The sequence below is a fragment of the Cynocephalus volans genome, chromosome 1 (genome assembly GCF_027409185.1).
Source record: "Cynocephalus volans isolate mCynVol1 chromosome 1, mCynVol1.pri, whole genome shotgun sequence".
NCBI lineage: Eukaryota > Metazoa > Chordata > Mammalia > Dermoptera > Cynocephalidae > Cynocephalus > Cynocephalus volans.
This window is the reverse complement of record NC_084460.1, coordinates 29,442,218-29,571,830: the sequence shown is the minus strand read 5'-3', so window position 1 is coordinate 29,571,830 and position 129,613 is coordinate 29,442,218. Positions and strand designations below refer to the sequence as shown.

General features: G+C 42.9%; 3 protein-coding genes and 3 pseudogenes across 5 annotated transcripts in view; 3 read left to right on the top strand and 3 right to left on the bottom strand.

The window, feature by feature from the left end:
- Positions 1–7,573, top strand: part of SNTA1 (syntrophin alpha 1) — a 24,652-nt gene extending 17,079 nt beyond the window's left edge. Inside the window, exons 4-8 of the mRNA XM_063109343.1 lie at positions 3,329–3,539; positions 3,675–3,805; positions 5,750–5,946; positions 6,656–6,843; positions 6,945–7,573. Coding sequence (XP_062965413.1) covers positions 3,329–3,539; positions 3,675–3,805; positions 5,750–5,946; positions 6,656–6,843; positions 6,945–7,037 — 820 coding nt within the window. The 3' untranslated portion in view covers positions 7,038–7,573. The remainder of the gene's footprint in view (positions 1–3,328; positions 3,540–3,674; positions 3,806–5,749; positions 5,947–6,655; positions 6,844–6,944) is intronic.
- Positions 7,574–15,181: 7,608 nt separating this feature from the next.
- On the top strand, positions 15,182–54,317 carry CDK5RAP1 (CDK5 regulatory subunit associated protein 1). 3 transcript variants are annotated; one of them, XM_063100643.1, is made up of 15 exons: positions 15,182–15,275; positions 18,071–18,112; positions 18,712–19,038; positions 25,628–25,731; positions 26,536–26,570; positions 27,632–27,732; positions 29,975–30,185; positions 31,880–32,000; positions 38,233–38,463; positions 39,563–39,660; positions 40,548–40,603; positions 42,405–42,535; positions 44,300–44,449; positions 49,271–49,411; positions 53,956–54,317. In XM_063100643.1, the coding sequence occupies exons 2-15, from the start codon at positions 18,094–18,096 to the stop codon at positions 54,034–54,036; spliced, it is 1,806 nt and encodes a 601-aa protein (XP_062956713.1). In that variant the 5' UTR covers positions 15,182–15,275; positions 18,071–18,093; the 3' UTR covers positions 54,037–54,317. The 3 variants fall into 3 exon arrangements, with proteins under 3 accessions (XP_062956713.1, XP_062956702.1, XP_062956722.1); XM_063100632.1 differs by having other exon boundaries at positions 18,065–18,112; XM_063100652.1 differs by lacking the exon at positions 18,071–18,112.
- A 6,129-nt stretch (positions 54,318–60,446) lies between these two features.
- On the bottom strand, positions 60,447–60,846 carry LOC134373230 (ATP synthase subunit e, mitochondrial-like; annotated as a pseudogene).
- A 23-nt stretch (positions 60,847–60,869) lies between these two features.
- Positions 60,870–79,668, bottom strand: LOC134373167 (vomeromodulin-like). The gene is made up of 13 exons (XM_063090729.1): positions 79,395–79,668; positions 76,474–76,963; positions 76,045–76,146; positions 74,582–74,737; positions 73,573–73,663; positions 73,166–73,223; positions 72,357–72,427; positions 70,730–70,876; positions 69,428–69,495; positions 69,083–69,113; positions 67,426–67,486; positions 66,570–66,649; positions 60,870–60,920 (listed from the first exon to the last, which is right to left on the bottom strand). The coding sequence occupies exons 1-13, from the start codon at positions 79,666–79,668 to the stop codon at positions 60,870–60,872; spliced, it is 1,680 nt and encodes a 559-aa protein (XP_062946799.1).
- Positions 79,669–85,042: 5,374 nt separating this feature from the next.
- Positions 85,043–92,636, top strand: LOC134373093 (large ribosomal subunit protein eL32-like; annotated as a pseudogene).
- A 9,282-nt stretch (positions 92,637–101,918) lies between these two features.
- Positions 101,919–126,166, bottom strand: LOC134373025 (uncharacterized; annotated as a pseudogene).
- Positions 126,167–129,613: the final 3,447 nt, after the last annotated feature.

Sequence of the window (129,613 nt, the reverse complement as noted above, 5' to 3'; positions counted from 1 at the left end):
GACCTTCAGATTTTTTTTTTTTTTTTTGGTGGTTGGCTGGTATAGGGATCAAAACCCTAGGCTTTGGTGTTATCAGCACCATGCTCTAACCAACTGAGCTAACCAGCCAGCCCTAGATTCTCCATTGTGAAGTAAGGTTGTTGAACTCAAGGATTCCCTCAAGTCTCTGCCACCTCTGCTGAGGTTTTGAGATGTTTGGTAATATTTGTTTCAAGGCCATGGAAGGTTACCTTCCTTCACATCTGAGCAGCCTTTAACAGTTCATTGATAATAAGATTGATAGCAGTTAACATTTACTGAGTGCTTACTGTGCTAACGTTTACTGAGTGGTACTGTGTACCCAGCACTATGTCAACTGCTTCGCATGCGCAGTTTCATTTAACTCTCACGGTGGCCCTATGAGCAAAGTCCTATTATTTCAACCCCATTTTATAGATGAGGACAGAGAGAGGAAGTAACCTGCCCAAGATCACACTACCAGAAAGGGTGATACTTGCCTCGTTCCAGGTAGTTCTCTCTGTTTTAGACAGAAGCTGCAAGGGCTTGCATGATGTTTGCGGTTGAATGGAGTATATGTTGGTCAAGGGGGTATGCAGTGTTGGGGGTGGCGTGTATGTGGTATATACATAAAAAGCTTGTGTTGTGCATCCTAGTTACAGCCTAGGTTCAATGCCAGGCAAATGCCCAACATTGGCTGGGAGGGCTGGTTAATGTCCAGCATCCAAATCTTTTGGCTCCACTTGATGCCACAGCCTTGCCTGCTCCCATGAGGCAAGAGCTGGTGATTCATGGGTTACTTATAGGTGCACCACCAAATAGGCCTTTTGTGTTGGGTGAAGGTGAGATTGTGCTTGTCCTTCCTGAGACTCATGGAACATTAGGTTCTCAGCCTGATCCCAGATATCACCCAAATCATCTGTGTATATGTGTTTCTATGTGTGTGCACATGTAGATGACATATAAATGCAAGTGTGTGTATATATGTGAGTGTTTGTGTGTGGATGGGTGTAGATCGACACAGATGTGTTTGTGTATGTTTATGAGTTAATATTTGTAGGTGTGTATGCATGTATATGTGTGCATCCATGTGTGCTTGAACATGTGCATGCATGTGCAACTACATGTGTAACCTGAATATATCTGGGGTTCCTCATGACCCACTATCACTGCAGTATCCCAGTCAAAGGAACATAGTCTGGCAACCAAAATATAGTGAAAATTATTTCAATCTTTTACTCAGTGTTAAGATTGCATTAGGCTGCAAGTATAGAAACTGCAATAAGCAATGGCTTAAATGAGGGGCTTATTTTCCCACACATTTAAAAAGAAGTCCAGGGTCTGCTATTCAGGCTGCTTATAGTTTCTCAAGGATGCCACTAAGGAATCAGTCTTTTAACTTTTTTTTTTTGTTTGTTTTTTTGTGGCTAGCCAGTATGGGAATCTGAACCCTTGACCTTGGTGTTATCAGCACCATGCTCTAACCATCTGAGCTAAATGACCAGCCCTTATCATCATCTTCTGCCATTTTTATTATGGGTTTTCTCCTTAATTGAGATAGGATGGTAGCTGGACCTCCAAGCATTGTGTTCATATTCCAGACAGGAGGAAGGCAAAAGGCAAAGAGACTTTTCTTCCAGTATTTTGGCTATCTATTGCTCTATAACAAACCATCCTACAACTTAGTGGCTTAGAAAAATAACAATTTATGGGCCGGCCTGTGGCTCACTTGGGAGAGTGCGGTGCTGATAACACCAAGGCCACGGGTTTGGATCCCTATATAGGGATGGCCGGTTCACTCACTGGCTGAGTGTGGTGCTGACAACACCAAGTCAAGGGTTAAGATCCCCTTACTGGTCATCTTTAAAAACAAAACAAAACAAAACAATTTATTATTTCGCACAATTTTATAATCTGGGCTGACTCAGCTGGCCAGTTCTTCTGCTCTGTGTGGTATCTGCTGGGCTGGCAGTCCATGATGGCTGCTTCCCACATGTCTGGTACTTTAACTGGGATGGCTGGAAAGCTAGGGGCTGGCCGAGCATTTCTCTTTCCATGTGTCCTTTCCACATGGCTAGCTGTGCTTTCTCATAGCATGGTGGTCTCAGGGTAGGTAGGCTGCTTCTAGGGTGGTTTGGTAATGCCAGCATGTTACTTCTATTACATTTTATTCATAAAAGCAAATCACAAGGTCAAGGGGAGGAGAAATGAACTTCATTTCCTGCTGGGAGAGTTGAACTATGTGTACAGGGAGGGATGGATTTGGCAGAAGCCATTTTTTGGAGACTAAGTACTATACCTAAGGAAGATCGATCTTTCATTTGGAAAGGGACACCCTCTCCAGACACTTCTATCCATATCTCATTGGCCAGGACTAGGTCACATGGCTAGACCTAGCTGCAAGGGAGGCTGGGAATTAAAGTATTTTGCTTTCTAATCCTGCAGTAGAGAAAGGCAGAGGTGAAGGGGGCTGGAAATAGGTGTTGTGTGAGCTGTCATCCAGTTTCTGCCCCACTCCAACTACTACAGCATGCAGAGGGAAGTGAGTCTTTAATGCCCCTGAAACATTTTGAAAATCCTCTCCTTGTCACCACTCCTTTTTTTTTTTTTTTTTTTTAAAAGATGACCGGTAAGGGGATCTTAACCCTTGACTTGGTGTTGTCAGCACCATGCTCAGCCAGTGAGCGAACCGGCCATCCATATATGGGATCCGAACCCAGGGCCTTGGTGTTATCAGCACCGCACTCTCCCGAGTGAGCCACGGGCCGGCCCCATCCTTGTCACCACTCCTACTGGTACCTCCCTGAAACTTTTTCTCCACACTTGCCTGCACTGCATATTTTTTCCTCCCTTCTCCCCACTCCAATCCCCCAGCTCTTTACTATGTAGATCAATTTGGCCTCTTATGCTGCTTTAGTTTTATTTTGTTTTTTCCCATGTGTAGTAAATTGCTTTGATTCTGTGCAACAGGGGGAACTTGGGAGCTGGCCCAGCAAGAGACTCTTCCTTAGAAACAAGGAGAAAAGGGCAAGATTATGAATCCTCTCGCAGTACTAATTTTGGCCCCTATCATACAAGTTTGAGTGTGATTGTCTCTGTGTGTGTATGCATATGCGCATGTATGTCACAGTCTCTTGTCCTGAGACCTCATGAGACCCCAGCAACTGTAGCTGGAGCCCCAGCAGCGAGTATCCTTCCTGGTTCTGTCATGGACATCCCCTGTGGTTTCTCCTTGTTTGACAGTGGGTGGGGTTTCTTGGGTCAGTTTTCAGGATTGGCCAGCTGCAGCCCAGTGGCTAGGCCCTCCCCTCCACCCTATTTGTGCCTGCAGGTATCTGGAGATCTGCTCAGCAGATGGCCAAGACACCCTCCTCCTGAGGGCCAAGGATGAGGCTAGTGCAAGGTCATGGGCAGGTGCCATCCAAGCCCAGATCAACGTTCTGATGCCCTGGGTCAAGGACGAGCTGCAGGCACTGTTGGCAGCCACCAGCACAGCTGGAAGCCAGGAAGACATCAAGCAGATTGGTTGGCTGACTGAGCAGGTGCCTGCTGGGCCCAGGACCTGTCCTTCCCTCTCTGTTCCCCCCTTGGGGCTGTGCCCCTCATTGTCTCACTCTCCCTTGGCCCTCTAACTGTCCCCTCTCCACCTCTCCTCATCGCTGCTTTGCCCCCTGCAGCTGCCCAGTGGGGGCACGGCCCCCACCCTGGCCCTGCTGACTGAAAAGGAGCTGCTTCTCTACAGCTGTCTCCCCCAGACCCGTGAGGCCCTGAGCCGGCCGGCCCGTACTGCCCCACTCATCGCCACCAGGTATCCACAGGCAGGGGTGCGTGTCTCACCCAGAGCTTGGGGGGAGATGCTCCTGATGGGCCCAAGAAGCTAGGAACTCCAGCCCTGTTCTGCCCTGAGTTATTTCCCCAGTGAGCTGAAGCATCTCCCTGTCCTGTCTGGGCCTCAATTTCTTCATCTGTAAAATGGGGTCTTGGAACAGAAGGATGTGATGTTCCACCAGTCACTCATTTATTGACACCTACACCTTGTGCTGCATGGTTTGGGGGACACAGAGCTGACCCTGACAGTCTCTGCCTTTAGGGAGAACCAGTCTGGTGGGGGAGACAGACTCAGGAATAGTCATTACAGTGCAGGGTCGTAGGAGCCATTTAACTGTGCCTGGCTGGGTCAGGGAAGGCTTCAGGGAGGAGGTGACATTTAAGCTGGCCTTTGAGGAATGAGTAGAAGGTTGTTATTTAAGAAGGGGTGGAAGAGCATCTCATGCAGAAAGAACATCATGGCCAAAGGTACAGAGGCCTGAAGGGCTATGACATTTCATAGAGCTATGAGGGTAGAATAACCAGTATGTAGAATCCACGCAGGAAATGGAGAGAAATGAGACAGTGAGTTGGCAGGGACTGATCTTGCAGAGACTTTATTGCCTGGTTAAGGAATATTAGCTTTATTTTAAGAGTTGTGGCAGTGTGGAAGGGTTTAAGCTGGTGAATCAGGTTGTCTTTTAAAAGAATCCCTGTGGCTGCCACGTGGATCATGCACTGGAGAAGGAAGGATGGAAGCTGGGAGGCTGTGCAGTCATGCAGGAGAGATGATGGTGGCTCGGGGTGGTGGAGGTGGGTGGAGGCAGCAGATGGAGAAGAAAGGCAGTATTTGCATTGGAAAACACATGGGTGGTAAAATTAAACGGGCTTAGTGCTTGCCAGATGGGGAGGGTGAAGGAGGTGATGAATGAACAGGAGGCGTGCGGCTCGTGTCTGGGTGAGTGTGGGACTGGGGGTGGGAGTGCAAAGGGAGGAGGCTAGATTGAGATGCTGAGTCAAGTCCAAAAGTGTATGTGGGATGGTTAGGGAACTTGGATAGGAAGCTTGGGGACTCTGGGTCTGCAGCTCAGGGCTGGAAAGTGAGAGACTGGGTGTCAGCAGGGTACCCAAAGGGGGAACTGATGCTACAGGAAAGAGAGTGGGTGGAGTGAGGAGCAAAGAGGGCTGAGGGCCAGAATTCTGAGATCTGCTGCCCAGAGAGGGGCAGTGAACTTTCCAAGGCTACAGCGTGAGTGAGAATCAAGTTGTAGGGTCTGTCATCCATGTCTTCTGACTCTGGGCTGGGTTTTGGCTATGTATCAGGAGCCTGCTGGCTACTAGGGATAAGTAGGACATGGATTGCCTACCTAATCAAGTGACTCATTAATCACTTGCAACAAATGTTTATTGAGCACCTACTATGTGTCAGGCATAGTTCTAGTTACTGGGGATACAGTGACGAACAAAATAGACAAAAACTTCTACCCTAGCTGACATTCTAGTGAAAGAGTAAAAAACCAACAAACAAACAAACAAAAAAATAAAAAGTATAATTTTTGATACTATAATGAAAAGCAAGGCTAGTGAGTGACAGAGTGCGATTGTAGACAAGGAAGTCAGGGAAGGCTTCTCAGAGGAGGTGACATTTGAACAAGGATCTGAAGCAAGTGAGGGATTAAGCAACGCAGATGATCAGGAAACTGTATAGGCAGAGGGAACAGCACATGCAGAGGTGCTGAGGCAGGAGTGTGCTTCGTGTGTATGTGAGGACAACAGTACTGCTGGAGCCGAGGGAACAAGGGGTGGGTGGCGGAGATGTGTCATGTCCCCCATTAGGTGGAAGAGGATTCACAAAGTCCCTTCCCAGGCCACTGCCCCCCTTTCCCCAGAGCTATTTCCTCCTTGCCTGAGGCCTCATGCTTAGCTCTCTGTCCCCCACCTCCAGGCTGGTGCACTCAGGCCCCTCTAAGGGCTCAGTGCCCTATGATGCAGAGCTCTCCTTTGCCCTGCGCACGGGCACACGCCACGGTGTGGACACTCACCTGTTCAGTGTGGAGTCACCGCAGGAGCTGGCTGCCTGGACCCGCCAGCTGGTAGATGGCTGTCACCGGGCCGCCGAGGGTGTGCAGGAGGTGTCTACAGGTGAGCTGGGTGGATCTGGTAGTGCCTCTCTGTAATGATCCTCATCCCCAGAGGCATTCCAGCTTCCTTCTTTAGGGTGCTTCAAGAGGGGGACAGAAAGTGGAGTTTGGGCTCTCTGAGGGCCCTCTCTTTTGGATGTGCAGGTGCCCTGGTAGATAGTGAGACTTTTCCCTGGGGTTTTTCTTGCCCTAGCTTTGTGATTTTGCTGGAGAGGATGTGAGAGATGGCACTTGAGGTAGGGTTGCCAGATAAAATATAGGATACCCAGTTAAATTTGAATTTCAGATAAACAATGAACATTTCTCGTATAATTGTGTCCAAATTACCCACTGCTTATATGAAATTTAAATTTAACTGGGCAATTCTACAGGTCTCTAAGGTCTCCAAGGGCCATGCTTGGTAGGTCTGTGATGACTTTGTAGGAAGTGGGCCTCCTTTCATGGCAGATTTTGAGTTCCCCCTTTCTACTTATGGTGCTGCTGAAAGTGGGACTAGAAGTGGGTGCAGGTTCTCTGATGGCCCATCTTTCTGTATTTTAGGATGGGGGTGACTACGCAGGGTGGGTGTACAAGTGTCATAACAGACAGTGAGCATCTCATCCTTGGTGGTATTCAGGCCCCACTTTGTGGGGCCGCTGGTGGGAGCTGGAGGTGGGGCTTGTGATCTCTGAGGTGCCGGCTGTGCCTGTGCCCACGCACTCTCCCTGCAGCCTGCACGTGGAATGGGCGTCCATGCAACCTCTCTGTGCACATTGACAAGGGCTTCACACTGTGGGCGGCTGAGCCAGGTGCGGCCCGAACTGTGCTGCTCCGACAGCCCTTTGAGAAGCTGCAGATGTCCTCTGATGATGGTGCCAGTGTTCTTTTCCTGGACTTTGGGAGTGCTGAAGGCGAGATCGTGAGTGGAGGGCCGCTTCTGCACCCTGGGGAGGAGGGGCTATGCTTTCCTGGAGGTGAGGCTAAACAGGCCCCTGACCCTTCTCTCCATCCACCTTGCAGCAGCTGGACCTGCACTCGTGTCCCAAAACCATGGTCTTCATCATTCACTCCTTCCTCTCCGCCAAAGTCACCCGCCTGGGGCTATTGGCCTAGAAGTTGTCTGACGCACTAGCCCTGAAGAAGGGGTGTCCGCCACATGGCCTGACCTGGCCCTCCACAGACTGCCTGCTCACCACTGGGCTAAGGGAAGGGAGAGGAGAGGAACAAGGGCCTCAGAGACCAAGCCCCTGAGGGAGGCTGGATTGGTCTTGGGGACCAGGACCCAGACCCAGGACACAGTGGATCCTGCCTGTGATGGGGCAGCTTTCCCGCTGCCCCCCTCCACCAGTGCCTTTTGCAGAGAGATATTTTGTGTACACAGAAGCCATTCCGATCCTGGGACCTTCCCCCATGGAGATCCTAATTGCAGCCAACAGCTGAGCTGCCAGGCCTCCTAGAGGCCCCTAAGCCACCCCAAGAGGCCCCATCTGAAGCTGGAGTTCCCTGGGGTCAGCAGCAAGAGAAAGAAGAGGAGCCTTTATGTTTATTTTTTCCCTAAGCCCTATCACCTTGGGGCGTCTGTTTTTTCTTTTTATCCTCTCTCTCTCTCCTCCTTATTCTTGAATAAATAAACAGCCTGTGAGCACATAGGCAGCCTGGTCCAGTGTCTGTGGTTTGTGCCTTCGCCTTTGGGCCCTGTGGTGGCCGCTGCAGTCCCAAGGTAGACCAAGGAATGGATCCCCTTTCCCTGGAGAAGAGCAGACCTTTAACCACAGGACATAAATTGGTTATGTATTGTTGTGTGACAAATTGTCCCAAGATTTAGCAGCTTAAAATGACAAACATTTATTATCTTTTAGGCACTGTAGGACAGGAATTTGGGAGGGGCTAAGCTGGGTTGTTCTTTCCACAGGGTCTTTCATGAGGTTGCAGTCAGGATGTCGGCTGGGACTGCAGCCTCAGCCATCTGAAGGCTTGACTGGGGCTGGAGGATCCATTTCCAATATTGCTTACTCCTATGGCTCTGGCAGGAGGTCTCAGTTCCTCATCACATGGGCTAACCATAGAGCTGCTTGAGTGTCTTCATGATATAGCAGTTGGCTTCCCCACAGTGAAACAGAAGAGAACAAGGAGGAAGCCACAGTGCTTCTTAGGACCCAGTTCTGGATGTCATACACTGACATCTCTGCTTTACTTGCTAGAAGAGAGTCACTAAGTTCAGCTTATACTCAAGGGGAGGAGAATTAGGCTCCATCTCTTAAAGAAAGGAATGTCTAAGACATGTGGATCTATTTTAAAACCATCATAGAGCCTCAGGCCCCTTTTCTGTAGAATGGGGATGGGTGGAACATGCTGTGGAAGCTGTAATGTGCTGGCTGGAAGTGAGTAAGCTGTGGTTACAACTCCCTACTTGCTTACATGGTCCAGAAAATCACAATGCCCACAGCAATAATAGCCAACATTTAGAGAGCACTTATGATCTACCAGGCACTGTGCTAGACACTGTGCTTACACTGCCTCATTGCATCCTCACCACATGCCTGTATAGTAGGCACAATGATCTCCATTTCACAGATAAGGAAACTGGGGCACAGAGGGGATAGTAAATTGCCCCAAGTCACACAGCTATAAAATGTCTGAGTTGAGATTCAAATCAGGTCTGTCTGACTTCAAAGCCCTTGTTCACCTTAGAAACTTTCTGGTCCTGAACTATCCAATAGAAATATAACACAAGCCACATACGTAATTTAAAATTTTCTAGTAGCCACATTAAAAAAAGTGAAAAAAATAGGGTGAAAGTAATTTTAATAATATATTTCATTTAAACCATTATATAAAAATATTATCACTTAAACACATAAAAATTTATTAATGAGATGTTTTACATTCCTTTTTTGTACTAAGTCTTTGAAATCCAGTGTGTATTTCACATCTACAGCAAATCTCTATTTAGATACCAAATTTTCATTGGGAACACTTGATTTGTATTTAGATTTTATAACATTTACAGTTGAAAAATAGATTTACATACCCATGTTGTTTAAATGTTCTAAAGTCTCTAATAACAGAATTGTGTATCAGATTCTACATGTAAATTAATTAAAATTAATAAAATTCAGTTCCTCATTCATATTAGCTGCATATCTAGTGGTCAGTAGCCAAATGTGGCTAGTGGCTATTGTATTGGACTAAGCAGTTCTAATTGAGTCTTCACATGAGGAAACCGATATGGGAAGTTACATAAACCAGAGCCATAGCTGTTTCTAGAAACCTGAGGAGAGGCAGGTAAGCAGAGACATTCTAGGCTGGCTCACTGTATTAGTCTGTTTCTGTTGCTTATAACAGAATACCTGAAACTGGGTAATTTACAAAGAAATAAAATTTATTTCTTATAGTTTCAGAGGCCGGGAAGTCCAAAATCCAGGGAACACATCTGGTGAGAGCCTTTTTGTTCTTGGTGGTGGCTCTCTACAGTGATGCAAGGTATCACATAGCAAAAATGGCAGAGCACGAGAAAGCTAAGATTCTCCCTCATTCTCTCTTTTTTTGTGTGTGTGGCTGGCTGGTACGGTGATCCAAACCTGTGACTTGGTGTTACAAGGCTGTGCTCTAACCAACTGAGCTAACTGGCCAGCCCTTTCGCTCCTTATAAAGCCATCATAACCAACTCCCATGAGCACCTATCAATGGATCAATCCATTCACAAGGGTACAGTCCTCACAATCTAATCACCTCTTAAAGGCCTCACCTTTCAATTGCCATAAAAGGACTTCCCACCCTTTTAACACTGTCACAGTGGGGATTAAGTTTCAATGAGCTTTGGGAGGACATTCAATCCACAGCACTCACCCACCCATCCATCTACCCACCCACCTGTCAGTTCACTGTTCATCTGAGAAGCATCTACTATACACCTGCTCTGTTCTAGTCCTTGTGGCCAGGAGATGATGACGTAGCTGATAGCAAGACTGACAGGTCCCCATTCTCAGGGGTAAGAAATTCATCAGAAGCTCCTACAATTGAATGTGTAATTCTGATTGGGCAAACTCATGGAGATTAGCAGGCCAGTGGGACCTGACATGGTATGGGGGTTAGGGGAGGTTTCTTTTAGAAAGAGACACTGAAGCAGATGTCCATCTGAAAAAGCATGCCTTAGGGCTGCCCAGTTAGCTCAGTTAGTTAGAGTGTGGTGTTGTAACACCAAGGTCAAGGATTCAGATCCCTGTACCGGCAGCCACCACACACACACAAATTTGAAGGAGCATGCTTTACTAAGCTACTGCTACAATATTGCTGTGGAAAAAACCAGCCCCAATCTCAGTGGCTACAGCAACAAGCATTTTTTTTCATGTTCCTTGACTACATGTTGACTGCATTTTGACTATTATAAGCTGGGCCTGGCTGGGTAGTTTTGCTCCAGTCTGTTACTTCTGGAGCCCAGGATGAAGGGGCAGCATCTCTCACCCAAAGCATGCTCTTCTCTTGGCTGGTCACTGGAGTGCAAAGAAAAGTAAATCGCACAGGCACATTTACACATTTACATCATCATGTTCACTCTCATTTCACTGGCCAAAAATGTGAACAAGCCTCACAACAGTGGGAAAGGAAAATATTCTCCATCCACAGTGGGGGTAGAAGGGGAGTGAATAATTGCTATTAAAACTATCATCAACCAGTAGGAGTTAGTCAGGTGGAAGGATGAATACCATCCCAGGCATATCATCCAGGTGAAAGGTCCCAAGGTAAGAGAACATGGGGTTCCCAAACTCCTGGAATTCTGGAGGGCTTGTTTTCATCACGTTCACTGCCCAAGGCTCCACACTGGGCCAGGATTCCACAATCTTTTTCTGGACAACTGCCACAGCCTCCTATATGCTCTCCTGATTTGTCTCCCCACCTCCTCTCCTACCCACATTGCAGTGTATTCTCCACACAGCAGCCGCTTTCCAGGCAAACAGACTGGAGTCAGCGGTGACTGGCTTGGCCATGGTTACCCAACTCTAGGCAGCATAGCCACAATGGGAACCCAGCCAGTCTGACGCTGAATTGGTCAGTGTTAAGAACAGGGTTTTGGCATCACACTGGTCTGTGGGTGGATCCTAGTTCTGCCTTGCACTAGCTATGTGAGCTTCAGCTCATGACTACCTTTTGTATTCTCAGTTTTCTCACCTGTAAAATGGGCTAAAAAGAAATCAGTTGTAGCAAGGACTATCAGGTCCCCCAGTCTCTTCCCAGTTCAAAGTGCTCAGGCCAATATCTGCATCTTATTGCCAGAGGGCTTTCTCCCAAACCATATGCCTCCCTACACAGGTTGAGCAGAAGTGCTAAGGAATTAACACATCTAGAAACATCCTTCGACCAACAACTGTTGGTGTATAACTATCCAAGCTCCCTCCCCCCTTTGGTGAGATAATTCTGAGTTATATGTTTGTATTAGTCAGGATTCTACATAGAAACAGAACCAATAGGAGATTACACCTACATCAATATCTGTACCTTAGTCTGTTTGGCTGCTATAACAAAAATATAAACTGGGCTGGCCAGCTAACTCAATTGCTTAGAAAGTGGTGTTCTAACACCAAGGTCAGGGGTTTGGATCCCCATACTGGCCAGCTGCCAAAAAAACCCCAAAACAAAACACAATAAACTGATTGGCTCATAAAAAACAAAATTTATTTCTCACAGTTCTGGAGGCTGAGAAGTACAAGATCATGGTGCCAGCAGATTCAGTGTTTGGTGAGGGCCTGCTTTCTGGTTCATAAATGGTGATTTCTCACTGTGTCCTTGGGTGAGGAGTCTCTCTGGGGCCTCTTTTATTAATTAATTAATTAATTAATTTTTTTGGTGGCTGGCTGGTATAGGCATCCGAACCCTTGACCTTGGTGTTATAACACCATCTCTAACCAACTGAGCTAACTGGCCAGCCCCCTCTGAGGCCTCTTTTATTGGGACATTAATCCCATTCATGAGGGCTCTACCCTCCTGACCTAATCACCTCCTAATTGCCCCACCCCTAATAAATCAACTTGGGGTTAAGATTTTAACATGTAAATTTGGGGAAAGGGCAAAAACATTCAAAGTATATCTACATCTATATCCATATCCATATCTGTATCCATGTCTATATATCTAGAATGAAATTTATTATTTTATTTATTTATTTATTTATTTTTTAAAGATGACCGGTAAGGGGATCTTAACCTTTGGCTTGGTGTTGTCAGCACCACGCTCAGCCAGTGAGCTAACCGGTCATCCCTATATGGGATCCGAACCCGGGGCCTTGGTGTTATCAGCACCGCACTCTCCCGAGTGAGCCACGGGCCGGCCCCTAGAATGAAATTTATTGTAAGGAATTGGCTCATGCAATTATGGAGGCCCATGATTTGCCATCTTCACACTGGACACTCAGGAAAGCTGGTGGTGTAAATTCCAGTCCAAATCTAAAGGACCGAGAACCAGGAACACCAGTGGTGTAAGTCCCAGTCCAAGGGCAGGAGAAGACTAATGTCTCAGCTCAGTCAGGCAGAGAGAGAATTCAACCTTCCTCTGCCTTTTTTTCTATTTGGGCCCTGAAGTGGTTTGATGATGTCCACCCACACTGGGGAGGGCACTCTTCTTTACTCAGTTCACTAATTCAAATGCTAATCTTTTATCCAGAAACATCCTTATAGACATACCCAGAAATAAAGTTTAAGAAGATATCTGGGCATCCTGTGGCGCAGTCAAATTGATATGTAAAATGAACCATCATGGTGTTCTACACTACTTCCTAGAGTTCCCCAGCAGGATTAGGACGCAGATGCCCACAAGAAACTTGCTTGATGACACTATTTATGGGCTATCTCCCCTTCTCTGTCTCACTCTTCTATTCCCCTACCAATGTTTCTTCAGATCATCTTCTAAATCAGCTACCTGTACTCAAGTCTTTTTCTGAGGGTCTGCTTCTGGGGAACCGAAAATCAGACAGAAAGCAATCATTTATTCTTTCGACAAATATTTACTAAGCCCTTCTGTGAGTCAGACTCTGAGTCAGATTGTGGGGATGTAGAAGTGAGCAAGACACAATGTGTCCCTGCTCTCAAGGAGTTGGCAGTCTGGGGAATAGGCAATAGCAAGTAAGCAAATAATGCCAAAATTAAAACCCATAGAACTGTACAACACAAAGAGGGAACCCTAATATAAAATTGAATCAATAATAATATATCGATATTGATTCATAATTGTAACAATGCACCACACTAATGTAACATGTTAGTAATAGGAGAAACTGTGTATGTGGGGGGGGGAGGGTATGGAAACCATCTGTACTTTCTGCTCAATTTCTCTGTAAACCTAAACTGCTACAAAAATAAAGTCTATTACTGGTTGAGTTAAATGTGTCCCCCAAAAGTTCATATATTGGAAACTTGATTTCCACTGTAACAGTGTTAAGAGGGTAGGAAATCCAGTTGTGGTATTCAAAAGGTGGGGCCTTTAAGAGGTGATTAGATTGTGAGGACTGTGCCTTCATGAATGGATTGATCCATTCATGGAGTAATGGGCGTGGTTCTGATGGCTCATAAGGAGAGTGAGAAGGTTAACTCTCTTGCTCTTGCAATTCTCACCATGTGATACCCTGCATTGCTGTAGAGGGCCACCACCAAGAAGGCCCTCACTAGATGCATCTCCTGGACAGTAGACTTCTCAGCCTCCAAAACTGCAATAAATAACTTTCATTTCTTTATACATTACCCAGTTCCAGGTATTCTGTTATAACAACAGAAGCAGACTAATACAATTACTTAGGGGAAAAAAAATAATGCCAAAATTTTGGATAGTGATAAATATTGTGAAGAAAATGATGTGATAAATGATGGGAGTAGTTTATATGGGTGGTCAGAGAAGGCCTCTTGGAAGAGCTGATATTTAAGCTGAGACCTAGAGGATGAAAAGGGGCCAGGCATGAAACAATGTGGGGGAAGAGCATTCCAGAAATACAATAGTAAGTACAAATGTCCTGAGATAAACATGTGCTTGAAGCATTGAAGGAGCCAAATAAAATTATGTAGTTGAAGTGTAGTCAATTAGAGAGAACATGGTAGTAGAAGTAAGTAAGAGGTAAGTGGGTTGGAGAAGTAAAAGTAAGCTGGGGCCAAATTATGTAGCCCTTTGGACAAAGCAGGAAATCTGGATTTTATCGCAAGGGTGATGGGAAGCCATTGGGAGTTTTCAGCAAAGGAGTGATAGGATTTAATTTAATAAAACAGACAAACTCTTAGGCTCTGTGTGGGACCCAAGTAGAAGGGCAAAATCAAGGAGACCAGTTAGCAGGCTATTGTGATTGTTTCCAGTGAGATGATGGTGGCCTGGACTAGAGTTGGAGCAGCAGAGAATGGGAAGTGGACAGATCTGAGACATTTTGGAGTTTCAGCTGACATATCGTGCTGACAGATTGAACTTGGAGATTCAGGGACAGGAAACAAAAATGACTCTTCAGTTCCTCTTAGTCAACTTGGGCCAGACTGACAGGAACAGGTTTTGGGTGAGGATGTGTGTGTTCTGTATAAGTTAGGCATGGTCATCAGACATCCAAGGGGAGGTGAAAAGTAGTCAGCTGGGCTTTGGGTGTGGAACTCCAGGGAGGGTCCAGGGTGGAGACGTGCATCAGGAAGTCATTAACCTACAGAGCAGAGCCGCCCAATAGAAATAAAATGAGAGCCACGGGGCCGGCCCGTGGCTCACTCGGGAGAGTGCGGTGCTGATCACACCAAGGCCCCGGGTTCGGATCCCATATACGGATGGCCGGTTCGCTCACTGGCTGAGCGTGGTGCTGCCAACACCAAGTCAAGGGTTAAGATCCCCTTACCGGTCATCTTTTGAAAAAAAAAAAAAAATGAGAGCCACGTATGATTTAAAATTTCCTAGTAGCCACATTAAAAAAGTAAAAAGAAACCGGTGAAATTAATTAAATAATATATGTATTTAGCCCAACGTATTCCAATTATTATTTCAACACGTAATCAATATAAAACTTATTAATGAGCTACTTTACATTTTTTTCTTCGACACTGGTATGCATTTTACATTTAAAGCACATTTAATTCGCACTCACCACCTGTCAAACGCTCAATTACCACATCTGGGCTAGTCGCTACTATACAGACCACTGTAATCGTGGAGGTTTTTCAAAGCCGGAAGCCTGGGTCCACCCGGACCGTGTAGAGGAGGCACTTCCGTTGGGACGACCCGGACGGAAGTCGCGGCGGAACGGAAGTGGCGCGTGTAGGCGGTCAGCGGCGGGCGGCTAGGAACGTATTCGGACCAGCTGGCGGAGGTTGCGTTTCGGGGTACCCGGCTCCGCGGCTGCGGGAGGTGAGCGGCGCTCCCGGCCGGGGTGGCCTGTGCACCTGCCCTTGGCTGTGCCTGGGGCAGGAGGGGCCGCGGAGCCCTGGAAATGCGCGGGGCTCAAGGCGAGGTGGTTACTGCGCGGGGCCTGAAGTTCTTTAGCCCCTCTGCTTACTCCCGTGTGACCTTGGGAAAGTCACTCTCCCTTCCTCCGAGCCTTAAGGTCGTCACCTGTGAAGTGGGGCTGATAGTAGAACCCGTCTCACGGGGTTGCTGTGAGGATTAAATACGGTAATCCATGGAAAGCGCTTTGCATCACACCTAACACGTAACCACCCAGTAAAACGGAATGTTATAGGCTGTTCTATTGTCATTACCGACTACTAAAATTAACTTTTGAGCACCCACAGAGGCTCCTACATTGTGCTATGCAAAGCATTTTACTTGTATGATTACATTTGATCCCATAACAGACTCATGGAGATAGGTGTATTATCCTCATGTTAAACATGAAGAATTGGAGGTTCCTAGAGCTGAAGACGGGTGCCCAAGCTTTACCTAGCTAGGCAGCGGTGGGGTAAAATTCTGACTCTAGGGTCCATCCTCTTACCCCGGATGCTCTAATACTCACCATGGAAGTGGGGGGATGTGTGCTGTCAATGTGCAGTTACTGAATGCTTACTGTATGCCAAATTAGGTTTTTAATATCCTTTAATTCTCATAACACCTCTGGGGGATAGGTACTACTTTTATCCTTATTTTACAGATGTGGAATTGGTGGCTGAGAGACAGAAATTTGACTTGTCAATGCTGCTGGCTGGTACAGGGACCCAAGAAATGGGCAATTTTATTTTTTTATTTTATTTTATTTTTTTAAAAGATGACCGGTAAGGGGATCTCAATCCTTGGCTTGGTGGTGTCAGCACCACGCTCAGCCAGTGAGCCAACCAGCCATCCTTATATAGGATCTGAACACGTGGCCTTGGTGTTATCAGCACCGCACTCTCTCAAGTGAGCCATGGGCCGGCATAAATGGGCGATTTTAAAGCTCACATTAGGGCCAGCCCGTGGCTCACTCGGGAGAGTGTGGTGCTGATAACACCAAGGCCAAGGGTTCCGATCCCATATAGGGATGGCAGGTTCGCTAACTTGGGAGAGCGTGGTGCTGACAACACCAAGTCAAGGGTTAAGATCCCCTTACCGGTCATCTTTTTTTTTAAAAAAAATAAATAAATAAAATAAAACTCACACTAGGTTTAGCTCAGTTGGTTAGAGTGGGTGTTATAACACCAAGGTCAAGGTCTTGAATCCCCATATTGACCAACCACCAAAACAGAAAGCTTACATTGTAAGTCTGCTGTTCTCTGGCACTTGAGAGTAAGTTAGCATTGCTCCTGCCTAAAGTTCTGGTAGCAGAAGATATAGCAGGTGATCAGGTTGGAAAGGTGACAGGCTACATCTGCTCATTATACATATGTAGCACCTGCCATAAGTCACTTCCTACCATGGTAGATATTGAGGGTGTAGAAATGAATGAGATTTGTTCCCTGCTTATGGGAACCTCTCAACTTACAAAGGACAGCAGAAGTGAAAGTAGCAATTAACAGTAAAGTGTGATGAGTTTTGTGATGGAGATTTAGAAGAGAGCTTTGGGAACCCACAGGAGGACCGAACCTAGACTTTGGGGGTGGTGGCCAGGACTTCCAGGAAGAAGCAGAGACCTGAAAGTGGCACAGGAGTTGGCAAGGCCAGTGGAGGGAAGAGGTACCAGCCAGAGAGAACAGTATGTGTCAGCCTAGAAGCTAGTGAAGATCAATACTAAGACGTCTGGTATGGCTGGAGTGAGGCAGTCAGGCCGCAGATATGGAGTCCCTTAAAAATATGAGGTGAAAAGTACATCCCATCTCCTGCACCTTAGTCACTAAGTCCCTTTCTGGGAGGCAACTTCTGTTTCTTATGCATTCTAGAAATATTGTGTGTATTTACAAATATATACTGCAATATTCCCACCCTTTTTACCCACAGATTCAAGTACAGTGTACTATAGGTAGTATTGAGTACTTTGCATCCTTGTTTTTGTCGTGTATACATTCAGCCTCACTTTGTAACAGTTGCATCTTATGCCATTATATGGATGTACCATGACTTAATTAACTAGTCCTCTATGGATGACATTTAGATCTTTTCCATTCCTTTGCTCTTAGGAACACTGCTGCATTGAATATCCTTATACATAGGTCATTTTGCGCATGGATTAATACATGTATATCAGTAGGATAAATACACAGGAATGGAAATGCCTAGTCAAAGGGTTTGTGCATTTATAATTTTGATGGAAAATGGCAAACTCTCCTCTATGAAGGTTGTGCCATTTTCCACAACCAAGTGTAAGAGGGTCTGGGTGGGAAGTTTAAAGGCAGTAGTTTGAGGCTTTTGGAGGGTAGAAGGAGTTACTGATCAGGTGTACAGTGCCCCACATTAGATGCTTTCCTTTTGAAGGAATTCAAAGGAAGAAGCCCTCAGACCATGATGGAGTTTGGATGTGTTGTCCCCACCAAAACTCATGTGGAAATTGGATCCCGAATGTGACAGTTTTGGAGACTTATTGAGTCATGGGGGCAGATCCCTTATGAATGGATTAATGCTCTCCCTGGGGGAGGAGGGATTAATGAGTGAGTTCTCGCTCTGTTAGTTCCTGCGAGAGCTGGTTGTTTTTAAAAAGACCCTGGCACCTCCTCTTTCTCTTGCTGTCTCTCTTGCTTCCTCTTGCCTTGTGATCTGCTTGTACCTGCCGGCTGCCTGCCACTTTCTGCCAGGAGTAGAAACAGCCTGAGGCCTGTGCCAGATGCAGCTGTCCCAGAATCGTAAGCCAAATAAACTTCTGTTCTTTATAAATTACCCAGTCTCAGGTATTTCTGTTATAGCAACACAAATGGACTAATACAGACCAGAAGGGGTTTTCACAGTATTAGAAGGCAGTATAGCAAGGTGGCTACAGACATGAGCTTTGCAGCCATATGGATTTTCATTTAAGTCCTGGCTGTCCTGCTTACTGTCTGTAGTAGCTTAGGTAAATTCCTCACCTCTGAGTGGAGATAATAATAGTGTCTTTTGCAGAAGATTGCTGTGAAGATGTAATGAGTTAATATACTTGAAGCCCTGGGAACTATTCCTAGCACAAGGTGCTGTTTTGTTATTTTGTCAGGGCTTTCCATCTCATCTCTACCACTCCTTTGTTTTGAAAACAGACTGCCTAGATTTGTATCTTATCTGCGGCACTTTGTGTGATCTTGGGCAAGTTGCCTCAGTTTCTTCACCAGTACAATAGAGATAATATTATTAAGAATACCTTCTTTATGGGCTTTTAAAGGGAATAAATGAATTAATACACTTGAAGCACAAAGAGCAATGCCCTGTACATAGTGTTCAATAAATGTTGGTGATGTCTATCATTCTTTTGCAGACTTTGGGCTGTTTAGTGCCATGCATCCTTTACAGTGTGTCCTCCAAGTGTACAGGTCCCTGAGGTGGGGGCCCTTGGCCTCTGTGTCCTGGCTGCAGCTCAGGACATGCAGGGCACACAGCAGTCTCACCAGCACCGCATGTCCTGGTCCAGAGAGGCAGCAGGGTGGAGTTCAGAAAGATTTCAGCTCCAGGCTGGCCGCCGGACCGACTTTTCAACATTTTTTAAGAAGTGCTTCAGCTCCTCAAGAGAATTTGTGTCCTCTGGAAGCAGAGGACCCACCCCCCTATATCACAGTGGATGAACTTCTAGGGAGGCAGAGGAAAGGTGGGTTTTACTTCTCTTATCTCTTTGGGCTTCCTGCCTTGCTCCTTTCTAGTATTCATGGCCTGATTCTTTAAATGTTCTTTATTACAGACCTGGCTTTGGAAGGTTAATAGTGTGGCAAGACTGCTTAATTATGGAATACCAAACTCCACCAAGTAACATTAGTATTAAGAAACTCGTAGTGTTGGCACACATGACTGGGTGGGGTAGAAGTTCTGGGAGTCCTCTGTTTGGTTTTTGGTCACTTTTGGAAATTCTGTAATCTGTGTTCTAATTTTTAGATTGTCTAAGTCATAAAGCAGCTTTCACAATTTGTGCTGTAGAAATTCACTCTTTATATTTGGGCAGAAGTTTTCTAAGAAACACTGTAATCAGTTAAAATACCTTTTTAAAAAAAACATTGAAGAGGAATTAAAGGACAACTAGACCTTCCCCTCTTTACCCTGTTTCCAAAACATTACCCTTCATAATTCTTAAAGATTTGGTTGCAATCATATGGTGCAATCATACTTGTATCTTGCAATTTTCATTTAACGTTTTTCCAAACACTACAGTCTTTGTAATTAATTTTCTAAAAATTGGTACAAAATATCACATTGTGCTGCACCATGATTTTTTTTTTATCTATTCCCCTATGGTTGGACATTAGGTTGTTTAAAAATTTTTTATATTACAAATAATAGTATAATAAATATCTTTGATGCTGGAGGAGAAGGTGTCTGGGAAGGCCTGATATTCGGCCTTAACCCACCTTGTCCTCTTACCAGGTTCTTGACTCCTCCACAGCAAAGAATTCAAGAGCAGAGTCACAGTAGCAAGTGAGAAAAGATTTAACATAACAAATAAGAGATAAAGATTTCACAAAGAGAGTGTGGCCTAGCTCTGGAGATCCAGCAGGGCCTGCACCAGGTCCAACACAAAAGTAAGAAATACCCCTTTAAAGTCCAGTACAGAGCACAGGCTGGCTCAAGAGAGTGAACAGCTGCTTGCTGAAAGTAAGTTTGATACAACAGAAAGCATACGCCCCTCAGCCTTGGAAGTGCAGGTCGGCCCCAGGAAAGTGAGCAACAACCTCCACTTCTGTCGGGATTCAACTTTTGTAGTCTTGCTATTTAATACATATTTAGACTATCTAATATAAATTCCACTTTACTAAACATGCTTGCCATTAGTGTTATATAACCCCTTTCTATGGAGCATGCCTAGCCACTAAATTTGCATAAGTAAGCCCCCTGAGGTCTCCTATTGGTCTGAAAATAGGTTCAACCAGCAACAGCAATTCTTCTGTAGGGGAGGGCCTACAGGAGGGCCCTGAGACCTCAGGGAGTGGCTTGAAACCCAGAGGTATGCCCTGAAACCCGAGCCCAGGGAAACTGAGCACCTCCTATCTCATCTTCCTATGTATTTTTTCTATAATAAATCTCTAGGAGTTGAATTAATAAATCAGGGAGTGTGTACATTTTGGGACTCCTGCTTGTTATTTTGCCGTCCTTTATAATTTATTGTTTCCCCCATCCTTCTCTGACATAAGAATTGGTATTTTCATTTTTTAGACAAAGAAAGTGAGCCAAGGAATGTTAAAAAAAAAAACCACACCAAAACCTGATATTTTCTCTCTTTTTAAATTTCATGTTTATTAATTTACTTTATTATTATGTTTAGGTATCACTCTTTTTTTTTTTTTTTTAACTTGACACCATGTTTATTTGTTTCTTTTTTTCGGGGGTGGGGGGCGGCTGGCCAGTACAGGGATCGAACCCTGGACCTTGGTGTTATCAGCACCATGCTCTAACCAGCTGAGCTAACTTGCCAACCTGTCTCTTTTTTAAATAACTATAACAACTCAATGTAAAAGGCTTAAATTCCCCAATCAAAAGATACAGACTGGCTGACTGGATTAAAAAGGAGGACCCAACTATATGCTGCCTACAAGAGACCCAACTCACCCATAAAGATTCACATAGACTAAGAGTGAAAGGATGGAAAAAGATTTACCATGCAAACAGAAAAGAAAAATGAGCTGGAGTAGCTATTCTTATATCTGACAAAATAGACTTTAAACTAAAAACCATAAAAAGAGACAATGAGGGACACTACTTAATGATAAAAGGACTGATGCATCAAGAAGACATAACAATCATAAATATATACGCACCCAATGTTGGAGCAGCCAGATTTATAAAACAAACTCTATTAGACCTAAAGAAGGAAATAGACACTAATACCATAATAGCAGGGGACCTGAACACCCACTGTCAATATTGGACAGATCATCTAGGCAAAGAATCAGTAGAGAAACACAAGATCTAAACAATACTCTAGACCAATTGGAATTGGCAGATATCTACAGAACATTCCATCCAACAACCTCAGAATATTCATTCTTCTCATCAGCACATGGATCATTCTCTAGGATAGATCACATATTAGGTCACAAATCAAGTCTCTATAAATTCAAAAAAATTGGAATTATCCCATATATTTTCTCAGACCACAATAGATTAAAACTAGAAATTAATAACAAACGAAACTCTGGAAACTATACAAACACATGGAAATTAAACAGCATTCTACTTAATGACATATGGGTCCAAGAAGAAATCAAGCAGGAAATCAAAAAATTTATTGAAACTAATGAAAATAATGATACATCATACCAAAACCTGTGGGATACTGCAAAAGCAGTATTAAGGGGGAAATTTATTGCATTAAATGCTCACCTCAGAAGAATGGAAAGATGGCAAGTGAACAACCTAACACTTCACCTTAAAGAACTAGAAAAACAAGAACAATCCAACCCTAAAGTTAGCAGATGGAAAGAAATCATTAAGATCAGAGCAGAACTGAATGAAATTGATACCCAAAAAACAATACAAAAGATCAATGAATCAAAAAGTTGGTTTTTTGAACAGATAAATAAAATTGACAAACCATTAGCATGGCTAACAAAAAAAAGAAGAGAGAAGATTCAAATAACAAAAATTAGAAATGAAAAAGGCGATATTACAACTGATGCATCTGAAATACAAGGAATCATTCGAGACTACTATAAACAACTATACGCCAACAAATTTGAAAATCTGGAGGAAATGGATAAATTTCTGGACACACACAAGCTCCCAAAACTGAACCGTGAAGACGTAGAAAATTTGAACAGACCAATAACAATAAAGGAGATTGGAGCTGTTATCAGAAAGCTCCCAACAAAGAAAAGCCCAGGACCAGATGGATTCACAGCAGAATTTTACCAAACATTCAAAGAGGAATCGACACCGATTCTTTTCAAACTATTCCAAAAGATTGAAACAGACGCAAATCTCCCAAACTCATTCTATGAAGCAAACATCATCCTGATACCAAAACCAGGTAAAGATATAACCAAAAAAGAAAACTACAGGCCGATATCCTTGATGAATATAGATGCAAAAATCCTCACTAAAATACTAGCAAACAGAATACAGCAACACATACATAAAATTATTCACCATGATCAAGTGGGATTCTTCCCAGGGATGCAAGGTTGGTTCAACATACGCAAATCAATAAATGTGATACACCATATTAATAAAGTCAAACACAAGGACCATATGATCATCTCTATAGAAGCTGAAAAAGCATTTGATAAAATTCAGCACTCATTCATGACAAAGACCCTCTATAAGTTAGGTATAGAGGGAAAGTATCTCAACATAATTAAAGCCATATATGACAAACCCACTGCCAATATCATCCTGAATGGGGAAAAGCTGAAAGCTTTTCCTTTAAGAACAGGAACTAGACAAGGATGCCCACTCTCACCACTCCTATTCAACATAGTGTTGGAAGTACTAGCCAGAGCAATCAGAGAAGAGAAGGAAATAAAGGGCATCCAGATTGGAAAAGATGAAGTCAAACTGTCCCTGTTTGCAGATGACATGATCCTATATATCGAACAGCCTAAAACCTCTACAAAAACACTCTTGGAGGTGATAAATGATTTCAGCACAGTAGCAGGATACAAAATCAACACACAAAAATCAGTAGCTTTTCTTTTCTCCAATAGTGAACATGCAGAACGAGAAATCAAGAAAGCCTGCCCACTTACAGTAGCCACCAAAAAAATAAAATACTTAGGAATTGAGTTAACCAAGGATGTGAAAAATCTCTATTATGAGAACTACAAACCACTGCTGAGAGAAATTAGAGAGGATACAAGAAGATGGAAAGATATCCCATGCTCTTGGATTGGAAGAATCAACATAGTGAAAATGTCCGTACTACCCAAAGTGATATACAAATTCAATGCAATACCCATCAAAATTCCAAAGACATTTTTCTCAGAAATGGAAAGAACTATCCAGACATTTATATGGAATAATAAAAGACCATGCGTAGCCAAAGCAATGCTGAGCAAAAAAAATAAAGGTGGAGGCATAACACCACCCGACTTTAAGCTATACTACAAAGCTATAATAACCAAAACAGTATGGTACTGGCATAAAAACAGACACACCGATTAATGGAATAGAATAGAGAATCCAGAAATTAACCCACACACTTACTGCCATCTGATCTTTGACAAAGGCACCAAGCCTATTCACTGGGGAAGAGACTGCCTCTTCAGCAAATGGTGCTGGGATAACTGGATATCCATATGCAGGAGAATGAAACTAGTCCCATACCTCTCACCGTATACTAAAATCAACTCAAAATGGATTAAGGATTTAAATATACACCCTGAAACAATAAAACTTCTTAAAGAAAACATAGGAGAAATACTTCAGGAAATAGGACTGGACACAGACTTCATGAATACGACCCCAAAAGCACGGGCAACCAAAGGAAAAATAAACAAATGGGATTATATCAAACTAAAAAGCTTCTGCACAGCAAAAGAAACAATTAACAGAGTTAAAAGACAACCAACAGAGTGGGAGAAAATATTTGCAAAATATACATCTGACAAAGGATTAATATCCAGAATATATAAGGAACTCAAACAACTTTACAAGAAAAAAACAAGCAATCCAATTAAAAAATGGGCAAAAGAGCTAAGGAGGCATTTCTCTAAGGAAGATATACAAATGGCCGACAGACATATGAAAAAATGCTCAACATCACTCAGCATCCGAGAAATGCAAATCAAAACCACACTGAGATATCTCACCCCAGTTAGGATGGCTAAAATCCAAAAGACTCTGAATGATAAATGCTGGCAAGGTTGCGGGGAAAAAGGAACTCTCATACATTGTTGGTGGGGCTGCAAAATGGTGCAGCCTCTATGGAAAATGGTATGGAGGTTCCTCAAACAATTGCAGATGTATCTACCATATGACCCAGCTATCCCACTGCTGAGAATATACCCAGAGGAATGGAAATCATCAAGTCGAAGGTATACCTGTTCCCCAATGTTCATTGCAGCACTCTTTACAATAGCCAAGAGTTGGAACCAGCCCAAATGTCCATCATCAGATGAGTGGATACAGAAAATGTGGTACATCTACATAATGGAATACTACTCAGCTATGAAAACAAATGAAATACTGCCATTTGCAACAACATGGATGGACCTTGAGAGAATTATATTAAGTGAAATGAATCAGGCACAGAAAGAGAAATACCACATGTTCTCACTTATTGGTGGGAGCTAAAAATTAATATATAAATTTACACACACACAGACACAAAAAAACCCCGGGGGGCGTGGGAAGAAGATATAACAACTACAATTCTTTGAAGTTGATACGACAAGTAAACAGAAAGGACATTGTTGGGTGGGAGGGAGGAGGGGGAGGAGGGAGGGAGGTTTTTTTAAGGGGCAACAATAATCAACCACAATGTATATCGACAAAATAAAATTTAAAAAAAAAATCCATTCTTTAAGCTAAAAAAAAAAAAAAATACTATTTTCTGTTGGTTTTCCATATGATTGTCATTCGCCTTTTAACTCCAGTTGGGATGTTTTAACTCCATTTAAAATGTTTATTTGAGTCTGGGATTAAAGCCTGCTGTTGGGGCCATGGTTGCTAAAGGAATATAGTTTGAAGGGGCTGCCAGAGCGTGAAATTTATGTTCTTAAAACTGTGTGCAAAATTTGTGTGTTACTTCATAATATAGCCTTACTTTCATTCAAGATGTTTGAAGTTACTGTAAGAAGATTCATCATTTTTAGTTTGTGGTTTTGTGTACTGTCTGACGATTGCTGCTACTTCCACAGGCTGGAGAACCTCTCCATCTTGAGAAGGAGGAGTGTAACATGTGGATTTAAACTTGTTTTCCCCTCAGTCTGATAAATACTATCAACTAGTCTTTCCTAATTGTTTTTATAGCCATATTTCCTTCATTCTCAGATGCATATCTTCCCCATAGTTCCCCATATTCCCCAAATGACATGGCTTATAATTGGTGTGTGTGTATATTGTAGTGTTTCTTGAGTTCTGAAAGGCTGTCATTAATTTGGGGGTATATCTGGCAATTAACATTATCTTAGAATTGAGGCAACAGGGGACTTAGTGGATAACCAATTGCCTCAGGGTACGTGGGAAAGAGATGTTTTGAGACATGTGGCCCCTTGTTATCTGTCTACCATGGAATTCCCCTCTCATTGCAGTCTACTTTGAGACCTATGGCTGCCAGATGAATGTGAATGACACAGAGATAGCCTGGTCCATCTTACAGAAGAGTGGCTACCTGCGGACCAGTAACCTCCAGGAGGTACACCAGTTTCTACTTTCCCTTGTTCCTGGGCAAGACTGTTTTTGTGCCAGTTCTTACATTTAATTTCAGAAACAGGGTGCAGCCTGGTGGGGAGTTCCCTTGAGAGGAGTATGTACCATGGGAGTAAGGTGTACCTTTGTTCCAGCTGTTTTTGAAACTTTTATGGTGACACTCAGCTTCAGGCAAAGAGCTAAGTTAAAAATTGGTTGTCAGGAGGAGGTGGGGGGTGGTATTTAATGGGTACAGAGTTGGATTTTTTTTTTTTTTTTCCAGCTGGCAAGTACAGGGATCTGAACCCTTTTTTTTTTAAAGAAAATAAAAAAGATGGCCAGTAAGGGTCTCTTAACCCTTGACTTGGTGTTGTCAGCACCACGCTTTCCCAAGTGAGCCACGGGCCGTCCCTAGGGATCCGAATCCTTGACCTTGATTTTATAACACTGTTCTGGCCAGCCCTGGTACAGTTTTAATTGCAGAGGATAAAATAGTTCTGGAGGTGGATAGAGGTGATGGTTGCATAACACTGCAAATGTTCTGAATGCCACTGATCTGTACACTTCAAAATGGTTGAAATGGGGCTGGCTGGTTTGCTCGGTTGGTTGGACTGTAGTGCCGATAACACGAAAGCCCAGGGTTTAAGCCCTGTACTGGCCAGGTGCCAAAAAAAAAAAGTTAAAATGGTAAATTTTGTGTTATGTGTATTTTACCACAGTGGTGATGATGATGATAATAACAATGGGCAGTGATTCTACAAATCTAATTTCAAAGATCATAATTTTCCTTTTTTCATTGCTCTCCATTTAGGCTGATGTGATTCTTCTTGTCACATGTTCCATCAGGTGTGAATTTGTTCTTTCCCAAGGGAGTGAGTATATCATATGTGATAATGCCAGAGCTAACAGTGCCTAACGGTGCCCAGCTGGCTTGCCTGCGGAGATGAGCCAACAGCCCCATGTCAGTAGGACTTGCAGTTTTCCTGCACTGGAGATAGTCTTGATATAACTGGCTGACATCTGCTGAGCATGTACCGTGCATCAGATTCTATGTGAGCACTGCACATGCATTAACAAATTTAATTCTCAAAACAACCCTATAAGGTTGGTACTATTATCAAACCCATTTTCTAGATGAGGAAGCTGAGAGTGTGCTAAGTCATGCAGCTTTTCCTGAGATTTTTCTTGCTACTGATGGCATGTGTTTATGATGTAGCTGCCTGGGCTTGGGCAAAGTCAGTGGTTTGGGGAGAGAGCTCTTCTGAATAGAGGTGGGTGGGTCCATCAGAGGTGAACATATTTTTTGTCTTACTTTGTTTCTGTGTACAAGGCATGTTAATGTTTCCACAGCTGGCTATACCATCAATTAATTAATCTGACATTTTTGTTCTGAGGGCCTCTGCAGCATGACATTGAACTAGGTGCTTTGGGAGATTAGAAATAAACCCTTCCTTCATGGATCCTGGCTTTAAAGAGCTTAGTCTGATATAGGAACTAAGACAGATGTACAAATAGCTCTAACATCTGGCAGAAAATGCTAGGTTAAAAAAATCAAAGAATAAACAGGAGAAATTGCTAAGTACAGGGAAAAGTATAGTTAAAGTGGAAGGGCAGTTAAAGGGAAGAGAAATTCTCCAACAGAGGTGACTTGGGGAAGGGTTTGCAAAGTAGATTGTTTTTGAGTTTGGCTTAAAGGCTCATCAGGATTTGGAGGTGTGTAGGAAGGGTGAAAGGTGAATGTACAAGTGGTGCTTCTCAATTGGCCCCGTACCTACCTTCCCTGAGTCTGCAAGTTAGGTGTTCGTTTACAGGGTCAAAGGTGGTTTTTATTTTCTTCTTAGTGTCCCACTCTCTCAGATTGCTCTGTAGTTTATTATCAGTTCAGTTTTGCCTCTTGATCTCTGTAGGGAGAAGGCTGAGCAGACCATCTGGAACCGTTTACATCAGCTTAAAGCCCTGAAGACAAGGCGGCTGCGCTCCCGGGTGCCTCTGAGGATTGGGATTCTAGGTATCCGGTAATTTGCAGATTTTGTCAGTTTTGAGACTTGGACTCCATATGGTGTTTATATGCAACAGTATCCTTTAGAGGCTGGATTCCCTTATCCACCCCATGCAGCTCTTGTACTTAATGTCAGAGGCTACAGGATTAAATGAGATGAAGCTCATAAAGAGCTTTTCATAGTTCCTTGAAGTAATAGGTGCTCAGAATGTGGTATATACTTCCTAGAGTCTAAGGCAGCTCATGGTGGCAGAGTTACAGACAGTATAGAGTTTGGAGTTTGAAGAGGCAGCAAGAATTTACAATGTAGGTACCTTTCATCTTAACTCCTAAAACAAACCCAAGTGAAGGTCTAGGTCTGCACTCACCAATATGGTAGCCAGTAGCTACATGTGGTTATTTAAGTTTAATTAAAATTAAATAAAATTAAAAATTTACTTGTTCAGTCATATTATCCATGTTTCACTTTCTCAGTAGCCACACATGACTAGAGGCTACCAGTTTGGATAGCACATCCAGTCATTTTCATTCAGCACATTCCATCATCTTATTAGAAAATTCTTTTGGACTGTTCTGATACAGATGGCTGAGAATTTTTTAATCAAAAATAAATATTCTATATGCTCTCTGTCCCCAAATTTAATGTGTTTAACTTTATGGAAAATAGACTATGTCGATTGTAGAATAGTTAAAATAATCCCTTCTGGTGACTGGTCTGCACACAGTTGGAGCATATTCAGTTATATAGATTTGATGTAGTAAGAGATGCAGGAGAATGGAAGGGTTAGCTGAAATGTTTTGTTCCATTTCATTTCCTTCATTATAGAAGCTGCTAGGTATGTATCTACTAGGAATTTCAAAAATCCCATGAATAATTTTTTAAAAATAATTGTGGTAAAATATACATAAAATTACCATTTTAATCATTTTTAAGTATACAGTTCAGTGGCATAAAGTATATTCATATTGTTGTGCAATCATCACCACCATCCATTTCCAGAACTTTTTCATCTTCCCAAACTGAAACTATATGCTCATTAAACAATAAGTCTCCATTTCCTCCTCCCCTCAGCTACTGGCAACCATCATTCTACCTTTTGTCTATGAATTTAACTACTCTAGGCACCTCATGTAAGTGGAATCATACAATATTTGTCCTTTTGTGATGGGCTTATTTCACTTAGCGTAATGTCCTCAAGGTTTGTGTGCTACATGTTGTAGCATGTACCAGAATTTTCTGCCTTTTTAAAAAAAAGATGACAGGTAAGGGGATCTTAACCCTTGACTTGGTGTTGTCAGCACCACGCTCTCCCAAGTGAGCCAACCGGCCATCACTATATGGGATCCAAACCCATGGCCTTCGTGTTATCAGCACCACACTCTCCCAAGTGAGCCACGGGCTGGCCCTGGTTTTCTGCCTTTTTAAGGCTGAATAATTCATTGTATATACTTCATTTTGTTTATCTGTTCATTTGTTCATGGACACTGGGTTGCTTCCACCTTTTGGTTATTGTGAATAATGCTGCTGTGAACAACCAAGAATAGTTCTTAAACAAATGTTTCAAAGAGTGTTTGTAATAAAGTGGACTTTAAAATTTTATAGGCTTAGGCCTGGCCTGTGGCTCACTTGGGAGAGTACGGTGCTGATAACACCAAGGCCACAGGTTCGGATCCTGTATAGGGATGGCCAGTTGGCTCACTGGCTGAGCGTGGTGCTGACAACACCAAGTCAAGGGTTAAGATCCCCATACTGGTCATCTTTATTAAAAAAAAAAAAAAAAAAAAATTTATAGGCTTAATAATGCAATGGTTTTTTTAGGATATGGAAAGTACCAGCATAAATTGCTCACTCAATTCTTTTAGAAAGCATTATAGGCTAGAAGAGAGGGAGATAGGATATAAATGTAGTTGTATATAAATAAGTTCCTGACATAAAATATTTTTTACCTTAGCACTAAGTAATTTTCAATTGAAAAAAAGGTGGTCCATGTCTTTAAAGGTTTTTGAATGGTGGTTTAATTTTTTCTGGGCATTTAATTGAATTGCTCTGGCACCCTTTTCCTGTGGTTTTCTGATATAGGAAGATGCAGGTTCCGGTGCTATGAGAGTGTTGATTAAATTTGAAGGATGATGCTAAATTCTTAGAGAAGTTTTCTGTGTCCTGGTCTCTAATCTAAGCTAAAGATGTGTACTGAGAAGCGATGAAACCAGATGAACTTGGGGACAGGTGCTTGTTTCTTTTCCTTCCCAGGCTGCATGGCTGAGAGACTGAAGGAGGAGATCCTCAACAGGGAGAAGATGGTGGATCTCTTGGCTGGTCCAGATGCCTATCGGGACCTTCCTCGGCTGCTGACTGTTGCTGAGTCAGGCCAGCAAGCCGCTAATGTGCTGCTTTCTCTGGATGAGACCTATGCTGATGTCATGCCAGTCCAGACGTGCCCCAGTGCCACTTCTGCCTTTGTGTGAGTCATTGCCCAAGAGATGGGGAGTGAGCCTCTCCTTTCTTTTTCATTATTAAAATAAAATAAATAAAATTTTTATGTTAATAAGAAAAATACATGCATATGGTACAAGATACAAAAGAAAGAATGATATAGTAAGACTCCTTCCCACCCATCATCCCCAGTGTCCTATGCCACTGCTCAAAGGCAGCCATGTTAGTGGTTTCTTATATAATCCTTTCAGAAATATTCCTTGCATATGGATTCATATACTCATAAGGGGTTGTTCCTGCCTTCCCTTTTTTTATACCAATGATAATATACTGTTCTGTACTCTTTATTTTTTCACTTAAGAAAATATCTTGAGCTTTCTTGATTAAAATTTTTTTTCTCCTGGTCTTTTAAGTTAAAAAGAAAAGTAAAAATTTGGTTACAAAATCATTTATATGTATGGAAGAATATGGAGAAAAGTTAGAAAACTATTAAGTATTCCCCTTACTGGCCAGCTGCCAAAAGAAAAAAAAAAGAAAACCACAAAGAAGAAAGTAAGAATTATCTATACTCTATCACCTAATGATAAACACTGTTATCATTTTGTTTGTATCATTCTTGTTCTTTTCCATTGTGTTTATGTGTGTATGCTTTGTGTGTATGTTTAATTTATTGGCTCTAAAATTGGCTCTTGCTGAACTTAGTTATGTAAACTTTTTTTTTTTTTTTTCTGCTGGCCAGGCAGGGATTGAATCCTGGACCTTGGTGTTATCAGCACCATACTCTAACCAACTGAGCTAACCAGCCAGCTGAATTTTGTGACCTTTTCTTATTTAGTATGGTGAATAGTTCTTATGGCATTAAATTTTCCATAACAGATTAGCAAATGGCTTACCACCTATTTTTGTAAATAAAGTTTTATTAGAATGCAACTGTGCCCATTCATTTACATATTGCCTGTGGCTGCTTTTGCCACTATAGCAGCAGAGTTGAATAGTTGTGACAGAGGCTATGGCCTGCAAATATTTACATCTGGATTTTTACAGAAAAAGTTTGCCAAACTCTGTTCATTTTAATAGCTATCCAATATTCTATTATTGGAATGCTTAGTAAAAATAATATCTAACATTTATTAAACAATTCTTCTTTGATAAGTATATCATACATATATCATAGATATGTGTCAACATCTTTGATACATATCTGTAATTATTTCCTTAAGATAAATAGAGGCTTTTATGTACAAATGAAAGAGTGTGATTTCACTTAAATACCTAGCAGTTGGATCAGGAATGAGTGAGAAATGTAGAAGGGTCTCCTCTCCGTACGCACACACATGCACACCCACGCTTGTACACACACACTTTACAATATTTATTTTTTCTGATCTTGATATAAAATGTTCAAATAACATACTCATAAAAACAGTAAAAAGTCCAGGTGTGGTAAAGTCTGCACTGTATCTCCTCACCACTGTGCTTCCTCAGGCTAACTACTATATCACCAGTTAGTTATGTTTGGTTTATATTCCGTGATTAGATACTGCTTTTAAAGATAAAAAATATCTCCTTTAATGCTTCTTAGATCTCAGACTGGTCCGGTATGAGCATGTTGGCCAGAGGATTCAGAGCCAAAGAATAAGGCCAGGAGAGCAGTGACCTGCTCTTTGGGTAAAGCAAAGACACCCTTCTCCTGTTACTAAGTTCTGATACTTTCTTCCCTAGGTCGATCATGCGAGGCTGTGACAACATGTGCAGCTACTGCATTGTTCCTTTCACACGTGGCCGGGAGAGGAGTCGGCCTGTTGCCTCCATTCTAGCGGAAGTGAGGAAGCTTTCTGAGCAGGTGAAAAGTTCTCCAGGCTTTCTTACTGGAAGCATGTTTGTGGGGGAATGAGGACAACCTTTCTAGTTTTGTAGCCTATGCTGTCTTTAAGTTGTACAAGTTTAGAACCATGCCTGGCCAGAAAGAAATACTTGGGTGTACATCTTTGGTGTGCTGCTCACAAGTTACAGGCAATCTAGTGTGAAGTTTGCTCAGGAGGCATCACAGTAGAAGGGAGAGAGCATGAGTTTAGAATCAGGTCATGGCATGTGAATTCTGGCTCCACCATTTTCTGGCTTGGTGCTTAGCCATAAGTCATTTAACTATCAGTCTTCTTCCAAATGCAATTTCCCCACCTATGAAAAGAAGATAAAAGAATATATTCCTTGCAGGGTTATTGGAAGGATTGGAGGAGATGTTTTTAAATGACCTGGTGCATAGTAAGTTTTCAGGGAATGTTACATTGGTCTGTCTGTTCTAGGGGAACCTCCCAAGTGTCTTGTACATTTTATCACTGCACCAGCTCACTAGTTGAGGGACAGAGAATACATAAGGGGAGTGAGTCAGGGTTAGATGTCAGAGGGGAGAGATCTGTTCCTCTTTCTGCTATCGAGAGCTGGTCCCTCAGCCTTTGAGGTCTCTCCCTAGCCCCAGGCTTGAATCTTCTAACCCTGCAGAAGAGGACAGTAGGTGGGAACATGGCACTTTTCTTCCAGTGGGGTCTCCCTGTTTACTGACTTGTTTAGCTCAGGAACCGTGGGAGAGGGCCAGGCTATCCCCTGCTCCAGTTCTAAGTCAGCAGTTTGCCTTCGTTCTTGCATTCTGGCAGTGCTGCTTCTCTTCCCCCATCCCCAGATAATCAGTTTCCTGTGAGGCACTGAGAGCTTCTCTGTACCTCACCTCTTCAAGTGCTTCCTGGTCTAAAGTTGTTTCCCTCCTCTTCCCTTCCTGCTTCCACAACAGCACCAAAATTCTCTCCTTCGGGATGGGGACATTAAATAGATTGAGATGGTAACAAAAACTTCTTAACCTTTCTAGGTTATTTGCATTTAAAAGAAGGAACTTAGTAACATTAAAGTGAATTTTAGTTACTTCAAACCCATAGGCTTGTGGAAAATTAAGATTCTGCTTTGTTGTTTTAAAGTATCTGTTAGCTATTGATTTTGCTTGTAGGGTAACTTTTTTAAAAGGTTTTTTTCTTTCATTTAGAATTTTATTTTATTTTATTTTATTTTATTTTAATTTTAATTTTAATTTTATTTTTATTTTTAAAAGATGACCGGTAAGGGGATCTTAACCCTTGACTTGGTGTTGTCAGCACCACGCTCACCCAGTGAGCTAACCGGTCATCCCTATATGGGATCCGAACCCATGGCCTTGGCGTTATCACAACCACACTCACCCGAGTGAGCCACGGGCCAGCCCTCATTTAGAATTTTAGACTATAGTTGAGAAGAGAATAGAATATTGTGCCTTTAGCAGAATGTCCATTTATTCATTCAAACAGTGGTTATTGATTGGAAGTCTTCTAAGTAGGCATCTTTTTAAAAAAAGTATCTTTTTAAAAATCTTTTTATATGGGGCCGAGCCCGTGGCGCACTTGGTAGAGTGCTGCGCTGGGAGCGCGGCGACGCTCCCGCCGCGGGTTCGGATCCTATATAGGACTGACTGGTGCACTCACTGGCTGAGTGCCGGTCACGAGAAAAAAAAAAAAAAAAAAAAATCTTTTTATATGAAAAATATTTAAGTACACACAGAAAAGATAGCGTAATGACCCCACTCCCCTAGCTAACAATCACCTAAATTTAATAATTATTACATTTTGCCATATTTGTTTAATCTATTTTACTGTTATTCATAAAGTATTTCAAAGTAGAGCATGGCATTTCACCCTTAAGTACTGTCGTGCGTCACTTAACAACAGGCATATGTTCTGAGAAATGCGTCCTTAGATGATTTCATTGTTGTGTGAACGTCATAGACTGTACTTACACAAACCTAGTTGGTATAGCCTACTACACACTTATCTTATGGTACCATTGTCGTGTATATGGTCTCTGATTGACTGAAATGTTGTTATTGGGGACGTGACTGCAATTATACATCTTTAAAAAATGAGATTTTCACCACTCTTAGTTCTTCTAGGAAGATTAACAAAAGTTGCTAAATACTGTCTCATCCCAATACATCCTTATTCAGATTTCCCCAGTTTTCCTATTAATCTTTCTGCATTTGGTTTTTATGTCTTTTTATGTGTGTATGTTTTCAATTAGTTTAATATCCTGCCTTTTTATCCAAATTAAACTTTTTACTTTGGAATAACTTTGAATTTACAGAAAAGTTGCAAAGGTAGTACATAGAATCTCCACTAATGTTAACCTCTTAACTTTGATACATTTGTCAAAAGTAAGAGATGGTTAGTTAGTTACATTATTAGTAACTAACTTTAGACTTTATTTGGATTTTGCCAGTTTCCCCACTATTGTCTCTTTTCTTTTCCAGGATCCATTTCAAGATCCACGTTACATTTAGTATATCTTACTTTTTAGATTGACAGTATGTCACAACTTGTAAAAATAGTCTTTATGGAGACTAGAGTCATGACAACTAAATTCATTGCATGGTCCTGTACTGGGATTCTGATCAGGAAAAAGAAAAAGGTTATAAAAGACATTATTGCACAGTTGGTTAACATTTGATTTATGGAATGTGGATTAGGTAATAGTATTGTATTAATGTAAGGGCACTTCAAAAAGTTTATGGAAGGATTCCCATTATCTTTTAATTCTATTTTTCCACAAGTATTTTGAAGTACCCTTGTAATTCTGATTTTGATAATTGTCCTGTGATTATGTAGGAGAATGTTCTAATTTTTAGGAAATATGTACTGAAGTATTTAGGGGTAAAAGAGTATGATGTCTGCAGCTTATTCTCAGAAGGCTTAAAAAGATGCGTACCTCTGTGTATGTGTGTGTATACAGAGAGATGAAGTATGTAGGAAGAGAGAATGTGTATATGAATGTGTGAGTGTGAGTGGTAAAGGGGGCACAATGTTGATTGATGAATCTGGGAAAAGGGTATATGGGAGTTGTTTTCAAACTTACAGAAAAATTACGATTGTAAATTGTCAAAAAAAAGTTACAAAAAATAGCATTTATAGCAACCATTATTTTCTTTATGAAATTTTATGATGCAAATTTTAAAATACAGACAAATTGAAGGACTAGTATAACTAACATGACAAAATTTTGTCATATTTGCTTTATCCACCTATCTCCATGAATGTGTAAATATACTTTTTTCTGAACCACTTGAAAGTAAGTTGTAGACATCAGGCCGCTTAAACCCTAAATACTGCAGTATGTATCTGCTAAAAATAAGAATTTATCCCTTCACAACCATACTGCCATTATCACAGGTAAGAAGATGAATAATTATCTAATATTATCTAATATGTAGTCCATATTCAAAATTTCTTAGTTCTTCAAAATATTCATTGCTTATTTATTTATTTATTTATTTATTTATTTATTTATTTATTTATTTATTTATTTATTTATTTATTTAACTTTTATTTTGTCGATATACATTGTGGTTGATTATTGTTGCCCCTTACCAAAACCTCCCTCCCTCCTCCCTCTCCTCCCTCCCCCGCAACAATGTCCTTTCTGTTTGCTTGTCGTATCAACTTCAAGTAATTGTGGTTGTTATATCTTCTTCCCCCCCCCGCTTTTTGTGTGTGTGTGTGTGTGTGCGTGTGTGTGAATTTATATATTAATTTTTAGCTCCCACCAATAAATGAGTACATGTGGTATTTCTCTTTCTGTGCCTGACTCGTTTCACTTAATATAATTCTCTCAAGGTCCATCCATGTTGTTGCAAATGGCAGTATTTCATTTGTTTTTATAGCTGAGTAGTATTCCATTGTGTAGATGTACCACATTTTCCGTATCCACTCATCCGATGATGGACATTTGGGCTGGTTCCAACTCTTGGCTATTGTAAAGAGTGCTGCAATGAACATTGGGGAACAGGTATACCTTCGACTTGATGATTTCCATTCCTCTGGGTATATTCCCAGCAGTGGGATAGCTGGGTCATATGGCAGATCTATCTGCAATTGTTTGAGGAACCTCCATACCATTTTCCGTAGAGCCTGCACCATTTTGCAGTCCCACCAACAATGTATGAGAGTTCCTTTTTCTCTGCAACCTTGCCAGCATTTATCATTCAGAGTCTTTTGGATTTTAGCCATCCTAACTGGGGTGAGATGATATCTCAGTGTGGTTTTGATTTGCATTTCCTGGATGCTGAGTGATGTTGAGCATTTTTTCATATGTCTGTTGGCCATTTGTATATCTTCCTTAGAGAAATGCCTACTTAGCTCATGCAAATAGAAAAGAAAAACGAGCTGGAGTAGCTATTCTTATATCTGACAAAATAGACTTTAAACTAAAAACCATAAAAAGAGACAATGAGGGACACTACTTAATGATAAAAGGACTGATCCATCAAGAAGAAATAACAATCATAAATATGTACGCACCCAATGTTGGAGCAGCCAGATTTATAAAACAAACTCTATTAGACCTAAAGAAGGAAATAGACACTAATACCATAATAGCAGGGGACCTGAACACCCCACTGTCAATATTGGACAGATCATCTAGGCAAAGAATCAGTAGAGAAACACAAGATCTAAACAATACTCTAGACCAATCGGAATTGGCAGTTATCTACAGAACATTCCATCCAACAACCTCAGAATGTTCATTCTTCTCATCAGCACATGGATCATTCTCCAGGATAGATTACATATTAGGTCACAAATCAAGTCTCAATAAATTCAAAAAAATTGGAATTTTCCCATGTATTTTCTCAGACCACAATAGATTAAAACTAGAAATTAATAACAAACGAAACTCTGGAAACTATACAAACACATGGAAATTAAACAGCTTTCTACTTAATGACATATGGGTCCAAGAAGAAATCAAGCAGGAAATCAAAAAATTTATTGAAACTAATGAAAATAATGATACATCATACCAAAACCTGTGGGATACTGCAAAAGCAGTATTAAGGGGGAAATTTATTGCATTAAATGCTCACCTCAGAAGAATGGAAAGATGGCAAGTGAACAACCTAACACTTCACCTTAAAGATCTAGAAAAACAAGAACAATCCAACCCTAAAGTTAGCAGATGGAAAGAAATCATTAAGATCAGAGCAGAACTGAATGAAATTGAAACCCAAAAAACAATACAAAAGATCAATGAATCAAAAAGTTGGTTTTTTGAACAGATAAATAAAATTGACAAACCATTAGCATGGCTAACAAAAAAAAAGAAGAGAGAAGATTCAAATAACAAAAATTAGAAATGAAAAAGGCGATATTACAACTGATTCATCTGAAATACAAGGACTCATTCGAGACTGCTTTTTTATTTTCAAACCAAGATCGAACCAATATTTGTGCAGTTGCACTTGGTTGCCGTATCTTTTCAGTCTCTCTTAATTTACTCCTTTTTTTTGGCCTTGGATCTGAACCCTGACCTTGGTGTTACCAACCCCCTGCTATAACTAATTAAGCTAACTGGACAGCCCCTCATTTTCTCTTAATTTAAAACAGCCCTTTCACTTTGTTTTTGTTGTTTGCTTTAAAAGATGCATTAACTTTTTGAAGAGACTCAACATGAGTCTGGGTTTGTCTGATTGCTTCCTCATGTTGTCTTTTAATGTAGTCCCCTGAATTCTGGTAGCTGGAAATTTAGGTGTAAAAGCTTGATTGATTTAGGTTAAATGTTTTTTGGTAAGAATACTTTATATACTCATTCAAAATCTGACAGTGTGTTTTAACTGTTGTTATTGAACATTGAGTTTGTTTCCAGATTTTTGCTATTCTAAATAATGTTTTGAAGATTAAATTTTACATAAGGTTTTTTCTTTCTTTCTTTCTTTTTTTTTTTTTTTTTTTTGTGGCTGGCCAGTACCACAGTCTGGGATCAAAACCCGTGACCTTGGTATTATGAAGCTGCACACTAACTAACTGAGCTAACTGGCCAGCCCCATAACATTTCATTCTGAAGTTTACTTCTTTGGACAAGGTGCCCAAGTATGAAATTATTGGGCTAAAGACAGAACACGTTTATAGATGGCTCTTGGTAGGTTCAGCTAATTTTTAATTAGTGATTCGGCATGAAGCTACCCAGCAAGTTTTTAACCTGCTTTGAATATGTTTTCGGTTTTTCAGGGGCTGAAAGAAGTGACACTTCTTGGTCAGAATGTTAATAGTTTTCGGGACAATTCAGAGGTACAGTTCAACAATGCGGTGTCTACCAACCTCAGCCGTGGCTTTACCACCAACTATAAAACCAAGCAAGGGGGGCTTCGTTTTGCCCACCTTCTGGATCAGGTCTCCAGAGTAGATCCTGAAATGAGGATCCGTTTCACCTCTCCCCACCCCAAGGATTTTCCTGATGAGGTGAGTGTCAACAGCTGTGACAAACTGATATCATTATTCTTAAGCATGCCAAAGGCTGGACTGAGTAGGGATGCAGCAGAAACCTTGAGTCCTGCCCAGGGATCCTGTGGTGTATTGGCTATATCACCCTCTGAATCCACTGGCCCTTTGCAAAGATTCAAAGTCCACCAAGGAGGGGCTGGAGATAGGACTGATCGTGAATGGGAGGTTAAGACTACCTGTGGGACCATGACGGCTGTGCAGAGAAAGGTTTTATTACAAAGTGGGCAGCTACGTGATAGTGATGGTGGTGGTGGTAATGGTGTGGGGAGGACAGGAAGGAAGGCAATGTGATGCAGTGGGAAACAGCCCAGACTTTAGCCTCAGGCAGACCTGGGTTAAAATCCCAGCTCTTCTACTCTTTATCCATTGGTGTTTAACCTTTTCAACTTGTCATCTTCATCTGTAAAGTGGGCTTAATAGTTACCTCCTGATTTGGATTGTTGGAAAATAGATATAATGTGTCAAAAGTACTTAGTACAGTGCCTAGCATGGAATAAATAGTCCACATGTAAAATCTTTCTTTTGAAGGTTTTTTGTTTTGGTGAAATGCCTGTCTTTTGGCCCCCACTTCCACTGTTTTCCCCCTGGGTTTTTTGTCTTCTTAATGAATTGTAAAAGTTCTTTATGTATTCTTGATACAAATCCTTTGTCAATATGTTTTATGGTATTTTCTCCTAGTTTTAATTTCTTGATGGTATCACTTAAAGTGGCTAATTAATTTGTAAACTAGATGAAAGAAATGTCATTTTTTCCTTCCTTGCCTGCCAACCCTTGTGTCAGCACTGCCTGTAAACAGTGCCATGGCTTGAATCTGACCTCTGCTTGCTTTCTTCCCACCACTTTTTGAAAGCAGAGATGCCATCAGGTGAAATGTATGGGGCAGACAGAAGGTGACTTGAGCAAAAGTTAGGGATTTGGGTAATTCATGTGTTTGATTTAATCAGCCTTTTAATTACTTGAAAATTAACCCTGGTGGAGAAATAGTGGGAGTGATGTTCCTTTCTACAAGGTTTGTTTGTGAAACTTAGACTACCTTTAATGTGTTCTATTTGATCAGGTTCTGCAGCTGATTCATGAGAGAGACAACATTTGTAAACAGATCCACCTGCCAGCCCAGAGTGGAAGCAGCCGAGTATTGGAGGCCATGAGGAGGGGGTCAGTCTTGCTTGGGGAGAGGATATCCCACACCTTTCTATGTTTTCTTAATGACCAAACAATTTCTGTATTGCTCGGAACCTCGCATAGTGTCTGGCATATAGTAGCTGCTCAATTAAAGATTATTGTTTGAGTAAATCCGTGGACATTGGAACTTGCTTCTGCCCACTCCGTAAGCATAGACTAAGGACTGGGTCACTCATTTTCATTTATTTAGCATATTTTTTTATTAAGCCCCTACTGCATGGCATACTCTGAGATTTTAATCACTTAACTTTTTTTGTTTATTTTATATTAAATCCCTTAACTTTTAACGTTAAAGTTTGTTATGTTTTAACAAATGTATTGCTCTGTGTCCACTTATTTTGGGAATAATAAGTACTGCAGAAATAAGAGGGAAGAATGCAACCCAAAGCAAGCTTTACTGAACTAGTGCTTTACTTTGTTTTCTATAGTGGCAAAGGATTTTAGAGGTCCTCTTAAATGTTTAATTTGTCTTGATTTATTAGTTAAATTAAAAAGGCTATTTAAAATAATTTATGTCCTGGAAAAATTCATAGGCTCTTGATTAGATAGAGTTGGATCTTAAGGGCCCTTTTGGATACTTTAACCTACTTTTGTACTGTGTCCTCACATGCAGGAATTCAAAGCATTCATTTAAAGGGCCGGCCCCGTGGCTCACTTGGGAGAGTGTGGCGCTGGGAGCGCCGAGGCCATGGGTTCGGATCCTATATAGGGATGACTGGTGCGCTCACTGGCTGAGCGTGGTGCGGACCACACCGTGCCAAGGGCTGCATTCCCTTACCAGTCAGAAGGGGAAAAAAAAAAAAAAGCATTCACTTAAAGAAGATTGGTTCATCTAGGCCTTTTCTTTTTCTTTATTGCAGATATTCAAGAGAAGCTTATGTGGAGTTAATTCACCATATCAGAGAGTCTATTCCAGGTACATTCGGCCGAACATGTTGCTCTACCAGAGACCAGAGTCTTCCTGGTCAGATGCAGGCAGCTGCCAATACCTTTTTTACTTCTTTTGCTTCTCTTCATTTCTTTCTCTCTCTTTCCTTCTACTCTTTCTTTTATATCTTTCTGATTTTTTGATGTCTCGGTCCTGCTGGCAATACTCAGAGGTGTGGATCAGATTGTGGCCTCAAGGCTAAAGAAATCCCTTATGTCTAGTCTTTGTGTTTCTGAACATACGGGAAAGTTCTTATCCCTTCTCGTAAACTGAGAAAGGTATGGTTTAAATTAATTCTGATTGGGGGCAATTGATACCTTTAAAAATGTATACTTTTTCTGACTAGCTTTATGGCAAGTTGTTACTGTACATTTTAGAGATAATTTCTTTCCTATTATCTTAACCCTTACTCCCTTTTCTTTTCTCTCCCTTCTAATAAAATTACTCTGTAGTCTTTTAGTGTAGGTTTAGTTGAGCATGTCTGCATTTTCCTCCATATTTCTAATTATTGTAACTTGTATTTTGCATAAACACTTTCGTTCTGATGGGGCAGGATAGTGTGGAGGCCAGGTGTACTCACTTTGGGTTGAGCTCCACTGTTGCAGGCTGTGCGACAGCAGATATGATATTCTACTTCTCTGGGCTGCAGTTTCCTCATCTATAAAATGGGCTGTAAAGTGGGCTTAGTAGTTACCTCCTCAGATAGTGGAGTTAATAGTACTCACCTCATTGGATTGTTGGGATAATTAAATAGATTAAGTTAAATACAGTCATGCACCGCATAATGACGTTTTGGCCAATGACAGACTGCATATACGATGGTCCATAAGATTATAATGGAGCTGAAAAATTCCTTTCGCCTGGTGACATTGTAGCTGTTGTAGCATCATAGTGCAGTTACTTTATTTTTTAATAAATTTAGTATAGCGTAAGTGTATAGTGTTTATAGAGTCTACAGTAGGGTATAGTGTACAATATGTCCTAGGCCTTTGCATTCACTCACCTCTTACTCCCTGACCCACCCAGAGCAACTCCCAGTCCTCTATTCATGATAAGTGCCCTATATAGTGTACCATTTAAAAAATTTTTATACCATATTTTTACTGTACCTTTTCTGTGTTTAGATACACAAATGCTATTGCGTTAAAATCTTCTACAGTATTCAGTACATTAACATGCTGTACAGGTTTGTAGCCTAGGAGCAATAGGCTATACCATTTAGCTTAGGTATGTAGTAGGCTATACTATCTAGGCTTGTGTAAGTACACTCTATGATGTTCACACTACAAAATTGCCTAATGACGCATTTCTAAGAACGTATCCCCCTCATTAAGCGACGCATGACTATAGATAAAGTATAGCACTTAGTAAGTATTCAGTAACTGGTAGTTACTGCCATTACTGTCTGAAATGGACATTGTGTCAACCTAATTTCAAAAGTGTATTTGTGTAAGGTGCTGCAAGATTTTTACTAGGAAAAGCAGGACCAATATGAAAATGTGGACTCTTATGGTATCCCTAAATCCAGCATTTGAAGTGAAAATATCTTACATGCTGAGGGGAATGTAGGCTGAGAAGTCAGGCTCTGGCATGGAAAGTTGTGGGTAAGCAGGCCTACTCCTCCTTGTTCCATGATGACTATTTTGTTTTACCTGCAAGTGGGCTTAATAGGCCCAGGGAAGGCCTAATAATTGCTGTCCCTTCCTTTGTAATCCACAAATGCCAATGACTTCTATTGAAGGTAAGCGGCAGGGACCTGTTGTCCTTTGTCCTTTGTTGTATGTCACAGGTGTGAGCCTCAGCAGTGACTTCATTGCTGGCTTTTGTGGTGAGACGGAGGAGGATCACCTCCAGACAGTGTCTTTGCTCCGGGAAGTTCAGTACAACATAGGCTTTCTTTTTGCCTACAGCATGAGACAGGTAAGCCTGGGGAGGGGGAGGACTGACATCATGCCTGACCAGCTTGGGGTTGGTTGTAGACAACTGGCAGAAAAGAGAATGGCAGCAAGACAGTCCTTGAGAAACCACAGGTTCTTACCATTCACTTCTTTTTCATTTTTTTGATCAACTCTGTCTACTACTAGACACAATTCAGTAATTTGATGAAAAAAGATTACTGTGCCGGTATTCCTCTTTATTAAAATATTTAAAATTATGTTTAGATTGTTTAAAATTTGAATGTGGAGGGAGAGAGATTATTATTCTCTTTACAAGAAATCTAAAATTGTTTCTCAACATGCGGAGCTTCTTTTTTGGTCTACAGATGTGGTTTGTTTCACAGAAGCCCCTTATTGTCTTCCCAGCCTTCTTTAGTGATTTCTAGTTTCCATTTTTCTAGGCCAGGTGAACCCACTGATTCCCACTTTGGAGTTTCCCCTTTAAGAAAGATTCTGAGGAAAACAAAGCAGAAGGAGAGTAGGAAGGAAAGGGAGAATAATGCATATTTCCTGCAGAGAGAGAATAGTCCTGGTCTGTTGCCACTTTCTTGGTTGTTGGGATGGATTTGCATGGATCAAGTCTCATCCCTCCATCCACCTTGAGGGCCACGTGCCTTGTGTTTGGGCTGGAGGCTGAGGGTCCCGTGGCCATGGGGCTCAGAAAAGCTGGCTGATGAATGACTGAACCCATGACATAATACGTATAAGCATATGTACACACTGTGGTTTTAGATGATTTAAAAGCTTTTCAAGGATAAATTTCCTTTTTCCTTTTTTGTACTAGGTAATTCATGCTTATGGTATAAAATTCAAAAGGTTAAAATGGTGTACAGCAAGAAGTAGTTCTTCTCCCCAAGTTGCCTAGTTTTTCATTTTTTTCAGTTATGGCAACCACTCTTAGCAGTTTCTTCTATAAACTTGCAGAGATATTACATGTATTTATAAACGTGTGTGTGTGTGTGTGTGTGTGTGTGTGTGTGTGTGTGTGTGTGTGTGTGTGTGTATTCTTACCACAGGAAAGAACAGCTATCATATTATACAGGTTGATCTGTACTTCATTTTAAAATTTTTTTTTGATGGTGGCTGGTATGGGGATCTGAACCTTGACTTTGGTGTTATAGCACAGTGCTCTAACCAACTGAGCTAACCAGCCAGCTGCTGTACTTTGCTCATTTTAGTTAATAGTATATTTTGGAGAACAATCTGTATCAATACATATAAAGCTATCATTCTTTTTAACAGCAGCATGATATTACATTATGTAGATACATCGTAATTTCTTTTACTAGTTACCTATTGATAAATTTTTAGGCTGCTTTGCATCTTATGTTTTTTTTTTTTTTTTTTTTTTGGTGACCGGTTGGTATGGGGATCTGAACCCTTGACCTTGGTGTTATGACACCATGTCTAACCAGCTGCGTGTTGTGTCTTTATAAACAGTGCTGCTGAGTAACCTAGTATGTGATTTATTTAGTATATTCCAGGTGTAACCTTAGGATAAATATCAAGAGTAATTTTGAGTCCATGATTTTCATATGCTAAATTTAGATTTTAACCCTTGCAAAAATGTCATCCCACTACCTTTTTCTCTTGGAATGCTGTCAGAGCCAGAGAACGCTCTTGGCTCTGGCTTGGGTTTTTGTACATGTGTTTATAGCTTGTAAATAGCATGAATATGGCCTCCTCTGTGCCTTAAGAATGAATTCTACAAGTCCTTGGTTACTTCCACCCCCTTTTTTTTTAATAGAAGACACGGGCATATCACAGGCTGAAAGATGATGTCCCGGAAGAGGTAAAATTAAGGCGTTTGGAGGAACTTATCAATGTCTTTCGAGAAGAAGCAACAAAAGCCAACAAGACCTCTGTGGGTTGTACTCAGCTGGTACTGGTTGAGGGGGTGAGGACATTTGTGTGTGTGTGTGTTTATAGTTTTTTGTTTTTTAGAACACAGTTTGTCTCCTTTATTTAGATCTTTGATGTTTTTTATTTATGTTTTTTTTGGTGGCTGACTGGTAAGGGGATCCAAACCTTTTTTATTTATTTATTTATTTATTTTTTAAGAAGATGACTGGTAAGGGATCTTAACCCTTGACTTGATGTTGTCAGTACTACTCTCTCCCAAGTGAGCCAACCAGCCATCCCTGTATAGGGATCTGAACCCGTGGCCTTAGTGTTATCAGCACCACACTCTCCCATGTGAGCCATGAGCCGGCCCTGGGATCCAAACCTCTGACCTTGGTGTTATCTGCATCATGTTCTAACCAAGTAAGCTAAACAGCCAAATTCTTTGATTTTTTTTTTTTTATTATCAAAGTTTTGGTAGTTTTCAGCATACAAGCCCTGTACATGTTTTGTTACATTTATACCTATTTCATTTAAAAATATTTTTGGAGCTATTTTAAGTGGTATTCTATTTTTAATTTTGGTTTTTGCATGTTCATTGCTATTTTATATAAATGCAATTGATTTTTGTATGTTTGTCTTGCATCCTGTGACCTTGCTGAACTTAATTTTTTTTTTTTTTGTAGTTTTATTGGGAATTTCTGTGCAGATAATCAAGTCGTGGTTTTTCCTTCCTTCCTAATTTTTCAAGGGTCCTTCTCTTTTTGTTTCCTTTCTGTCTAGAGAACTTCCTTTAGCCACTCTGGCAAAAGATTCTCTTAGTTTTCCTTTATTTTATTTTCTCTCATCTTTCCTTTAACAGGTATCTTCGTTAATATAATGTTTTCATTTTCTCTTCATTCCTGAAGGATATTTTTGCTGGATATAGGATTCTAGGTTGGTAATTCTTTTCTTTCAGCACTTAAAAAATGTGCCAATTCCTTCGGGTTTCCATGATGAGAAATGCTATGTCATTGGAATTTTTCCCTTAGAAGGAAGGTGTCATTTCTCTTGCTGCTTTCAGGATTTTTTTCTTAGTCTGTAGTGTTTAGAAGTTTGACTGTGATGTGTCTTGGTGTGGATTTCATTGCATTTATTTTGTTTGGAGTTTATATCTTTTGCCAAATTTGAGAAGTTTTTAGCCATATTTCTTTGAGTACTTTTTCAGCTTTGCTGTCTTCTCTTCTTTCAGGACTCTGATAGTACAAATGTTCGATCTTTTGTTATCATCCCAGTGGTCCCTGAAGCTCTGTTAATTTGTGTGTGTGCGTGTGTGTGTGTGTGTATGTGTATGTGTATATACACACAATCAAAATTTGGTATGTATAACATATGTATATCTTAATACTGTACTTGTCTTTGAATGAATAAGTACGCAAAAGTCGCTAATCTGTGTGCATGGCTTCATCAGCCCCACAGAGAGCCCGAGATAATTAAATGAACTAAAACATGGTTCTTTTTTATACATCCAACCAATAAGCCATTACTCACTTGGGACTAGACAATAAGTGGATTTTTGAAGGCTAACAGTTGGAGTCTTTGCTTTCTCTTAGATGACACTTCCTTTTCTTCAGTCATGGCCAGTTTAATACAGTAGGTTGCTGTATCCAGAGTGGCAGAAAACATGACAACAGTTCACATTACTCAGTGAGCATTTACTGTCTCCCAGGGACTGTGCACTTTGTGGTCAGCAGCACACTGAGTGCCATCATGGTTCTTGGAGGTCGGTGCTGTTATTGGCTCCCTTTTGTAGATGAGGAAACTGAAGCTCAGAAATGTAGAATAACTTCTCCAAGGTTGCACAGCTAGTGTGTGGCAGAGCCAGAATTTGACCTAGCTTTGTCTCACTCTAGAGCCTATAACCACCCCGTCCTTTTTTTTTTTTTACATTATGGAGAATTTTAAACACATACAGATATAGAGAAATTTTGTGTTCTAATTCTATCCTATGAGGTGGTGTACAATTTTGATTTGTCTCATTACTGATGATATTGACTTTGAAAACTTCATTAAGATGGTGTCTTCTAGGCTTCTTGGCTGTAAAGTTATTCTCTTTCCTTTTGTAACTAGTAAGCATTTTGTAGGGAGTAGTAGAGATTCTCTTTAAATCTTACCTGACTATTGTTTCCCTAAAGCAGTATTTTTTTTTTTTTTTTTTTTGGTGGCTGGACAGTAACAGGATCTGAACCCTTGACCTTGGTGTTACAACACCAAGCTCTAACCAACTAAGTTAACTGGCCATCCCTCCCTAAAGCAGTATTGAAGACTAAACTCCTTCCTGTGTCTTTGATCACTTAAGAATATAGGAGCTTGATTTTCTCTCTTTTTTTTTTGGTAGCCAGCTCCTTGACCTTGGTGTTAGCAGCACCACTCTCTCCTAAGTGAGCTAACTGGCCAGCCCAGAGCTTGATTTTCTAAAGGCAGGGTATGTGTCCTTTGGATTCACTTTGGCCATTTGTTTTAACCCCAGACAGGGCATCACTCAACATGTATAATTTAAGACCCTTATAACAATGTACTTCTGTCTCGTCCCTTTATCTTTTGTGTTATTGCTGTAATAGAAATAGATTTTTACTTCTCTATCCCCAAATCATTGATACTGATCACTGTTGTTGTAATAGAGTTTTACTTCTCTGTCCCCAAATCATTGATGCTTTAAACCATCAAACTTTTTAAAAAAAGCTTTAAAAAATGAGAAAAGTCTTCTGTCTTAACCCACTCATTTACTATTTTTGGCTTTCTTCATTCCTTGTGTACATTCAAGTTTCCATCTGGTATCATTTTCTTTATTCTTGAAAAACTTACTTTAATATGTCTTGTAATGAGGTTTTTGGCAATGAATTTTCTTAGCTTTTTTTATATGAAGAAATCTTTATTTCACTTCCTTTTAAAAAAATTTATTTATTGAGTATTGAATTTTAAGTTGACACTTTGAAGGCGTCATTTGCCTTGTCTTCTGACAAGAAGTTTGTGATCATTCTTCTCTTTTTTTCTCTACACACAAAATACCTTTTTTCTCTGGTTGCTTTTAAGATTTTCGCTTTATCACTGTTTTTAGGAATTTGATGTGTTCTGGAAAGGTTTTCTTTGTGTTTACCCCTCGTGTTTTCTTTGGGGTTTTTTTGAGACTTCTTAGTTTCTGGGTTTACAGTTTTCATCAAATCTGGAAAAATTTCATCTGTTATTCTTTAGATATTTTTCCTATACTGCTCCCTCTTCTTCCCACCCACCCCCACCATTTCTCATCTCCTTCTGTACTCCAGTTACCCATATGTCTAACCACTTGATATTGTCCCATGGGTCACTGCAATTGTTCATTTTTTTTGTCTTTTTTATCTTTGTGCTTCATTTTGGGTAGTTGCTATTGCTCTGTGTTCAGGTTCACTATTATTTTCTTTGGCAGTATCTAATCTGCTATTACCCACTGAATTTTTAATTCTAGATATTATATTTTCCATCTCTATAAGGTACATTTGGTTCCTTTCTTATATTGTCTACTTCTTTCCTCTCTGTTTTTGTTTTCCCTTGAAACTTCATTTCATATTTGAACTTAGTTGTAATAGCTGCTTTTGATGTCTTTGTGTGCTCATTATATCATTGCTGTCATTTCTTGGTCTATTTCTATTGCTGATTTTTCTCCTGATTATGGGTCACATTTTTCTGCTGCTGGGCATATCTAATGATTTTGATTGGATTTTTGATTGTGATGTTCATTTTTGAGTGTCTGGATTTTGCATTGGGCTTTGTTTTCATAGGCAGTTAAGTTGCTTGCAATTCAGTGTGCTCCTTTTAAGCCTTGTTTTTAAGCTTTGTTAGAAAAGCTTTTTTATTCTAGGGATAGTTTGTTTAGCTTTACTACTGAGGTGTGGCCTTCTGTCAAGAGTTGCTACTGAATGTCCCAAGGAACCAGTGAGGACTATTTGGTGGTAGGTCAAATGATTCACAGCCCCACATGAGCTCTGGGAACCATTCAGCATGTGTTAGTATCCAGCAAAAGCTCAAGGGAGCCCTGAGCATATTTTTAGAGCTCTTTTTCAGGCTCCCTGAAATCTGTTCCCTCCTCTTTCTTCAGAGTGGAGAGAACAACCATGCTGTGCTTGAGCTCTCCCTCCCTGCTTCGCATGTTCCGGTTGGCATGTGCCTTCTGGGAGGAAGCAGGGGTGATTCAAGGGCTCATGTTATTTGCTTTCCTTCTCTCACAGATCAGTCTTGCTCAATATGTTGTCTAGTATCTGAAAACAGTTGTATCGGATATTTTGCCCAATTTCTTGATTATTTAAGGCTGGAGGGTAAATTTCATTCTTGTCACTTTATCATGGCTTGAAAAGAAAGACTACTACATATTCTAGAAGTTAATTCCACCATAGTGGTTTTATTTTCCTCCTGGTCTCACCGTTTGCATGTTGTGTGGAAGACTCTGGCTTTGAGTCTGCCTATTCTGTAGGGGCAAGTAACCTAGGCCAAACAACCCCAGAACATTCCTGAGTGATTACTATGAGACTGGGTAAAGTGAAATTCGGTTTGCCAAGTGTATCACCCACAAGTCCCTGGCTTTGAATCTATTGGAGGTCCATTCCTACAGAATGCAGTTCTGTGAAGATTCATTGATTGTTGATTTATTAAAATATAGTCAGCAAAATTGAGCTTCTGTTGTGTGCCATGCATTACCCTGGTTGGTGAAGCAGCACTGAACAATGAGTCTTCAGTGATTCCTTGGGTAAAGAATGAATGCTCTTTGGGTGAGACTCTTATGGTCTGAGATGGAGAAGGCACAATGTCTGCCCTCCAATAACTTATTACTGTGACAGATTCATAAATTCTTCTCTCCTTCCTGCAGCTCAGTAAACGCTCTGCCACTGACCTGTGTGGCCGGAATGACGGAAACCTTAAGGTTATCTTCCCTGATGCAGAGATGGAGGATGCCACTAACCCCGGGCTCAGGATCAGAGCCCAGCCTGGGGACTATGTATTGGTGAAGGTAAGGTGTCCTTTTGGGCTTTTGGCTTGCATTGTGAAGTGAGTATCAGACTGAATAATTTGAGAGAATAAAGCTTTTTCCTAGAGAAATATAAAATGAAATAAAAATTAAATAAAAATCTCTTCTCAAACTGTACAATGGAAGAGTACCTTGGATCGAATTTTAGATTGCTTCTAATTAATGCCTTCTTATTTTTTCTTATTTTTCTCTTGCCCTGGAAGATCTGTTTGTGGGAATTTGGTGAGGTTAGAGTGTGTACTAGCATGTTGTTTCCTGTTGCAGAGAAGCCAGGAAGTGTAAATGATTTTGAGTGAATGGAGAGTGCTCTCTGTCAGAGATCAGCCTGCCCTTTGTGATCTGATGCCCCAGGCATCCCTAACTTAGCATGAGCTCAAGTTTCCTGGGTCCCTTCCCTGGACTAGCTGACCTAGCTCTGTGGCTGTGGGATTTCCCCTTTCTTCCTTTTCCCCCGTTCACTGGGGATAGTCCTCCTTTACTCCTCCTTTTTCTCTCTTTTCTTCTCACACTGCCACAGGTCTGCTACTGCCATCTTCCCTTTCTTTTGGTTCTCATGTCCACTTTACCTCACATCCAGTGCTGATAAGGTAAACAGCAGCAAAGATGCTCCATCAGCACAGAACTCTGGAGCACCTACAGACGGGAGAGAGAGAGAGAGGGTGACTCTTTTTCTGCTGATGTTGATCAGTGTTATGTCCTCCTCCCTATTCCTTAGTGCCTCACTTTCTGCTCTGCTTTCTGTTCTTGCTCTTATTTGTCACTTCTCTCTTGAGTCCTGAGTGCCATGGTCCATGGCTTGCAGCTGAGGGAGGCTCATTACCCTGGCATGGGCCATATGACAAAAACTTATACTACAACCAGTTTACTGGTTGGGGACTTCATAGTCCACTCCTTTTTGTTCTTGTCCTGATTGGGGATTTCCTTACTTAAATATTACCTAGGGATTTCCCAAGTGGAGTGATTCCTACAAGTCAATAATGTGATTGATCTGGAAACAGTCCCTCATAGGCTTCACCATTTGTTCTTTTTTGTTGTTGTTATTTTTGACATTTTCTTGTTTTCTTACTTTGTTCTGAACCTTTGCTTCTTTGGTTTTTAGTTGTTTTTCTATACCTCCTCCTACTCTTTCCACTGCAGCTATGGGTCACTTGAAAAAAAGGTTAGATTGTTGGGTTGGGTTGTAGTGTCAGTATGGTATTCTTTTGTAAAATGGAAAAATTCCATCAGGTCAGAAAGATAGAAAGGCAGTGTTGTGTTACTCAAGACTCATTTTTGTTACTAAGTGAAGTAAGCCCTACAAGTAAGATTTAGTGGAAGGACTGAAATGAAGAAAGAGCTGTGGAATTAGGCTTCTGTTGGCTCTTTCTCTCTGTCACTCATTTCTGCTGTTCTCATGTTCTCTCTGGGCTGCATTAGAATCACACCTTCATGAAGTTCACTTTCTTGTCTCCCTGTCCTCTATGCTCATTTGCCTAAACTCCAGCTCTGGTGAGACTGGTTATTTGCTTATTCTGCATCTACATGCAAGTAGCTGAACAGTTGTGGAGAAAAAGCACACAGTTACTCTGTATTTCATAGATTAGGTTAGATGGTGGTGACAGAAAACTTGAAATACAGTGGCTTACACTCCAGTTAGACTGGCTATTTTCAAAGACACAAAATAATAAATGCTCGGGAGGATATGGTGAAAGGGAAACCCTTATACATTGTTGATAGGATTGTAAGTTAGTACAACCATTATGGAAAACAGTATGGAGGTTTCTCAAACAACTATATATATAGAACTATTGTATGATCCAGCAATCCCACTACTGAGTATATACCAAAGGAATGGAAATCATTGTGTTGAAGGGATACCTGCACTCCCATGTTTAGTGTAGCTCTGTTCACAACAGCTAAGATATGGAACCAACCTAAATGTCCATCGATGGAAGAAGATTGAATAAAGAAAATGTGGTATATATACACAGTGGAATACTACTCAGCCATAAAAAAGAATGAAATTCTGCCATTTGCAGGAGCATGGATGAGGGTAGAGAAAATTATATTAAGTGAAATAAGCCAGGGACAAAAAGAGAAATATCACATGTTCTCATTCATAAGTGAGAGCTAAAAACACACAAATAAATAAGGAAACAACAATAATAATTTGAACTTTCAGAAGGAGAGAGCAGGACTGTGGTTACTAGAGGCGGGGATGGGAAGTAGAGGGAGTGATAGGTTGGTTAATGGACACAAAACAGCTAAGATAGGAAAAATAAGTTCTGTTGGTGTACAATTGAGCTAGGCATCTATAATTAACAATAACTTACTGCATGTTATCAAATGGTTGGAAGAGAGGAAATCAGATGTCCTCATCACAAAGAAATGATTAAGTTTTATAATGATGAATATAGTATACTAATTATCCTGATTTGATCATCACACATTGTATACATGTATTGAAATTCAACTCTGTACCCCACAAATAAGTATAATCAATATGTTTCAATAAAAAACAAACAAAATACAGTGGCTTAAATAAGATAGGAATTCACTTTCTCATAAGAATCTGGATATGGGACGTTCAGGACTGGTGGTTGTGATGGCTCCATGATCATCAGAGGTCAGGCTTTTTCTGTCTTTTGCTCTGCTGTGTGTGGCATTCCCCAGGTTCCATCAAAATCCAAGATGACTGCTTCTGCTTTAGTCACCATGTTTGTATTCTAGCTAGCAGGAAGGAGGAGAAGAGAGGAGAAGGGCAGCCCTCGTCCTTTCAGGATTCTTCACAGACGTTCCATATTCCACTTCCCCATAGTAACATGACTATGACTGCAAGGAAGTGAGAAATGTGGTCTTCATTCGGAATGACCATGTGCCCTGCTAAAAACTGGGAGTTCTGTTACTGAGGAAGAAGAGATGAGATGTCAGGGGACAAGCAATAGTCTCTGCCTCATAAACCCACTGCACTCATTTCACGTTCATGATCATAAAATGCAAACAGACACACAGCATGGCCCTGAAATCCTGATCCTACTATATATTCCTAGTAAGTTGACTTTCCCACTCTTTTTTCTTTTCTTTTTTTCAATTTATTTATTTATTTTATTTATTTTTTAAATTTTTAATTTTTTTTCTTAATTTTATTTTGTCGATATACAATGTGGTTGATTATTGTGGCCCATTACCGAAACCTCCCTCCCTCCTCCCTCTCCCCCCTCCCACCCAACAATGTCCTTTCTGTTTGCTTGTTGTATCAACTTCAAGTAATTGTGGTTGTTATGTCTTCTTCCCCCCCCCGCCCCCCGGTTTTTTTGTGTGTGTATGTGTGTGAATTTATTTATTTATTTTTAGCTCCCACCAATAAGTGAGAACATGTGGTTTTTCTCTTTCTGTGCCTGACTTGTTTCACTTAATATAATTCTCTCAAGGTCCATCCATGTTGTTGCAAATGGCAGTATTTCATTCGTTTTTATAGGTGAGTAGTATTCCATTGTGTAGATGTACCACATTTTCCGTATCCACTCATCTGATGATAGACATTTGGGCTGGTTCCAACTCTTGGCTATTGTAAAGAGTGCTGCGATGAACATTGGGGAACAGGTATACCTTCGACTTGATGATTTCCATTCCTCTGGGTATATTCCCAGCAGTGGGATAGCTTGGTCATATGGCAGACCTATCTGCAATTGTGTGAGGAAACTCCATACCATTTTCCATAGAGGCTGCACCATTTTGCAGTCCCACCAACAATGTATGAGAGTTGCTTTTTCTCTGCAACCTTGCCAGCATTTATCGTTCAGAGTCTTTTGGATTTTAGCCATCCTAACTGGGGTTAGATGGTATCTCAGTGTGGTTTTGATTTGCATTTCCTGGATGCTGAGTGATGTTGAGCATTTTTTCATATGTCTGTTGGCCATTTGTATATCTTCCTTAGAGAAATGCCTACTTAGCTCTTTTGCCCATTTTTTAATTGGGTTGCTTGTTTTTTTCTTGTAAAGTTGTTTGAGTTTCTTGTATATTCTGGATATTAATCCTTTGTCAGATGTATATTTTGCAAATATTTTCTCCCACTCTGTTGGTTGTCTTTTAACTCTGTTAATTGTTTCTTTTGCTGTGCAGCAGCTCTTTAGTTTGATATAATCCCATTTGTTTATTTTTCCTTTGGCCCACTCTGTTTTCTTAAATCTCTACGCACCTATGCGGCCCCTAGTGTGTGCTGATGTCTTTGCCTCAAATTTCATAGAGAAAATAGATTTAAACACCTGAACCCTATGGTTAGAACTGGGGAGGAGCCTCCTCCCAAGAGAGAAAGGAGTAGTGGCTGTGTGGGAGTGATATATTTTTAACTTCTTAAGTTATATGCATTGCTTTCTATCAGACATCTCTTCCTCCTGGGACTGGTGACACACAGGAACCATGCAGTCTCTGCTGGCCTTTCACCTGCATCAGATTCCTTTTGGTAGCTTCTCCTGTAGAGGCTCCATGTTAAGTTCCTATGGTGCAGTCCTGGTTACCTTGCCTTCTTCTGATTGGTTTTCTTTCAGATCACCTCTGCCAGCTCTCAGACACTTAAAGGACATGCTTTCTGCAGGACCACTCTGAAGGATGCCTCGGCATATTGCTAACCTGAGTGGATGGCTTGAGTTGACTTGGGCACTCCCTCCCAACAGGAAGGGAGATATGACTGGTCACTAATGAATGAGGTAATGAAGCTTTGGAGACAAGCTGCAAGCGGTGAAGCAACTTTACATCAAATGGAAAATGCATCTCTTTGCTGCTACATGAACAGCTTTTATAGTCATTAAATTTACCTAAAGTGGCCCTTTTGTCTTTCTGCTTTTACTTTATTTTTGCCTTGGTTAGTGTTTCTGGGGTTTTCCCTATGGTTTCCATGTTAAGTGTTTCCCAGCCCGATTTCTGCTGTGGATGCTGCTAACCGCTCTGGTTTTCTCCCCTGGACTCAAGGAGGTGGAGACTGAAAGAGGGGAAGGTGGGGAGAACTATTTGCTTGGAAAAACTGGTTTAGGTCTTTCTAGCGTTGTCATTCAGTGCCATTGCCTCAGCTGACAGTTGCCTCTGTTTATTCTATGTGTTTTACCTGAGGATTTCCCTCATGAACCTCCTTTTTAGTCTGTCAGTTTGTTCTTTGCCTTTAGGTCTGACAGCACTTGGAGTTTTAGAAAATGTCATTACTCATTGATAGGATCTGACCAGTGGTTCTTGGCCCATTTACTACCAAGGTTATTTTGTTCTGTGGGCATCATGAAATAAAATATCCAAGAGCTGGTAGCATGTAATTTTTGGAGTCGGAGGACTTTGGTTCAAGTCCCCACTCTGTTGCTTAAGAGTTGTGTAAGCTTGAGTAGTTACTTTATTCTCCTGTGCCTTGGTTTACTCATGTGTGACGGGGGAATAATAATGAAATGCTTATCTTATATAGAGTTCAGTGAGATTATGCTTGTAAAGAATTTAGCACAGTTCATGGAACATTGTAAGCTCTTATCAAAAGGGAGCGATCATTGAAAGATTTTGCTTCTAAAACAGACTGCATGTATTAGGATGTGCTGAGGCTTTTATTATTTCTGGCCGTGATCTCCTTTAGACCTTTTCCACTGACCTGCATGACAGCTTTGGGAACCTCAGGTGGGAACTTCTTCCTTGAGTGCTGGTTTGGCCCATGAGGATTGTTTTCTACTTGCAGTGTTTTATCTTCTGTAGAGGAGAACATTTGTTACAGCTCTTCACCTTAGTTCTTTATTCAAAGGGCATTTAAAACAAGGTTTGACCACCCAGATTCCTCAATAAATAAATAACAAGGAAAGAAAACACCCAAAACAGATCAAGGGAACTTATAGATTAAAAGAAATTTAAGAGATATTTCAACTCATTTCAATGTACTCTCCTTATTTGGATCTTGATTTAAACACAATGTAAGAAGTTGATGTAATTGATATAAAATTGATAAAACTAGCATTTGAAACACTGAAAAAAAAAACCAAGTTTTGAAATTTTATTTTACATTTTATAAAATGTAAAACATACATTTATAAATAATTTGAACAATAAGTATCTGTAATCAGTCTTCCTCCTACTACTTTCTCCTAATCCCCTAGTTCCCTTTTATAAAGGCCAGCACTTTTTTTTCTAATATACCTTTTTAGAAATAGTCTCTGTACATACAGTGATTTGTATGTGTATTTATTTTACACAAATAGTTGCACATACACACTATTAATAGCTTTATTGAGGTATGTGTAATTGACATACAGGCAACATGATCATATTTAAGGTGTACAAATTGATAAGTTTTGACATATGTATATACTCATGAAACCATCACCAAATCACGATAATAAATATATGTATCACCCCTGAAATTTTTCTCATACTTGTTCATAGTATCTCTCCCCAAACCCCCCATCTCCCAAGCTACCACAGATTTTTCTGTCACAAATTCTGACATGTTGTGTTTATTTAAGTTCAAAATACTTTTTAATTTCTCTTTTCATTTCTTCTTTGACCCATGGGTTATTTAGAACTAGGTCATTTAATTCTAAATATTTGGGGATTTTCCTGAGATCTTTATGTTACTGATTTCTAATTTAATTCCATTGTGGTCAGAAAACATACTTTGTATGACTTTAATAATTTGAATTTATTGAGACTTATTTAATGGCTCAGAATATGATCTGTCTGGGTAAATGGTTTATATTTGAGGAGAATATGTAGTCTGTGGTTGGGTAGAGAGTTGTACAAATGTCAGTCGATTCAAGTTGTTGTTCAAGTCTATAATAGCCTTGCTTATTATCTGTCAAATTGTTGTGTCGACTATTAAGAGAAGGGTATTGAAATTTCTACCAAGTGCGCCACGGGCTTGGCCCTGAGAAGGGTATTGAAATTTCTGAAAATAGGGGCTGGCCAGTTAGCTCAGTTGGTTAGAGCACAACCTTGTAACACCCAGATCAAGGGTTCGGATCCCCATACCGGCCAGCTGCTGGTAAAACAAAACAAAACAAAACAAAACAGAAAAGAAATTTCTGAAAAGAGTTTTGGACTTGTCTTTTTTCTTCTTGCAGTTGCTGTAATGTTTTACTTCATAAATTTTGACGCTCTTTTAATAGGTGAATAAACATTTAGGATTTCTATGTTGCCTTGATTAACTGACTCCTTATCATGATGATCTTTTTTATCCCTGGTAATATTTTTTGCTTTGAAATGTGCATTATCTAGTGTTAATATCATTAGCTGACTTCCTGTTTCTTCCTGTCTCCCCCTTTTTGTCTCCCTTCTTTTCTCCCTCCTTCCCTCCCTCTCTTTCTCATTTTATTGAGATATAGTTCATATACCATTAATTTCACCATTTTGTAATGTATAATTCAGTGGTTTTTAGTATATTCACAAGGGGCCACAACTATCACCACTAATTCCAGAACATTTTCATTACTCCGAAAAGAAACCCTGTACCTGTTAGCAGTCACTGCCCATTCCCCTCTCCCTCTGTCCCCTGGCAAGCATCAATATACTTTGTGTCTCTATGGATTGCCTCTTGTGAGCATTTCGTGTAAGTGATTCATACAATATGTAGCCTTTGTGTCTGGCTTTTTTCACTTAGTATAGTGTTTCAAAGATTTATCCATCTTGCATCATGTATCAGTACTTCATTCTTTTTTTATGGTTGAATAACATCAATTAATGTGATACAACATATTCATAGAATGCATGGTTTACTGATTAAATCTTACTAGTTATAGGTCTATTTATATTTTCCATTTCTTCTTGAGTCAGATTTGGTAGTTTGTTTCTAGGAGTTTGTCCATTTCATCTAGGTAATGTAATTTGTTGGCATAGTGCATAGTTGTTCATAGTTTTTATTGCTTTAAGGTTGGTAGTAATATGCTCACTTTTGTTTCTGACTTAGTAACTTCAGTATTCTCTTTTCTCAATATCAGTCTAACTAAAGGTTTGTTAATTTTGTTGATCTTTTCAAGGAACCAACTTTTGTTTTCCTTGATTCTTTTGTTTTTCCATTCTAAATTTCATTTATCTCCACTGTAATATTTTCTTCCTTCTGTTTGCTTTAGGTTTAGTTTGCTTTTCTTTCTCTTGTCCTTAAAGTGGAAGGTAGGTTATTCATTTGACGTTTGTCTTTTTTTTCCATTTAAAAAAATAAACTTTACTTTTTTTAACAACAGTTTTAGGTTTACAGCAAAATTGACCAGAAAGTACAGAGAATTCCCATATGCCCCTTGCCCCCAACACACATAGCCGCCCCCCACTATCAACATCCTATACCAGAGTGATATCTTTGTTACAATTGATGAACCTACATTGACTCATTATTGTCACCCAAAGTCCATAGTTTATATTAGGATTCTTTCTTGGTGTTGTACATTCTACAGGTTTTGACAAATCTATAATGTATCCAACGTTACAGTATACAGAATAGCTTCACTATCCTAAAAATCCTTTGTGCTCTGCCTATTCATCCCTCCCTTCCCTCAACCTTTGGCGATTATCGATCTTTTTACTGTTTCTATGGTTTAGCATTTTCCAGAATGTCATATAGTTAGAAATCATACAACATGTAGCCTTTTCAGATTGGCTTCTTTCACTTTGTAATATGCATTTAAAGTTCCTCCGTGTATTTTCATGGCTTCATGGCTCATTTCTTTTTAGTACTGAATAATCCATTGTCTGGATGTACCACAAGTTATTTAGCCATTCACCTACTGATGGACATCTTGGTTGTTTTCAAGTTTCGGCAATTAAGAATAAAGGTGCTCTAAATATCTGTGTCCAGGTATTTGTGTGGGCATGAGTTTTCAACTCATTTGCGTACTAAGGAGCATGATTGCTGGATTATGTGATAAAAGTATGTTTAGTTTTGTAAGAAACTACCAGACTGTCTTCCAATGTGGCTGTACCATTTTGCATTCACATCAGTAATGAGTGAGTGTTTCTGTTGCTTTGCATCCTTGTCAGCATTTGGTGTTGTCAGTGTTTCAGAGTTTTGCCATTCTAGTAGGTATATAGTGATATGTTATTGTTTTATTTGCAATTCCCTGATGACATATGATGTTGAGCAACTTTTCATATGCTTATTTTCCATCTGTATATCTTCTTTGGTGAGGTTTAGATCTTTTGCCTGCTTTTTAATCAGATTGTTCATTTTCTTATTGTTGTGTTTTAAGAATTCTTTGTATATTTTGGATAACAGTTCTTTATCAGATAGGTGTTTTGCAAATACAGTCAGCCCTCTGTATCTATGGGTTCTGCATCTGTGGTTTCGACCAACTGTGGATCAAGAATATTCAGGAAAAAAAATTGCGTCCATACTGAACATATACAGACTTTTTTCCCTTGTCGTTATTACCTAAGTAATATAATAAATATTTATATGGCATTTGCGTTGTATTAGGTATTGTAACTAACCTAGAGTTGACTTAAGGTAAACGGGGGGAAGTGCCTAGGTTATATGCTAATACCAGGGACTGGAGCATGCATGGATTTTGTATCTGGGGGAGGTCCTAGAACCAATCCCCCATGGGTACCAGATACCAAAGGATGACTGTATTTTCTCCCATTGTGTGGCTTGTCTTCTCATTCCCATAACAGTCTTTTTCAAAGCAGAAGTTTTTAATTTTAACGAAGTCTAGCTTGTCAGTGATCTCTTTCATGGATTATGCCTTTGGTGTTGTATCTAAAAAGCCATTGCCAAATCCAAGGCAATCTGGTTTTCTTCTATGTTACATTCTAAGATTTTTATAGTTTTGCATTTTACAGTTAGGTCTGTGATCTATCTTGAGTTAATTTTTGTAAGTGGTGTCAGGTTTGATTCTAGATTCATTTTATTCATTTTTGCATGTGGATGTTCACTTGTTCCATCATCATTTGTTAAAGATTGTTTTTTCTCCTTTGTGTTGCCTTTGCTCCTTTGTCAAAGATCAGTTGATCATATATGTGTGGGTCTATTTCTGGGCTGTCTTTTCTGTTCCATTGATCTGTTTATCTATTCTTTTGCCAATACCACACTATCTTGATTACTGTAGCTTTATCGTAAGTCTTGAAGTTAGCTAGTGTCAGTCTTCTGACTTTGTTCTTCTTCAATATTATGTTGTCTCTTCTGGGTTTTTTGCCTTTCCACATGAACTTTAGAATCAGTTTGTTGATATCCACAAAATAACTTGCTGGGGTTTTATTGGGATTGTGTTGAATCTATAGATCAGGTTGGGAAGGACTGATATCTTGACAATATTGAGTCTTCTTATCCAAGAACATGCAGTATTTCTCCATTTATTTAGTTTATTGATTTCTTTCATCAGAATGTTGAAAGAATAGTTTTCCTGTCTGCCCCTTTTTGTCTCCCTTCTTTTCTCCCTCCTTCCCTCCCTCTTAGACACTTTTGTTATAGATCTTAGACACCTTTTGTTAGGTTTATACCTATGTAATTCATTTTTTGGGTGATAATATAAATATGTTTGTAATTGCTGGTATATAGTAATTGACTTTTACATATTAATCTTGTATCCTGCAATATTGCTATAACTGCTTATTATTTCTGAGGTTTTTTTTGATTTTTTCAAAGGTTCTACATAGACAGTTGTGACATCTGTGAAAAGACAGTTTTTAAAAGTTTCTTTCTTCCTAATTTGTACACCTTTTATTTACTTTTGCCTTGCTTTATAGGTAGGACTTCCACTATGATGTTGAAAAGGAGTGGTGAGATGGGGCATCTTTGCCTTGTTCCTGATCTTAGCAGGAAAGCTTCCAGTTTCTCACCGTTAAGTATAATGTTAGCTGTAGGTTTTTTGTAGATGTTCTTTATTAAGTTGAGTGTCTGAGTGAGAGCTAAAAGTATAATGCCCCCCAAACTAAGAAGGTACCTTAAGAATGAAGAAAGAAGCAGCCCACTCCATATGGTTTACAAGGAGTTTACTATTATTATTATTGTTATTGCTACATATTTTTTCCACACAACACAGAAAGCTTTATTCATCCACTACTGCTCTGGAGAAAAGCAGCTCCCATGGGCCTCTCACATTAATATGTTGTCATGTTGGGCTTCTGCAAATTCTCTTGCAACACGTTCTAGTTCATCCTGCTTCTTTTTCTCTTCTTCTTTTTTTTTTTTTTAAAGATGACCGGTAAGGGGATCTTAACCCTTGGCTTGGTGTTGTCAGCACCACGCTCAGCCAGTGAGGGAACTGGCCATCCCTATATAGGATCCGAAACCATGGCCTTGGTGTTATCAGCACTGCACTCTCCCAAGTGAGCCAGGGGCTGGCCCTCTTTTTCTCTTCTGCTGCTGTTTTTCTCTCCTCTTAGGCCCGAGGTTTTAGGTAGGTGTAACTCATGGATCCATGGGCCATGCCAAGGAACAGTGGGGAGTAGTGGCCGAGCTTAATGAGTGAAGAGACCTGAACCAGTGGCACCATTTTGTCTATTATTGATGGGTGACTTACAGGGGACAGATCGGGCAGAGTATCCGGGTGCTGTGCAGCTGCTTTCCCTGCAACCCAGGGGGTAGGGTTGGGGCTGGGGGTGGTGGGTGGGGAGGAAGAGGAGTTGAAACTTATAAGGGATTTAGAGACAAAGTTGAAGCTATACCAAAGAGAAGAAGTCTGTGAAAGTGGAAGATTCCCAGGCATGCCTTGCAGCCACCTGTTGCTTATTCTTGGGGTTGCTGGCATCACCCTCCTTATCTTACACAAACAAAAAGAAGTATTCTACTCCTCTTCGGCCTTGGTTGCTAAATGACCTGTGCAGGGGAAATGTAATTATTGAAGCCAGAGCTCTGAAAGCCACAAGGATGGAGTGAGTTCTCACCAGCATCCCTACACCGAGGAAGTTCCCCTCTATTCCTAGCTTGCTGCGAGTTTTTGTTTTAATCGTGAATGACTATTAGATTTAGTCAAATGCTTTTTCAGCATCTATTGATATGATCATGTGGTTTTTCTTTAGCTTGTTGGTGTGATGGAATACATTAACTGATTTTCAAATGCTAAACCAGCCTCGCATACCTGGAGTAAATCCCACTTGATTGTGGTTTATAATTCTTTTTAGAGAATGTTGGGTTTGATTTGCTAATATTTTGTTGAGGAGTTTTGTATCTATGTTCATGACATTGGTCTGTAGTTTTCTTTTCTTGTAATGTCTTTCTCTGGTTTTGGTATTAGGGTAAACTGGCCTCATAGAATGAATTAGGAAGTATTCCTTCTGCTTTTATCTTCTGGAAGAGGTTGTAGTGAGTTGGTATAATTTATTTGTTCCTTAAATATTTGGTAAAACTTACCAGTTAAGTCATTGGGCCTGATGTTTTCTGTTTTGGAAGGTTATTAATATTGATTCAGTTTCTTTAATAGATACAAGCCTATTGAGATTGTTTATTCTTGTGTGAGTTTTGGTAGATTGTGTCTTTCAAGGAATTTATCCATTTCTTCTAGGTTATCAAATTTGTGGGCATACAGTTTTTCATAATATTAACTTATTATCCTTTTATTGTCCATGGGATTTGTTGCAATATCCCCTGCTTCATTTTTGATGTTAGTAATTTTTGTCCTCTCCTTTTGTCTTAGCCTGGCTAGAGGCTTATCAATTTTATTGATCTTTTCAAATAACCAGCTTTTAGTTTCATTGAATTTCTCTATTGATTTCCTGTTTTCTTTCTCTTTTCTTTCTTTTGTTAAGCCTTGATTTTGGTGTTATAACCCTATGCTCTAACCAGCTCAGCTAACTGACTGGCCTTGATTGCCTGTTTTCAATTTTATTGATTTCTGCTCTAATTTTTATTCATTCTTTTTTTTTCCTGCTTACTTTGGATTAATTTGCTCTTCTTTTTCTAGTTTCTTAAAGTAGAATTAGATTATTGACTTTAGATCATTCTTCTTTTCTAATATATGTGTTCAGTGCTGTAAATTTCACTGTAAGCGCTGCTTTTGGTATGTCCCACCAATTTTGATAATTTGTATTTTCATTTTCATTAAGTTCAAGATATTTAAAGGGGCCAGCCCGTGGCTCACTTGGGTGAGTGTGGTTCTGATAACACCAAGATCACGGGTTCGGATCCCATATAGGGATGGCTGGTTAGCTCACTGGGTGAGTGTGGTGCTGACAACACCAAGTCAAGGATTAAGATCCCCTTACCCCTTAAAAAAAAAAAGATATTTAAAAATTTTTATTGATTTCTTCTTTGACTCTTTTTTTCTTTTTTTAATGTTGGCATTTACAGCTATAAATTTCCCTCAGAGTACTGTTTTTGCTCTATTCAATAAGTTTTGATATGTTGTATTTTTGTTTTCATTCACATCATTTTCTAATTTTCCCTTTTGATTTCTTTTATCCATTGTTTAAAAGTTTGTTGTTTAATTTCCACATATTTGTGAATTTTCCAAATTCCCTTCTGTTATAGATTACTAGTTTCATTTCATTTTGATCAGTGAAGATACCTTGTATAATTTCTGTCTTTTTAAGCTTATTAGACTTGTTTTGTGGTTTAACATATTGACTATCCTGGAGAATGTTTCATGTGCACAAGAATCTATATTATGCTCTTGGTGGTGGAGTGTTCTATATATGTCTGCTACATCTAGTCAGTTTATAGTGTTGTTCAAATCTTCCATTTCCTTGTTTAATATTTTGTTTAATTGTTCTTTCCTTTATTGAAAGATGGGTGTTGTAGTCTGCAAAGATTATTATTGAACTGTCTGTTTTTTCCATCAATTCTGTCAGTTTTTGCTCCATAAATGTTTGGGCTCTACTTTTAGGTACATATATGTTTATAATTGTTATATCACTTTGATTTTTTTTTTTTTTTTTTTTTTTGGTAACTGGCTGGTACAGGGATCAGAACCATTGTCCTTGGTATTATAACCCTGCACTCTAACCAAACGAGCTGACTGGCCAGCCCCCATTTTGATGAATTGTCCCTTATTATATAATGTCCTTTGTCTCTTGCAATAATTTTTGTTTTAGAGTTTATTTTGTCTGAGATTGTACAGGCTCCTCAGTTCTCTTGGTTACCAGTTGAATGAAATATATATTTTCATAAGTTCACTTTCAACATATTTATGTCTTTGAGTCTAATGAGTATCTTGTAGACAGCATATAGTTGGAGCATGTGTGTTTTTAAATCCATTCAGCCAGTCTCTGCCTTTTGATTGGAGACTTAATCCATTTATGCATATTGCAATTACTGATATGGAAGGAACTTGGTTATTTTCTATTTGTTTTCTATGTATCTTATATCTTTTTTGCTCCTTGATTCCTCTTTTACTGACTTTTTTGTGTTATAAGTTTTCTCCTGGACTATTTTGATTTCCTTATAATTCCTTGTACTATTTTTTTTGTTAGTGGTTGCTTTGAGGATTGTAATTAATAACAGTCCGAATTAATACCAACTTAGTTTCAATAGGATACAAAAATATTGCTCTTACAGACTTCTACCCTTTTACGTTGTTTTTATATTTTTATGTTGTTATTGTTATAAATTTTTTATACATTGTGTACACTTCAACATAATTTATAATTCTTATTTTATGTAATTATCTTTGAAATCATATAGGAAGAAAAGAGGAGTTACTCTTAATTACAAGCAGCTCACATTTGCACCCAGATTCAAATAAAGAGAAATTGCATTTCTCCTCTTGATGGGAAGTGGCTGGGGTCTAGAAGAGCTTGTGGGATGGAAGATATTTTTGCTGCCATCTTCATAAATATAATCTGCTACAGATCTCATGGCATGACAAAGAGCTTGGTGAGTTGGTAAGTTGAAAACACTGAGAGGCCAGTGTAGACAGAATGTTGTGAGTGATGGTGAGAGCCATATGACACAGGAAAGGTTGGCTTTGAGTATGTTATCCAGGGCCTTTTTTGCATTTTTATTTTGAAATATTTTCGATTTCCAGAATAGTTATAAAGATAATGTAGAGAGAGCTGGCTGATTATCTCAGTTGGTTAGAGCATGGTGTTGTAACACCAAAGTCCAGGGTGATTTGGCTTTCATTTTATGGGGTGCTGCCCCTGGCTGTGAGGCAAGCCCAGTCTCTGGCCCTGCTTCCTCTATCTGGTCTTTTTGTTCACAATTTGAGCTGTTTAGGTTGTAGAGCAAACAGGTTATGCAGACACTGGGTACAGAGCAGAGGGTTGCTACCTGATACAGAGATCACCGTTGTGTTCTCTAGCATCCCTCTTTTATACTTTTCTGGGGCTCTCTGCATTTACGGTCTCTTGACTGCTTAGCTTGGCTTTCTACTCAGCCACATGGGATGTAGATTATTTGATCTCCAGTTCGTGGTTTACCAAGCTCTTACCTGCTCTCTTCCACCTAGCTTTCAGCATTTGGACTGTACCCGCTGGTATTTAACATAGAGAAGTTGTATTCTAGCCCCTGTATGGTTTTCATGTTGGGCCATCATGCAGAACAGAGCATTTAGAGTTTGGAAGCAGAAACATGAGACAAAAAGTCTTAATCATTGTTGTGATTGTCCCTTATCACACTAGATAAGTTAATAGTGGGTTTTGTTGCCTCATCATTCATGTTATTGATTTTTATGTCCCAAGTAAGAAGTACTTTGACTAGTCATAAACATGAAGAAATTCCTATTTGCAGAAATTGAAGACAACGGAGTCATTTTTTTTGCATGGAAACAGGTTATTTATTAAAGAGATGATTACAAAAATGCCACAAATCCCCAGATTTTTGCTTTTCTGGCATGCATTAATTCAAGGTAGTTGGTGAAATTCCAAAGGATAGTTGACATTTTAATAACTCTAACTCTATTTGGTTCCTTAATCATAAGAATGTCCTTTGCTCAATATTTCATAGAAAGTTTCGTAGAGTGTTTTTGCTTTCATTCTGGAACATTGCTTGCCTTCAGGTATGCTGGGTTTAGTTTGCTGCTTGAAGATCTCTCTGTAGGAAGAAAAAACAACTAATTATGTGCTTAAATACATAAGCTGGCTGCAGGCATGGTCTGAGCCAATCAGTACCCTCCATCCTTCTGACTAGAGAGCTTGCTTCAGGGATGGGGATGTGGAATAAGTCAGGTCAGTGAGAACCCTGGAGGGTGATTGTTTTTTGAACTATTTGGGAAAGAAATAGAAATTAAAGCTCTTGGTGGGTAGGGGCTTCCATGCAGAGGCAAACAGAAACAGAAACAGTAGAGCAAGAGACTGATTCTTGTGTCATCATTTGGGCCCTGAATCAAGCCACTGCTGAAGCTAACATCGTCCCTGGATGTTTAATACCTATAATTTTTATTGTTGTTGTTAACTTAAACCAGTTTCGGCTGGGCTTTCTGTCACTTCTAGCTAAAATATAGTTTTGTTATTCATCTGATTGAATCCTTTGACTCAAGGCAAACTTAGGGGGCTTAAGGTATATGTCTAAGGCCATTAATAGCTGTGGAGTATAAGACAAAACTAACACTAAGTCAAATGCTGATTTTACCACACTCTACACTGGAGTAATTGATTTGGCCACAGATACAGGGAAATTTGGGGGTAAACTAAAAACAGGAATGTACAACTTCTGAAGTTTGAGCCAAAATGAAAGAAGTTGATATTTTTCTAGTTAGATTTCATATTCTTTAAGCAGATTTATCAAGAATGGAAAACATCTACGGTTATGGAGATTCTAAACTTCTTTACTCTGTCATATATCTTCCCTAGTTCCACCATCATTTAATCTTTTACTTGTGACAAAGTTGATTAAACATTCCATTCTTTTAACTTTTTCAGGAGACAGGTTCTCCTTCAAATTTTCTATGGGTTAGATAGATGGGAAGAAAGAAATCTAAGTCAGGGTGGGAAAGAATGGGACACTCCAGCAAGACAGAAGGTAACAAGCAGTAATGATAAGTCAGCCACATGTAGTGGGGAAGTTTCCAAAGAAATTATTGAGATGTATTCAGGTAAGTGTGAGAGTCCTCGTGGGGATAATGGGACAGATTATTTGATCATATGGGTTAGGACTTATATGGTGAGTAAAGAGACAACAGGCAAAAAAATCTGCCTAGGAAGGAGCGGGAAGATTGGATGGAGCTGGTAGGGCAGCCGGGAACAAACCATGAAGCCAGGTCCCTCTGGTCCCATTTATTCCTCTGAAGATCCAAGTACAGAATGGGCTTTAGTGCAAAAAGGAAATATTTTTCTCTCTTACCGTCTGAAGCACTAAAACCTTGGCATTCTTTAGAAGGCTTGAGATTACTCCTGGTGGTATATTCCACTGTTTTATATTTTCTGAAATAGAGAAGGAGCATTTATGATATCAGTTGAAAGAAGCAATAACCAGGGCTGGGTTGTTTAAGCCACAGACATCTGGAGGGACCTCTGGGCAATGTATGTCTCTTTCCCCTGCCTATTCAGCAAAGCAATTCAAGAAAAGACCTACACAGTCTCTTCAGCCAAGTCTGTTGATGGGAGAGGATGAGTTTATAAGGACCCGAAAAGACCCTAAAACCAAGTGGAAACCTGGTGGGTATCATAAACATGAAGAATTGGTGCCAACAGATCTGCTGGCATGTTTGACCTCACTACCTTAAGAAATCACAAACGTTAGGCCCTGCTGTTTTGCTATTATGTGCACTATTTTGATCCCCTTTAGAATTATCCAGAAATATGTGCACATGGCATGTTGCGGCATTATCTTTGGTGGTCATAAGGGTTATGATATCAACCTCTTGAATTACTCAAACCCCTAATGTCTCGTGACTAGCTGACCCTGGTTCATGTTTCCTCTAAGCATCATGATGGTGTTGGTCCCAAAGAAAGCTAGTGCACTAGATTTCTTTACGGGGGGTAGAAGAAGCATTTTGATTTGGTTTTTATTTTTTGCCATTTCAGGATGCTGAAAACTCTATCTAAAAATAAGTGCTTTGTGATGATGGGATGATGGGTGGTGATGGGATGATATATTGTACTCAGTGCTTTAGCACATTATGCAATGTGACTCACACCCTGGTACTTTTTCTGTTACGCTGACTCTCCTAGGTGTTCAGATGATTAATTCCACATACCAGCTAGGCCAGAATAGAGCTTCTTCAGAACTTCAGCCATCACATCTTGCACCTCGTCCATCTGCAAGAGATGGGAGGAGCATTTTCATCAATACCATCTAGTAGTCCCCCAGCTAGTCGTCACTGTCCAGAAAAGCAGTCTTAAAGCCTTTGTACATGTGCAGATTTCCTAGTGAAAAGTTGTTACTAGACAAGACCTGGTGGGGATATGGATCTCAATACATCCCTCAGACCTCTAATTCTTTGGGGAGGCTTCAAAGGCCCTTCAGTAGGTTCTGCTGCCTTAAGTGGCTCCTTGAACAAAGGTTTATTGGGTTCCTATTATGTGCCAGACACTGCTGTAGATACAGTGGTACAGCTCTGTGTCCTCAGGACAAACAACGAATTCAGTGATAAGGGAGATCTGGTTGTTGCTGAATGCTGTTGTCTCCTTTGTAGTGGGTATGAGGCCTTCCCAGATCTGGTCCTCTTGCTGGTGTTCTCTTTACCTTCCCTCTCCCTGCATACCCCTCCCCAGCAGGCCTGTGCATCCATGCTGCCTACCCTTTGACATCCAGTTCCCTCTTCCCGGTACATAATGTTTGTTCTGTGTGGAAAACTCCTGCTTCTCCTTCAAGACTGAGTTCAGGCATAAAACCCACTGTCAGCCTCCCTGCTGATGCTCTTTCTGATCTGTCCTCGTGCTCAGTTAACAACTATTTGCATAAATGTCTGTGTCCCCTGTCAGGTGGGTGGTTGTATGAGGTCAGGGACCATGCCTTCTAAGTTGCTTCCTCTGAGTACAGAGCCTGGCACATCATGTAGCTGGGCAATAAAGTTGAGACAACTGATTCCCTATTATTTCAGGGATGACATATGAGACCCGGGTTGTAAACCCTTAGTCACGAGCTTGTTCGCCTCTGGCCGCCCATCGTGTGCTTCCATCCAATGGGTGGCTACCAGACTTAATAATTTGGCTTATTTATTTATGTTTTTAATCTGTCTCGTATTCTGACATAACTAGAATGTCACTCCTGGAGTCAGGGAGCTCATTACGACTTCATGTTGCATTCCTAGGGGTGGGCACATAGTAGGAGCTCACTAATCATTTGTTGAATTAAGGTATGGACATGCTTAAGATCAAATGTCTTAAACATGGGGTTGGTTGTCGAACTTTCCGTCAGTTTCCATCTCTGATCCCTGGGCCCTACCATCGTGCTTGACACTCCTCTTCCTCACAGGCTCTCCTCTGGTGATCCACATGCTCACCCCATAGAACATGGGTTGAAAACCACTGACAGGAGAGCTGAGGCCACAGCAGTCCGGCTGTTTCTGAGAAGCTCCCATCAGCTGAGGCAGGATTACAGTCTGGGTCATATTTTCATGCTTCCAGTAGATTCTCAGGCTTGCTGGCATCTCAGAACACCCAGGACACTACAAAAGCATGGATTCCAGACCCTACTTCAGGTCACTGACTGAATGGTCCCATAATGGGCTGGCAGCCATGTTTTTTTAGGAGCTCCTCAGAGAGAGCTCAGGTCTGGAGACCTCAGTCACATTCCACATTGTCTGTGATCTAGTCTTCCTGACTTTTCCAGAGTCCCTGTGTCACTGAGCTTCTGGCATCAAAATAATTTCCCACATGTACATAAATATGTTGAAAACCAAATCAACTTACAGCCTCAGGGGGTGTCACACTGTTTTCAGAGCTATCAGGAAACAAAGGACAAGGAAAGATTAGTTTCATATCCAAAAGAATGCACAATTCTAAAGCAAGGGTTTAAGTGTCACTTCAATATCTTCTTAAAGAAATCACTTTATTTTGCAAACTACTGAGCAGAAAGAGCAAATATAAAGTGAATAACAGCATGTGCGTTTAAAATTCCATTCTTATTTCCCTGTGATTATCCAAGTATTTCCAAAACACCCTTTGAATTATCCTTCATTTGCGATTTGTAAGAAGTTCCTGTTATTGTCTCTTAAAATGTCAATTGTCAGGAGAATTATGTAGAATAGACTGTACCTGAAAAGCCTGATGTCTGTAGTCAGTTTGTTTTTTGAAATCTTGATGTCATGAGAGAGGGTCAGATTCTGAATTAACATAAAATGAACATAAGTTAAAAATAACACCTTGCATTGGCTACTCAGCAAACATGTCACCTCGTGAGACGACTAACAGAGTCCTAGGCCAGAACTAGAGTAGAGCCTGCCTGGCGTCACCCTGCCAAGTCAACCTGCTTACTCCATCCTCCCCTTGGGGACCCAACAGCATGGCTGGTCTCCCTCATCTTAGGGACAGCCAGGCATTCGCGCTGTAGGCTTTGGTGTGGTGCCCCCAACAAAACACTCTTCTCTTTTTTCCATCTAACATGCTCCTTCTGGTTCCTCATCACAACTCAGTTCTGATTCATTTCCCAGCACTCACCGTTTGCCCAGTGGCAAAGCACTTGCCATCCTTTCTTATGCTAACCCAGTAGGTGGCTTGGAATTTATTGCCTGGTTGGTAGGCATAGGCTATTCTGCTGATGCTCACATCCAGGTTATTTTTCTGTTGTAAAAAAGTCATCGTTTAGAGTGCAGAGAGGAAGAAGGACTGAAGAATGTTACATTATGAGACATTCATGTGTCATTCAAATAATTCATTCAAATATTCATTGATTCTCTAGTATGAGTTGGTCACCTCGTGGGGTCCTGGCACAGCCAATGTGACCACAACTGACAAGATCTATTTCCAGATATCTCATTTCCTTTTTTGGAAGGATGGTGAAATTTTACTTTTCTATTACACATCATCCAGTTTCTCTCTATGCCCTTGTGGCAAGACAGCTCTCACTTGATCATTTTGGGAGACTCTGATGAAAACATGTACGTTGCTTCAAACACAGCCTGGCCAAGCAAGTAGTCAATTTTTGCTATTGTTGTTACTATTGCTGTTATCCCCTCTGCCATCTTTAGTACTGGGAGCAAATGAATACCCTGCTCATTCTGTGACTGTTGGTAAGTTCACACTCTCATTTTGGTCATCTGTAAAACAGGAATAAGACTACCTATGACATTAATTATGTGAAGACACCTGGCTTTGTTCCTGGCACACAGATGGCACTAAAAAAAGTTTGTCATCTTATGTCCCTGCTTTCTGCTCTCCAGTGATGTAAACAAGGACCCACTTATAGGATCATTAAGGGAAAATGTGTATCCCATAGCATTTGTTGTGTTTATCTCTAGAAGAATGTTCAGAACCCACTTTTATTCCCACCTTTTCTCTCTCAGATGTTGACAGACTAGGCTTAGGCAAAGTGCCAGGGGCCATGTGGATGATGCTTACCTTGACGGAGCTCTGCTTGACAATGTAAGTGACAATTGCCCTGAGCAGTGTGTGGGACAGAGTTATGGAAATGTTGGCATTTTTAGGATCTGGAGGGAGAGAACTTCCAGGCACAGGGACTGTATTTTTGTTAAAGTTGGCTTTGGCCTAGAGTGAGAAAAACAGAAAAATCTCTGTCATCACATGAGACGAACACCAATTTCAATGCCTTTGGAGGCCTGGCCATGAAGGTGAAGGGTGAGGAGGCTCTGAGTGAAAATTGCAATGGGAGGAGAATGAAGACATGGCAGTTGACCTCCTCCAGTCTTGTGTTGGGGACCACCAGGAGTGATAGGGTTTGTGGTGACTGGAGAGCAGGAGTGCAGGTGAAGGAGGAGCCACTGCTCAGCTCCAGCTGATTGCAGTCCCAGTGCAGTGGCTCAGGGCACCCAGACCTCTGGTTTTCCAAGAAGCCACAAATCCTTATTTTTCAGGTGAATTCCCCCATTTAAGTGTTGCTTCCAGTAAGGTACATGTGTATGCATGTCAGCACAAGTCACATTTCTTACCTTTCCTTACACGTTCTCCCAGCCCAGAGTGCCCTCCTTCCTTCCTTCCCACTCTTCAAAGCCCATCTTTTTCGCAATTAATTAGTTCCTTTTCCTTTCATATGCATTTTCACCTCTGCTTATAAAATGCAAACTCCACATGGCAGGAAAGGTGGAAAATTGAGAGAAGTATGGAGAAGAAGAAGGGAAAGAGATTCCTGCCTCATGGCACTGATATTTCTGCATGCCTTTGCTTACATACCTCATTTCATTTTTAGTTTGCTTTTTAAAAATTAACAATAGGGGGCCGACCTAGTGGCTCACTCGGGAGAGTGCGGCGCTGGGAGCGCTGAGGCTGCGGGTTCGGATCTTATATAGGGATGGCCGGTGCACTCACTGGCTGAGCGCGGTGCGGACGACACCTCACCAAGGGTTGCGATCCCCTTACCGGTCACACAACAAAACCAAAAAAAAAAAAAAAAAAAAAAAAAAATTAACAATAGCTTCATGAGCATTTCCATATGCCATTATGAATGTTGTCAACATTTCTAGTGATCTCATACTTGTCTTATTTCCTTTTTGTTACCTTTACTTTTTTTTTTTTTTCCCTGTTCCCATCATTAATACCTGAATTTCTTTGTGCTTAAATAAATCTGTACTTAGGTTGTTTGTTTTGGACGAATTCCCAGAAGTGGAACTGAGTACCCTGTCTTTCGTTGGCACTTTCCTGGCCTAGTTTTGCCTTCGCCGGTGGTTTAGAGGGGTGGGTGGGGAGAGCTAGTACTTTTTGTTTTCTTATATATTCTCCTTTGAGTGACTAGACCTGTGCTGGGCCTACCATATGGTCAAGAAATAGTTGTCATTGTTGGAATGCTCCTCAGGGTGCTGTATGTTAGACTTAACTGGAAGGGAACACATGGCTGACCCCTGGGGTGGGCGCTCAGGTGATGTGATGAAAGCCTGGGAGATTCACCCTGTGGTAAAGATCTGGGGATTCGAGAAGGGATAAAGGCTGGTTTGTCATGTTATCCTAATATATGTTATGAGTTCAGGGATGTCTCCAGCCTTTGTCAGAAGCCATTGTAAGGACAAACACTTACACAGTAGAGTGTTGAAAGACCTTCTTCGGAAATCCTGGAGCTTTTAATGTAGTACTTGAACAAGCCAGTAGCTGCAGGTGAGAGGAGAGATGGAGAGACCACAGCAAACTGTACAATTGTTGTGTCCTATGTTCTCTGCCTGATGCTGCCCTCCTGACCGGGGACCAGTGTGGACCACTCCCGCTCCCTTGGTCCCAATCAGAAATCTGATGCCCCCATATTCATCTGGAAGGAGGCTGCAGGGAGGAAGCCAGCATGAGGACTTGGTCCCTTCTCTGATGTGCCAAAATCTCCAAGGGAGGAAAAGATTTACTGGCTAGGCCTGATGCATTATCTCCTCTGGAACTTGGCAGATGTCACTGATTCCTGCTTCAGCTGTCTTGGTAGCTGCTGATTCACCATGTCTTATCATCCCTGCCTCTCTACATATGTTTCGGGACATTGAAGGATTTCTGATTCTCAGCCTTTCAGGGGAGGTCCTGGGACTGCTCCTCCCTCAGACTTCGTGCATATATGCCCTTGGCAAACCATTAGGGACTGGGGAGCTACCAGGGAGCCTCCCAAGGGGCTTATTGTTCTCTTCCCTTCCTGGAGAATAAGTCAACGTGGTCCTGAGAATCAGGTAAGGTGGGACATTTTCTGCCCAGAAGGTGCTGAGGACAGGTTGCGTGAGTGCTTGGAGGTGCATGGTATTGCATCCCACAGCCACATCCTCTCTGGTCTTTCACCCAGTAGGATCCCATAAGGAGTCTCAGGCATCTCCCCCATTGATGTGGGCAGCCCTAGGGAAGTTGAATGTTTGTACTCACAATTCTCGCAATCGTTGAAATCATCGAGAATGATGGCACAGGAGTTTGGTTCTTCAATCTGTGAAGTCACCACTAGTTAGCTTTGCCGACAAAGCACCATAAGGCTATCCTACTTCACAACCCACCTCCTCTTCTGTGTCTCCCTGTCCTCCTTCCCTTTTCTTTGTCCTATTTTCTTGACCTCCTTTTTGGCAGAAGTCATTTGTTTCTCCCCCCAGCATGAGGCATTGTCACTCCTGCTGTTGGGCTCTTTTGGGCCATAGGGGCTGCTGGTCCCCTAGTCTTGGGACTCCTGAGGGCCTGATGTCTTATTCCTGAGTCCCTTCTAGCATTAGGCCATATCTGAGGGAAGGGCTCCTTCCTCTCCTCCCTCAGTGATATAGTCCCTCCCCTTTCCCAGGACTTACGTTCTCATTCATATTTACTGTCAACAGTTGAGGAATGATGTCATCCAAGGGCAGATACAAAGGGATAGGCAAAGGCAAAGACTCTGTGACCCTGGGAAAGATGCATGTGGAGGACTGTGTCATCCTTGTGTTTCTGGATTTGCCCAAATGTTGGAGAAAACCCACCCATTGATTAAACAGCTGCAATGACATCTTGCTGCTTAATCTGTGTACACACCTGAGCCCTTTTACTTTCAGTTTCAGTCATTCAGGAAGATGCAAGGATGCCTGACAAAATGACCAAAGCATGTGACATCTGGCTCAGCAATACCACCTAGAGGAATTTATCCTTCAGATACCCATACAAGTTGGTAGACAGACTTGTTTGTGACCTTATTTATTGTAGTTGGGAATAAAAGTTGATAAATGAAAAGAAACAAATATTCCTTGATATAGGACTAATTAAATAAATTTTAGTGCATCTTCGTAATACCAGGGAGTCATAAAAAATGAAGATGTTGTGTATATAGTAATGAAACAGATTCCCAGCTATTTGTTTATATAAAACAAAGTCCAGAAGTGTATAACATCTTCCCCTTTCCGTATGTATATATATACATGTAAATTTACTTACATGTGCAAATAGCATCAATGAAAGCAAACAGAGGATCCACTGGTTGCTTCCAGGGAGGTTAATTAGCTGGCTGGTGCTCACGGGCGGGAAGGAGACTTTTCACTGTCTGCTATTTTATATCTTTTGGATTTTGGACTTTGATTCAGGTGAATATATTGCTTATGCAAAAAATAGAATGAATTACTAAAAGTACAGTTAGCAGACAGAATGCAGGGTGAGAGAAGGCTGTTCTCAAACATAGTGGATAATTCCTCAGCAGAGACCCCTTTGGGCCCTTGTTTAATGATTGTTCAAACCATTGCATTGGACAAGCTAATGTATAAGGGTAGTACCAGTGGGGACATTCTGGCACACAGGCCAATTGATCCAGAAAATGAGAAAAATGGTCTTACGTACGTCTGCACTATCTGAAGATCCACTTTTTTGGCCTTGATGGCTTTTTCCTGGACCAGGAGATTGACACATTGGGTGTTGTCTGTGGAAATGCCAATTTTCATGGACACATCCCCTTCCACTTGAAATCCCAGTATGCTTAGTACAGGTCCAATTATGCTGTGGAGAGCAAAATGCAGATGAATCCAGGCCCGGCTCCAAGGTGTTGCTTGGGCCAAGCCATAGGCATTTTGGCTAAATGTAAATTAAATGCATTTAGCCTCATGTATTTGTTAAGGTTAGTCAAGGAGAGGGAACGTTTGATGCTTTGCAGTCGATGTGCCCCAAGTCTGGCCATCCTCTACACAGTGTACACAGCCTGGCGTGTGGGTGGGTTTGACAAAATTGCTCTTCTAACCAGCCTTTAGGAAGTCATCTGTTGTTGGTGGCATGAGGCCGATTTGTAACGAGATGTCCATTACAGGTTCACTTTTGTGCCAGCACTCTGGCTTTTTGTCATATGGGCAATAGCATAAGAAAAACACGCCACTGGTCAGAGCCAATCTTTTTAACGTGAGTCTTTCTGGTCAAGACAATGGCTCCTCCTGACACTGCTTACTCTAATGGGCACAGACATTGGCTCTGGAGGCAGACTGCCTGAATTTAAACTTTGTCATTTCCATATTTTAGCTCCATGACTTTGAGCAAGGTTTGTAACCACTTTTGGTAGTCTAAGCTTCTTTGCTAGTCTGGAAACAGGACTGCTTTTCTGGTGAGGTTGTGGAGAGGCTTTGGTAAGTTCATAGACAATTAAGTGCCTGGCAGGTGCTGGGCCAGTGAGAGGTATTAGTGCTGTGGATCTTAGTCCATAAAGTCGTCTTCTCCCCAGTGGGGATGCCTTGTCCCTCTGATGCCCTCCTGTGTGCCCAGAGCCTATGCTGTTAGCCTGTTCCTCCCTCATGTGTTGACACTCACTGAGGACAGGGACTGCTTTTAGACCTGTCTTTGTGCCCAGCACAGCCTCTGTCCCAGAGTGGTATTTCTTAACTACATATCAAGTGGATGGATGAATGCATGCATGCATGTTTAAATGTGTAGCTCCCTGAGGGCACTTTGATCATCTCTGTCTCTCCCAACTCACTAGGACAGTGTACAGAGTGGGCTGATTCTCCATGGTGAATACAGATTATTTGGATAGTACATTTCCTTTAAGGCCAGTGTAGATGTCACAATGAGATGTGTTCTCTTTGGTTTCTGTCCTCATTCCCATGTATGAACTTGTGCAGATTACACATGAAAATTTTTGCTTACAATATTGGAGGACAGGCTCCCCTGGGTTGTAGGGAGCAGCAGCTGTGTTTGGTTCCCAGTTTGCTCCACCCTCACCCATGCTGCTGTATTGTGTTGTCTCTGTCTGGCCCTTGGACACTGGAACTCACAACCCCAGTCTAGGGCGACTCAGTGGACTGTTGTGGAAACAGGCTCACCCTTTTCCTCCGATGAAGGCGGTAATTTTGGCGTCTGCTTGGATCTCATTGCTTTCCATTGTCAACTTCATGCTCTCTACAGTCACTTTTTGAACCATTAATCTGCAAAGTGACAGCATCAAGAGTCAGTCCTGGTTCAGGGATCAGCCTGGACAGCAGGAGAAATACCTTTGAAGCAGCCAGTTAACCTACCAAGCACCTTCCATTCCCTTGACTCCTGAACCCCTTACCCACCCAGTTCTTCAAGCTCAAGAAATCTTGATCATATTTTCCCCTAAAAGGGCACAGTTTCAGCATGGAGTGAGTATATTGCCTTGTGAAACTGTGGTTGTCTCATTTGGTAGGATTGTTGGAGGTTGAACTTGAGTGTCTCAGATCAACAGCTTTTCTGGTACCAGAAGCCTTAGCTAAGGTAAAGGAAGCACTTACCCCAGCAAAAGCTCTTCCACATTAATATTGCCCAGCAGGGCCGTGAGTGCCTCATTTACATCTGGTGACAGGGCACTGTTCAGCACACTCTCAGTGGATTCTTTGAGCTCACCAATTTTGTTGGCCACATCATTCAGGGGTAGCTGGAGGTTGGAGAGACCAGTGCTATCAAGGAGTCCTTTTCCAGGATTCTTGTGTGCACCAGTGGGTAGCAGGCTGCCCAGACCCTCTTGACCCAGAGGTAGCAGGTTACTGATGGCACCAGTGACTTCTGACAATGGGAGCTTCAGGGACTTGCTGCTGCCTCTCTTGCCTAAGATACTACCAAGGCCACCACTTCCAAGTATATCTAGGGATGATGTGATGTCTAACACAGACAGTAGGCCGGAGTCACCCACTGTGGATAACAGTGTTCCAAGCACACCAGCCATGTTAACCTTCTCACACTTCAGCATCATCTCAATCTGCGGGAGCAGAGTGGCATTCAGATCTGAAAAGAGTCAAGAGATACATTCCTGTTGTAGGCTTCCCAGTCAGTTCAGCCAGTGGGCAGCCAGCACCTCTGAATTGTGGGGCCCACAGGAACTGTATGTTGTGCCTCCCAGAAATTTCAGTTCTTGCTACTGCCCATCCCAAGGGCAGCGTGGTATCAGAGAAATAGATTTGTTTCCTTGTTAAGAGCTAATATGTATTAGCAACTACTTTGAGGCCAGCCTGGTGTTGAGTACTTTACATCTAAAGAGATTTGGGCATAGAGTGAAAGGACCTAGTTTGGTTTTTGAGCCCAGCAGCCTGGGGTACAGTCTCGGCTCTATTCTTTGGAGACCGAGTGGCCTGGGTCAGAATCTTTGCTGTCCGGCCCTAGTCTCTGCACCAGTACAGGGGTGAATGATAGAACCTGCTGCATGGGTTGCTGGGTGGAGGAAGAAAGAGATGTTGGTGAATTGTAAGTGCTGAGTAAAGCGGGAGGTGACTGGGAAAGTGGTGATGGAGCTGACAGATCTGTACTCTCTCCACCGTTTGTGTGATTCTATCTCTTCCCCTCTCCAGGCCTTATTTTCCCTTTGTGCCACTTTGACGAGCTGCCTCTGATAGGAAATCTCCTCCATCAGCTTTCTTTCTCCTCCAACATTGCTCTCATCAGGGTGGAGGAGGTGCTAACCATGTGTTTCCCTCCCCCTGGGGGACAGCAGGGCAGGGAGAGCTGGAATCCAAGAAGACTGGGGGAAAGGGAAGGAGTGTCAACTGCTGCTTGGAGAGCCGTCCTATCTTATCATGCTGCTCTCGATGGCCTGAGTGAGGAACTTGGAGAAAAAGAGCTGTTAAATCTGGTTAGTGGTCAACCTCGCTCACCTCAGGGATGAAGTTAATTTGACCTAGGATCAAACATTTTTGGCCCGGCAGAGTAGCATTTGGAAGAAGTCCCTAATACCAGCCCCTGCTGAGCCAGTGGGCCACGGCTTTTGGAGACTTCCTGCTGCTTCCCCTGCCCAGTGCTCTCAACAATGGAGAGGCTTTGCCTGTGTGGGGTGATGTGGACAAACCCCATCCCCAGGTTTATGCCCCAGGGAGTCTCTTGCTCACGTGCGCCAGGAGACCCCCACAAGAGTGTCCAGAGCAGCATCGCTTGGAGTAGCACACAACTGGAAACAAATGGAATAGGTGCATACATTGCGGTACAGTACAGTGTTGAAAGTGAATGGCAAGACTTTCTCATTGCAACATGGATGAATCACCTCCCACACATAAGTCTGAGGGTCAGAACAAGTAGGTCACCTATTCTGGAATCTTTATAACATGGAGTGTGATCTTTTATATTGATAAGTAATATCCACATGTCATAAAATATAAGGAAATTGCTATGGAAAAATAATCAGGCTAGAGGCCTCCTTTGGGTGTGAGGGACAGAGAGAGAGTGAGGGGATGCAGTCTGGCAAAGGCCCTGGGGCCTCAAATCACTGTGTGATGGATAGACAGCTGTCTTTTTTACCACTGTCTGAACTTCCTATTTGAAGTATTTCGTAACAAGGAAAGATGCTTGGAAGATCTGGGAACATGTTTCTCAAGAGGCAAAGCAGTCTACATTGGAGCTGTGGGGCTGGGCACTGATCACTTGGTAGGTGCCCAGGTCCCCTCTGTTGCCCTGTCCTGTTATCCTCCATGGCTACCTAGGCTGTGGCTTCAGATGGCTGTTAAGAGAACTATAAGGACTTAGTCCTGATAGGCTTTATTTGCCAATGAATCCTTCCCTCTTTCTGTTCCCCGAATAGGAGTCACTCCTTTGCCAAGCCTTAACTTCCTGAGTTTCTTTGTTCTCAGCCTCTGTGGGATTTTTGGAGGGGCAGAGTTCCTCATCTCCTCATGGAGGAACATGAGACTCAGGGAGGGAGTGAAAAGGGAGTTTTGAGAAAGCAAGTCTGTTAAGGGGTTTGCTGGTGGAACCCGATTTCCCATTTCTTTTGGCTCCTGATAGACCAGGTTGAGGTTTTAAGCACCCCGGGAGTCTAGATGAGCACTGGGGTCCAGCAGCGAGAAGCCACAAGGTCTCCTGGCACAGTCTCCATGTGGTAAGAGTCACATAAAAGGCAGGTAACTAGACAGCTTGCTGAGTCCTAGAGTTCCCTTCTCCAGGGTTGCTCAGACCATTCCTAGCCTGTGTGTGGACCGTGGACAAGCAGCCTCAGTGTCATCCTGGAGCTGATTAGAAAGCCAGGCTCTCAGGCCACTGTGGTAGTGCTGGGCCAGAATATAAGGGAGTGGGCCCAGGCAGCTGTCCTGTTTACAAGTTCCTGAGATGATTCCAGTGCTTCCTTGTGTCTCGGAACCACATGTTCAGAAGGCAGAACGAGCCCTCTGGGTTAGACATGAGAAGTCTGCATGGGGAGTGGAAAAGGTGTGTTTGTGAAACAATTCCTACTTACAGTCTTCGAGCTTGCTGTTTGATATGAAGTACTTGGCCACGGGTTGGCACCTGCCTCCTACAGCCCCAGATGTTTGTTTCCTGAGTGGAAGTTTTTCTGGGATTGGCAGACTTCTGGAGGACTGTTTCCTTGGCATACAAATGGAAAGATTATTGAGGATGGGCACAGGGAATGCTGGGATAGGAAGGTTTCCCAGCAATTGGCCTTGGTTCAGCAGGTTAAGGGCTCTTGCCTCGATGGCTAACATGATGGCCATGGCCCAGAGAGTCAGCATCTTCGTGGCAGATACCTGCAAAAGAGGGCTTCGTCAGACACCACATTCCCAGTGGGCCACAGGGCTCCTGAGTACATTTGTGTAGGATGCATCCATACAAGGTCCTTGCTCTTGTAGGAGGGCTCCTGCTGTTCACATTGTTGATATTCTAGTCTATATACTGTATTGATGTGACAGTGTCTTAATACATGGCAGTCAGTGACTTGAGGAAGGGCCCCTTTTCTACTTCTTTTTCAAATTTGCATAAACATCCTCTATGGTCTGGTGGCAGCCTTTGAGTATAGGCCAAGCCCTGCCCAGTAGCCTGACCTATTGGGTAACATTACCACCTTCCATCTTACTCATTTATATATCCTTGGAGTAATGTGAGTCACCAACTGGGGAATTCGAGAGTTTTGAATCATCTAGCTGTAACGTGTGATTCCAGTGGTGATCATGGTTCCTCCCTCTTTATGGAGAGCTGGTAGGTAGCACTGCTCGTCGGTAGTGTAACTTACCATGTGCCAGGCACTATGTGGGGTGTAGATGGACAGCAGCTGCTCTGAACTCTGAGCACAACCGTGAGAGAGACCACCTGCATCCCAATTTATTGATTATGAAACCTGAGGCACAGAGTGGTCACTATTGTCACTAGCCCTCAGGTGATAGTTTTGCCGGGTCAGGACTAAACCACCTAATGAATCAGTCCCAGGATTGGCATCCTCCACCCCTTTGGTTATTGAACTGTCCTGGTGCAATGTGCTGAGTTCAGAGCCATCTCTATGTGGTGTGACCATCTCAGGCCTTCTCTGTCTCTCTCTTTTCAAAGCCCATTCCCACATTCCAGTAGAGCACTGGCATAGCCTGTTGGTGTGTGTTTGCCAGTCCACACCATGGTGTAGGTGGGTGGCACAGGGCAGGATCCCTGGTTATGGTTTGATTGAGTCAACCCATTCATCCGACTCTTCTGGTCCCTCCTCTTTGCAGGGCATTGCATGGTCCTACTGATCATGGGGCATGTGCATGTAAATCGTGTAAGTCTTGGCTTTACCTCTTTTTCTGGGACGTGTCCATAAATATCTGCTCAGTGAGCCCTAAATACGTATGTACTGGTCATTATGCTGAGTGCTTTATCTGTACCTCTTATATAATCCTCCCCGCAAATCTAGGTATGATTTCCAGCTGAGGATCCTGAGCCTCAGCGAGGAGGCCAAGAGCTGGGTCCACATCCACTCAAGAAACCCCATCTGAGTCTGAATTGTGCTGGTGACTTTCAGAGATCACTTCCCATCTCCAACCCTCACATTCCTCTTACCATGATTCTCTAAGTTGCCTCTGTCTGGAGTGTCTCACTGTTTGCCTTAACTAGTTAAGTTTTGTAAAACTGGGTTGTGGATTGTGCTGTCGCCTTGCACAGGCAGTAACAAAAGCAAGCCATCTGCCTCTTGCCAACACCATAAAAAGAGCTGTTATGGCAGAAATATAGAGAAGGGCACAATCTGAAGCCAATGACAATCCTTCACCTTGAATACATTAGCCTTTATGAAGAAAAACACATCACATTTTCATCAATTTTCCCATTTTACCCTCATCTGCGAGAAATTTGACCCACGTGTCTCACATGACATCTAAGCATGCTTTAAGGGAAACAAAAATCCTGCATCTGTGATGTAGTTGATGGCAATATTGATAGACGTTGACTTGAGTGGAACCCTTTGGGAATCCCAGTGATAAATTTCCCATTCTCTTAAAAGCAATTGCATAAGAGACAATTCTTAACCACCTACCCTGTGCTAGGCAGGGTGCGGTGTAGAGGAGGGACATTGCTAAAGTGATTCTAAACCCATAACCCTAGTTATCGGTCCTTAGATGAACTGTCCTATGCTTGTTCCCACCTCAGAGTTTCAACCTTCTCTTTGCACATTCAATGCAGCAAGTTCTTACCTTGCCCAGTGTTGATGTGTCAAAGTTTTAAAAGCTGCCTCTCCTCCTGCTCTTGCCTCTGAACTGTTGATGACAAAGCTACATCCCATTTTTATAGACCGATGTGTCTCAGAAAAGTTGTCAGACAAGAAGGGAGGTGATCCAAGTGTGCTGATAAGGGGGGCGTGATACAGGCTGCCTTCCAAGATCAGCACCTGCTCCATGTTATGACATTTGTCAGTGTCTTCCTGTAAGATGTACAGAATACTTACAAGCTTCTTGGGAACGGGCAAGCAGGCCAGGTATCTGTCCCCTCATTTTAAACCCACATAGGCCTGCTGCCTGGAGCCATAAGAATGCTGGGTGAGTGGCAGAGAAGAGGAGTTTGCAGGGCTGGCGAGTACCAATCCTGTGCAATACACTTATGGTGCCTGTGCAGTGCCCTGGGCGTAGATGGCACTCAACACTGAGTGAGCAACCCCTTCCTTCAGCGCACAAGTGGCTGAGCAGGCCAAGCTTGGACATAAGAGTCAGGAAGTTCTGGGTTCAGGTTCTGATTGGGCCACTTATTGGCTGTGTGATGTTTGGCAGTCACTTAACCTCTCTGAGCTTTCATTGCCCTCATTCATTTATTTCTTCTACAGATGTGCCAGGTGCTGTGGACACGGCAATTGGCAGGACCCAACTCAGTCTTTGGTTGCTGAGAGCTTCCAGTTTTCTGAGCGGGACAGACATTAGTGAAGTAATTCAGTGTACATCATTATTTTTGAGGGGCTAGTGAAGAAGGGTGTATTCTGAGGGAGAGGAGCTCAGTGCTGTAAGAACTAAGGAGATCTAGGAGGGCTTCCCTTAGGAGGTGATGTGAGAGCTAATGCATGAAGGACGAGCAGGCATTATTTAGGTGATGTGTGATCGGCCTGCAGGAAAATATCCCAGGTAGAGCGAAAAGTGTTCACAGGCCCTGTGGTGGGTGGGCCTTCTTGAGTTTGGGGCATTCAACTCCCCTAGGAATAGGTTGCTGGAAAGATTAGAAGAAACAGATAAATAGCTTAGTGTAGAAGTTGATAGAAAGTAAATACATAATAAAGAAGTCTGGGTAATGAATTCAGTTCAAGTCTGTCTGAAGTAACTAGATTAGGTTGTTCCTGTCTATGGGGTTTAATCAGCCCCCACAATACCTGAAATTTTCCTGCACTCATCTAGTACTAGCCACCTCTCCCATTACCTGCACTGGGCAGTCCCTGTTCCTGTGACATACTTGTCCCAGCTGCTGCTTCATGATAGAGGGCTCTGGGCCTGACTGGGCTGGGCAGGGACAGCACAGTGAGACTCTCCCAGAGATTCTCTGAGCATTTTAGCTTATTGAGGGCTCTGAAGAGTCCCACAGTAAAGGACCTCTGTGATCTTGTTCATCTCTTTATTTCCACAAATACATATTGCACCAGGCACTATTTCTGGATGGCGGTAGAACAGTGCATATCACAGACATGGCTCCAGCGCCAGTGGAGCTGATAGTACAGCAGGAGAGACTGACACCCCCTGGCCCATCCCAGAGATGAACAAATGCTCATGGGTCAGGCTGTGAGGGAAAGGAAGCTGGTTCTGGGAGCTGCACTGACTGGGCTTAGGTGGAGCATCCGGAAGGTTCTCTGGAGAGTTTTCATGGCAGCCATGAGCCAGGCCCTGCCCTTTATTCCCAGCATTTCTGAGTTCAGAAAAACCTAGATATCTCTATAGACATCATTATCACCTGGGTGGGGTTGTTAAAAAATTTAATTCTTGGATCCTCCCCTCCCCAAATCTTATATATGGATTTAATAAGTAAGGGCTGAGGTTCAGGAATTTGTTTTAGAAGGCCTCTGTAGGTGGTTGTCTAGTCTACTGCACACTCTTATTTTGCAGGTGAGTTCTAGAGAAGAGGTCACATGCCCCAGGACACAATGGAGTCTGGAGTCAAACTAGGATTTGAACTCAGGTCCTCTTACTGGATATAAAATGATGGTGTTGATCCAAACATGGTACCACACATGGAGCTGCCCTGCTCTGAACACCTTCGAGGTGAGGCAGTATATATGAGCCTGTTTCTGTTGCCTGTGAGCAGATGCACCCTCAGTGGTAGAGTTTGGATTTTGTTTTCGGGGTGGTTGGAGGGTGGAGGGTTTTAATCATGCCAGTTACATAATTTGCTCAGCATCTTTTCCTTTGCCTAGTTGCCCCTGGAATGAAAGCTGAATAGGGTCAGTAGCCTGCTGTGGTTCTCATTTGTATTCAAGAATTTGCAGTCTCTAGGCCAGGGTCCTTCACACCTGATATCTCATTTAATGAATCCCCAAATTCTAGAGCCTATCCTCTGGGCCCCAGGCTTTTCCTCTCTTTCAGGAGAAGGCTCAGTCATGTAGTAGGTTCCTACCCCTGGAAGATTTGTGATTTTGTCTTGTAGATACTGTCATGATGTCTGGTGTAGTAATCACAGCCTACAAAGCGAGAGTCTGGGCGGAGAGTTGATTTTGACTGAGGGGGTGCTTTGTGCCTGCTTCAGCTACGTGCAGGCTGGGCTTGGGCTGGGTTCTGGCCTCCAAGTAGGCTCAGCATGTCTGCTGCCTGGCCCAGCTGCAGGGCCCTCTCCAGCCTCACTGTGGTTCTCATACTTGAATCTCCACTCCAGTTCCATTTGTCCAAGGTCTCATTTTGGGCAGTGCAGAAATGTCAAATGGGTAGACCTCTGCATCAAATGACAGTTGACCTTTTCTTGGAGGGCAGAACTTAGAGTTTTATACATGATGATAAGTAGAAGACAAAACCCAACAGTCTTATTTTGGGGGGGTATTATTTTTCTTGGCCACTTGAGGGAAATTGAATCATCTTTTAGGTGAAATTTGTGCCACCTGTCGTGGGTGCGTCCCTTGATTTTGGTGCCTACAATGGTTCTCTGGAATGAGAGAAAGAATGATCCCAACTGCAGAGGTTGGGAAGGGGCATATCCGGGAGGCAGGCTCTGATGGCCTTTGTGGGCTCCTGGTTCCTTTGTCTCTGTCTCTTTCAACCTTAGGAGGTGGGGTCAGCTACTGAATTCTGTTAATCCAGGATCTGCATCGTAGAGGTGTTGTGCAGGGTGGCTTATCAGCTGGGGCACAAGGGCCTGCCTGTTCCAAAGCCCTAAGTGATCTGACCTGCTGATTTTTGAAGGGAGGGCCCTTTCAAGGCTGGCCAAGGCTTGACTCCGCTTAGTCCCACAGGAGGCTGGGCCGGTGTCAGCCCTCAATCGCCCCTACGTGAAGATGTCACAGTAAGCCAGACCAAGTCTGTTTACAGTGGTTTCTCTGTCTTCATTTTTGTCTCAGTTATTGTTTCCTTCATGGCACTGGATTTAGTGTTTTCCAGCCCCAGTTCTGCTGCGAATGAGGTAACCTCCCCTAGTTTTCTCTCCTGGGCTCCTAGGAGTTGGTGTAGTGAAGGAGGGATGAGGAGCAGAATGAAGGTAAGGTGGAGACTGTACACTTGACAAACCTACATCCCTGATATGTTGTGGTTTCATTATTACTCATTTATAAACATTTCTAATTTCCCTTGTGCTTTCATTGTCCTTTGAGTTATTTAGAAGCTTGTTGTTTAATTTAGAATTACTTGTGTGCATTTTTTTTGCTGGCTGCCCATATAGGGATTGAACCCTGGACTTTGGTGTTATCAACGCCATGCTCTAGCCAACTGAGCTCACTGGCCAGCCCCTCACATGCCATTTTAAATTGATTTTTGTTATTGAGTCTTAATTAGATACAGTTGTGTTCAAGGAACATATTGTGTTTAATTTAATCTTTTTACATTTGTTGAGTGTTGTTTTATGTCACAGCATATAGTCTATCTTGACAAAGGTACTGTGTGGTGAGCCAAGATGATTTAAGCCAACTACTTGCTATGTTGCCCTCTATTCACGATTTAAACTCTGAACAGAATATGAAAAGAAACTGCTAATAGATCTGGAAGTAAACAGTCTTAAGTAGATAGGGGAAAGAGGTAAAATTTTCCAGACATGAATGTCCTATTTATTAGTTTTTTAATTTTCCATCTTTAACTCAACGGCAGCCCTGTGATAGAAATGTGCATGCACTGGACTGCAAAATCTCCTCCAGATCCCTCTTTGTTCTGGCTTGAGAACTGGATAAATGGACCCTCTTTGAGCTGGAGAGTGTGGGGATAATTCACATTGAAGAAATTTTTTCTTCTTCTTCTTCATTTTTTTTTTTTTTTTTTTTTTTATCATTTGCCAAGTCGTATAGTAGTGTTTGGTTGAGAAAGAGGCTGCTGCTCCAAGAGAATATTCAAAATGCTAAAGATGAAATTGAGGATTACTTGGCATACAAAGAATCAGGATAATGGGACTAAGTCTCTAGATAAACGGCAAACAACAAATGTCAACCCCAAGAAGACACAGATGCTGGAATTATAAGACGAAGACTAAAGGATCTCTTATAGTCATGTTTCATGAGGTGAAGGTAACACTCTGGAAATGAATGGAAAGATAGAAGTTCTCAGCAGGGAAATAGAAAGTATAAAAAAGAACCAAATGGAAATTTTCGAACTGCAAGCACAATTTGTATACTAGCAAGATTCACTGGATAGGCTCCATAGAGATGTTTATGACAGAAGAAAGAGATGGTGAATTGAAAATAATCACTGAAATTCAGTCTCAAGAACAGAGTGAATAATGATTGAAAAAAAAATGAACAGTCTCTTGAGGCACTATGTCAAAAGGGTTAACATATGATTAATTGGAGTTCCAGAAGGAGAAGGAAGATAGAAGAGGTTAGGGAGGAAAAAAAAAAAAAGAATAAAGACACCAAATTTAGTGAAAGACATAAATGTAGAGGTTTAAGAATCTAACAAACCTCAAACAGGATAGTCTCAAGGAAAAGGCCAAACATGTCTTAAACAAATTGCTGAAAATTAAAGATAAAGAAAAAAAAATCTTTGAAACAGCCATAGAAAAATAACACATTACTTAAAGTGAAAGAATGATTTGAATGACTCTAGATCTCCTATGAGAAACCATAGCAGAACAATATGTTTAAAGTGCTGAAGGAAAAAAATGTAACGAAGAATTTGTTGCTAACAGACCTGCACTAAAAGGAATGCTAAAGGAAGGGGAATGGTACCAAAGGGAAACTTGAAATTTCAGGAATGGAGGAAGAGCAACAAAAATGGTTAGTATGGGAGTTAAATATAAAGACTAGACTAGGATCAGAGTGACTTTGGACTTCTTAACATCAACCCTGAAATTTAGAAGTCAGTGAAACAATAACTTAAAATGCTGACTGAAAGTGATCTCCAAAGTAATATTCTACTTCCGTTGAAATTGTTAAGGGCCTCAAAATTTACCTTCCATTCACCCTTGTCCTGGATGCAACTGCAGGACGTTCTTCGGTGACAAAGGTAGTAAACTGAGAGAACTAAGCCATGGCATACAAGAGTAGGTCATCTAACACATGGCAGTTAACAGAGATTTCAGAATGACAGGTGTGCACCAGATGTAGAAAACACCTGTGGCACATTAAACTATGTGCATGTATAAGAGTGATTAAGAAGAGAAATTCTAATGATAACGTGCACGAGTGTGTGTGTGTGTGTGTGTGTGTGTGTGTGTGTGTGTGTGTGTGTGTGTGTGTGAGAGAGCATATTAGCTGTATTAGTATCAAACCAAGTAAACTTTAGAAAAAGACATATCAGGGATCAAGAGGGACATTATGCTATAATAAAAGGGTCAATTCATCAATAAGCCATAACAATCTTAAATGTATTTGCATCTAAGATTAGATCTTCAGAATACATGAAGAAAAAACTAACAAATGAAAGGAGAAATAGACAAATCAGTTTTTCAGGTCAGCATCACTCTGATACCAAAACCAGGTAGACATTATGATATGAGGAAGCTATGGACCAATGTTGCTTATGTATATAGAAGCAAATATCCCAACAACATGTTAGCTAATCAAATTCAGTAATATATCAATGGATAGTACATTATGGGCAAATAAAGTTTGTCATGAGAACACAAAGTTAGTTGAGCATTTGAAAATAGATCAATGTAATTAATCAAGTCAGTAGACTAAAGAAGAAAAACCTATATGATCATCTCTGTTCTTCATCTAAGTGCAGAAAAACTACCTGATAAAATCCAACATTCCCTTCTGATTAAAAACTCTTAGCTTACCAGGTACAGAAGGGAATGTTTTTAGCCTAACAAAGGTCATTTACTAAAATCTATAGTGACATCATACTTTACATTTTAAGAGTGAATGCTGTCTCCAAAACTGAGGTCAGGACAAGGTGGTATGTTTTCACCATTCCTATTCAGTATCATACTGGAAGAAGTCCTAGCCAGTGCAAGAAGGCAAGAAAAAGGAATAAAAAGGCATGCTAATTGGAAAGGAAGAAATAAAACTGTCTTTACTTTTAACTTATATGGTTGTCTATGTGTTTAATCCCAATTAATCTGCATAAATGCTCCTAAAAGTGAGTTTTTTAAGGTCACAGGACACAAGTGCAATAAACAAAAATCAATTTTACTTTTTTGTACTAGCAATGGAAAATTGGATATTGAAATAAAAATAGTACAAAAGATGAACTACTTAATATAAATCTCAAAATCTGTGCACGATCTGTATGTCAAAAACTACAAAGAATTGATAAATCAAAGAAGACCTAAAAAATGGAGAGACACAACAGTGTGCATGGGTTAGAAGATTTATGTTAAAATGTTCGTTCTTTCTAAATTGATCTATAGATGAAAGGAAATCTCAAGAAAAATCTCAGCAGACCTTTTTCTTAAAAATTGACAAACTAGTTCTGTAACTAATATTAAAGGCAGGATGGCTGGTTAGCTCAGTTGATTAGAGTGTGGTGTTATAACACCAAAGCCAAGGGTTCGATCACCATACTGGCTAGCTACCAAAAAAAAAAAAAAAAAAAAAGAGGCAAAGGGACTAGAATAACCAAACTCGTTATGAAAAAAAAAAAGAACAAAGTTGGGGCCCTCACATTACCTTAATTCAAGTCTTTCTGTAAAGCTACCATAATGAAAACAGTATTGTATTGGTGTCACCGTAAGCAAATAGAACAAAAGAACAGAAAAGAGTCCTAAGATAGATGCAACAATTATGGTCAATAAATTCTTGACAAAGATGAAAAGACAATTCAATGGAGAGAAAAAAATGTTTGGAACAAACGGTGCTGAGAAAATTGGACATTCATATGCAAAAAAATGAACCTCAACTTACATCTCACATTTCATACAAAAATTAACTCAAAATGGATCACAGACATAAATGTCAAACATAAAACTGTGAAACTTACTGAAGATTATGTAGGAGAAAATGCTTGTGACTTTGCCTTAGGCAAGTAGTTCTTAGGCAAATGGCACCAAGAGAGAAAAAATAAGTTGAACCTCATCAAAATCAAAACTTTGTTCAGATTCACATACAAACAGCCACAAATAAATAAATAAATAATAGAAAATTTGTTCTGCAAAAGAATGATAAAATAAGCCACCGATTGGAAGAGAATATTTGCAAGTCTCAAATCTGAAATAGGACTTCTATCAGGAATATGTAAAGGACTCTCAATATTCAACAATAAGGAAAAGCCCAATAAAAAATGGACAAATGTTTTCAACAGACATATCACCAAAGAAGATATGTGGATGGCATATAAGCACCTGAAAAGATGCTCAACCTTAATAATTATTAGGGAAATGCAAATTAAACTCATAATGAAATATCAGTACATACTTACTGGAATGGCTAAGTAAAAAGTACTGACAATACTGAGTTCTGGTGAGGAAGCAGATCATCTGGAATTCTCATAAGTTGCTGGTTAGAGTGCAAAATGGCATAGCCATTTGGAAACAGTTTGAAAGTTTAAAAAATATAGTGAACATGCACTTATCATATGACCAGCAACCTCATTTTTAGATATTTACCCAGGATGAATGGAAACTTACATTGACACAAAAATTAGTTCAATTTCTTTAACAACCATTGTCATAATTGCCAAAAACTGTAAACAAAACAAATACCCTTCAGGTGATGAAGGGACAGACAAACAGTGGTACATTTATACAAGGGATTACTATTTGGCAATAAAGTGGAATGAAGTGTTGATACAAACTAAAACATGAATGAATCTCAAATACGTTATGTGAAGAAAGAAGCTAAACTCAAAGGACTACATTCTGTATGCTTCCTTTTATGTGACATTCTGGAAAAGGTTAGACTATTAGGATGGAAAACAGATTGGTGGTTGACAGTGTTTCCAGAGTTTCCAAGGCAAAGGGGTTAACAAGAGTCAGTAGGAAGGAATTTTGGGGGCTGATGGAACTATGAGGGGTCTTCAAAAAGTTCATGGAAAAATTTGTATTATCTCTTAATTCCATTTTTCCACAAACTTTTTGAATACAATACCTCATATTGTATATCTTTGTTGTGCATATGGTCATACAACTGTGTTTGTCAAAGCTTATGGAACTCTACACCAAAAAGAGTATATTTTACTGTATTTAAATAAAAACTTATATTATTTTAATAATTTAAATGAAAATAAAATTAATAAAAACATGAGTATTCTGCAGTTGTTGGTTATTGTGTTTCATGATTTGGAAGTTGATAGAGTTTTTCAAGCTTTTACGTGTTCACTGATTTTTTTTGTCTCGTTCTCTTAGCTGCTGAGATTAGACTCAAACTAGTATATTGTGGAATTTCCTATTCTTTGCTTTAATTCTGTCAATTTTTCTTTTATGTATTTTGCGGCTCTGTCAACAGGCACATACATATTTAAGATTTTTTTTTCTTCCTGATGAATTACTTAGATGGTAAATGGGTTAATTTCAGTCAATTTTATCTCTGAGCAGAGTAGCAGCAGCTACCCATTTCCCAACCTTCAGCCATTGTGGCAGGCCACTGTGCATGTGCTCCTAGAGAAGGCAGAAAACAGGTTGTGGGAGGCAGGGTGGGAAAAAAGGAACCTGTCTCCCAAAGTTTGGGGATCTGTTCTCTGATGACTCTTTGCTGATTCTGATCACAGACGTGCAGACAAATAGGCGGGTAGCCATTGTTTTACCTCCCCTGAGGGGTGCAAGCCCCTCCTTCTACAACTGAAGTGATTTCCAAGGAATTTAAAGGGCTGGCATTTTCCCCTCTTCCCTTCATTTTTCCTTTTCTCATTTTGGGAGCCAGATAGTATATTCAAGACAAACTGCATACTTGGGGGAAATTAGAAAGTGACTGTTCATGCCCAGGGATAGGCTCAGAAAAGATCTTAGAAGACTGACTTTATATCTCAGGCTGATCCTTGGGAAAGAGACAGCACATAACCAAAAAAGCAAAAGCATAAACAAAACAATACCAAAAAATAGCAAACCCTGGTGAAGGGGAGAATCTGATTTCCAGAGTTACATTATCAGCTTCAAACGTCCAGTTTTTTTGTGTGTGTGTTTTTTTAAGATGACCGGTAAGGGGATCTTAACGCTTGGCTTGGTGTTGTCAGCACCATGCTCAGCCAGTGAGCCAACTGGCCATCCCTATATAGGATCCGAACCCGCGGCCTTTGTGTTATCAGCACTGCACTCTCCCTAGTGAGCCATGGGCTGGCCTTCAAATGTCCAGTTTTCAACAGGAAAATCACAAGGCATTCCAAGAAATAGGAATGTATGGCCAATTCAAAGGAAAAAAATAATCAACAGAAACTATCCCTGAAAAAGATCTCATGACAGATATACTAGACAGACTTTAAAATGTCTTTAAGATGCCCAAAGAACTAAAGGAAAATGCATAAAGTCAAGAAAATGATATCTGAACCAAATGGAAATATCAGTAAAGAGTTAGAAAACAAGAAACCCAGAAGACATTCTGGTGTTGAAAAGTACAAAAACTGAAATAAAAAATTCAATAGAGGGATTTGAAAGCAGATTTGAGTAGGCAAAAGAAAGAATCAGTGATTCTGAAGGTAGGACAATGGAAAATTTTGAGGCCACAGAACAGAAAGATTTATTTTTCAAATAAATATTTTAAAATTTAAAAAAGTGAACAAAAAAGTAAAAGCAGTAAGAGAGAAACAACTTTTCACATACAAGGGATCTTCAATAAGATTATCAGCAGATTTCTCATGAGAAACTTTGTAGACCAGAAGGCAGTTGGCTGATATATTAAAAGCACTAATAAAAAAACCCCCAACTGTCTACCAGAAAATACTATATCTGGCAAAACTGTCCTTCAAAAGTGAGGGGGAAATCAAGATATCTCCAGATAAACGAAAGGAGATTGTTACCACTAGACCTGCCCTGTGAGAAATGCTAAAGGGACTTCTGCAGGTTGAAACGAAAGATCACTAGACAGTAACTCAAAGATATATGAAGAAATAAAAATCTCAGTAAAGGTAAATACATGGGCAATTATAAAAGCTTGTACTATCATAACAATGGTTTGTAACTCCACTTTTTGTTTTGTACATGACTTAAGGGATTAGTATACAGGGTACTTCAAAAACTTTATGAAAAAAAGTGGAATTAAAACATAATATGAAACTTTCTGGCCCATCAGCTTTCACGTACCACCTTTCCCTCTCTCTTCCTCATGCTGCCTGTGGAGCTGGCAGCCATATCCTACTCAGCAACATGGCCACCCTCAATCCCTCATGAAGCTCAAGATCATCAAAAAGAGGACCAAGAAGTTCATCCAGCAGCAGTCAGACTGAAATGTCAAAATTAAGTGTAACTGGCGGAAACCCAGAGGTATTGACAACAAGGTGTGGAGAAGATTTAAGGGCCAGATCTTGATGCCAAACATTGGTTATGGGAGCAACAAGAAAACAAAGCACATGCTGCCTAGTGGCTTCCAGAAGTTCCTGATTCACAACATCAAGGAGCTGGAAGTGCTGCTAATGTGCAACAAATCTTAATGTGCAGAGATTGTTCACAGTGTTTCCTTCAAGAACTGCAAAGCCATCTTAGAAAAAGAGCCCAGCTGGCCATCATAGTCACCAATCCCAATACCAGGCTACGCAGTGAAGAAAATGAATAGACAGCTCATGTCCACATTTTGTTTGTGTTTAAATAAAACCATAAAAACTGCAAAAAAAAAAGAAGAAAAAATCCGAATAGTATTCAATTGTGTACATTTACCACATTTTCTTTATCCATTCATCTGTTGATTGACATTTAGGATGATTTCTTCTCTTGGCTGTTGTAAATAGTGCTGCAAATACCATGGGAGTGCAGATGTCTCTTCGACACACTAATTTCAATTTCCTTGGAAACAAACTCAGTAGTGGAGTTGCTGGATCACATGATAGTTTTTAAAAAATTTTTGAGGAACATTCTTACTGTTTTCCATGTGGCTGTACTAATTTATATTTCTAACAACAGAGTGTAAGAGTTCCTCTTTCTTTGAATCCTCACCAGCATTTGTTATTTTATATCTTTTTGATAATAGCCATTTTAACTGGGGTGAGGTGATATCTCCTGTGGTTTTGATTTGCATTTCCCTGATGATTAGTGATGTTAAGCATTTTTCTTATAAATATGTAACAGATGAGTCTGGGTAATGAATTCAGTTCAAGTCTGCCTGTAACTAGATTAGGTAGTCCCTGTCTATGGGGTTTAAACAGCCCTCCCAATACCTGAAATTCTCCTGCATTCATCTAGTATTACTGCCTCTCTCATTCCCTGCTCTGGGCAGTCCCTGTTCCCTTTGACATACTTGTCCCAGCTGCTGCTGCATGATAGAGGGCTCTGGGCCTGACTGGGTTGGACAGGGGCAGCACAGTGAGACTCTCTCAGATTTTCTGAGTGTTTTAGCTTATTGAGGGCTCTGAAGAGTCCCACAGTAAAGGACCTCTGTGATCTTGTTCATTCCTTTATTTTCACAAATATGCATTGTGCTGGGCACTGTTTCTGGATGGTGGTAGAACAGTGCATACCACAGACATGGTTCTAGCACCAGTGGAGCTGGTGTTCCAGTAGGAAAGACTGACACCCCCTGGCCCATCCCAGGGATGAATGAATGCTCATGGATCAGGCTCTGAGGGAAAGGAAGCTGGTTCTGGGAGCTGCACTGACTGGGCTGAGGTGGAGCATTCGGAAGGTTCTCTGGAGAGTCTTCATGGCAGCCATGGGCCTGGCCCTGCCCTTTATTCCCAGCATTTCTGAGTTCAGAAAAACCTGGACATCTCTATAGACATCATTATCACCTGGGTAGGGTTGTTAAAATTTTTAATTCTTGGATCCTCCCCTCCCCAACTCTTACATATGGATTTAATAAGTAAGGGCTGAGGTTCAGGAATTTGTTTTATTTTATTTTATTTATTTATTTTAAAAGATGACCGGTAAGGGGATCTTAACCCGTGGCCTTGATGTTATCAGTACCACACTCTCCCAAGTGGGCCATGGGCCGGTCCTAGGAATTTGTTTTAGAAGGCCTCTGCAGGTGGTCATCTAGTCCATTGCACACTCTCATTTTGCAGGTGAGTTTTAGAGAAGAGGTCACATGCCCCAGGACATCATGGAGTCTGGAGTCAAACTAGGATTTGAACTCAGGTCCTCTTACTGCATATAAAATGATGATGTTGATCCAAACATGGTACCACACATGGAGCTGCCCTGCTCTGAACACCTTTGAGGTGAGACAGTAAATATGAACCTGTTTCTGTTACCTGTGAGCAGACACATCTGTAGTGATACCCTGTGGTAGAGTTAGGATTTTGTTTTTGGGTTGATTGGAGGGTAGAGGGTTTTAATATGCCAGTTACATAATTTGCTCAGCATCTTTTCCTTTGCCTAGTTGCCCCTGGAATGAGAGCTGAAGAGAGCTGAATGAGGTCAGTAGCTCACTGTGGTTCTCATTTGTATTCAAGAATTTGCAGTCTCTAGGCCAGGGTCCTTCACACCTGATATCTCATTTAATGAATCCCCAAATTCTAGAGCCTATCCTCTGGGCCCCAGGCTTTTCCTCTCTTTCAGGAGAAGGCTCAGTCAGGTAGTAGGTTCCTACCCCTGGAAGATTTGTGATTTTGTCCTGTAGGTACTGTCATGCTGTCTGGTGTAGTAATCACAGCTTACAAAGCAAGAGTCTGGGAGAGGGAGCTTATTTTGACTGAGGGGGTGCTTCGTGCCTGCTCAGCTACGTGCATCTGGGGTTGGGCTGGGTTCCGGCCTCCAAGCAGGCTCAGCATGTCTACTGCCTGGCCCAGCTGCAGCGCCGTCTCCAACCCCACTGCAGTTCTCATACTTGAACGTCTGTTCCAGTTCCATTTGCCAAAGGTCCCATTTTGGGCAGTGCAGTAATGTCAAATGGGTAGACTTCTGCATCTAATGACAGTTGACCTTTTCTCGGAGAAAGTTTTATACATGATAAGTAGAAGACAAAACCCAACTGTCTTATTTTTCTTGGCCATTTGAGGGAAATTGAATCATCATTTAGGGTGAAGTTTGTGCCACCTATGGTGGATGTTGCCTTTGATTTTGGCGCCTACAGTGGTTCTCTGGAATGAGAGAAAGAATGAGCGCAACTGCAGAGGTCGGGAAGGTGCGTCGGGAAGGTGCATCCGGGAGGCAGATAGTTGGCCTTTGGGGCCTCCTGGTTCTTTATCTCTTCTTTCTCTCAACCTTAGGAGGTGGGATAGCCATTGAATTCCGCTAATCCAGGATTCCCATGGTAGAATATGTCGTACAGGGTGGCTTATCTGGCTGGGCACAAGGGCCTACTTGTTTTAAAGCCCTAAGTGATTTTACCTGCTGACTCTTTGAAGGGAGGTCCCTTTGAAGACTGGCCAGGGTGTGGCTGGATCACAGTTTCCAGTGATAAGGCAGATGAATGGCTTCTATGTGAAGAGTTCACAATAGCCAAGGTTCCGCCCGGAGTGTCCTGTTGACAGAGACATTAGGATTGTGACCTTTCGTAAGTATGTTTTGTCACACACACACACACACACACACACACACACACACACACACACACAACTTTATTTTTTTTATATGCTTGTTTATGTTGATCTACACACACACACACACACACACACACACACACAACTTTATTTTTTTTATATGCTTGTTTATGTTGATCTACTGCCCTGGAACTTGGAGGTCATGTCCAGCGTTCCTACCTCAGTCTGTCAGTGTAATCAGTGTTAGATCTCTGGTAAAAACGAAGTTCACAGGGGCATCCTGTAGAAACTCTGTGTTTCTGAACCCTCTGGTGTTGCATGTAAAATATGGTGTTAATATTCACTTCTCAGAGACACACTTTTCATGAGATTCTCAATGAGACGTGTGATTTACAAAAAGTGAAGAACCAGTGGTTTAGGAGGAGGTAGTCTTGTTCACAGGCCTTGGGGCCAGACAGACCTGGGTGTGAATCCTGGTTCAGCTGCCTGTTGACCATGTGGTACATTATCCAACTTTTCTGTGCCTTTGTTTTCTCATCCATAAAGTGGGGATGATATCATCTTTATCCTTCCATGAGGGTTAGGCAAGATGAAATATGTCAAGCCATTAGCACCATGCCTAGTATCTGTGAGTATTCCATAATCACTATTGTCATCGTCATCATCATCATTGTCATTATCATTATCCACTATTGCATCAGCTAGTCTCAGGTTTCTTTCGCCATTTTCTCAGATTTTATACCATTTCCCTATCAATACAATATATCTAGATTTTGGCAACTATTTACACCTTGTTTGCAACTATAAAATAGGGATTTTTTTTTTTTTTGTTATGTTTCTTTTTAAAAAAAGGATACTTTACAGTGCTTTTACTAAAATAAAGGCATGAAGGCAGGCTTAGAGACATTTTTAACCTCACTCTGAATCTTTCATTTTCAGTGGGAGGGTAGAATTTTCTTGACACATTCTACCAAAACTATGCATGTGAACAAACCTTGTCATAAATGCAAAAGAGGCTTCAAAAGGCTATTTCCTTTAAGACATGTTTGCAGATGTCTCTGTTTTCACTGTTTCGTTTCCATTCAATTATCCCAAAGATGTCAATTTCCAGTGTTAGGCCTGGGGTTTCTCTGCCTGAATAAAAGTTGAATTAGTCAGTGCCAAGAGGAGCTTTTCATTTATTCGAAGAGCTGCAAACGGCTGGTGGGCACTTTGCTTTCTCTACTCTCCCTCTGAGCGCCTCCTGCCTCTTTTCCCTCCACTGGGTTCACATTGCTGCCAGTGACCATCCTCTCCCAGAAGTGCAGCAGGTTGGCTCCATATAGCTGCAGGTGTCACTGTGGTGGCATTTGCCTTTGTACTCAGTCAACCTGGGTTTCACATAGGGGAGAACTAATGATGCACAAGATGGAGAGAGGAGATGTGTCATGGGTATCTTGCTGAAACTTGGGTCAGAAGGCTGCAGCCACAACACCAACCCCCTACCACTGAGCACTTGGATAAGTCTTTTCACCCTCACAACAACCCACCATCATCATCAGCAGCAGCAGCAGCACCAGCAGCATCACCATCATCCCTATTTAGAGATGAAGAAATTCCAGCTCAGAGTGGTTTAGTTTCTTACTCCTCTACAAAAGTGGCAGGGCTGGGGTTCAAGCCCACATGTGCCTGAAAACAGAGCCTTGACCTAGGATATGCCTCTTGTCTTCTTGTTCCACTAGCCCATGAGATCCTTGTGGGCTGGGGCATGTCTCATGCATCTTGTACCCAGTCTCCACCCAGTGTGCAGTAAATGTTGAATGAATAAATTAATGGCCCAACTTCTCTGAGCCTCAGTTTCTCTGTCTGTCATATAGGCTCACAATTCCCTGCCTGCCTTCTCTTTCATGGGAATCAGAAAAGACAGTAGCTCTGAGTGTGCAAAGTGACAGCCTATGTGAGTCAGAGAGTTCCCTCCATGTTCAGCTCTCCTTTTTACTGTCTCCACTCCTCTCCAGAACAGCACTGGGCGGGGATATAGGCTCCTCGGGGTGGTCAGTTTGGACGGCTCAGGAATGAATCTCTTGAATTCTCATGACAAAACAGACACTGTGTTTCCCCCCAAAGCTCTGGGAGTCTGTAGCTTTGTAGTTCTGGCTCAAACTCTTTAAAAAAAAATGTGTGACAAAATTCAGATCACATCACTCACCTGCTTAAGAGCATGGCTCACCATTGCACACCGAATAGCGCTCGTATTTTTGGCCTGGCCTGTGAGGCCCTGTGCAGTTTCATCCCTGCCTGCCTCTCTAACCTTATTCCCCACCACTTCTTGATAATCTCTTTAGTTGCACTGGCTTTCTTTTAGTTTCTCAGGTATACCTAGCTTGCTCCTGCCCCAGGACCTTTGCACATTCTTTTCCCACAGCCTGAAACCCTTTCCTCCACGTTTTGCCTGACTCACTCGTCCTGCAGGTCTCAGTGCAATTATCTTCTCCACTGAGAGGCCTTCCCTGGCCACCTCATCTAAATCAGGCTTCCCCTACCATTTTTCCCTCTCCTGCTACCCTGTAGTTATCGTTCTTGGTCCCCATTGGAATTTGTAGTCCTGTGTCTTTTTGTTGGCTGAGTTGTTTAATGTCATCTCCCTCAAAAACTACATGAGGACAGAAACGATTCTTGCTTTGTTTTGCTCATGTGGCACAGAGCAGTTGCTTGATATGTATTTATTGAATAAATAAGAACATTTTCCCCCTTAATGATAAAAGACAACCATGTTCACTGTAAAAATTTTGGAAAAGATATTAAGAAGAAAATAAAAATTATATGCAATTCTACCTCTCAAGCCATCTGATAATCACAGCCTACAATTTGAATTTAGCTTAGATGCATATAATCAAATCTGGGATCATATTCTCAATAGGTTTGTATCCTGATATTCTTGTGAGCATTTTCTTATGATATCAAATGCTCTTTAAAAGCATTATTTTAATGGCTGTACAATATTTTTTATTAAGAATTTATCACAAAAAATCCCATACTGTTACAAACTTTCACCATAAAACCAGTGCTGTGGCAACCAGTTTTACCCTTAAATCTTTGCCTCCATCTCCAATTATTTCTTTAGGAATGTCCTAGAAGTGAGAATTTATCATATGTATTTCAGATAATATGAATATTTTCAAGATTCCTGATCCATCTGTGATTTGGCTTACTCAAGCACTTGAATTTCTTGTGGGGCAAGGTCAGTGTCAATTAGTGAAATATCTGAATTATAAATTTACTTTGGAAAGGAAAACAGTTTGATTCCATGTAATATTTCAAACTAGATTTTGTTTGTTTTAAGGCATCACTTAGAAAAGCTCTTCATTCTGATAAACAGATAGGAATTATTTCTCTTTGGAATAAATTTTTATGCAAATGGGGAATCTGAAATCCTTGGCCCCTGCTTCTTCTCTTGGTGCCAGTGATGGTGTCTCAGATGCGAATGGGGCCTGAATTAGTAGAGATGAGTTAATTGATCCATCACTCATCTATCCATCCACCCATCCATCTATCAATCCATGCACTCCTCAGGTATTTATTGAGCACCTACTATGTACCAGGCACCAGGAATATAGGCATGGTCTCTCCCCTCATGACTTCCAGTTAGAGAGACAGACACAGAACAAGTCAACAGACCATTCTGTAAAATAATGACCAGTTAGTTGTGTTAAGTGTTTTGAAAGATACAAAGGGTTGAGATGAGGATTGTGGAGGACTTCTCAGAGGAGGTGATTTCTAAGTTGACTTAATGGATGAGAAGGAACTACCCACACAGAGTGGGGAGAAGAGAGAGAGGGAAAAGTCTGTGCAAGACTATGGTAGGGACAATCTTGGTGTGTGAGCAACTCGCAGGCCAGTGTGGCTGAGCAGATGATGTGAGGGGGAGAGGAAAGATAAGACGAAGGGCTGGGCTGGGGCCAGGTGAGGTAGAGCCTTGTGAGCTGTGGTGAAGACTGGATTTTCTTCTGAGTTGGATAGGAAGCCACTGGAGGGTTCTAACCAGGAAGTAGCGTGATTTGGTTTATGTTTTGAAAGATCACTCTGGCTGCTACTGGAGGGCAGGTTAGAAGCAGAGAGACTAGGGAGAAGGTGGTTGGAATAATCCAGGTGAGAGATAGTGAAGGCCTTGTCCACTGTGGTATTGCTGGTGGATTTGAGAGGGACTTAGAAAGTAGGACAATGGGAACGGCTGTTGAATTAGGTGTGGAGGAATCGGAGACTGTCCATGTTTTTGGCCTGAGCCACTCCTGGGAGATAGTGGTGCCTTGTCCTGGGTAGGGAGGAGTGATAAAGAGCCTACTATGTTCTCCCTTCGAGGCTCCTTTCTTCCAAGGAATTTTCTGCTCCTTGGTTCTTGATGGCTCATGAGCTGGGCCTCGCTCCTGGGAACTCAGTGCCTTAACTCTGTGGAGCATACAGGTTGCTCAGAGGGGCCCACCTTGGGGGTTAGAAAGTCGCACTTGACGGGGCAGAGTTCCAGCCCCCAGCCTCATTCTAACCAGACCAGCTCCTTTGTCTTCTGTTTTATGTATCAGGTTTCTTTGTAAGGATTCATTTGAAGAAATATATCATTAGCCTTGAGAAACTTGAAAACTATTTCTTAAAATGTGCATTTCTTTAAGAAGACCTTCAGAAGTGATGTCAATAGGGAAGACTCTAGACCAGCAGAGCAGCTGAGTGGGAGAGGTGTTTTGGGGCAGGGGCGAAGTGGCTGTCTGCTCCCCACCTGAGGAGAGGCCTGGGGATGGGGAGTGTGGTCAGGGAGAGGCCATGTGGGGTAGAGCAGGGAGGAGAATGGTCTTTGGATTCAGGTCAACCTGCATCCCGACTTCCAGCATCAGAAGCTGCGGGGGCTTCCTTACCTGGCACATAGGGATAATCACACTCCCCACCTGGCACCACCCAGTGTTATCTGAAGATCTAATGGGAAAACAATGTGTGTGCCTGCAAACTGTGAAGTGAGATACAACTATTAACGTCATGAGAGGCTTCCCTGGCTGGTGGGAGAGGTTCGCTCATGCCTGGGAAAGGCCACCCATGCTCAGGAGGAGGCCAAGGCTTGCCTGACGTCCTTCAAGGTCCTGAGGAAGTCTCCATTTCCATTCCACCATTTTGTACTCAGTATTGCCTGGCGCCGGGCAATGTGCTCACACATGGGTGGGAAGATTCTGGACTTGGAGTAAGGGTTTAACTTTCCTTTGGGAGAGTGTCTCCCAGCCTCCACCCTACATGAGGTATGTCTTATATACTGTATACATTAAGGGCTGGGAGACTGCAAGATCAAGTGCAGGGAGGTCCGGCTGTCAGGCCCAAGACCTCCCTGAGGGCTGCTTGGGGACTTTTCTTCCCTTCAAGGTTGGGCTTGTGGTTCATATTCATAAAACAGGTCAGAGATTCAAGTAAAGAACCCACGGCATGGTTGGCTTTGGACCCAACCTCCTACTGCAGTACAGGGACCCTGCACCAGACCCATGAAAATCCTTGAGGGCCCCTCTGTGGTTTGGGCTGCATGGTGGAGAAGGGCCTCCCTCAGACTCCTCCAGTTTTTCAGAGGCAGGCTGAATGCTTGCTCATTTCCAAGACATCCTGCTGGTGGTGGGGATTTTATCATAATCAGCCCCAAGTTTCTCCTCACCTGCCTTTTCCCAGGGCCTGTCCTAACTACTGTGGGCTGCAACAAGTGCCTCTATGCTTCGCCACCTCTCTGCCTGGTACATATTTCTGGCACACATGCTGCTGCACACATTTCTGCCTGCAAGGCTGCCTGGTGCTCGACCTTTCTCTGCTTGCTGCCCTGTCCTGCCGGGGCCATGTGGGCTAGGGAAGCTGGGGGGTGGGTTGTATCCAGACCTTCCCCCTTGGTGGTACTGCTCTCAGACACGTGCAAATCACTCTGTTGCCCACCACACCTCTCGGGGAGCTCTGAGGTGTGGCTATCTCATAATCACCTAGACCCAGCTCCTAGGCTGGGGGGCCGGCAGCTTCCTTCAGCTCCTTTCCTCTGCACGCAGGACCTCCCAAACATCTCTGGGCTCCTGTGGTTCCCTCTTTCTTAGAGACCCCAAACTTCCCCTCTTTCCTGCTTCCTTCTTGCAGATTCTCTAGGTCCTTTCTATACTCCATCCTCTCAGGGCCTGCACTTTTGAAACCCAGAGGCCATTTCTCTGTTTTTTGAGGAACCTCCCTTCTCTGAGGAACTGAATACAGAATTCAGAGTACCTCTGTGAGGGACAAAGAGAATGAGACATATCAAGGAGAAAAATCCTTCATTTAAATACTTCAAGGCAGTCTCCCCACCTCACAGAACCCTTCAGCAAGCCGAGAACAGACTCCTTCTCATGCAGGAATCCTCTTTATTGCAACTGAGATTTCCCTTTGTGACTGTGGCCATTCTCGGACTCTCAGGGTCCCAGGCGTGTGGCTAAGGGAAGGGTCTGGCCCTTGGTCAGAACTGGCTCCTCTTCTGGAATGGTCAGCAGCATGTAATCCTGTGGATAGAAGCAGAGAGATGCTCCCCATCATCCTTGTTGCCAGAAAACGCTCTCTTTCTGAGGCTGCTCCTGCTGCTGCTGAGAGGAGCTCTGTATGTGTCCTAAGGACGCCTTCTCTGGCCAAGAAGGCATAGTCAGAGACCGACCAGACAGCGGGATAGGGCAGAGGGAAAGAGGGGTCTCGGGAATGTTCGTGAGGGAAGGAACACACCAGACTTTGGGGCTCTTCCTGAGAGCCTGTGCGTCAAGGGGCCTCTAATGTTTCTGACCGAGCAAGGTTGTCCTGAGGTGGGCCTTTAGCCAGGTAGCGCCACCCACATGCTCCCACCCACAATGCCCAAACCACTGCCAGACCCGACCACACTACTGGAGTCCATGTGCTCCAGCGTCTTCTTTCCCCACCAGAATGGGAGCTCCTGGAGGGGCAGGGACTAGGTCTAACTCCGGTCTTTGTCCAGCATGGCCCAGCACAGTGCCAGGTGCAGAGCGGTAGGTAAGTGATATGCATTGACTGAGGGCACAAGTGACAGTGAATGAAAGAGTGAATAATCAGGACAGGCATGGCTGGTCCCAGGCTCTGGCTGTGCCCTACCTCTGCTCCTCTTTGATGTTCAGAGGACAGAGGGACCCCTGGGCAGCCCCCCTGAGCTGATGGGCCCACCTTTCCAGGATTTGTGGCATCATTTCTGGAGCAGCCCCAGCCCCTGTATTACCTGTAGTGGCTCCTCCAGGCCCCACCTGAGTGTGTCTGGGTCTCTCGGCCCTCCTTGGGTCACCTGGGCTGAACCTAGGGGAGGAGCCAGCAGGGTGGGAATTGGGGAGTAACACAGACCAGGAGCTGGAATTGGACGAGGCAACCTGCTGCTGTTACCTCCTGCCTCCTGCACAGTAACTTCTGGTTCTTGAAAGCAGGTTTCTAGTGTCTCTTGAATGTTGGGACTGGGTACAGGGTGTCTTGGGTCTAGGCTTGGGCATAAGTTGAGGGCCCTGAAGCTCAAAATTTGGGATGATGTGTCACGACGTTCTGTGAAGTGCTGGTGTAGGGCTGGGTGAAATCAGTGTCCTAACAGTTGTCATGTTTGTAAAGGAGAGCGCTCACTTCCAGCTCATGGGGAGAACTATCTTTATACCCATTTTACAGACAGGGACAACAGGCTCAGAGAAGGGCAGTGGCTTGCCTGAGGTCACACAGCCAGGATGTTCTGTCCAATTCTCTCTGCCTTGGTCCTTCCTGCTCTGTTGTTTAAGATGGGAATCTTTTGAAGGTGGGAGACAAAGAAATAAAGGGCCTGTCTAAGCCCCATCCCTTCCCATTGACCCCTCTGGCCTCTTCTCAGGTTCATCCCACCATGGGAAGGGAAGAGAGCCGCATAGGCAGGGCAGCTCTAGGAGCAGATTGAGAACAGGCAAACTCCCCTGGTGACACCGCCATGGTTCCTTCTCTGGTTTTCTCTGCCCTTTGGTCTTTGCTACATCTTACCTCTCTGGTGTTTAGCTGGCCAAGGGCTGGCCCTGTTTCCAGCCTCTGGTGATTCACAGATAGCAGGTGCCAGACACAACAGCCCTGTTTTGGGGGTCTAGACAGCCAAATTCTAGGGAGGTGGTGGTCTGGGCTAAGGGTTCAGGCTTTGATGTCAGATGCACCTAGTTGAAATTCTGGCTCTGCTGCCCTGGGCAAGTTTCTTTGCCTCTCTGAGCCTTAGTTCCCTCAATTGTGATCACTTGTGTAAGGTATTGAAGCTCTGGAGGAGCCCTGTGGTCTGGCTCCTTGAGGGATGCCTATAGCCCCTAGGAGCCTCAGTTTCCTCATCTGTAAGTGGGGCGTCACATCCAGGATGGCTGTGAAGAGGAGGTGAGATATGGGAGGCAAAGGCTTGGTGCACAGAAGCCCCTCCTCCACCTGAAACTCAGCTTCTGTCTCTGCAGTTTGGAGACAAGGCACCTCTAGGGCTTGAAGGTGCTTCTAGCTGACTTACCTTGGAGAGGTCTATTCCGGCCTGGTCGAAGGAAATGCCCTTGATGTTGGGCAGTGGGAGGCGTTGTTCTCTGAGCCGCTCTGTGAGATGAGGGCAGAGGAGCTCAGTGCCCTGGTAGGCAGAGGTGGCTGTGGATGCAGGGCAGGGGGTGGTGGGGAGGGAGGCCAGCTCACCCCTGGCTACTCCACTGCCTAGAACAGGGAAGGGCCTGGGTGTGTCCCTCTTCCCCTTTCCCTTCCCCAAGGGGGGTGGGGGACAATCGCCATCCCCCATCAGGCAGCCCCTGAACAGCTTCAGTTGGGGAAAGCCAGTCTCTAACCCACTGCTCTACCCATTTACTAAACACCTATCTTAAGGGAAATTCTTCTCGAATACAGTAACTGTGAACACATTCTTATGAAAATATTCTTCTTAGCAGCATTTTAAGGAATGTTCAATTTGTTGGAGGCTTCTTATGCATCTATTAGTGAATTTTATTTTTCTTTAATTGAGGGAAATGGCTATAAACACTATATGCTCTAAAAAATGCTAAAATGTGGCAGAACCAGAAAGTGTCTCAAAAAAGGATTAGAGGGCCTGCCTGGTTAGCTCAGTTGGTTAGAGTGTGGTGCTCATAGCACCACACACACACACAAAAAGGATTAGAAAGAAGTCAGAATAAACTGTAAAATTAACCTTAAAACACTAGAAATTTGGTTATATTAATAAGAAAATATCTATTGAATATATCAAAATATTCATGAATATACTTACTTATCAAATATATGAAAAATAGTTCTTAAAGCAAGTTTTTGGTAAATTGGTAAATTTGGCAAATTTGGAGAATTGGTCATTTTACAATTTGAGTTTCAGTGAATTAGCCATTTAGCTGGTTGATTTTCAGCAAACTGAGTTTCCAAGACTTGACCTTGAGGGCCTGGCATGGGCCCCTCCTGCCCTCTTCTGTGCTGACCAACCCTTACCCACCCCATCCGTCATAATCGCTCTGGGCTCAGAGGAGGATCTGAAACCCCCCACTGGCCTGCAGTGTTGTTCAGGCCCAGGCAGGTTGGGGGTGGGATGGAGGAAGAGGGACAGGTGCTTCTGGTCTCCTGTCTGTCCTCAGACCTTGCAGGGGTCTCCTCACCAGCCTCCCATCTCCCAGCCTCCAGACCCCTTCCTTTCAATCCTCTGTGTTGAGCCAGATGACCCTGCTGGTGGCACAGACTTGCACGACTCTCTGCTGCCAGTTCTCTTACCTCAGACTGCTTCTTGCAGGAAGCCCTCCTAAATTTCCTCAGTGGCTTTGACCCTGCCCTTTCCCTCTTGTGGGGCGAGCTTTGGACAGGATTCCAGTCTGAATAGCACCACCGTCTGGCACTGTGTAACCTACTAGCCTACGTGTGCAGAGCTTGTAGGACTATATAGGCTTCCCAACTGGGCCAGGCCTAGCCTTTGGGTCCTCTTTTGACCCTTACTGTGCCTCTCTGTGGCCCAGTATCTAAGACAAACTGATCGAATGTGATGTCTGCAGGAGGCATTGGCAAGAGTGGGTCCTTTCCCCCAGCCCTTCCTGCCGTCCTAGGTCACATTACATCCTTGCCCCCTGGACTCTCTCTCTGGCTGCCTTGCTGAACCTTCCATTGCCACCTTCTCCTACCCTCAATTAGTTGCCCTTCTGGAACACAAATTTGCTCAGTTTATGCCCAGAACCTTGGGCCTCAGGATGGATGCCAGGCCCTTCTGCCTGGCCAAGACTTGAGCCCCTGCCTGCCCCTCTAGCATTAGTTTGCAGTCCCAACATTAGTAGGAGCCCAGAGAAAAGCCAGTGTTGGGGAAACGAGAAGCCAGGATTTTGGGCTCAGCTCTGCCAGAGACTTGCTGTGTGACCTTGGGTAAGTAATTTAACCTCTCTGGGCCTGGGGGCGGGGTTCCATCTGAAAGATGAGGAGGCTGAGCCGGGTGATTTCTCAGGAGTGAGTAAGATCTGAGCTGTTTGTCCTACATGTATTTCCTGAGTGCCTCCTGTGTGTGAGGCACGGGACAGGGTGCTGGGGACACAATGAGGACACTGGCACTGATCAAATAATCACATGGCTGAATGGGTGATTGTTACACAAACTGCATCAGGAGAGGTGTAAGGCAAGGAAGTTGCCAGTTCTACGGAGCGGAGAAGGCTAACTGGGCTCTATACTCCCGTAGCACTCACCACTCCGCTCCGTCTTCCTGGGATCACTTCCCAAAGAAGTACCTTCGCTTCATTATCTCAGGGTCTGCTTCTGAGGGAGCTCAAACTAAGACAATGGTATTTTGGAAAAGTTTGACTTTGTTGCTGATATCTGAAGATGGGGGTGGGGCTGGTCAAGGGTTCAGATCAGCCACCAAAAAAGAAAAAAAAAAAAAAAAGATGAGAGTGATGTCTCAAAAGGTTCAGCTTTCTGGCATCTCTCAGAGATAAAAAAATATCTGCCCCATTGGCAGCAGTCCATTGAGCTGAGTGTGAGCTGCCCACACTCGTCAGTTAGGTCATCAGGTGGGGCGTGATTGCCACAGGCCCTGCCTGGGTTGCTTCACTTGGGTCCGTTACTCACCAGGCTCCTGCAGGTGCTGGAGTGTGAGATGTGGGCTCCATCACCTCTGAGGGCCCCTTCTGTTCTGATTTTCCATAATGTCAAGAAGCCCTTCCTGGCCACTTGCCTCACTTCTGGGCTTCCATCCCCACTAGCTGCCTGGGTGAAGAACAGAAGGGCACACATGGCGCCTTCCCCAGCCCCTCCCTGCCACACCCCAGATCTCGGTGTCTCTGCCCTGCTCCTTCTGCGTGGCCCACAGGCAATTCTTATCCAAGCCCAGGCGACAAGGCAGAAGCCAGCTGTCTGTGTAGACCCTTCAGACGTGTTTGATGCTGCTGTGAGCTACATGGCATATGGGCAGGACAGAGAAACAAAATGGGGCTCACTGTTGTGAATGGGCAGAAACATCCTCTGCAGAAGCTCTAAGAGAATGGCCTCCAGATGTTCCTTCTGCAACAGATGAAAGAAGAACAGGAAGGTCATTTCAGCTGGGTCAGAGGATTCTGACCACAGGAATGGTGGGACCCTGGTGTACAGATACCCGCAGGGGATCAAGGAAGTCGTAGGGACTCCACTTTTGAAGGACGTTGGAGCTGGTTGACCAGATTAGTGAAGGGACTGGGGAAAACTGGAGCACCTGAAAAAGACACTTCTTCACCCAGGTGACAGTTACTCTGCATTTCTTCAGTGCAGCCCTGGGGAAGAGGAAACCCATTGGTTTGTAGGACCCCAGGGCCAGAGTTTCACAGGGACCAACTTTGGGTCAGTCCATGGAGGAGCTCTCTAACGCTGAGTGCTGCCTGTTACTGGGGCAGGAATTGTCGCACTGAGATAGCCAACCTCCCATCACCAGGGGCTTTTAAGGGGGTCTTGATCAGGATTACCCCAACTCATTTGGACAGATTGGAAAACACGCCCTTCTTCATGACACTCTTTTCCCATCTGTTGGGAGATTGCCATGAACATATACATATCTGCATTGTCTATGACGTGAGCGGCTTGTGCAGTGCATGACTTGTCCATCCGTACATGGCAGCCCTGGTCTGAATGACTACCCTCTTACGATGTCACAGGAGAGATCCCTGACCTGACTGAGCAAATGATCTCTAGGACCTCTCAACCCTGGGATTCTATGAAGCAAGGCTGGAGCGAGGCCTGATGAAACAGGGATAATGATTTTGTAATGTTTCCTGGTGCAGGTTCATGCTCAGCCCTTTTGTTTTGTCGTTTTCCATCTCGAAGACTTCCCCCATGAAGGCTGGAGCACGAGGCTCACTGTCCTGTAGAGGTGGAGGGTGGTGGGTGGTGGGATGTCCCCGGGGTGGGGAAAAAGGGGAGTTACTGTATGGGGAGTTCCTCAGACTGGCAAGGGTAGTGAAAAGCTCTTCCAGCGTAGGAGCAGGAGCAATCCCTGCGCGTACTCCACCCCCCCACCCCCCATCAACAGTGAGGCTGCGTGCAGTGCCTCGAGAACGGGGAGGGCCCAGACCAGCCACACTTGAGCAGAAACCCCTACGGGGGGGTTTCAACCTGTACAGAGAAAAGGAGGTGCCCTTAAAAACACTGGCACCATGCTGGATGCCTCTTTCACTCCTTCCCCACATCTCCTCCATCAGGAAATCCTGCCAAAATACATCCAGTACCTGACCACTTCCCCTCCACTGCATCCAAGCCTCCTCAACCTTCAGCTGCATCACTCTGCCAGCCTGCTTCCTGGCCTCCCTGCCTCCACCCGGCCCCTCCAGACCTCTCTTCCTCTGTTCAGACCCCTCCAGCAGCTTCCATGTCACTTCGAGGACAAGTCAACCTCCTGCCATGAGCCCTGGGCCCTTCCCATCACTCCCTCTGCTCCAGTTGCCCTGGCTGGTCCTGACCCCATCAGGCACACCCCTGCCTTAGGGCCACCTTGTCCCCCGGCTCATCTCCTTCTCCACCAAGTCTTTGCTCAGAAGCTCACCTTCTCAGTGAAGGCTCCCCCGACCTTCCTGTTGAATATTATCCCCACCCCGGTATGCCGGATCTTTACCCCTGCCCTGGTACGCCAGATCCCCTGTATCCTCCTCTACTGTTTCCATAGTGTTATCACCAGCCTACATACTATAGAATTTACTTTTCTAGGGTTACTGTTGATGTCTAACCTCACCCTGCTCACATGTGAGTTCCACGCGGCAGGGACCTTTGTGTTGTTTCCTGACACAGTCCAAGTACCTAACACAAGGCCAGGCGCATGGTAGGTGCTCAGTAAATATTGTTAAGTATATGAAAGAACAAAATGGACAAGTTTAAGCCCAGAGGCTTATCTCCCCACCTGCTCCGGTAGGCATGAGCAGCTCCAGGGCAAGATGAGAGCAGGGATTAAAAGTGAATGAGGCTTTCAACCTGGCAACATCCATGACTTGGGACCTTTTTTCTGGCCTGCTCATGGGTCCTTCAAGACCACAGTGGGGGCCAGGCCTAAGGAAAGGGACTCACCTGCTTCCCAAGGGGAGCGGGGTAAGGGCCCAGGGTGACTACTGTGCTACCGGAGAAAAGAGATCACTCTTTTAGGTTACAGCAGCTGTTTTGGGGTCACAACACCCCTCTCTCTTTCTTATAAACCACGGTTCTGCTGACAGCAGGCATGGAAACCACACACCTTAACCACACTCTCTCCCCTGTATCTCTTTCTGTGAGCCATCTATTTTTCTTAGCCTCCAAAACCCAAAAACATTACCTGCTGGGAGTGACTGAAGTTTTAGCTCCTGATTTCTGGAGGAAAACACAGCCCTCAAAAGGAGTTTCTATGTGCAGTCAGAACAGGAGAGGAATTTATGTTCCAGCCAGAGGGATTCCCTTGACCCCCAGTCTCCATGAATACTTGTTCTGAGTTGGCACCCTCTTATCCGGTCCTCACCCCCACCCCATGACACTTTCTTCTGTAGCTGCTGGGTCAAGTGTGTTCAGACCGTGTGTGGGGTCTTGCCATGGGAGAGGACTCTGGTGGGTGCTGGGTACTCCAGAGGGCAGGACAGCCAGGGCTGGTACGTGGGAGGGGCTCAGCTCAGTGGAGGAAAAGCCCTTTATGATGAGAGTCCCTTGGCCCTAGAATCACCATTGCTGGAAGCTGGAGGACCTCTGGATTTTGAGGGGAGTGTCTGTGGGCCTCCACGGTCACCTTATAAACCAGAAATAAGACTTCACCACCAGCCAGAGAAGACTGGTTTCTTGGCCACAGAATCAAGCAAACAAATCCCAGGATCCTGTTGTGCCCATCAGATGCCACTTGGCCCACTTGTGGTGGGGTGACCTGCCTGCCCCATTTCTGAGGCACCTTCCCAATTTCAGGGTCTGTGGAATGCGAAACACAAATCCCAAAGGAGCTCAGAATGGATATGTTGAAACCTTGGGGGTGCTGTATTCCCCAGAAGTCCCCCCACCGTGCCCAGTCCTCTCTGGCCTGGGTCACCCTCTCTCTGGGAAACACAGGCACGTTTTAGGCCCTCCACGAACCCCCTGTCTCTGAAGTTCCTCCTGAGCTTTTGATGCGGTCATGCCTGGGGTGACAGTCCAAGGACTTAACAACTATCCGGCAGGGGCACCGAGCTCAGGGTCTTGGAGGCAAAACCCTTTAGCTGCTGAGGAGGTCCTTGGGGAGCACCGGGGGTGAACTTAGGTGAGCAGGGTTAAAGTATGTTAAGATTTTAGGAACCGGCCCAGCTATCCCAGTGTGAACTGATGGAATGTCAGCAGATGACACGGTGGTGAGGTTTGCCTCTGCCTCCTGCTAACCTGCAGGCCCTAGAGGACCCCTCACAGCGAACTTAGACCCCCTGGGGAACAAAGAATTTTGAGTCTCACACACCCAGGAAACTGAGTCAGAGGAGGTATTGCTGGGCTCCAGCAGCACCAGAGAGCCTGGCTGGATGACCATGGCCGTGTAGCCCTCAAGGTGGAGAGTGGGAGGATCAGGGGTGCTGATGGTCAGTCCCACGCTCCCTCTGGACTGATTAGAAGCCTGAATGAGGTTAAAGCAGAAAAGGCACAGGTAGGGACAGAAGATGGCTTTCTTCAGCCCCCAGCTTGGAGGAATGGGAACAAGACCATCTTAGGAGTCAGGGTGTCTGGGTTTTTATTCTAGCTCTGTAGCAACTTGCAATCTGTCCCTGGGGAGGTCACCTAGCCTTCCTGAGCTTCTCCTGTAATCCGAGGTGGGATTACATCCTCCCTCTCCTGGGCATACATAGCAGTTAAGGACATAGATTTTTGGAACCAGAGTCCTGCTCTACCACTTGCAAGCTATGTAGCCTGAGGCAAGTTTCTTAATCTTTTCTTTTCTGTGCCTCCATTTTTATACTTGTTATATAGGGATAATAATTGAACCTGCCCCAACAGTTGTTGTGGGATTAAATGAGTTATGTAAAGTGCTTAGAAAAGGCACCTAGTAATGCTGTTTACTTGTCAGCTGTTGTGGTTATTGTTATTATTGCTGTTCGTTCTTCAGATGCCATATTCTAGAAGCCTTTGGAGAGAAGGCTTTGAGCATGGATTTTGGAGTCATGGACTGGGTTCAAATTCTGGTTCTTCCATTTACTGAGCAATGTGAGCTTGGGCAAGTGAATTCTTCTTTTTGGGCTTCAGTTTGCTTACCTATAAACAGGAGGTGATAGTGCAGGGTTGCTGGAAGATTACACTGATGTAGGAGGAGGGGCCTGCATACAGTCACTGCCCACTATTATCTAGGTGAGCCTTAGCAGGGTTGGGGTCTTTTTCAGTAGTGAATAATAATGACAGCCACACAGCCAAGGTTACCTGGGCTGGGCAGTGAGCTAAGAGCCTTAATTGCATCATTTCATTTAATCCTCACAACACCTGTGAAGCAACTGCAACGATTTTGCAGAGTCCACAGCAGGAAATGGAACATGTCCACCCCCCATCCCAGAATTTTTCCTCAGACCCTGGCCAGGGTACTGGAGGAGGAGCTGGTAACACACCCACCTTGGGCCCAGGCTCCTGCTCTCTCAGGGACAGCAGCTGAATGAGGTCAGCAGCCTGGGAAAAGGGCAAAGTGTATGTTGGCCTTTAGGATCCTGCAGGTCTGTTCCTGAGCAGGCAGGGGAGGGGCCCAGTGGGGTTCAACAAGATATAGTTGTCCCCTCCGGATGCACTGCCTGCACACTGGTCTGTCTCAGCATGAGAGGAGCTGTCCATCTGGTTTCTTATCATGGTTTATCTGCAGAGGTTAACTTTTTATGGTTTCTATGACTCCCCCCCTCATTTTATTGTGAAAATTTCTATATGTACAGCAAAGTTTTAAAAATTTTATAGAGAACATTTGTATACTCATCACCTAGATCCTTCTATTAACATTTTCCTATACTTGCTTTATCACATTTCCATCCATTTATATATGCTTTGTTGGTTTTTGAATATCACAAATTATTATAGAAAACACTATAGAAATGTATAAAGTAAAAAGTAAAAGTCCACCCCAACATCTCTTTTCTTTTCCCTCTGAATTCTATCTTAGGGGTAACCACAATTGACATTTTGGAGTATACCCTGACAGACTTTTTTCTGCACACCTACAAGCATGAGTAGATGGGAACATTGTAACCACATGGTCCTGCATCTTGTTTGTTCCACCCAGCATCAGTACATATAGAATGACCCCATTCTTTTAAACAGCTGTGTAGTATTCCACACTGCATGAACATAACCTCATTTATTTTACCACTTCCTTATTGATGGACACCTAAGTGAATTTTATTTTTTCACCCTATAACAAGTAAAGCTGCAAAGAACACCCCTGCACGTATACCTTTGCCCACTGGTGTAAGATGTCCTGTAGGTGTGGAATTACAGTTCATGTCTAACTGTCTCAGAGCTGCCACACCTATATAGGATGGAGGGACCAGCAGGGAGAGGCAGGAGATCTGGCTCTAGTCCTGATCCTACCTGCTGGGTGACCTTGAATAAGTCACTTTCCCCATCTGGGCCTCGGTTTCCTCATGTGAAAAGTGGAGCAATAACAATAATCTCTCCCAAATATGGATCTTAGGATTTCATTTATTTATTAAATATTTACTGAACACCCACTGTGTACCCTTCATGTAGTATACTGTCCACAGTCCCTGACCTCATAATGGAGGAAACAGTGAACAAGCAATGTTAAATAAATACACACACATATATACACGTGTGTGTGTGCATATATATAAAATTTTGCATGTATAACTTTATACATAGTAGTATATAAGTAAGGTTAGAATGTGATCAGTTTTTTGTTTTTGTTTTTATTTTTTGGTGGCTGGCTGGTACAAGGATTGAACCCTGGACCTTGGTGTTATCAATACCACGCTCTACCAGCTGAGCTAATCAGCCAGCCCTGATTAGCATTTTGAAGGGAAAAGAACAGAAAGAGAGAGAGAGAGAGTGCTTACTTTAGATCTTTTAGATGCAGTGGTCAAGAAGGGGCTCTTTGAGGAGATGACATTTGTACTGAGACCAACAGTGGCAAGAAAAGAGTTCCAGGCAGATACCAGCATCTGCAAAGGCCCCGAGCAGGGAACCAGCTCAGCCTGTGTGGCTGGAGTGTAGTAGGTGAGGACAGGGCTGGAGAGGGGGCAGGGGCCAGATCACACAGGGCCCTGGGAGCTTAGAGAAGAGATTGGATTTTATTCAAAGTGCAATGAGCAGTTGCAAAGGGCTTTTGAGCAGTGATGTGTCTGGATTTCTTCCTCAATTGATCCCTCCATTGACCCTGGGAACTGGCTCTTCTTGCAGACCTCTGTGTGTGTGCCTCCTTGTCACCAATCAGGCCACCTCTCCAGAGGCATCTTTGCTGACTGTGTCCAGGAAAGCCCTCTCCTCCACCACTCACTCACTACCACATTGCCCTGCCTACTTTAAATAAGATAAATTGTTTTATTTTTTGGCTATTTTCTTATTCAGTTTCTATTCCCCCACTAGACTCTAAACTCTGCAAGGGCAGAGACCCTGTGTGCACAGGGCTTGGCACATAGTAGGCCTTCGATATGTATCTGTGGCATAAATGAATGGATAAGTGCTCTGAAGAGAGGAATGACAAAGGGGCCTAAGTTGTTCAGGGAAATCTTCCCAGGTAAGGGGACTTCTATGCTGGGTTCTGAAGGCTAAGTAGGAGTTCTCCAGGTGAGGTTCAGAAAGGGGAAGTGACTTACTAGTGCCTTTATCAGAAAGGCACTTGCCACCTGGGCCTTGGTTTCTTCACGTGAAAACTAGAGCAATAACATTCTATCCCACCCTGACTCCCCTTCCTCAAGCACTCACCATGGAGCCCTGGGGGGCCACACAGATCTCCCTGCTGGTGTAGAGGCAGGACAGAACGTCATTGTAGACTTCCAGCCCAAAGGCCAGGTCTGCCCTGGGCTAATCTTGGAAGGGGCTGGGGGGCCAGGAGGTCAGGCCTTGCGGCTCTCTGGCCTGGGTGGCAAGGGGTCACGAGCTTCAGAGAAATGAAACAAGAAGAAGAAATTCATGGGAATAGCCTCTCTGGCTAACATTTGGTTACAGCTTAAATATCAAGGGCTTGCTATGGTGCTGAATATTTGCATGCATGATCTCATTGGAACCTCACAGCAGCACCATGAGATGGGATCTATCGTTGTCACGATTTGACAGATGAGAGAACTGAAGCCCAGAGAGGTGAAGTGACTTACTGAAAACCCCACACATGGAAGAGGGAAAGCTGGGCTTTGAACCCAGGCGCCCACGTTTCCCTGCTCTCCCCTCATCTGACCCCATTCCCTTCTCTGCACCTTTGTTAGCAGTGCCTCCTTCCTGTCCACTCAAGTCGTTCCTGTCCTCCAATCCACCCCCTAACATCTTGTGGGGGTGGGGGAGGAGCGGTGGACAGGAGCTGGGAGCTGGGCAGACACAGCCAGCCTCATCATTTCTTGGAGCCTCAGTTTCCCCATCTGAGAGGCCCCTTTCAGCTGGGGTGTTGTGTGGGGTCCTGCAGCCCCAGAACTGGCCCACCTGCTCTCTTGTTGGATCCTGATCCTCGCTCGTGGGCCACACAGCCCTGTGGCCTTCCCTGTTCTCCAGGGTTGAAGCAGGACTCCCCGGGCTCTGCATGAGCTTCAGGGCCTGTGGGGCCTCCCCCGCCCCTTCTCTATCCTCCCTCTTTGCCTTCCATCTCCTTTACTTGTTCCTTCTCTTTCTTCTTTCCCCCTCCTTCTCCCCTTTCCTCCTATCCAGAGAAACCCCATCTCCTTTCCTCTGTGTTCCTCCGCCCCCAGACCAGTGGACATTTTCCCAGGGGGTCTGCCCCAGCAAGGGAGCTCACCTGGACTTTCATCAGGATGGCCTCCTCTGTGAACTCTGTGGTGGTGACATAGTACTGGAAGTTGCTGGGGCCTGAGATGGTTGGGGCTACAACGAGGATGTGAAACTGGGGCTCAGCCTGCCCCGGCTGGGGGATGGAGGGATGTGGGGAGAAATTCCCCCTCCCTCTGTGCTTAGCTTTAAGTTCCTTGAGGACTGGGCTTGTGCTTCTTGTAACGATGAATACTTATTGAGTGATAACATGTGCCAGGTTATGTGTATTATTGCAGCAGTCCTGCTCTGTGGTCCTATGACTAATCCCATTTTACAGACTGAGGCTCAAGGGGGAAATGGCCTACCAAGGTCACAAGCTATGTTGCCCTTTTCTCCCCCACTAGAAAGTAGCCTCCTTGTGTTTGTCTGTCTTGTTCCCCATCATATTCCTAGAGCCTAGAATAGCACCTGGCACATAGCAAGGGGCAGCGGACAAGTCCCCGTCTCGGCCCACAGCAACATACACAGGATGATGTGCAGTAGGTCTTCCAGCAGCAAATTGAGCAGGGTCGTGGCCAGTGGGCACACCTGGAGGGAAGGCATGGGGGTCCTCGTTGGGGTCAGATTGAGCTCAAGGGGTCTCCTTTGGGGGGTCACACCTTTCTCCCAGGGAGGCAGGGGAAGCCAGGCAACTCACTGTCTTCTGCAGGAGGAAGGGCAGTGTCTTGTCCAGGATGCTCGTCACAAACTTCAGAGCTTTGTTCACCAGGAGGGAGTCCATCCTATGCACACATGGAAGGGGAGACTGAGGCCAGCAAGGGAGCCCAGGGGAGGGCTGAGGAAGACCCCCTCAGGGCCTGTGTAGCATGGGGGCTCAGAGTGGCTGCTTCCTTCCCTGCTCCGGGTCTCCCTCCCCTCCTCTCTTCTCTTTTCTTTCTCCCCTTTTCCATTTCCATTCTTCCCCCACTTTTTGCCTTCTTGCTTTCTCTCTCCCTGACTTTTTCCTTCTTTTCTTTATTTCTTTCTGATTTTCTCTCTGCCTTTTTATTTCTCTCTCTGATAAAGGTTTCTGGGATTTTCGAGTAGGAAGAGGTCACACCTGACAGTGGAGGTCATGGAAAGCTTCCTGAAGGAGGTTTTGTGCTGGGAAAATATAATAGTGGCCACCTTATGTGGCAGGTTTTGTGCTAAGTGAGTCACATGGGTTAGCTTTCCTAGAACTACCCCATGCTGGCTGGTTACTGTGAGTGATCCCATTTTATTGGTGAGGAAACTGAGGCTCCTAGAGGTCACATAGCTTGGCCAGGGCCCCACTGTTAGGGAGTGGCCAAGCTGAGGTATGAACTTGCATGGATAAATGCTCTTAGCCATGACATTCAATGTGGAGGTGGGAGATACTGACAGGGGGTGCATGTAGTCTCTGGCCTTGGAGCTGACCCTGTCTCTGATGCTCCAGTGGTCCTTCCAGAAAGCTAGACTGGGGAGAGGAAGTCCCAGCCCTGAATTTCAGTGAAGGATAAGTGCAGGAAGGGCTGGCATCCAACCCTTCCAAGTGGAAGCACAGCAGTAGGCAGGTACTTACTGCTCTAGAACCTTGATGCTCAGGTATCCAGGTGGGGTGTGGCACTCTTCGAAGGCCACTTTGGTCTTATTCCCTGTCTGTTCCAGCTGTACACCAATGTGAATGTTCTTGATGACTTTGAGCCACAGGAGCCTGTAGGGACAGCATGTCTGGGCAGGCTCCAATCCAGACCCCAAGGGTGAGGCCAAGGTCAAGAGGTCAGAAGCTGGTAGCCTGCAGTTGCTTGGAGGGCTCAAATTAATTACTTGGAGAATTCATTAAAAATATGGAAAACTTGGAAGCTCTGACAACATGGGGCCAGCATCCTCATACGGGATGAGGGTGACCTTGAGATGGGCCACATGCTCTCCAGTTTGCTACAGTCCCCAAAAGGTTAATGGACAAGTTGTATTTTTACTGCACTATCACTACAAAGGCACTGATATAATAACTTTATAGCAGAGAAATATTTCTCTGTGCCCAAGTCTCTATCAAAAAAGTATTTCTTTGTGTTCACATCTCTATTAAAAGGGGAAGCTAGACCAACATAGCCATATTTTACAAGAAAAACAGGAGTGGACATGTTCCTAAAGGGTATTTATGAGTACTCCCATTTCAGTGCAAACATTGGTCCATATCACTGCCTGTGTTGGCTGTTGCATTTGCAGCCCCAGGTCTGTACAATTATCCACAGTTCAGAATTTTGCAGGTGGACTCTTATGACAGCCTAGTGCAATAGGGAACCTGAATTATACCTATTTTATTTATTATTTTTATTTTTAATTTTTTTACAATTTTTTCTTTTTCTTTTATTTTATTTTATTTTGTCGATATACAATGTGGTTGATTATTGTGGCCCATTACCGAAACCTTCCTCCCTCCTCCCTCTCCCCCCTCCCTCCCAACAATGTTCTTTCTGTTCGCTTGTCGTATCAACTTCAAGGAACTGCAATTGTTATGTCTTCTCCCCCCGCCCCTGGTTTTTTTTTTTTTTTTTTTTTTTTTGTGTGTGTGTGTGTGTATTTATTTATTTATTTTTAGCTCCCACCAATAAGCGAGAACATGTGATATTTCTCTTTCTGTGCCTGACTTGTTTCACTTAATATAATTCTCTCTAGGTCCATCTATGTCAAGGCAAATCACAGTATTTCATTCTTTTTTATAGCTGAGTAGTAATCCATTGTGTAGATATACCACATTTTCCATATCCACTCATCTGATGATGGACATTTGGGCTGGTTCCAACTCTTGGCTATTGTAAAGAGTGCTGCGATGAACATTGGGGAACAGGTATACCTTCGACTTGATGATTTCCATTCCTCTGGGTATATTCCCAGCAGTGGGATAGCTTGGTCATATGGCAGATCTATCTGCAATTGTTTGAGGAATCTCCATACCATTTTACATAGAGGCTGCACCATTTTGCAGTCCCACCAACAATGTATGAGAGTTCCTTTTTCTCCGCAACCTTGCCAGCATTTATTGTTCAGAGTCTTTTGGATTTTAGCCATCCTAACTGGGGTGAGATGGCATCTCATTATAGTTTTGATTTGCATTTCCCGGATGCTGAGTGATGTTGAGCATTTTTTCATATGTCTGTTGGCCATTTGTATATCTTCCTTAGAGAAATGCCTACTTAGCTCTTTTGCCCATTTTTTAATTGGGTTGCTTGTTTTTTTCTTGTAAAGTTGTTTGAGTTCGTTGTATATTCTGGATATTAATCCTTTGTCAGATGTATATTTTGCAAATATTTTCTCCCACTCTGTTGGTTGTCTTTTAACTCTGTTAATTGTTTCTTTTGCTGTGCAGAAGCTTTTTAGTTTGCTATAATCCCATTTGTTTATTTTCCCTTTGGTTGCCCATGCTTTTGGGGTCATATTCATGAAGTTTGTGTCCAGTCCTACTTCCTGAAGTGTTTCTCCTATGTTTTCTTTAAGAAGTTTTATTGTTTCAGGGTGTATATTTAAATCTTTAATCCATTTTGAGTTGACTTTAGTGTATGGTGAAAGGTATGGGTCTAGTTTCATTCTCCTGCATATTGATATCCAGTTCTCCCACCACCATTTGCTGAAGAGGCAGTCTCTTCCCCAGTGAATAGGCTTGGTGCCTTTGCCAAAGATCAGATGGCTGTAGGTGTGTGGGTTGATTTCTGGATTCTCTATTCTATTGCATTGATCGGTGTGTCTGTTTTTATGCCAGTACCATACTGTTTTGGTTATTATAGCTTTGTAGTATAGTTTAAAGGCAGGTAGTGTTATGCCTCCAGCTTTATTTTTTTTGCTCAGCGTTGCTTTGGCTATGCGTGGTCTTTTGTTATTCCATATAAATGTCTGGATAGTTCTTTCCACTTCTGAGAAAAATATCATTGGAATTTTGATGGGGATTGTATTGAATTTGTATATCACTTTGGGTAGTATGGACATTTTCACTATATTGATTCTTCCAATCCAAGAGCATGGGATATCTTTCCATCATCTTGTATCCTCACTAATTTCTCTCAGCAGTGGTTTGTAGTTCTCATTATAGAGATTTTTCACCTCCTTGGTTAACTCAATTCCTAAGTATTTTATTTTTTTGGTGGCTATTGTAAATGGGCAGGCTTTCTTGATTTCCCTTTCTGCATGTTCACTATTGGAGAATAGAAATGCTACTAATTTTTGTGTGTTGATTTTGTATCCTGCTACTTTGCTGAAATCCTTTATCAACTCCAAGACTTTTTTGTAGAGGCTTTAGGCTGTTCGATATATAGGATCATGTCATCTGCAAACAGGGACAGTTTTTTTTTTTTTTTTTAAAGATGACCAGTAAGGGGATCTTAACCCTTGACTTGTTGTTGTCAGCACCACACCCACCCAGTGAGCCAACTGGCCATCCCTATATGGGATCCAAACCCGTGGCCTTGGCGCTATCAGCACCACACTCTCCCGAGTGAGCCACAGGGCCGGCCCCAAACAGGGACAGTTTGACTTCATCTTTTCCAGTCTGGATGCCTTTTATTTCCTTCTCTTCTCTGATTGCTCTGGCTAGTACTTCCAACGTTGTGTTGAATAGGAGTGCTGAGAATGGGCATCCTTGTCTCGTTAAAGGAAAAGCTTTCAGCTTTTCCCCATTCAGGATGATATTGGCAGTGGGTTTATCATATAAGGCTTTAATTATGTTGAGATACTTTCCCTCTATACCTAATTTATAGATGATCTTTGTCATGAATGAATGTTGAATTTTATCAAATGTTTTTTCAGCATCTATAGAGATGACCATATGGTCCTTGTATTTGATTTTATTAATAAGGTGTATCACATTTATTGATTTGCGTACGTTGAACCAACCTTGCATCCCTGGGATGAATCCCACTTGATCGTGGTGAATAATTTTGTGTATGTGTTGCTGTATTCTGTTTGCTAGTATTTTAGTGAGGATTTTTGCATCTATATTCATCAAGGGTATCGGCCTGTAGTTTTCTTTTTTGGTTGAATCTTTACCTGGTTTTGGTATCAGGATGATGTTTGCTTCATAGAATGAGTTTGGGAGATTTGCATCTGTTTCAATCTTTTGGAATAGTTTGTAAAGAATCGGTGTCAATTCCTCTTTGAATGTTTGGTAAAATTCTGCTGTGAATCCATCTAGTCCTGGGCTTTTCTTTGTTGGGAGCCTTCTGGTAACAGCTTCAATCTCCTTTATTGTTATTGGTCTGTTCAGATTTTCTACATCTTCATGGCTCAGTTTTGGGAGCTTGTGTTTGTCCAGAAATTTATCCATTTCCTCCAGATTTTCAAATTTGTTGGTGTATAGTTGTTTATAGTAGTCTCGAATGATTCCTTGTATTTCAGATGAATCAGTTGTAATATCACATTTTTCATTTTAAATTTTTGTTATTTGAATCTTCTCTCTCCTTTTTTTTGTTAGCTATGCTAGTGGTTTGTCAATTTTATTTATCTTTTCAGAAAACCAACTTTTTGATTCATTGATCTTTTGTATTGTTTTTTGGGTTTCAATTTCATTAAGTTCTGCTCTGATCTTAATGATTTCTTTCCATCTGCTAACTTTAGGTTTGGATTGTTCTTGTTTTTCTAGTCCTTTAAGATGAAGTGTTAGGTTGTTCACTTGCCATCTTTCCATTCTTCTGAAGTGAGCATTTAATGCAATAAATTTCCCCCTTAATACTGCTTTTGCAGTATCCCACAGGTTTTGGTATGATGTATCATTATTTTCATTAGTTTCAATTAATTTTTTGATTTCCTGCTTGATTTCTTCTTGGACCCATATTTCATTAAGTAGAATGGTTTTTAATTTCCATGTGTTTGTATAGTTTCCAGACTTTCGTTTGTTATTGATTTCTAATTTTAATCCATTGTGGTCTGAGGAAATACATGGGATAATTCCAATTTTTTTGAATTTGTTGAGACTTGATTTGTGACCTAATATGTGATCTATCCTGGGGAATGATCGATGTGCTGATGAGAAGAATGGATATTCTGAGGTTGTTGGATGGAATGTTGTGTAGATATCTGGCAAGTCCAATTGGTCTAGGGTATTGTTTAGATCCTTGTGTTTCTCTACTGATTCTTTGCCTAGATGATCTGTCCAATATTGACAGCAGGGTGTTCAGGTCCCCTGCTGTTATGATATTAGTGTCTATTTCCTTCTTTAGGTCTAATAGAGTTTGTTTTATAAATCTGGCTGCTCCGACATTGTGTGCGTATATATTTATGATTGTTATGTCTTCTTGATGGATCAATCCTTTTATCATTACGTAGTGCCCCTCATTGCCTCTTTTTATGGTTTTTAGTTTAAAGTCTATTTTATCAGATATAAGAATAGCTACTCTAGCTCGTTTTTCTTTTCTGTTTGCATGGTAAATCTTTTTCCATCCTTTCACTCTTAGTCTATGTGAGTCTTTATGGGTATGGTGGGTCTCTTGAAGGCAGCATATAGTTGGGTCTTCCTTTTTAATCCAGTCAGCCAGTCTGTGTCTTTTGATTGGGGAATTTAAGGCTTTTACATTGAGTTGTTATTGAAAAATGTTGATTTATTCCTAGCATTTTATTGATTATTGTTTGGTTGTCTTAGGTGTTTTTTGTTCCTTTCTTTCTGATTTACTGTTTGTTTTCTGTATTTTGATTTTGATTTGTATTTGATTTTGATTTTTCTTGAGTTTTTATGGCAGTGGTAGTTCAACCCTTGGTATGGTGTGGTCTGCACCATGCTCTACCAGAGAGCACACCAGCCATCCCTACATAGGATCCGAACCCTCGGCTTCAGTGCTCCCAGCTCCACACTCTCCTGAGTGATCCATGGCGCCAGCCCCGAATTATACCTATTTTATAAATGAGGAAACTGAGGCCCAGGGAATGGATGCCCCTTGCCCATGTTGCCCAGCCCAGGAGTGCCAGACTCCAAGGTGAGCTTGTACCAGAATGTCTTCAGGTCATCCCATTAATGCACCAGCCACCTATATTACTCAGACCAGTGAATGTGCCCTGGCATGGGAGTCAGAGGGTTTACCTCAACCTTTGCCACTCCCTCTCTTGATCTGTGCCTCAGTTTCTCCATCAGTAAAAATGGCTTTGAAACATGCCCAGGTGGAAGGGATTATGGTGATCCTCATGGTGACATGAGACACGTGTCTTTTGCTAGCCCTGCGTGGTTGCCTCTTGAGTCACAGCAGTGAGGGTTTGGGTTGCCTGGCACCCAAGTGCATGGTGAGGAGGAGCCCATGTGTACTTACTCCTGGAGTGAGAGGTACAGTTTGCAGCGCTACGTGACCTGCAGCAGGCTTTCACTTAGGATTTGCAGGGTGACCTCGGGTCCTCTGGCATCTTCTATGACCAACCTGTGAGAGGCATGGTGGTGTTGGTGTGGTCTTTGCGACTCTGTGGAGTGTGTGTATCTGGAGCGGCTGGAATAGGTGCAGAGCGCAGAAAGGTGGGGACAGCTTCAAGATAACCCCATCCCTCAACCCCCAGCCCAGCTGTAGAACACTGAGCTCTAGTTCTGGTCTCCAAGGCTTGCAGATCTGGGCAAGTCCCTTCTTTTCTCTGGGCCTCAGTGTCAACCTCTATACAGTGGGGAGGATACATTGGGGGAGATGTCTATGCACAATTTAACCTATCTGAATTCAAGTACAAGCGTCTGCAGAAGAAAAGTGAGCAGGAGAGTATCAGGAAAAGCAAGAAGGCTGGTGACCTCCTGCCATTGTCTCCGGAAGAATCTGCTCTGCTGAGCACCCAGGAGCCTTTTGCTCCCTTCTGTAGCCTCAGGTCCCAGCATCTCCCTGAGCTGAGAGGAGCCTAGGTGACTCATCTGGTGCCGACTGGAATGGGTAGCAACAAATTCTGCAGTCAAATGCTCTACCCCTGAGCTACACCCCCAATAGCAACAAATTCTAATGCTGGAGGAAAACCTGGAAGGCTCCCTGAAGGCTGTGTGCTTGCCTGCAGCATGGAACCTTGTAGAGAGTTTTTAGAGAATGACTTGGACCATGTGGGGCTTTCCTCTGGCCCTCCTAAACTGATGCCCCTTGCAGGGGTAGGGAGCAAAGGCAGCATGAATGCACAGGCAAAGGTGATGGCAGTCAGTCCTAGGCTTTGGCGTGGGCTGGTGCAGGGTGGGCCTGACACCCTCCTCCCAAGCTTCTCTGGGGAGTGCCCTGGCTTTTCATTTTCTTTCACCTCCATCAGAAAATTCCTTCTGGAGTCTTGTCATAGGATCTGTCTGGCCCTACCTGCTCATACTGGGGGAAGGACTCAAGGTGTGCCTGTGGCTGCATGGGCTGACCCTGCAGGAACCCCTGTCCCATTCTAAAGAAATATCATTCATTTGTGTTGGTACTTACTTTACTGGGAGCCTGTGACTCAGTTGCCTTGAGGGCCAAGCAGATAATGTAAGCGACTAGAAGGGGTGGCTGGGGACCAGTTTAAGGGCTACAAGCCTTGCCCCAATGATTGCCATGTGGCGAGTCAGGCCAGATGTGGCCAGATCTTTGCTTTGAAGAGAATCAGTATTATGGGCTGAATTGTGTTATCCTGCTCCCAAATTTATATGTTGAAATCCTAACCCCTGGTACCTCAGAATGTAAACTTATTTGGAAATAGGGTCGTTACAGATATAATTAGTTAAGCTAAGATGAAGTCATACTGGAGTAGGGTGGACCCCTAATCTAATATGACTGATGTCCTTATAAAATGGGGAGTTTTGGACAGTGATATGGACACACACCCCAGGAAAATGCCATGTAAGATGAAGGCAGAGATTGGGGTGGTGCTTCTATAAGCCAAGGAACACCAAAGATTGCCAGAAAACCACCAGAAGCTAGGGGAGAGGCATGGAACAGGTTCTTCCCCGCAGTCTCAGGAAGCAAGCAACCCTGTCGATACCTTGATGTCAGATTTCAGCCTCCAGAGTAGTGAGACAGTAAGCTTCTGTGGTTTAGGCCACTTAATTTATGGAATTTTGTTACAACAGTCCTAGCAAACTATACAGTAGGGAAACTGAGATTTTGATTAAAACCTTCTTGATTTTTAAATGTTGGCAATTTGTTAAAAATATTTTTAAAAACACTGGGCAAGTTTGCAAAACCCAGATGTATGTGGAAGGCGGGAGGGCTACAGGCTGAGATTCCTGGTGTAGACCCTGTTTTCTTCCTAGGAAGATTTCAGTGGCTTGGAGAGATATGGGGGCAATAAAAATACACTTGTTTAGCACTCTCCAGGTTGCAGAGAACCTCTAAGACACTGGGGCCATCTGCCCCTCCTCCTCTGCACAGGTAAGAATAACGGCTTAGGGAAACAGGCCCAGCCTGATGGGGAAGAAAGGCCTGAGACAGCCTTGGCTGGACTCACCTGCCTACCCATAGCAGCTCCGCCAGCAGTGGGAGGCTCTTCCCCGAGAGCAGGTGCCTGACCAGTGATAGGCCTAACCCACTGCTCTTCTTGGAGAGACTTTTTCTTACAAAAGGCGGGTGGTCCAGGACAGCGACACCTTCGCTCTTGACCCCCATCACTGGCATCCTGACCACGTGGTACAGGATGCAGTGCTTCGAGAACAGGTCTGAAATGTCTGAGGACACAAGCCCCTCCTCAGTGTGAGGATTTACCCCTCATTCAGCCCTTCAACAACTGCCCACTAGCACCTGCTCTGAGCCAGGGTAGACAGTCATTCAGCAACAAGTTCTTATTAAGCTTTCCCCTGGGCTCAGGGAATAGGAGCAGGGTGGCTCCTGCCCTCATGGAGTTTACATTCTAGTGGGGGAGACAGACAACCACTGCGCTCAGATCAGCAAGCAAGGTGGCTTTCCACAATGATACATGCTACAGAGAAAATAAAATGGAGTCGAGTCGGAGCATGACTGGGGTAATTAGTTGTCGGGCCTTAAAAACTAACGCCACCTTAAGTGACATTACAAGCAGCACCATTATAGGCCCACAAGGGTGTATTAACATGGCAGCCTAAGATGGCGCCGGGAGGAAGTAGGGTGGGGGTGTCTGTGGGAACCTTGCCTTAGCCCTTATTGGCCAAATACGTGCTTCTGCTCTCGTGAACACTGTGTGATTGCAATAGCTAGGCATTGAGACAGGATGCATGCTCTCGTAACCTTTAAGCTGATTGGAGGATGTAAAACTCCCTTCCCCATTTGCCTTTAAAAGCAAGTGCTTGTGTGATAATAAACGGAAGTGCTCGACAGAACCCCCGCCTCATATGAGTGTCCTTTAACCGGGCTGGTTGGGGCCCGCGGTGTGCTCACCTCTCTTCACGGCTCTCTTACCCCGTCTCCTTCCAAAAGGGACAGGAGGGAAAGAGGAATCCCGGGCCATTTGCTCGCCCACCAAAGAACGAGGCTAGGGCTGTTCGGGTCGCCGGCGGCGGACCCAACAATTAGTTAAGTTCATTAAGACTGGGATGAAGGTCTATTTCAGATAGGCTGACCAAAGAGTGCCTCTGAGGAGGACGCATTTAAGCTGAGACCTGAATGATGTGAAATAATCCACTACTGAAAGATCTTGGGGGACAGCAATGTAGGCAGAGGAAGCAGCACATGCAAAGGCCTTGGGGTGGTAATGAACCTGGTGTGTTTATGAAACAGGAAGAGCTGTGAGGCTGGAGTGTAGTGAACAGGGTAGGAGGTGGATGAACAGCAAGAAGCTCATAATCAAGAGTTAAGGAGAGAGACAGCCAGCGAGATAGGACAGCAGGTAAAATACACTTGGATAAGGCCGTAGAAGGAGCTTCACCAAAGTGCTGTGGGAACCCAGAGGAAGGAGAGTTTCCTTCTGCCTGAAGAAATACAGAGGGTTTCTCAGAGGAGGTGGTTAGAACTTTGCCTTCATGGATGAGTGAGAATCCACCGTATTGGAAATGAGGGAAAGAGACTTTTATGCAGAAGGAACAGTGTATGCAAAGGAGGAGTTGTGACATCTGTGGGGGTGGTCAGGGAAGGTGGTGGTGGAAGAGGCTGGAGTTGCACGGCCTTGAATGCCAGGATGAGGAGCTTGGAGATTCTCCTGAGGGCACTGGGAAGCCATGCAAGTGTTAGAGAGGGGGAGGGACAGGGTCAGCTCTGGGTGAAGGAAGGTGAATTCTGTGACTGGCAAGGAGGAAGCCAGAGGAAGAGAATCCTTGACCAGGGAGGTGGTGCCATCTCTCACCACTGATCTTCCCTGCATTCTTGTCTCTTGCAGCTCACCCCTTAAAATTTACCTGTCTCCAGCTGGTCCTTGCTGATCCTCAGGTAAGGGTACCCCCTTTGGCTTGGGACAGCAGCCCCCAGCATAGCAGTGACCCCCAGAGTAGCATCATCCTTCTGGCCAGGACCTATGGACACAGAGGTGGAAACCTTGGTGTCCTCACTGGGGACCTGTCACCCTGCATCTCCCAGCCTCCTTGCCTAGAACCATCTCCCCAACGTTCCTTCCCTTGCCTCTGCCCCTAGCTCCAGATCCACTAGTCCTTGAACACAGCTGCACTCCCCACCTCCATGCATTTGGACTTGTGGACCTGCGGCCTAGGGTGCCCTCCCCACTGTGTGGGCTGGCTTCAAAGCCTCTGCCACTTCCTGACTTTGTGATCTGAGCATTATTTGATCTCTTCATGCATCAGTTTTCTCATCTGTAAAATGGGGACACATAGGTTGTTGTGAGGAATACATTTGACAACATGTACAAAGCACTTAGCAAGTAGTGAGCGCCCTACAGCTGTTAATGTGGCTGGACCACATTGTGAGGTGTTAAAGGATATAGTACTCCATTTTTGCATTGGAGGCTTCTGGATCTTGAGGATGCTAGGGGATGGGGGTCCTGGGGGAGCTGCCATAGTGGCTGGGGTGGCAGGCGTAGGCATCTGGGGGGCTTGAAGCCACAGATTTTTTCTAACTAGTAGGGAAATATTTTAGCCAGTGTGTTTGTATCAATTCATACGAGCAGAACCTCAGCCCTGCCCAAGTGGCCAAAAGGGCACAGCTGGGACCCTGGAGTCTGAATGCAGGAGGCTCTCTGGGTGGGCCAGAGCTCACCACCAGGCAATGAAGCCTCTGGAACTGCAAGGCAGGGACCAGCTGGGGTGCAGACATCTCCAGGGCAGATGTCAGCGTAAGCAGGGCCCACTGAGGAGCCACCACTATCCCCATGCCCTGCTTGTGAAGAAGCCACCCAGGGTGTAAATACTGCTCCTGAGCAAGGGGAGGAGACCCCCACAGTGGCTGAGCCTACTCTAGAGTGCCTGAGAAGATCTGGCATTGCTTTGGATATCCAGTGTTTTGCTACTTAGTGGTACAGGAGTTCAACAGTGATTAAATTGAGTAATAGAAGAAAGCTTTTGTTTGTTTGCATATGCAAATTTGGGGCTGTGAAATTTGCACTGGTGTCATTGGTTATTCCTATTCTGCCTCCAGGCCGATGTCAAATTCATTCCCCCTCATCCAATAGGCCTTTAGTCTGTATCTATGTCAGGCACGTTTCTCCATCAGTTCACCCCATTGGGTCTCTCTCCCTCCCTGCCCTTAGCACTTCACACTGGTCTTCCAGCCCTCTCCATCTCTTGCCTTGGCTTGTCCATACCAGCCCCAACTTCTTCTTGAGTTCTTACCATGTGCTAGGTACCACAGCGAGAGCTTTACAATCTTCATTGCATCACTGAGTCCTCACCACAATAGCCTGGGATCATTGATATCAGGCCCATTATACAGATAGTGAAACCAAAGATCAGAAAGGAAAAATGACTTACCCAAGGTGACACAGGTAGTGAGTAGCAGAGCTGGGATTTGAACACAGGTTCTCCTGGCAGTAAGGATCTATGCATCGCTTCACCACATTATTGTTGGTACTCACGAAATATTTGAGAAACGCCTGTGTTGTTCTCCTTATCCTTACCTCTCTAAGAATGGGGCTGTCCAGAATCTCTCCCTGCCTTTGTCTCCAGCTTCCCAGAAAGACAACTTATATAACCTGAGCTCTGAAGCCCAGGTAGGTGGGCATATGGAAGCCCTGGCCTGGGCTTGTGGCTCAGAGGAACTCTTCAGGGGAGTGAGGGGTCCTCTTGGCACTGAGTGGCAAGAGGTTTCTGGCCAAAACTGATAGGGCCCATCACTGAGGTCTGAGGGGCAGGCTCTGGGCGCCCAGCCAACAGACCTCAGGGAGAAAGTGGGTGGGGGCCCTGTGGTTTGGGGGGTGGGCCCTTTCCTTTTGGAACAACATTGGAGCTGCAGAGCCTGGGGCAGGGCCTCAAGGAGTAATACAGGATGTGACAGTTACAGGAACCAAGGGAGTGAGGCTGTGGGGCTGGGGTGGGGGGAGGGGAGCAGGTAAGGTCAGAGGCAGGGGTAAGAGGGGCTGGCGTCCAACCCATGGCCATTTCCCATGCCCTTTCTATATATGTTGTCATGCCATAATTTCTGCTATGGTATGGTCACCAAGGGCATGGCCTGTGCAGCCAGAGAGGCCTGGGTTCAAATCACTGCCATCACTCAAAAGCTGTGTGACTGTGGACAAGTTACTTTCCCTTCTGAGCCTCACTTTTCATATCTCTAAAATGGGAATAATAAATCCACCTGTCTTTTTGGTATTGGGAAGTTTTATTGTGGCAACTCATGTAGATGTCAATAGAGAGCCTGGCATATAAGAAGGTTCAAAAAAGTTTATTTTAATTTCCATTTTACAGATGAGGAAGCTGAGACTCAGAGAGGTTACCTTGCTCAGGGTCACACAGCATGTTTGTGGTGAAGCTGGGACTTGAAATTAGGGACCAGAGAGGGGACTGACCACCTAGTGAAAGGGAAATTCGTGTTACTATGCAATGCCACTCGAAGACTCCAAGTTCTCACTCCCAGTCAAACTGCTGTGCAAAGATCCTCTTATGTGGGAATCCTGGTGTCCCCATTGCAACTATGCACAGCTGACCATGTCAGCACTGGCTCCTTTATTAACTACGGTCCTGTGTGGTCACTCCAGGGGCCGGCTAAACTCATCTCTAGGAGGCTTTTATAGTTTCCATAGGGTTTTCCCTGTGATTAATGTCCTTCCCTTTCACAACTCAGTGACATGGTCAGGCAGGTGTTAAACTCTGTTCTTCAGCCGGAGACATGGGGCGGTGGGGCTGACGGTGGAAGGGTGGGCTGCGGAGGACAGCGGATGCATAGGAACTGCAGGTCAGTTGAGCTAGTTCTGACGTTCTCACTTTGGTTATTGTCAAAGCAAAAGGCTCATGTTAGATGGGATACTCTTATTCTAGAATCTGAGTCAGAAAATCATGGATTTGGGGGTTGGAGGGTGGTTAAGTGTTGGCAGGTCCCCCTCATTTCTGCTGATTGGGTCTCAGCACTACTGCCAAGTGCTGTCCCCCTCCTGCCTGGGGTAGAGAAAGGATAAGGGTTAATTGTCTTATCTGAGTCGTCAGGACAGCACAGGATGTTAATGGAAGCATGCAGGTCTCGCTTTCCTTCCAAAATTTGGCCTCTCCAAAAGAAATAGGAGGGAAGAATTTGGCTGCAGCTCATGGACTTCCTCTGTTTACCTCATTGACTAATCTCTGCTGAGAGGTGGGAGATTCTCTCGGGGTCTTCTCCACAAGAGGGAAGCCCTGGGAAGGACACAGAGAGGTACCAGATACCATTACTGCCTCTTTGAGCCTCAGTTTATTGATCTGTAAAATGGGAATGTTAATCCCAAAGGAAGTGTTTAGCACTGTGCTGGGAACTGAGTAGCCCTCTGGGAGTAGAGGCAGTTAGTTGTCACTGCTAATTTGAGGAATAAG

Coding starts and splice junctions, on each gene's coding strand:
- CDK5RAP1 (XM_063100643.1), top strand. Junction 39,661..40,547: donor TTGGAGGCCATGAGGAGGGG/GTCAGTCTTGCT, acceptor TCTTTATTGCAG/ATATTCAAGAGAAGCTTATG. Junction 49,412..53,955: donor GGGACTATGTATTGGTGAAG/GTAAGGTGTCCT, acceptor GTTTTCTTTCAG/ATCACCTCTGCCAGCTCTCA.
- LOC134373167 (XM_063090729.1), bottom strand. CDS start 79,668: ATGCTGACTCTCTGGGCCATGGCCATCATGTTAGCCATCGAGGCAAGA. Junction 73,664..74,581: donor GATCTTCAGATAGTGCAGAC/GTACGTAAGACC, acceptor CATCTTTCCCAG/GGTCACAGAGTCTTTGCCTT. Junction 69,496..70,729: donor TCAAGCAGAGCTCCGTCAAG/GTAAGCATCATC, acceptor ATGTTAATTCAG/AATCTGACCCTCTCTCATGA.